Source organism: Ceratotherium simum, chromosome 11 (assembly GCF_057802395.1).
Source record: "Ceratotherium simum simum isolate JZ-2026a chromosome 11, ASM5780239v1, whole genome shotgun sequence".
Classification (NCBI taxonomy): Eukaryota; Metazoa; Chordata; class Mammalia; order Perissodactyla; family Rhinocerotidae; genus Ceratotherium; species Ceratotherium simum.
The window spans coordinates 71,634,047-71,778,225 of record NC_141910.1 but is presented as its reverse complement, the minus strand read 5'-3'; the positions used below and the strand labels follow the sequence as shown (position 1 = coordinate 71,778,225).

General features: G+C 43.4%; 1 protein-coding gene and 2 long non-coding RNA genes across 3 annotated transcripts; all 3 read left to right on the top strand.

Moving 5' to 3' along the window:
- Positions 1 to 61,607: 61,607 nt before the first annotated feature.
- SOX11 (SRY-box transcription factor 11) lies at positions 61,608 to 63,369 on the top strand. The gene has a single exon (XM_087437194.1). It carries the CDS (start codon positions 61,678 to 61,680, stop codon positions 63,031 to 63,033), a length of 1,356 nt encoding a protein of 451 aa, XP_087293320.1. The 5' UTR covers positions 61,608 to 61,677; the 3' UTR covers positions 63,034 to 63,369.
- A 68-nt stretch (positions 63,370 to 63,437) lies between these two features.
- Positions 63,438 to 126,066, top strand: LOC147916037 (uncharacterized). The gene is made up of 18 exons (XR_015553690.1): positions 63,438 to 65,073; positions 72,328 to 72,569; positions 97,461 to 97,693; positions 97,823 to 97,938; positions 99,617 to 99,677; positions 100,614 to 103,404; positions 103,845 to 103,965; positions 105,140 to 105,289; positions 106,345 to 106,496; positions 107,007 to 107,245; positions 109,833 to 110,009; positions 110,827 to 111,437; positions 112,621 to 113,357; positions 113,559 to 113,739; positions 117,270 to 117,389; positions 119,697 to 120,239; positions 123,506 to 123,861; positions 125,597 to 126,066. It is a non-coding gene; the product is annotated as an uncharacterized LOC147916037 (long non-coding RNA).
- LOC147916038 (uncharacterized) lies at positions 77,387 to 85,037 on the top strand. Its single transcript, XR_015553691.1, has 3 exons — positions 77,387 to 77,456; positions 79,906 to 79,995; positions 81,493 to 85,037. It is a non-coding gene; the product is annotated as an uncharacterized LOC147916038 (long non-coding RNA).
- Positions 126,067 to 144,179: the final 18,113 nt, after the last annotated feature.

The following is a 144,179-nucleotide window of genomic DNA, read 5'->3' as shown; positions in this document are numbered from 1 at the left end:
TTTGCTTAGCCATTAGGATAGTGGAGAAGCACATAAAAGGACGAATAGGATGCAAATGAAGACTGTCTGGACACTTTAAAGATGTCCTTAAGATCTGAGAGTGGAATAAATTAATTAAAGCACACAGAGTTGAGGCGCTAGAACAGTAATTTACCCATATGTAAAATTATAAATTTTAAGTGCCCTAATTTTAAAGTATGAAAGGCAAAACTTTAAAATGTTTTTTAAAAAGATCTAGGAGAATACTTTTATGATCATGGGGGTGTGGTAGTTTTTCTTAAATAAAACTTTAAAAATGCAATCTAGAAATGAAAAAAACATAGTAAGTTTGGCTATATATATGAAAATTTAAATAAACATCATAAACAAAATTCTGAGACACGCCTCAGACAGAGCAAAGTTATTTGCACCTCACAAAGCATGAAAAAAGTTAATAACCAGACTATATGAAGAACTAATACAAACCAGTTAGCTAAACAACCAAAATAGAAAAATACAAATAGAAGAGGACACTTGATTATCTAAGAGATGGGGGAAATTCTCCATCTTATGAGAAGTCAGAGAAATGTAAAGTAAAACAATGAGATGTTATTTCAAAACTACCAAACTGACAAAAATTTTAAAAGTTTGATAATTTCAATGAGAATTCTCATACATTACTACTAGGAAGGTAAATTGGTACAATTAACGTGGAGAATGATTTCTAGTAAAACAAAAAACGTGCAGACACATGCCCTAAAAAATCTCACCACTGCATGCGTACAGCCTAGAAAAGGCCACTCATATGGGCTAGGGGACAGAGAGAGACTGTGTCCACACTGCCTGAAACAGTGACAAAGGTTCTTTGCTAGACCAAACCTTAGTCAAGCTCCTGAACCTTCTCCTAGGCCTGCCTGTGTATTTCCCTGTAAAATCTAGTTTTAGCAAGAACCTTGCTAAATCGCTTTGGAAAGAACCCCAGCCCTCGATATCTGATTACCTCCACATCTGATCAGGTTCTTCCTCCACCATTCCCCACGTGACATCTAAGCCCCCTGGCCTGCCTCCAGCAAGAAACCCATCAGGTTGGTTTACCCAAATTCCTCCCTTACCCCTTATGTTTCCTCTCAGTAATTTTCCATCCACTGACCCGACCCAGCTCCTTGCTATAAACGCCCACTTGCCTACGCTGTGTTAGGAATTGAGCCCAATCTCTCTCCCACTGCAAAATCCCATTGCAGTGGTGCCTATACATATTGCGATGGTCCTGAATAAAGTCTACCTTACCATCTTTAATGGGTTCCATGAATAATTTTTTCTTTACCAACAGCGGAACATTGGAAACAACCTAATCGTCCATCAAAATGACAATAGATAAATAAAACATGAGATCTTCATTCAATGGTATGTTATACAGCAGTTCAAATTAACTAATTAGAACTATATATAGCACTATAGATACATCTTAAAACTGTGATGCTGAATTAAAAAATCAAGATGATTGCATGTGTACAATCTGTATTTATCTATACAAAGTAAAAACAAGATTAAATAGTATGTTATTTATAAATATACTCATGTGTAGTTCAAGTCTAAAAGCAAGCAGAGATGGAAGAACAAAAATTCAGGATAACAGTTAACTCTGGGAGAGAGTTGGGGGTGGGATTGGGAAGAGGAACACTGGAGGAACTCCAATGATCTCTTTCATATATTTCTTAAATTAGATGGTCATTATATTATAGTACATATTTTTGTATGACTGAAACAGTTCTTTTTTTAAAAAGCAGCTAAAATAATACTGTCGATCTTTGCCCAGTGAAATTTAGCTGGACCTCTGTCGATGCCCACTCTTGTCTTCATCAGTTTTTGATATGGTTTAATTACTTATTCACATAATCTTCCTCTGGAACTAATTTGGAACCTTGGAATTCTGATGCCTTCTTGATGAACTCATTTCAGCTCTTTCCCTATTGCTGCATCCTCCCAACTGACCTGGGTCCCATCTCTACTGGACCCTGGTGCTGCCCTACTTCAGACAACCACGCCCAGGACAAGGAACACTTGACCAATCACACCCTAGCCTAGGACTCCTTCCCTTCATAGAGATGCTAACAGAATTGTCATAGCTTGCCCATTTTAGGGTAGCAAAAGGAAGAAGACCCATTCTCAAACTTTGGAAATAACATTAAGGGAAACTGGAGAAATAGAGGGTGATGTCTCAGAATCTACGGAAGAAGAGAGGGTCAAAACTTTGCCAAAGTCAAACCAGATACAGAGAAGAAAGCATTCATGCTAACCGCTTGAAGGAGAAAGAAAATGAAAAAAACCAGTTCTTCCAAGATGGAAGATCAGGCTTTCTTCTATCCAATGTGGAGACTCTGCACATCTTTGAAAAAGTCATTGCTTCCTCAAGAAATATTATTGCCTCTTGCCAGAAAACTACCAAAATAATGTGCAAATATATAACGACTTCAAAGTGATTTGCACAACTTCGGGGGGGGTATGTTTATGAGATGAGAAGGAGATAGTGAAGAGAAAGAAACTGAATATACAACTTAGAAATATTCCATCTGGATATTTCACGGAGGAAGATTCCAAAAGGGAAAGTGGGAATGAATGGGGTCAGCTAGCATACAGGCACGGCACTGGTTTCCACTAGGAATGGACACTCACTCCCCTGAGATAAGCGAGAAAGAAGCGAGAGGTGGGGAGTTATCACTAAATATTAGGTGCAAGTGTGACAGGAGCTTACGTTTAGTGATTTCTATCATCCATGAAATAAGGAAAAGATCATATTGAGAGTGTGTGGGTCAGGGATTAAGCTAATGTCAGGAGAAGTCCTGAAAAATTGGCACAGCCACCTTAGGGAATGAGAAACTAACAAGAGATCAGTTTCAGGATTGCTGGAATTGCTGAAGGCCAAACTGAGTTTGGAAGTTTAAAAATCAGTCATGGAGCTCATCAGCACATCTGCGTGGTTTTAGTCAGCAGGGTTTGGCAGCTGGGGAGCAGGGTTGGTTTGATCTAAAGATGGAGTTTGGCAATACTATGAGGATGGGTATGTGGAAGAACGGATAATCACGGGTATAGTCCCCTTGATTTGATTATCTTGCTTTGTTGTGAATGTCCAGATGTATTGGATGATAAGGAAACTGTTCAGCCCTTTCTCAGAATCCAGCCACATGCCTGGGTTCAGTGATCTTGTATGGCAGCTGGTGGAGAAGACTGAGTAGGTGGTCTCCTGAACAGAATCTCCTGTGTATTCTTTGGAATGCTGGCCTCTCCTCTCTTTTTAATCTGTTCTAGTTTTGCCATTGAATTGGATTCTAAACTGGTAGATTGGATCTGCTATGGGAACAATCTGTACAGGTCTGCACGTCTTGCCTAATACCCTTCCTCGTACTACTTCTCCACAAGCCACAGAAGAACACCTTTGTAGAATTTCTCAGTTTCAAGAATACAAATAGAGGAAGCTGTGGGAAGGGGCATAGCTCATTTTCACAGGCTTGGAAAGCTGAATGGCGGTGTCATTAACAGCTGCAGACTTCAACTTCCAGGCAAATCTCCAGGGTAAGAAGAAACTGGACAGAGCCATTTTAGAAAAAGAATGGGGGCAGGATAGGGAAGATAACCTTATAGTAATTTTTCTTGTAACAAAGGAGGCAAAGTACCCTAAACAATCATCAAAGCTTGTGTCTATTCATTGCCTCAAAGTTTATGGATCCTTTGTCAGATTTGAAACATAAATATTCCAAGGATTATTGTTGTGGTGGTTATTATTTTACTAAGACCCAGTCAAGTAGCTCAAACTTGTGAGACAGAAGGAGGACCTGAGTCTCGGAGATTACGTGCTTTCTTAAGGGACAGAGACACATCTTCACACTCAAGTCCAGGTGCTTCTACCACGGCCTCATAAAATCAAACCCCATCAATTTAGACTTGACTTTATACCCACAGACATTTACTCCTACTATGCAGGAGGCATGGTCTTATTTGTGTCGTCATGTCAGCCTAGTTGATTTCCTCTAGCTTTGCTGGAATCACTCATTCTGGAACAAGCCAGCAATTGTACATGCTTTCAAAATGTTCTGAGACTGATGACTTGCACTAGGAAACAAGACTTGCTGAAACACAAAAAATATCTCATATGACTTTACTGAAATTCTTGGAAGAATATCTGACTGATCCCAAATTAGTTCTTCCACTTTCATCAATGATGGGCATCTGATTTGGTTGCTTTGCTGGAAAACAATATAGCTCTCTTTCACGGACTATTTTCCAAAGCTCATAACATTAAGAAACTCATTTGCTATTTTATCAAGACCCCTATGGAGTCAATTTATACAAAGCACTTGAGTAATTTCACATTTCATGAGAAATGTTAGACTAAATTTTTAATAAATATCTTTTATTATCACAATCGATATTTATACTACATTTGTGTTGGTGTATTTCTGCTTATAAAATGTGAATCTGATGGGTGAGGTTGAAACAAAACCATTATTCTCTATGAATTATAATTATTTTCTCATAAGCCCAATTCTATAAAAGCATGGATCTGAACATTATTGGACTAATTGGCAGTTCTTTCAAAATTTAGGCTTGATTTATTCAGAGTTGTATGAGTCCTATCAGCCTCCAGAACTGTGAGGAATAAAGGTCTGTTGTTTACAAGCCACCCAGTCTATGGTATTCTGTTATAGCAGCCTGAATGGACTAAGACAGTGATGAACTCAGCTTTTCTACTTGAATCATTCTAAGTTAGGTATTCATGGGCCTCTCTCAGTCCTCTTTCTTTATCGTCATCCTTTCCTCTTTCCTCATCTTATCTCCTCATGCTCCACCAGAGTGCTTCTCAACCTCTCTCCACATCAGCCCATGCAACTCACATGTGGCCCAGGTTGCATCACCAGGGATGGTGGGAGTGGTATGGGTGGAGTGATAGATGGTAACTAACATTGTAATGAAATTGACTATTCGCTTATGCACCTCATCCACTAGAATGTACCGTTTAGAGAGAACCAATCCTGTGGCATTAAGTATTCAGTGCCAAACAGAGTGTAAATATGAATCCTTTTAGAATGAATTTATTAAGCAATTGCTAGATATTATGCACTTTGCTCTATTTTCCTACAGTAATCATGTGAAATGGAAAAGGATGCTGTTACCCACTTGAGCCTAGGCTCTGAGAGGTTAAGTAATTTTCTCAAGGCTACCTGGAAAGCCTGGTGTATCATACAAAGGCTGTGTTCTCTTCAATATCACAAACAACCTTCTAAGATATCATGTGATATAAATGAGGCTTTTCCAAATCCCATTTAAGGTCTTACTTCACTACCATTCCTTGGTATACTTTGTCTTCATATTTACTAGGCAGAAAAACAATTCATCTTTTTTCTAAGGGAATTCATTGCCTTCATGGAAATGCCAACAAATAGAACAAGAAAGAATGAGTATAAAAGCTATCAATTTGAGAATAATTTTCTTAAAAGACTGATCAGGTATCTTCAATTCAGGAAAAAAAAAATACACATTTGTTCTTCACTCTCCAAAGACCTCTACTGAAATAAAAGCTTAGAAATCCAAAAAAGAGTAGATTTGGGGGGGGGGTAATAATCAACAACAGTTGACAGATTTCCACAAATTTCTGGAAGGAGATGTGACAGGATGGAAAGATGAAACAAATAAAGAGATATATGACTTGGGGGCTTTGAAAAGAAGGAAAACAATCTAGCTAATGGAATTCAGAGAGAGTGGGTTTTAGAATTAATAAATAGGACAGAAGTTAATGTTTAGAAGTTGGACTGAAAAGAAAGGTATTAATTGATAATGTACAAATGACTCAACCACACAACTGGACACACTCATCCTACTTCAATATCCCAGGCTCATTCAGGTTGTTGGCAAAATTTAGTTCCTTGTAGTGTAGGGCTGACATCCTCATTTACTCATTGGCTATCAGAGAGGAACAGTTCTTTGTTTCTGGATGCAGCCTACAGGAGACAAGATGCTGTGGGAGGTGGAGAGGAGCAGAAAGCAGAGCTCTTAGTGTTAAACGTATGACTACTGATATATTTTTAATTGACCCAACAAAAGAATTGAAAATAAAAATTAAAAAAATCTCTCAGACCACAGAATGAGATTAAAAATATAAAAGAAAACACAGACAAGATCAGTGCAAGAGGACCGACATCAAACAGATAAAAATTTCAGAAAAAAGTAAAGAAAATAAAATGGAGAAAATAACAAAATAACAGAAATAAAAGAAGAAGTAACAGAAGGGACTTTATCAGGCCCGAAGGACATGATTTTCAAATGAAATTTCCCATCAACAGCTCAGCACACTGAAAACAACAGCAAAAGAGACATACAAGACTGTAGAGAATTGGTATAACCTCTTCCTTAAATGTTGAGTAGAATCCACCAGTAAGCCCATCTGGGCCTGGTGCTTTTTGTTTGGGAAAGTTATTAATTATTGATTCAATTTATATAATAGATATAGGCCCATACATGTTGTCTATTTCTTCTTCTGTGAGTTTTGGAAGATTGTGTCTTCAAGGAATTGGCCCATTCCATCTAGATTATCAAATTTGTGGCATAGGGTTGTTCATAATATGAGTTTATTACCTTATTAATGTCCATGGGATCTGTAGTGATGTCTCTTTTTGCTTTTCTAATATTTTTAATTTGCATCTTCTCTTTTTTTTTCTTAGTTAGTCTAGCTAGAACCTTATTGATTTTACTGACCTTTTCAAAGAATCAGCTTTTGGTTTTGTTAATTTTCTCTATTGATTTCCTGTTTTTAATTTATTGATTTCTGCTCTAATTTTTTATTATTACTTTTCTTCTGCTTACTTTGGATTTAATTCAGTCTTCCTCATATTTTTATTGTAAACATTTTCCCTATTTTATTAAGTTATTGTTAAACAACGAACACTTTGCACAGATGCTGGATGTAGGGTAATGGGTTGTGCTCTTCAGGAGTTTGTATTTCTTTTTGAAGTGGTAGAACACACACGCAATTCCAACAGAAAGTAGAAGTTAGGAGACATAAGAAAGTGATAACTGCCATATCCCATGCAGGGCAACATCTGAGATTTGGCTTCCTCATCTGTCAAGTGGGAACAGTAATGTTGGTATTATTAAAAGGGCGTGAGATTTAGATATAAGGAAAATATTTGCCATTGTACCTGACAATGCTATACATGGTTCAGCTCCACTCACGAGTCAAAGAAATCAAGCAGAATTGGGCAGCACTGGGGGGACAGGAGAGAGTCAGGCTACATTGAGGACAAGAGTAGAATGGATAAATAGAATGTAAATGTAAATACCTACAACCTAGGTATTTACCTTATTGAGTTTAAAATATAAAATACAAATCACTTTAAAGTCATTTATTTGACAAAAGAACCATACTTTTCAACTCAAAGTAAAATGTCTTTGTCCTGAAAAGAGTAAGGATGAGAATGAGAGAAAAGAGGTGTATGGGAGAAAAACATACAAGTGTACATATTTGTATATTTATATCAGAGAAAGAGCAATTTTGCAAATCCGGCCTTAGCACAATGGAATAGTAATTATTTTGTAAAGATTCCGTTGTTATGTATCTCACCTGTTTATGTATTCTGAAACAGCTCACCTTGCGTTCTCTCAATGGCAAGTTGTGTCTCATTTTCTCTCTTACTCCAAGAATAGAAGTTTAAAACTTAATTGTGGGTAATAAACAAAGTGTAGTATGTACATACAATGGCATAATATTCAGCCTTAAGAAGAAAAGAAACTCTGACACATGCTACAACATGGATGAAACTTGAAGACATACCAAGTGATAGAAGTCATTCACGAAAGGACAAATACTATATGATTCCACTTATATGAGTTACTTAGAGTATTCTAATTCATAGACAGAAAGTTGAATGGTGATTGCCAGGAACTGGGGGAGGACAGGAATGGGAAGTTACTATTTAATGGATATACAGTTTCAGTTTTTCAAGATGAAAAGAGTTCTGTCAATGGATGGTGGTGATGGTTGCACAACAATGTGAATATATTTAATGCTACTTAACTGTACACTTAAAAATGGTTAAAATAGTGAATTTTATGTGTATTTTGTTACAATTTAAAAAATAGAAAAAATCTCTTTAGTATTTAAAGAAATGCAAAATAAAAAAGAAATTTTAAATAATGTAAACTGGTATACACAGGCTTATTGGCTGGGTACGTGCTTACGAAAACAAGTCTGTGTTAAAAAAAAATAAAGCACTGTAAGATTGATTCTTACATATCCATTAAAGTTTAATGGTCTGAAATTTAACATAAATGTGATAAGCTTCACAAAATGTCCCCCTTCTCATCCACTCACTCAGTTTATCGGAAAAACCTACCACGCACCAGAAGAAGAGGAAGATGACATGATTGTTATGTAACCTAGTTGAATAGCAGTGTATTGCTCTCACACATTCAGCATCCTCCATGGCATACCCTAAAATTCTTAAGGCCCCTCATAGTAGGAAGTCATTTAGTCCCTGTGTCTTGGATGAGGAGACTGAGATTCAGAGAAGTCAAGTGACTTACTCAAAATCACTGCCAGCAAGGAAACCTGTGCTCAACTGTGCTTAGATTCAAAGTCCGTGCTCTTCTCACTCCCCACACCATATTTAAGCAAGACATACATGTGAAGTTATATATCCAAGGGATGATTGTGAACAGGTGTAAGACGGTAGAGGAGGGCTGTTTATGAAATGCAGTCTCTCCCTCTTTTCAGGGAACTTCTTTGTAGTTTTCCTTTCGCCTTCCTAAGGGTGGCGTCCCCTCTAACTTCCTCCTAAGTGTGGTGTCCCTCCCGACTTCCTCCTCTCCTGGCACCTCTCTGCCCTTACCTTTTCTTTAGGCCGTTCTCCCCACACCTGGACAGCTCCCCTGGCTGGATCCCTGGGGACCGGCTGGTGGAAGCGGCCACGCCCAGGGGGAGCCTCTGGCATCATTGCCAATTCCCAGCAGTTGCCGTGGGGGCCGGAGGCATGTCAGGTATGTGGACGCCGACAGCTGCAGAGTTGCTGTGCACAGGCCAGAGGGGAATTCTTTGTCCATGACCACACCAGCCCCAAGGCCCGCCAGCTGTCCCACTCAGTATGCCAGGGGTTCCAGGGTCTCGGAGCGAGGGTGTGGCTGTTGTCACAGAGCCGTCACCACGGCAGGGGTTAAGTGTAAGTCAGGCCGATATGGCAACAGAGGAAATGACACTTTCAGAAGTGTCGTCTTTTACAAACTGGAGCAACTGTGCGTGTCCCTGTGCGTAGGGTGACTCAGTGCTCACCACCACTCAAGCGTTTCCCAGGCACTCTACGGACGCTTTTAAAAATATCACCAGACTCGTGGTGCATGCCCAAGTCGTGTTTTATGATTCTATCTGGGGAAGAGATCTGTTGAACATAGACAGCCAGAGGCTGAAGAAGGGAGAGCGTGGGGACCTCAGGCCTCTGGGTCAATGGGCCCAGCCCCTGGTCCCCTGCAGGGGGATTCTAATTTATTAGAATAAATTCTAATTTCCATATTAGAATTTATGTTTAAAATGGAGAGATACACAGTTTAAGCAAAATATTTTAAATCATGGAAATGAATGAGCTTCCTTTGCCTTTTCTTGATAAACCTTGTTAAGATGCTGTGCCTTCTTCATGTGGAGGCAAGACACCTTTCGTTAACAAGAGCCGCGCTTGTGTGGCTCGAGCCTTCAACCGGGTCCATACGTTACCGTGATATTCTGGTGAGCTGGGCAAGATGCATATGATTTTTCCATTTTATAAAAGAGCCTCAAATTCATCAGCTGCTTACTGGAGGACACGGTTTGAAAACTGATTTCCTGATGCCCGGCTCCAGATCTGCTCCTCCACCCCAGTGTCCACCTCCTTTTCCTTAATCAGCGTCGGGCACACAGCTCCAGAGGAAAGAGCCTACTATCGAAATGCTTCCTTTAGACGACACTGTGTATTATGTTCTGCTTCCGTTTGAGCTCAATTTACCACATTTATGTTTTAACAGCTGCTGCTCTCCAAGCAAACTTATTCATGTAGAAGATTCAGAATTGTGACGATTCTTTTCCCTCTACATGTAAAACAAATGCCCTGGGAACATATTTATTTAGGTAGCTGGAATTGTCTAACCTTAGTTATTTTTATTAATTTACAAATCAGCCAGATAAGATCGAACAAGAGAGTGAAATCAAGAGAGAAGGTGAGCAGAGACAGGAAGGGGTCTGTGCTGAAGGAAGGAGTGGGGAGACAGGAATGCTTCTGCACACCGGGTTGAAGGCACAGCAAGAGTCAGTGGGTCAGCCATAGCCTCGGGACAGACCACAGGCCAGACCACAGCTTCCACTAGCACAAATGCCGTCAGCGTGCTCTCCTCCCACCATGCAGTTTCCCTCCTATTTTAGTGATCTGAGGCCAAGTTCAGACCACCGCTATATAGGCCAGTCAGGGGACGCTTCTTGAAGGCGGTGACATCTGAGGCAAGACATAAAAGATGAGCAGGATTTTTCCAGGCAAACAAAAGTCAAAGAGCATTTCCGAAAGAGAGAAGAGCATTGCAATGGGCACGAGTAGGAACTGCGGGCACATTAACAGAATGTAAGCAGCACAAGGATCAGATGTACAGGTGGGGGCGGGGCCCTGCAGCCAGCAAGAGAGCTCCATTCTACAGGCTGACGGGGAGCGGAAGTGAGAGGAGGGGTGCCTCCCAATTTCCTGGGTGCATTGTTCTGCGGAGGACAGTTTAGGAAGGGGATTGACTCCAGGCAAGAAGGCACTTCGAGTAGATAAGAATCAAAGCTTGTTGGAAGGTGGCGAAGAAGAGAGGAGGACACTTCAAAAGCTATTCAGGAATGAGTGTGCACAGACGTTGGAAAGCTGAGCGGTCACTCCGCAATTCCTGACCCAGGTAACTGACTTCACTGTGCTGCCATTAAATGAAATAGAACATTGGCTCATCTTGAAAGGAGAGCAGAGCCAGTACTAGACAGTGGTTATGTGTCTGCTAGGTGTTTGGCTCTCTGTTAGAGATATTACCTACATTATTTCATGATCTTCTGGAAGCAACCCTAGAAAGTGTATTGCCATTTTATAGAAATGAAATCTGGTAATTAGAAAGGCCAAGTAAACTAAGAAGTGTCCACGTTCCTAAGAAGTGGAGATTGCCTCTCCCTAAAGCCTGTGCTGTTGGCTCTTTATGAAGTCATTTGTGGGCATGTGGACCTCGGTTTGCCTGTGAAACAGCCAGGTAGAGGGATCCCGGGGGTGGATGAGTTGGGAACAGAGAAAGTTCCAGAGATTTAGGTGTGGGAGTTGGGTGTATAGGCAGGAGTTGAAGCCATGCATATTAATGAGCAACATGCAAGGGTGGAGAGCTGAGAAACTTGGTCATTGATGGGGAGATGGCCCAAGGATGGCTTCAAAGCGAAGTGACCTGCAGCTGCTAGAGAAGAGAGGGCATGGGAGAGGATGGACCTGGAGCCCCTGGGGTCACTGGGAATTGCTTTTATGACCTCCGTTACTACCTGTGTTACTGCTGGTCTATTTAATTTTGCAGTTCTTTTGGAAATAATGATCATTTTTTTTCTGACAGAGTTCATTTTAAAAGGTTTATCATCTCATTTACTAAGACTCATTGGAGAATAAAGTGTTACACAATGTGATTTTTTTCTAGTAAATGAAGCTTATTCGTATAAATTTCAGGACTTATAAATCACACTTAAGGTTTTTTTCCTCTATTTTATTACATTATTTGCTTTCTTCCTAAATATAGCATAGTGTGGTCTTTTCATAGAAAACTAAAGGTCCTCATTATGAACATAGATCATTAAATTAAGTATTTTTACAGTGATGTCCTCAAGAGCGAGGCCTGCATGACTACTTACTACCATCCTGAATGATTCTAAAACACTATGCATTTATTTAATTCGTGGACAATGTCTTTCTTTTAATCATTCGACAAATGTTTATTGAGTTACTTCTCTATCAGTGACCAAAACAAACAAAATTTCCTGCTGTGGGAGGGTTTACATTCTAGTGTTTCCATGGTGTTCTGGAGTTCCTTTGCATTTCACTACATGTTTCCTTCACACTGGTTTTATGTAACATTAGGGAGCTGTATGGTTTCATCATTATGATTACTAACAGAGATGGTTTCTAAATGGCAGGGAGATTGCTGCTGAGTCTCTGTAGTGGCCCAGCGTGAAGGGATGAGCAAGAGAGAAACAGGCTCTTTTGGTGATTGAACAAACAGGGTTCTATGTATCAGCAGAAAATTAAACTACAGAAATGATTTATTCTTTAAAATGGGGATAATTATGCAAAATTTCATTAAATCTTAAATGCCATTGAAGAAGAGATATGCTCTTTTTATGCAGTAATATAAAATAATGCTGAGATTAAATTATGCCTATCAACTACATGATATATCACTTTATATTCTTTTATTTAAAATTTTTTATTTATTTATTTTTTCCCCCAAAGCCCCAGTAGATAGTTGTGTGTCATAGATGCACACCCTTCTAGTTGCTGTATGTGGGACGGGGCCTCAGCATGGCCAGAGAAGCAGTGAATCGGTGCGTGCCCGGGACCCGAACCCGGGCCGCCAGCAGCGGAGCGCGCACTTAACCGCTAAGCCACGGGGCCGGCCCTCACTTTATATTCTTTATAAAGTGATATATCTTTATGTTTCAAGTGTGTTTCTTTTAGACAACATACAGATGGATCTTGCTTTTGTCCAGTCTGCCAATTTCTATTTTTAATCTGAGGGTTTAGATTATTTTAATTTAATGTAATTATTAATACTATTGAGATCAAGTCTACCATCTTCCTATTTGTTTTCTATTTATCTTTCTTTTCATCCTTTTTCCCCACATTTTCTGCCTTTTTTTGGGTTGGCTATTTTTTTATGATTCCATTTTTTGATCTCTTCTATGTGCTTATTAACAATGCCTCTTTGTTTTAGTTTTTAGTGATTGCTCTAGTGTTTATGACATACATCTTTAACTTACCACAGCTTTATGGAGAGTGTGAGAAACTTACGGCAGTGTGATTTCACTTTTCCCTCCTGTCCTTTGCACTATGACTGTCATACATTTTACTTCAAATACATACATTTTACCTATGTTACAAATCCCACAATATATTGTCATTGTTTTTGCTTTAAACAGTCTATTATCTTTTAAGGAGATGTGACAATAAAAAAAAGAAAAGTCTTATATTTTTTACATATTTCCAGTACTCTTAATTCTTTTTTTTGTAGATCAAAATTTCCTTCTGGTATCATCTTCCTTTTACTAAAGTAATTTCCTTTAACATTTTTGTAGTGCAAATGTACTGATGATGAATTTGGTCAGTATTTGTTTGTCTGGGAAAGGCTTTAACTACCCTTCAATTTTGCTGGATAAAAAGGTCTAGGTTAGACAAAAGGTTTTTCCATACTTTAAAGATGTTTCTCCATCTTCTTCTGACTCACATAGATTCCAACGGGAACTCTGCAGTGTTCTGTGTTTCTCTGTACGGAATGGGCTTTTTTCTCTGGTGACCTTTTCCTGCCCTTCTCTCTGTCTTTCCTTCTGACATTCCAGCTGCACAGATATTTAACAGCTTGGTATTGTCCCAAGTGCAGTGCTGGGGAGTGACAGTTTAATTGCATGGAATTAGAATACGAGGAATGGGAAGTGGCCTTGACACTAATGGACAGTTAGTAGTCATCATAGATATTTGTGAACAACCACAATGTGGCAGACACTAGTCTACTCTTTACCTATCTAATTCTGATTTATCCTTAGAATTTGTCTCAAGATTTTCCAGAAAATCTTTCTACACCTTCCCTTCTCGCCTTAGTTCTCTGTCTCACTTCTCTTACTAGGAAATGTGGCCCTCTTTTTTAACTGTCCTGCCCACTGGGTTTCCTTTTGCCTTTAAATTTATTACTCTTCAATCTAATTCTGTCTTTTTAATTGTCTCTCTCCATTGCTAAGCTGTGAACTCCTTGAGGGCAAAAACTATGATTTTTATTTTACCTCAAATAACTTGCCTTTTGCCCAGGGTATATTAGTTTCTCAAAAAGTATTTGCTGGATGAATGTAGGAATAAATGGTATCTTCCACTAGACTGTGAGTCCCAAGGAGAGAGATTATATCTTTTCCAGTCTTTGTTTTAACCCAGTTCAAGGCATAGTATAAAATCAGAGTTCAGTATTTGTTCTTTGAATGCAGGACTGAAAGTCTGGATAAATAGAACACTTGGCCAGCATTCTTGCTGACTGACTCTGACGTTAAAGGGATGATTATAGAACCCAGAACAGGAGAGAAGCAGATCTCCTAGACTACTTTTGTTCCTCCTTTAGCAAGATTCCTGGCTGGGAATCTGACATATTTGCCATTAGTTCAAAACATCTCCCTGGCCCATGGCCTTCGAGTACAGTGACAATTATTCTTTACATGGTAGTCATGAAAAAGGAAATGAAAGGATTACCTGCTTCCTGCCTTGGTGTATATCACTATTCCTGTCAACATCCAGGTTCTGTCCCCCTACAAATAACAATGATTAAAAAAAAGCATAACACTGATTGAGTACTAATGGTGCCAGACACGTGGTGAGGATTTTACAATGACTGTCATTATCGTTTCACAGACCAGGCAACTGAGACTCAGAGAAATGATTTGCCTTGCCCAAGGAAATATATTAGCAGGAAGAACAGCAGAATTTGAGCCCTGGTTAGTTTGCTAACAAAGTCCATATTCTTACCACTAAATAAACAGCATTCCACCAATGTCTCTTAAAATATAAAAAGTAAAATAGAAAATATAGCTTTATAGTTACTAACCAATGATATCATAAGTGCAAATATTCCTTGAAGATGCAAAACGTTATTTGAATCCATTCATTAAGTGGCTAGCCATTGTTCCTAACCTGGAATGAACTATTCCTGTCAGATTGCTGTCATGACTCCTAGAGAAGATCAGTTTCATCTAATAGTTGAGAAATTTTAAAGTGAAGAAAGAGGTAGTTATGGAGCACTGCATACCGCATGCCAGGAGCTGTGTAAGAAGGCAGGGTGGCTGAGGTAGGGCCACCTCTTGGTCTGGGAACAGAAACAGGTAACCTGAAGGCGCTAAATGCTTGGGCGGGAGGAAGGGAACAACCATCAGAAGTGGAAAGAAGGAGGATGAGTTTACAATTCCAGTTAGGGCTATTCCTGTTTAAAATCAGAAGACCACAGGACGAAATTATTTGTGATACAGTGAACTAGGTGTAGAAATACTATTTCAAAACCGATTGTGGCTTCAGCCAACACAGAGTTGTCAGAGCGATTACCCAAAGTTCAGGTGAAAAGCAGGAGTCGGTCTTGTTTGCCCAAGACGTCTGGCCTGACTCTTCTCACGGTCTTCGAGTCATCGTGTTACTCAGCCCCCTTCACCCTCTTTGCCTGTGTGGATTTGACGTGGGATTACTGAAGTCCTTCCCCAACTGTGAATTCTGCCAATGTGAAATTTTAGTAAACATGGTTTTAATTCCACAGGGTATTTCCTCCAGTGTATGTGAGTTGCACATGTTGGGAATAATTAGAAAAAGAGATGACTGGGTTAGAAACAAGAAAGAAACGGAAGTAAAATAAAACAAAACCAACAACAAAGCTGGCAGGGCTGGGCAGAGGCCTTGCAGTGGGGCTTTGAGAGAGAGGAGGTCTGGGACCCGGCTGCCTCCCTCTTGGGGGTGAGCCAGGACAGGCATTGGAGGGGCTGAGCACAGATCCTTGGGGAAACTTCCTCTGTCCCTGTGGCTTCGCTGGCCATCAAAGGTGGCAGACAGGCTCCCAAACCACCAACTCAACCAGGAATCCTGTGGGAAGACCAGACCCAGGAGAAACAAAGCAAAGAAAATATGTCTCTCAATGTGTGTATTATCTGCAAGGAAGCAAAATGAATGTGCAAACATCTGGTTGAACTGTCAGGAAAGGAGATCCTGAGAAGATTCTTCCAGCAAAAATGTTCACTGGAAATAAGCTTCAGAGAACTCAATTAAGATGTGCAAAATGCCTCGTAGAGTTTCTTTTTTCCCTTGCTTTTCCTAGTCTTCAGTTCCTCAAGTGCAAAGTCCTAGCCTGGAGATTTTCAGAAGCCCAGTTCCTTCATCTGGGAAGTCTTTCTGTACTTTAATCAGGTACTTGTACCAACATTAGAAGAAAGGCTGTAACTTGGAAAGCTAAAGTAAAGGGAAGCAATGCATTCAACATGTGTATATGAATATTGTCATTTTTACTCTGTATGCGTTTATTTGCTCACAGAAAATTGCAGTGTTAAACCTCTAAAAAGACAAGCCTTATTGTCAAGAAGCTTAGAGTGACCAGAGAAAGACAAAGGGAGACCCATAATATGCTCATTACGGCTTACATTTTTAACTCCAACTAATCATGTCCTCATGTTCCCCACATGCACACATTAAAAAAAGTCAGTAATTAATGGAAAATTTAACATAATGAATCCATATAAAAACAAGGTTTTAATTATAGCATTTACACAGGTTATAAATTCCGACTTACTTTTGTATAAGAGACAATCAGATCCATACTTTATTTTTTTAAACCATTTTAGGAAAAACACACACACACACACAACTAGTCTTTGATATTTGAGTCATGCTCATACACATGAGTTACAGGATGATATTCTGGCATTTTTCAACCAGATTTCATTCCTCGTTGTGGAAAAAGCGTCGTTCTTAAAGTTCATAATGTATAGCCATCATCTTGGAGAAATGTGCATTTGACTTCATACTGGGGCACTGGGGCACTTCTTCCTCTGTGACCCCAGTCCCAAAGACCTCTTCTCAGGCTAATCCAGGAGAACCGTAAGTGGAAATTTGATCTTACATTTCAACAACTACTGTGTTGACAATGCTCCAAAGGCCAGAAGAAGTCTAGATCATCAGAAGTTGATGGGTGATGGGATTTATCTTATCCAGGAATCCTAAGAGAACCAAACACCAGTATGAACCAAGAAGCAATATGGACTTAACTGGTCCACTGGACCAAAGGTTTGCAAAGTAATATATAAAAAAATAGTCAATTTTGCTCTGAAAATTAAAGTAGGATTAGAATTAGAATTTTTATTTCTATTATCTTAAAAAATGAGACAATATTTAAGTGTTACTAATATTGAATATGCAGAGGGACTCTGGAGCCCCCACTCTGTCGTAAGTCAAAGATTTACACGTCAGGTGAGAACACTGGTTTCCTGAGAGCAGTGGGAGTTGCACAGCCCAGGGAGTTGACCCTGGTCCCTCACTCACTAGTTCCTCTGCAGCGTATGGTTAAGAAGTGCAGTCCGTCTAGCTCAGTTAAGTGAATTTAAGGATTAACTTGTCTACTTTTAACTAAACTAAACTCACTAAAAGGTTAAGTGGCTCAAAAAGTTTTCTGCAAAGAAACAGCAAATTAGTTTTCTGCAAAGAAACAGCAAAAAATCTGCATAATATGATAATGCAAGCTAAAGTGAACAAGAACGTATCTGAGCTTTGTTTCTTCAGTTAGTCGTACATGCTCTTGTCCGTCACAGAACAGTTTAAAATCTTGGCAAGAAGACAACCCCAAATTCTAAACTATCAGGAAAGCATTTTGGAATATAGATTACGTCCACTGTCATCAACATCGAACCTCACTTTAAGTTCATTATCTAACTTGAGGTTTAAAGTTGATGATAGTATTCAGAAAACACGTATAATTTGATTACTCATGCTTAAGCCATGTGACACTGGAGCAACTACTTTACAGAATTTAATTAAACTTGATAAAATTTAAAAGTCTTCTTTGAGAGATATCAACCAATTAAATATAAAAATCTGCCTCCTATTGGGGAAAAAAACGTGTTATTTATAACATAAAATCTTATTTTTCCTATTATTTCAATACAAACAACAGAAATAATACACACGAAAATATGACACACTAAATAAATAAAACAAGGGAAAATACACTAGCAAACTGAAACATATTTCTTTGTCTTCACCTACTATTAGATGATATATAGAAAATATTACTAAACATGTAAAGAAATTAGTATTAAAACAAAGTACACAGTGAGGGAGGTTTGTTATTAGTTGGTTGAAAAGTTCCGATGCGTCTTCTAGGTCTCAGCCTGTGGAATTTTCTAGACTCTCTTTCACTAATGAATCAATGAAGAAATAATTATTTTAGAAGCTACTAAAGAGAAAGATGTAGTGAATAATGATGAAATCTTTTTAATAAAAATAATGTACTTTGGGAAATAGATATTGACCATGTAAATCTTTTATCCAGATAGCAGTTTGCTGTTTTTCTCTTGACAAATTAAGCAATGATGTAACTTAAAAATGAATTTAGTGTTTTTCTCTTAGAAAAAGATGAGGTCACAAAATTTGCTTAGCTTTTTTGTAATGACAAGCGGCTTATAGCAGTATGTTACCGAACATACATTTAAACACACAGAGGCACACACTCATACAGCTAATTAAACCTCCAAGTAAAGGAGTTATTTAATAGCCAGTGAGAAAGTCACTGTAACTCAAAAGAAACGTGTGCTCTGAAGGGAGCATTGTGTAAAATCTGTTTGAAGAAGTTTCTCTTGTCTGATTGCTTAATCTAAAAATGTCAGGTTATCACCTTCGCAAGACTCATACCTGCGCTGGGAAACAGAATTGACTGAAACGTTTACCACTCTCTGAATAAAGTGCCTTGATAAGGAAAAGTCCCCTATTTACAACCGACTATTTGACATTTCCACTTGGATGTCAAATAGCCGTCTTAAATGTAACGTGCCTAGAACCAAACTCCTAAGAATCCCTGCAAACTTGCCTGACCTTTACCTGTCCTGTCCTAGCTGGTGGAAACCACACTGTTCTAGCGACTCAAGCCAAAAAACTTATATCCAACCTTAAACCTTTTCTTCCTCTTTGCTGCCCCTCATACATCCTGCACCAAATGTACCAAGAAATCTTCTTAGCTTCATCCTCAAAATATATTCAGAGTCCAACCTCCTGTCACCACCTTGCACTGGCCACCACCCCTCCACGCTTGTTCCCATAGCTCCTGACTGGTCCCATCTTCATCCTTTCCCCCACAGTTTTTTATTCTCCTCACAATATCCAAGGCATTCTTGTAAAAACATGAATTGTATCCTTTCACTCCTCTGCTCAAGACCCTCCTATGTCTCCCCATTCACACCCTAAAGGTCTCTGTTCAGCCCCTCACCACAGAGCACCCCCTTACATCTCTCAACCCCCACTCTGCCCAGACACCTCACGCCCAGACACTCCACACCCATGCTGATGGCAATGCTGTCTCTTCCCCTCCCTGAATGCTCTTCAGACGTTTGCTGACACCTCAATCAGACCTTCCCTGACATCCTCATTTAAAACTACATCCCTGTCTCCATTTCCTGCTTTATTTTTTCCACAACACTCATCACCTTCTAACATCCTATGTCTTCTTATTTATTTTGTGCATTGTCTGTCTTCCACACTAGAACGTAACTTCATAAGGCCAGGGATTTTCATCTGTCTTCTTCCCTACAGTATCCTCAGTGCCTGGGAGAGGCATAAATGGAGACTGAAGGACAAAGTTAGGAGAACTGCACAGCCCTAGAGGAAGTTTTGAAGACAGTTCCATGGGGATGAAAGAGAAGACAGACTTGAGAGAGACATGTGATGATGTAATCAGTAGTACTTAGTGTTCAAATGGATGCCAGGAGAGAGAAGAAGAGTGGATAATGGCTCCCTGGTTTGCAGCCTGGATGGCTAGGTAGCCAGTGATGCCATTATCAGAAATCTAATATACTGGAGAAGCAGGATGTGGCGCTGGGGAGAAAAATAGACTCCAGGCAATTTGCTGTAAACCAATTCACTGAAAGCCAAAACCAATGTGTTGAACAACTAGTTCACAGAATTACTGAGAATGATGTTGAAGTTTTAGTTTTGCACATATCCATGCCTGTGTTGTGCTCTGTGCCTCACAGAGCACGTTTCCCTTCCCCTTACCAAATTATTCTAGAAAGAATAAGAAAAGGAGTGTCATGTGAAGCTCAAAGGATAGGATGGATAGGATCAGACAAATGAGGGCATAGGGAGAGAGCAGAGAAATGTGCTCTTTCTACTTAAATTTCCTACAATATTCTAGTTTCTTATAATGTTATCTAGTCTATCCCATGGTGGATTGGCTTCATTACTGGACTTCCATGTCTCATTGCTATCTTCTGGTCATTAACTGCATACCCTTTTCTCTGGTAAATTATTCAACATAAGTGCACAATATTTTATTTAGAAATTGGAAAGACTCTTGAAAGAATCTAATGAGATTTAAAAGATTTTATTTTTTGACTTGAGTGTAAAAATAAGCATAGCTAGATGTTTGCTACTTGTTTTAACAGGAATGTCTATATGTTTACAGTTATCCCAAACAAACAAAAAACCTCTTTGGTCCTTGTGATGTGTCACATATTCTTAAGGAAGCATGTCCCTTACATGCAACAAATTTTAACAGATCAGAGCAATGCCGCTTCAGATATTTATGAAATACATCCACAAGTAGAAGTTCTCTCATTTGAACTGCTGTATTTATCCTTCTGTAAATGTTTTTCTGTAACATTTGTTTTGCTCACAAAGTGGAAAGACCCTGAATTACAGGCGAACTCCACCAGGGACTCGGTCCAAGAGATCAGATTCTCTTTTTTCCTTTATCATTGTTCTAACTATATAGGAAGTTACTGTCAGCTGCTGTTTTTCCAGACGGGCCTACTTCGGGTCCCTGGACTGCCATTTCCAGGGTGACAGGGTGGATTCAAGAGGTCTCTGCTCGATGAACGGAGAATGAGGCTGCACACACAGGCTCTGCCTCCGCACGTTGACAGCTGCAGGCCAGAGAGAATGGTGGCGTGGCTGTGAATCCATGGGCCTGGGACTCGATTCCCTCCTGGACTTTACCTTAGGCAGCTTAGTAATGCTACAGTCCCTGAGCCTCAGTCCCCTCGTCTTGTGAGATGGAAAGGATGTCGATATCTGTGATTGCAGCACGTCACAAGACAACATAAATGAGGAAACGTGTGCTTTGGAAACTTTAAACCCTGTGAGAAAGTCTAACGCTCACCTGGTATGACTTGGCACACATATTCCAGGTGTTGAAGTGTCCAAATTCTTCTATTCCTGCTCCCCGCTGCCAAGGTCTTTCGCAGGGACCTCTCTGGACAACCTGGAAACTGCGGGGTGGCCCCGGGGAGCCTGCAGCCCTGTTCTAACACTGCCATCTGTGCTGACAGGCCAGGGTCTCTCTCATACTGGTCAGTAAACACTGCAAATGTCACACCTGCGGTAAGTCAGGTACTACGGGAATGTAAGGAATGGTATTCTGAATCAGAGCGTCAGAAACATCTTTAAAATCCTTTCTCTCCTCTCTGCCCCTACGGCAAGTCAACCGCCTGGATTCTCCGGCCTCCTACCCGTGCAGCCAGCCCTGCCCTCCGTCCCGCGGCCGCGGTCCTGGGCAGGCCGCTCCTGCCCTATGCGCCCCTGCAGCTTTCCTGACCTAGCAGGGCACTGCCCGGTGTGTCCCCTCTTTGTGAGTCACCTTTAAATGGCTCCTCATTACGTTGCCGGTGAGTCCTCTGTGAACTCCTCAGAATTTGCTCAAAGTGTCCTATAACATGGGAATGCACTTCTCTGTGGGCTACACTGAAGGAGTCCGTGATCACGGAACACCGAAGACTCACTGACCACCAGGACCCAACTCAGCACGTCTCCCAAGACCTGCACCATCAGGACTTCAGCCTCATTTCCTGCTGCAGCCCTTACAAACTGAATCCCGCGACAGCAGCTCTCTGCTTTCTATCCTTTCCTTACATGCAATCCCCCTTAGCACCGGTGTTCCCATGCCTGGTGATAGTAGCTGCCAGTCCTGAGGTTCCTCCTAGGTGCCCAGACTGGACCATGGACCCTGTACTCATCGCCTGTTGTATTAGTCAGCATTCTCCAGAGAAGCAGAACCAATAGGATGTACACACACAGAGAGAGATTGAGATTTACTGTAAAGAATTGACCCACATGATTATGGAGGCTGAGAAGTCCCACACTCCACCATCTGCAAGCTGGAGACCCGGGAAAGCTGGTGGTATAGTTCGAAGGCCTGAGAATCAGAGAACAGGTGGTGGAACTTCAAGTCTGGCTCTGAAGGCTGGAGAACAAGAGTGTGGAAGGACAGAGAAGATGGATGCCCCAGCTCACAAAGTCAGGCAGAGAGCAAATCCAGCCTTCCCCCATCTGTTGTCCTACTCTGGTCTTACTGGAGCGGAAGATGCCCAGCCACACTGGGGAGTGCCATCTGCTTTACTCAGTCCACCTTTGCTGTTGGCAGCCCCTTATGCACATACCCAATTCTCCATAAGTCACAGGCGTGATAGAAGGAAGGAATGGCTTCTTGAAGGTTCTGTCACAGTGGGAGACAACCTTATCTGTACACCTTGATATCCCATCTATATTTAACAAATTCTATTTTTGTACATGTATCACCTGCATAAGTCACATAGATTTTTTTGGAACAAGATGGAATAGATAAAGAGATAGAATGAATACATTTCAAGTTTTGTACTTTGCTTTACAATTTACAAAGGAATATCATATACAATGTTCTATTTGATTCTTCCCAAGGTCTATTAAGAAGATATTTTTTCTTCCTGTTTTTCAATGAAAAAAAAGGAGCACAAAAATGTGTAGTAACTTGCTGATATCCTGTAGTTACAAACGTCCAAGACTGGGACTTAGACGTCTGTGCCCAAGTCTGGGCCCCTCACACTCTCAGGTACAAGGTAAACTGCAGCAAGCAAGCAAATGCGTTGCTCAGCATGCCAGCTAACACCCTCCTGGGGTTGTCCCCCAGAGGTGCAGAGCCTGCGCCCCCATCCTAAATGTACAGCATTGGCATCAGGACTCACAGCTCAAAAAAAAAAGCAAATAAAATCTGTTCAACTGAGTAATGTCTGTATAACTCAGAAGAACTTCTGAGAAAAACATGGAGTTCATATGGAAATCAGAGACTGAGCAATGTGAAAAAAAAGGTGCTGCTGGGGGCCTGAGGCTTCTCTTTGCAAATAGCTGTCTTTGAACAACACTGACCAACCCAGCCAAAGGCACTCTTGTGAGTAACTTCAGCAAAACTCCTATAAACTTCAATTTTCCTGGAATCCACGAAATAGAAACATAAAAATTGGATTTTATTCCTCTTGTTCATTCAGTATCCTACCAGTTCTTAGAATATATTTACACATGTATAGAAACTCTGTTTACAGAGCACATTGTGGTCTTCGTCTTATCTGACACTCTGCAAAATGCTCTGAGAAACCTGATCAAGTCCAATTTGTACTACGTTACAAATGAGAATACTCACCTGCAGAGCGGCCAGGTACTCATCCACTCACCAAGTGTGTATTGATGGAGCGTCCACTTAAACTAACCACAGTATCCAAATGCTACACCTGAAATACAGTCAAGTAACAGTTACAGGTCAGAGACACATGATAAAAATATATTTATGGTGCATCAAAGATTCAAGCCAACCACTTAAAACACACTTATTTGTTAAACTCATTGGTGATCACTGGCATTTAGGAGGATCCAAGAAGATTGCAAGACCCTGCACAATCTTTCAATCATGCTGGAGATTATTTTGTTTACTGTCATTTATGTACTGAATCTCTTTTAACATAGGATAGCTTTATAAAAATAGACCAGCTATTTTTGGAATACTTTTGAGTCTGAGTTGGCTAAAGAGAGAAATCAGTCATTCCCAGATCCTTTGGATAACTGAGAGCGGACAGTAAAAAAGTAATTGTTTTCTCCAATAAAAAGTATGCTCAGTTATTCATACCAACACTGCTGAAAACATCAAGAAATTCTGGGTCAGAGAGGAAAAAATATGTATTCTTAAAAGCATCAGGAGCACACAGGGTAGTGAAGAATTACCAGACTGGAATCTGAGTGAAGTCATGATCCTAGAAAAGTAAGCTGCATGCTAAGTCCCTTTGCCCTTAGAGAATTCGCCAAAGCAGTGAATTTGAGCTTCAGTTTGTAAGGCCTTGTGAAGTGACAGCCAAAGGAGCTAAGCCTCAGGACCCAACCCACCTATGTCCACTAATAGAAGACCTTCCCACATGAAACAAGACCCTAAACGAGCTGTAACTTCAAGGTAAGGATAGACTAAAAGTAAACCCACACCGCCCAACACCCCCACGTGTCAGTAAGGAAATTTCATGGGCGCTGAGCAGAGCCTGGGAAAATGCCACTCTCGCATGAATTTGCAATCCAAAAAACTCAAGCCATGAATTTAGCTTATAGATGATATAGTCCACAGTACCTGATAAAAACAAAAGCCCAGTCCCTGCTATTCCTGAAAGACTTTTCACAATAACGTTCCAAGGAAAATAAGCATTCACAGTACAAATAACCAAACAAACAGGGAAATAAAGCACCATTAAAGAAAACTAGCAGAAATAATGAGAATGAAACAACTCTATAAAGACTCTAGATGTAAGAGTAATCAGAGAAAGGTTTTTCAAACAACTCTTCTCATAACATACAAGGATATAAAAAGCTTTAAAATACCTCAGGGAAAGAAAGATGTTAAAAATGACCTAGCATGTGTAAAAAAGGAAACAATGAGAACTTCTAACATCAAAAGAGACCAGGAATAAAATATAAAATTTGCTGGCTGTTTAGCCACTGTCCTGAAACAGCTAGAGTAGATGTTAGTGAACTGGAAGATTGGTCAGAAGAAATCACCCAGTATGCAGCACAGAAAAACAAAGAGCTGGAAATAAGTTAGGAACTAAACAACGTGGAGGACATGGTGAGACATTCTCATGTCCATCTACCTGGATTTCCAACAGGAGAGGGGAAAGAATATGGAGCAGAGGCAATATTGTAGCTAATATTTTAAGATAATGACTGAGGATTTCCCCCTATCAAAGGCAAAACAACAAGAAGCTCTCAAAATCCATAGCAGAATGAAAAAAAATAAACCCATACTTGAACATGTTACGGTGAACTGTAAAAATCAGAGGCAAAGAGAAGATTTAAAAAGCAAACAACCACACACACACAAACACAAGACAGTAAATAAAACAGCTTGCCTTCAAGAGAGCAGAGTGTTACTTACAGCTGACTTTGCAACAGCCACAATACACTAGAGGTGCCAGTGGAATGATATCTTCAACGTACTAAAGTAAATGCCAACATAGAATTTCTAGGGACAGATCTTTCAAGAATACGATGGAATAAAGACATTTTTAGATAAACAAAACTAAGAGAGTTTCACAACATTAGATCCTCATAAAAGGATGTAATTAAACCAGAAGAAAGGTGAAGATTAAGAAAGTGGTAAACATGTAAAAATAATAGTAATAGTCTTTAAGGTTAAGAGAAAGAAGCTAGATGTAATATACAAGTCAAGAATAACATATGAATTGAAAGGAAGTAGAAATGGAGTTCAAATCTTCAAAGGTACTAATTTTCCAGGAGATGTATAAAATTTCTGGTAAAATTTATACTTTGAAAAGCTAAATATGCATTTTTCAATTTTCAGAATAATTACCAAACAAATAGCAACAAAGTGTCTAACTAGTAGAAGAAAAAACTGGAATGAGAAAATAATCTATCCCAAAAAAGCCACATTCAAATAATACCTATGTTTATTATTTTTTAGTCAATTTACATTTTGGAAAACTTATCTTCACTCTATGCAATAATATTCATGAAATTTTGACTCGGATGTGTGGGTTAACTTGTTTAATATATTAAGTCTATTATTTGACAATATTTTTCTATCATTCAAGTATCTCCATCTGAATATTCAAACATCACTGTCTGAAATTACCAGTGCTAAACTTTCCCTATGTTAGGTATGGGGTCTTGATTTAATGTATAGGGTGGAATCTTAGGACAAATTAGCCTCAATAGAAGGATCAAAGGATAACCCTCTAGTTCTTCAGAGAAGAGCCATCAAGTCCTTTCAACCTCAACATCGTTGCCCACTGACCAAAGATGTGCCTACCCCCATACCTTCACAAACCCAAGTTCATATTCCATCAACTACCTACTGTTCCTACAGTTTCTGCTCTGCTCCCACTGCGGAGCTTTCTGGTACAGTTACCAAAGGGAAAGTTAGTACAACCACGTGAGTTTTCTACAAGACTCACCCATTGCTGGCCAATGCCACGTGGTCACTGCTTCCACACGTCTTAGAGAACCAGTGATAGTTGCGGGAACGTGCCTTTTGCTCCTCCTCAGAAGACTTCATCAACACCACTCTTCTCCCAACGTCAACCTCAATGCCATCCCTCGACTTCTCTCATGTCCTGGGCACCCTGTCAACTCTCAACCCTATCGAGACTTTCTCTAGGAGTCTATAGTGGTCTATTTCCATTGCTTCTCTCCCTAGGGAGTGAGTTCACACAAACAGACATAAGCACTTCTAACCCCAGAGCATCAGTCTGCATCCTTTCAGGATTCTTGAACGTTCTCACTTCAGGGCAAACTCTGAAGCATAGTCTTCTTTTCTCTATTCCTGAGCAGGTAGCTGATGGCTGCCAATGAGCCAGCTAACCTTCAGGGTGGAAATGGAAGCTGCCATTGCCTTTCCCTCTGATTTGAAGCCTGTGGAAGGAGAAATGCCCGTTTCCTATTAGACTTAGGGTGAAGATTAGGCATAATGCCTTTCAATGGTAGATGCTGTGCTGATATTTCATTCACTGAATCAATAAACATTTAATGACCACAAATTATTGCCAGAAACAGTTAAGTTCTCTTCTTAAAACAAGAAGATGAGGATGCCTCCACCCTTATAAAACATATTTTCAGGCACAAAAATCCATTCCAATAGTTTTTGTAACAGAAGGGAAGTGACATCTCCTCCTTAGTCAGCAGTGGTCCCCATCTGTGGACACCAGCACATGTCAAGATTATCTGGAATCAGTTGTGACCCTCCATGAGAGAAATAGCTCTGGAGGGCTGGGTTACATTCAAGACATGCACTAAATATTTTAATGTATTTTTTTAGCAACTTGATGAAAGGTCTCCCCGTAGACATTAAGCTTCTCTTTCTAGCTCCCTAAAAATCTCACTGTCAGAAGAGGACATAAGTATCTCAGCATGGAAAGAGCCACCCCCTTCAAAGTCAGTAAGAACACAGCTCATGACAGGAACTCTGCTCCCTGGACACAGGAGAGTGCTTATCTCTTTTACCTCAGGGAAGAACAGTCACCAACTTGCAGCCTCTGGAGAGGAAACTGTGGGATCATCAGGTCTCCTTCCCTCCCCCCGCCGACAGCCCTGTTTCGTGGTGTTTTCTTGGACTACCTGCCTTTTTATAGCCACACAGTGGATTGTTCTCGTTCTTTCTCAGCGGCGGCTCGAGTGGCACCTCAGAGACCACTGTCAGTGTTGACAGCACCCAAAGACCCTCTGCTGCTTTCTCCTGTGCCCCCCGCACTTGTGTCTCTGCAAATCGGTGTCTTTCAGACAACATTTCCGCCTTTGACACACATGCAGACCAGAGAGGGGAAGGCAAGGGCATCTTATGGCAATCCTGGGAAAATTCACCTGAACAGCCAGATTGCAGGCCTCGGTATCCGTGGTTGCTGTGAAAGTCTTGATTGTCATAGATTTCGGGGCCCTTTCAGCTCAATGCCAGGTCATTAAATGTTTCCACTTCCCACCCATCACTGCTGTCCTCTCCTCCTTCCCACCCCAACCCTGCTCTTTAGCAGAGAAAAGTTAGGACGTGCTCAAATCTACGTGTGCACAGTTAATATCCAAGGCGTTGGGATGTGGCTTCCCCATGCACTGGCAGATCTCCAGGCCTTTAAGGCTGTTGCTGGCTCCTGTGCCACCTGAGAAGTTGAGGGAGCTCCCCCACCCTGGATCTGCCCTCCTCACATGGTCCCTCCTGGCCCTCACCTCCCTTCCCTGCCTCCTTTCTTTCCTACCACCTGCCATCTTTCAAGAATTTCTTTGGCTGGGAAATCTTTCTACAACTTGCCCTCCCACACCCATTTGAGGCTCCCACATCATCCTAGGCATCCATGCAGCCTCACCCTCACCTCCTAATAGGGAGTTCCTGCAAGCAGAGACCACGTTGTCTGTGTTTTGGAAATTCTAGCACTGTTCTTGGCCCATAGAGGACTTTAATATTGAAAACAGTACATCAGGGAATGAGCAGGGATCGAGAGCTCTCTACATGTGTTATCTATGCCCCCATGGATAGCTCACTCAAATTTATTGAATCTTCATTAACTCATCTGTAAAGTAGAGAATAATAAAAGAAATACACATTGATAGCAGCAAGAGGACAGTATAATTTCTCTATAAAGTTGATAAAGATGTTTTGAAATGGTAATAGTGTTTTTGTGTGTGTGTGTGTGAGGAAGATCAGCCCTGAGCTAACATCCACGCTAATCCTCCTCTTTTTGCTGTGGAAGACCGGCTCTGAGCTAACATCTATACCAATCCTTCTCCTTTTTTTTTTTCCCCCAAAGCCCCAGTAGATAGTTGTACATTATAGTTGCACATCCTTCTAGTTGCTGTATGTGGGACGCGGCCTCAGCATGGCCGGAGAAACGGTGCGTCAGTGCACGCCCGGGATCCTAACCCGGGCCAGTAGCGGAGCGCACACACTTAACCGCTAAACCACGGGGCTGGCCCGGTAATAGTGTTTTCAAGAGCACAGAGCCATGGGCACTTTTACCCTGATGGTGAGTATGTATATTGTAGAAACTGTGTGAGGGCAATTTACACACCTAAACGTTTACATTGTACATACCCTTTCACAGACCCTCACTAGGAGACACTGTTCTAAGGAAATAATCAGATATGCCACAGAAACATTTAGCCACAAGGACACTACTTACAGAATTGTCTATCCTACTCACACATTGGAAACAATCAAAGTGTGCAACAGTAACAGGTTGAAAAGTCGATTGTTCCACAACCACCTGGTGGAATACTATATAGACATAAAAAATGATTTTGTAGTTGAAGAACAAGCCTTTGCCATATTAAATGAGGAAAACTGGTACTAAGTTGGTATGCCCTGTGTGCTGTAATTTTCTTTGGTTTTCAAATACTTATATACGTAGAAAAATAAGAGTGAAAGCTTATGAAATCAAAATATTAACAGTGGATATCACCGGGCAGTGTGATTATGGGTAATTTCTGTTATTTTATTTTAATGTTGTGTTTTTCTGTATAATCTAAATTCCATTGCTTAATAAGAAAAAGATAAAAATAAATATTTTAAATGACCATCATAGAAGGAAAAGATAAAATATCAATTAAGCAATATTGCTGTGACGATGGACCTTTCTCCCCACAACTGTTGTTTCTAAATACCATGAAGGAATTTAGATTCTCGGGCTATTTCTGGCCTGGGTACCGCTGGGCTATATCGACTCTCCGTGGGAGGATGGGTGTGAGCTCCCTGGTATTTGGGAACCCAGATATCATTCATCTGCAAGCTCCCCACTGGCACAGAAGCCACATTGTATTGCAACAGGAATTTCAAATATGAGTCATTTCTCATTGCTTGTGTATTGGGTTTCAAAAATGCCCGAGCACCATACCACATGTAATCAAAGAGCCTCTTCCAAGATATCTTACCCTCACAAAAACTCAAGAGCTAAAGATCACGTTAGGAAGAGAGAGTGTCCTGTCTCTGGCAAATAGAGGTTTAAAATATTTGTCACAGAAATTTAAAGACAAAATTCAAAACTAATGTTCATCTACATCGAAACTAGTAACTCTGTCCACATGAGGATCCTGTCAGGTGGCACTCAGAAGAGGCTTGGTGTTCCAGCCCTGGAGCTCGGGTACTGAGCTCCCCCCAGATCCCTCGGCTCCCTGGCCCACAGATTCCCGTTTGGCTTGACTCCAGCTCTGTGAGCCCAAAATTAGCTTCCTGATTTTACTGACAAGGAAACTAATCCTCCGGATGCATCCAAGGTCATCTAGGGTGGAATCAGGATTATGTCTCTCCAACTCCAAAACCATGCTCATTCTAAAGACAAAATAAAATTAGAGTGTTCATTAAAAAAATGTATTAAATATTACTAGCAATAATTATAGGCTTCCTTCAGTCCCTGAAGCCATCTCTTGTTCATATACAAAATTCAAGCCATTTGAGAAACACTTTTTAGACCTAATTAGACTCCAGGAAGATTTTCATGAACATATGACCGAGTTCCTCTGCACTACCAAGCAGATCCCAACAGGGAGCCATGGAGCTACAACAGGCGTTTCTCTGTGGAGCCCTGCGTGATCATCCAGATCATCAACTCCTGCTCCAACCTGACCCTGCAGGCTTTTTATTCCCTCACCTCCTGTTCTGGGCCCAACACACATGGCTTCTGCCTGAAGTTCTTCCTGGGCCCCGCACCCATCAGAACGAATTGTTCCTTCCTCTCCTTCTTCCCTGCCAAGGGCTCCAAGTAGACATGCCTTGGTACAACATTGGGTATTTATAGCAACATCTCATGGAGGTCACTTATGTGGCATCCTTAAATATATCAAATAAATTTTAAAAATAAAATTAAAGCAACGAAAGTCTCTAAGTATCCCTAAAAATATCATGAAATCAATATACTAAACTTTGTATTTTGCCCCTTGGAATATGCCTCAAACACTGTTCAGAACCTATATACTCTTCCTTTAAGTGCAATATTTTAGGGCCTCACTTGCCCCTTTAATGATTAGTATAACTGTTTTGAGTCTTCTAGTCTGTGCTGTGAGGGAGACGATCAACTCCGGATCTTCTGTGCATAATGCCGCTATCCCAGGCAGCAGAAGCTACCCCAAAGCTACACAGATTGGGAAGTATCTCTTTCTCAGACAAAAATACCACAAATATCTTCTTGGGTTATGGGCAGTTTATTTGTTATAATTTGGGGAGTACTGAGAAGATGTCAAGCCCCAATACACACACAGCCAACACCCCTCCACGCACAGCTTCTGCAGCCCCTGTGTCTCTGGACTTTCACACAGAGCAGCGGGTAGGGTTTAAGTGCAAGTGCCAGAGGAGCTGCAAGTATGAGATGCAAACACTGCCAGCGGCTCTTCTGAAAGCGACCGTGTAGTAGCAGAGAAGAGAGAGGAGAAAGCCGCAGCTCAAAGCCCTCAGTGTGCAGGAAAATGGGGAGAAGGACATGCTCTTCCTGCCTTGAAGAGGCAGCCTAAACTAACCTCTCAGGGTTCCCCAGGGCTTCTCACGCATAAGGACCTTCCCTCACCTGTTACTATTACTATTAACAAGTAAACATGCAACCGTAGCCTTCTTTTATTAAAACTGGGCATATTATTTCAACTTGCTTTCCCACTCCAAAGGAAACCTTCCAGATCCGACTCTTCTGTAACTGTGGAATTCCTTTTTGACCTATAGTCAGACGGTAGACTGCTATTACAAAGATCGCTTTTAAGCTGCCCCCATTCTCTTGTGCAAATCATTTCTCTTAATTTTATTATAAACCACCAATACAATATAGAGCTTGCTTGCCACAAAACCAAAACATGCATTTTTCATACACGTACATCTTTTTCTATGAACATAGCTCTACAATTTAAAGCATTCTATGAGCTGTAGAGTTCCTGATATTATGGGCCAATTAGGTTCCCATTTCTTACTGTTATGTGAAAATTCACACCAATAATATATTGCTAAATCTTTCCTAAAGGTAAAAACAAATCATGTAAATACACAGTTCCCTCTTTTCTCCCCATTTCTATCATCGTGCCAGCATTTTCTCAGTGGCCAGCACTCATAACTTCAAGTCACCTCTCACTCGTTACTTTCCATCATGTCCCACGTGGTCTTTTTCAAGGTCTGTGCACCCCTCCTGAGTCTGTTGTCCCCTCCTGGGGGCAGGTCTTGATCACTTCTCTACTGGAATATCACGGTGGCCTCCTATTTCTTTATACCTCTTTCTGGCCTCCTCACAAGTTGAATTCATCCACTGAAGGAATGGCTTCGACTCCATCACACACCTCTTGAAAATTCTCCATGGCCTGCAGAATCAAATACAGTCACCTGCTGGGACCCAAATGGTTGGGGTCGGGGTTTGTGGTACTCGTGTTGTCGTGGAGAACCAGCAAAAGAATGCCGGTGGGGTTTCAAACCTGTGGGAGGGCCGCGAAGTGGCTTAAATTTTATATAGATACATTTATAGACGATATAAATATAGACATAGATGACAATATAGATATAGATGCAGATAGGTAGGTATAGATATATCTTTTATTTTTAGGTACTAAAGTTGCGTAATTCCTTATGGAGATGTCAAATCTTCGTGAATTCCTTCAGTGAACTGCAACCTCTGAGATGACAACTATATGAATTTTTACAGATATCTGTACCTGAAACTTGCAAAGTGATGCTATTTAAATATTTGTGCTAAAATCATTATAGAGTATTCTTTACTTTACAAATTTTACTCCAATTAATTAATTCTTCTGCTATTGTTTCTTACTTAATAGCACATGTATATCAAAATTTTTTTTCGCTATTTTAATTTGCCTTTTCTCTTTGTATTTAAATTACTATTTTATTCCTAACTATTTTCTTTTTTTTTTTTTTGTGGGGAAGATCAGCTCTGAGCTAACGTCTGATGCCAATCCTCCTCTTTTTTGCTGAGGAAGATTGTCCCTGGGCTAACATCCGTGCCCATCCTCCTCTACTTTATAATAGGACGCCGCCACAGCATGGCTTGATAAACGGTGCGTCGGTGCGCACCCGGGATCCGAAACTGCGAACCCCAGGCTGCCGCAGCAGAGAGCACACTTAACTGCTGCGCCACGGGGCCGGCCCCTATAACTATTTTCTTATATTGTGGAATTTCTTAGATTATCTTATGTTTATATTTTTTATTATTTCAGCTTTCTAAATTGTCTAGCAGATATGATTGGTTCTGCTTTTAATTGTCATTATATTTTATTATTTTATACCACTTTTATTGCCATATTCATTCTCTCTCTCCTTTGTTCTTAACTAATTTCATCTATTTATTTTATGATTTTTGAATAGGTAGCAAGTACACCTGTTACAAAATTCAAGAGGTGCAAAATAGCAGACAGTAAACGTAAATCTGGCTTTCGTCCCTACCCCATTGACCAAGTCATCAGTTTCATGCATATCCTTCCATAGATATTTTTTGTACATAGAAACATATATATATTATTAAAAATTCAAATTATAGAATATGCTACATACTGTAATGCATATTGATTTTTCGTCTAACATATCAATATTTACAAACTTCCATAACAGTATATTTACAGTGGTTTTACATTTTTTTAAATAGCCTTTATTTTTTAGAGCACTTTTAGGTTTATAGAAAAATTTCACAGAAAGTATAGAAAGTTCCCGTATCCTCCCTCTCCTGCACAGTTTCTCCTATTATTAACATCATGCATTAGTGGGGTATATTTTTTAAAATTGATGAACCAATATTGATACATTATTATTAATTAAAATTCATAGTTTACGTTAGAGTTCACTCTTTGTATTGTATATTCTACAGATTTTGACAAATGTATAATGACATGAATCCATCATTACATACAGAGTAGTTTCACTGCCCTAAAAATCCTCTGTGCTCCACCTGTTCATCCCTCTCTCCCTCCTAATCCCTGGCAACCACTGATCTTTTACTGTCTCTATTTTTGCCTTTTTCAGAATGTCATAGAGTTGGAATCATACAGTATGTAGCCTTATCAGATTGGCATCTTAGCCAATATACATGTAAGTTTTCTACATGTCTTTTTGTGGCTTGATAGCTCATTTCTTTTTATCACTGAATAATATCTCATGACATAGATGTGCCACAGGTTATTTAGCTATTCATCTATTAAAGGACATTTTAGTTGTCAATTTTTGCAATTATTAATAAAGCTGCTATCAACATTCACGTGCAGGGTTTTGTGTGGACATAAGGATTCAATTCATTTGAGTAAATACTCAGGAGTGATGGAAATACTGTGTATGATACTGTAATGGTGGCTACATGACATTTTGCATTTGTCCAAACCCACAGAATGTACAACACAAAGAGTAAACCCTAATAAACTATGGACTTTAGCTAACCATAATGTATCAATACTGGCTCACCAATTGTAACAAATGTGCCATACTGATATAACATGTAAAAACAGGGGAAACTATGTCTTGAGGATACCGATGGGAATTCTCTGTACTATCTGTTCAATTTTTCTATATGCTTAAAACTGCTATAAAAATATGGTCTATTAATTTAAAAAAGGGAAAAGGGATATTTGTTGTTAATATTCCAAGAGACTCAAATATACTACCCTTTTTTGCAACTAGATGCCGATAGTAGACTCCGTCCCTCCTCATCATTAATGAATCACAAACCATATATCTACTAGGAGCCTCAGGACCAAGTGAAACTGACTGTTGCTTTCAGGTATCTCTTTCCTTTTGACTACATTTTAATTCTAAAGACTTCAGTGTCTTCAATAATGTCCCTCCTGCTCCCTTTACTGTGATTTCATCTAACTGCTGATAATAAAATTATCCCTATAAAATTATTCAATAAACATCTATATATTTATGGAAAATCTGCCATGTGCCAAAGATTCTACTAGGTGATTTAAACATGTTTTCTCTAATCCTTACGACAACCCTTCAAGTTAGGTAGTATCACCCCCATTTTGTAGCTTGGGAAACTGAGCCAAAGACTTAAAGGGACTTGCTATTGAGCAAATAAATATGAAAAAGTCCATAACCTAACATGTCCTATTTATAAAGCCGTAGAAATTAGAGAGCAAACCTCTTGCTTCACACTTATGGAAAAACCCAGAAATATTAGTTCAGGGGATTGTCCAACTTCCCGGAAGTGCCTAGGGGTAGGGGCAGGCCTGGAGCCCAATTTTCTTGACACCAAATCCATTGTTTTTCCCCTGGAATAATGGGGCCCCCCTGGAGACATGTCCCACTCTCCCAGACGTGACACCACCACAGTCTTCTTTCAGATTTGCAGTCAGCTACCCAGTCAAGCTTGAACTTTCATTTGGTTCCACATCTAGAAATAATATTCCACATCCCTCTGCAGCAACCACCTCTCTTGAAACAAAAGAAAAATAAAAAATATTTGGAGACCACTCTTTAGAGATTATAAATTTCCACTGAAATATTAACACAGTCTATTAGGTCACATTATAGTCAATTGTGCAGAAGAAGAAAACCTATTCAACAACATTATTTAATGGCATTTTGATGTGTGATTTGCTAGACACAATGATGAATGCAAGGATTGAGCAATAGAGTGTATGAAAAGCAAACAGCTCTCCTGTGATGCTTACTTCTCAGGCTTAAATGAGCTCAGCACTCACGAATGATCTGCCCTGACATTGGAATCCAATTGGAGTCTGGAATTACTGTAACTGTTTTCGGCTTGGGTGATTTAATCAGCAAATCTTCAATAGTGTAATATGCATGTACTGAACTGATTCCAGACTGAACAGTCTGATTTATACATACTACTTGCAGACAACCATTTGTGGCATGCACACTAGCATCTGTTTGCCTGCATCTTTATAATGCAGACACCCACGGTAATGTGTCAGAACAATTGAAGCCTATGCTTGATATCAGTAAACCCAAACAAAGAGACGTACGCAGGAGACAATTCAAATGAGCAGGGTGTTTTGTTTTATGGATTTTTTTTAAGGACTCTGAAAAGCATTCACTCACTTATTTAACAAATATTGACATGTGCTTGCAGTGTGTCAAGCATTGTGCAGGGTTCAGAGAGATCAGGGCAGGAGGCAAGAAAGCAGAGAGAGAGAAATAAGACGTGGCTCCTACAAGCACGGGATAAAACTGTCAGATTGTATTAATCAATTGAACACAACCTAAAAAAGGGATACCTTAAAACATTAGGACTGCCAGTCACCATTGGAATGCGGGCTCTCGGCTATGTGGTGGTACAAGGCATTAAAAATATCCACTGAATTTTATTTTTCCATGATTGCCATATTTTACACTCTCTACTCCCACCCTCTGCTCCTCATTCCATTTCAGACGAAATGCCCTGGGCTCCTGGCCTCCTAAAATAGAGGAAGCAGGACTGAGACGAAACAGCCTGTCAGTCTCCTCCTGGCTTTGAGATCTAAAACCCTAATGCCTCAGGAGAACGTAGGAGATTCCAGACAAAGTGTTTAAGAAAACAGGGATGAAAGGAGAGCTTTCACTTTTCTCCTGACCACCACCACATCCTCACTGTTGTGAAGATTCTCCAAGCTCTTGGAAAGGAAAGATAAAGGGTGAGAATAGAGCTGTAGATGGCCACGGGTCCTGTTCCCTGGTTCCTAGCAGGAACCCCAAGGGGGCAGCAAAGCCAAAACAGGTGAGAACTCTGAAGTGGATCTGGGGAGACAGGGCTTTGCACAGTGTTGGCAAGATGCTCATGCCCCAGCGTGACACACAGAGGCAGGAGGACTCCGCCAGCATGACGCCCAGTATTGGAGAGAGCGCCCAACGGGCGAAGTGAAACACGATGATGCCTCAATGAAACACGATGATGGGCTCCACGTGGGCCAACTGCCGGATGGCCTGGCAGTGGAGACCTCAGCAGGAGAGACTTTGGAGCACAGGTGACTTCAGAACCAGATACACCCCCAAACAGGATATCTTATAACATGTGCCCTCAGACTTTTAGTTCACCATAGTAGAAGAGTGGATCCCTAAGTATCTAAGAATTAGTCTCTGCCAGCTTGGTTGATTAGAGACTCAAAACAAAAATTACTCTGAATTATACAAAAAAAAATAAAATTATATTTCTTGCAACATCTGAGTTAAGGACTAAGATATATAGCTATTATACCTGATTGGTAAATTCTAAGGAATTCAAAAAATTTAAAGTCATAAGTCCTTTCTCCATCCTAAAATTGAAAAAATGGTATTAAAAAAACCTCATAAATGCTTCTGTAAAAGATGCTACATGTCTATCTCCCCCTTTAAACAGCTCACAAAAAGCAAAGAAACAATGGAAACAACTTTGAATAGCATTGTAAAGTCTTAGAAGGGGAAGTCGTCCAGGAAACCACTTTGCTCTGCAGGCACAGCTGATGCGTGTGGAGCTCTGGTGCTGGGAAAGGGCGTGGGGTTGGTCCTGGTCCCTTCGTTTACCAGCTATGCAACTTAAATATGCTGTCAGTTACTTCTGTCTGTGTTTTCTTGTCCGTCAGTGAGGAAATGACATTGGGTTGGATGCATCTATGCTATGAGATTTTGGTGAGCGTCATATGAGACCAGGTATTTGAAGCATATTGTACAGACTGTGACTTCTTGTCTGGAGGGGAGTCCAGGAGATTCTACTTAACGTATCATTTTTATTATGTTGGTTTTTTTCCCCTCATTATGTTGAACCCCTGATAAGAAGCGGGTTCAACACCCTTCCTCAAATCTCGTTGTGAAGGGTTCTCTGTCTACTGACTTCCCTCGTCTTCCCAAAGCGTCCACTTAGTCCCTACCCGGACTTGAGCAAAGCTTCCTGCTAGTCTGCCTGCCTCCTCCCCTCTCTCCTTGCTCCCCACCTGCTTTCTTTCCTCCCCCCCTCTCTGGGTGACTGGGTGGTGCACTACAGTGACACAGGCAGCCAGGACAGTGTCGATGCTCCACTGGTTTTCAGTCTATCAACAAAGAAGAATGTACAAAGTCAGTGGAATAAAGGGATAGACATATAATGATAGAAGACACATGTAGAATAAACCATATATACATCATATGTGTGTATCTATGTTATATGTACATATATACACAAGTATGTGAGTGTGTGCGTACATACACTCAGGTTGGGCGGGGAGCTCAGGGGGGTTAGTAAATTCTCCTTTGAGGGAGTCACAAATGCTTCACAGCGGACATAACACTTAACTATTGAAAAGTTGACAGCTTTTTGTTTCCACGTGGAGCAAGACATTAGAGAAGATGGGGAGAAGGTATTTCGGGGATCTCAGGGGTGTCTCCACAAGCAGCTGCTGAGATGGAGTTGGGGTACAGGAGGTTCTGAGCAACTGGCACTGGAGAAAAAAGGGAAGAAGCAGGACTTGGCAGAGGGAGCAGGGGGCCGGCGAGGAAGGTGGGCAAGGTCTCCCACTCAGGGGACTGGGGAGCCCTGGAGTGTTTGCACTCAGATTTGCCCCACAGTGGCCAGGCCTGGACCCCCACCTCGTGTGGTCACCGGCTGCAGGCAGCACTGGAAGGGCCTGGCTTCAGGGAGGTGGCTCTGTGCAGCTAGCAGACCCTGAGGGACCCAACAGCTGGGGGCTGGCTGTATTCTGGATGTGATACCCACCACTGGACAGCAAGTTCTTCCCTGAAAAGGGGTTCAAGGGGTGTCTGGGTGTTGATCCAGACCACCTCTGTGCAGCTCCACCCACTTCTGCCTACACGGATGGGGAGCAGCAGCTCCCAGGTTTTGTGAGGGGGCCTCTCTCTCTGGGGAAACACATGTCTATTCATCAGGGTTCTCCAGAGAAACAGAACCAATAGGATGGACACATATATACATAAATATATGGAGAGAGAGACAGAGAGTTTGATTGACTTTCAGGAATTGGCTAGTGGGATTATGGAGGCTGGCAAGTCTGAAATCTGCAGGGCAGGCTGGCAGGCCGGCAGGCTGGAGTCTCAGGGAAGAGTTGACGCTGCAGCTTGAATCCGAAGGCCGTCTGGAGGCAGAACACCCCCTTCCCCAGTCTTTTTTGGATCTCAGTCTTTTATTCTCTTAAGGCCTTCAACTGCTTGGATGAGGCCCAACCACATTATGGAGCATTACCTGCTTTACTCAAAGTCTATTGATTGTAAATGTTAATCTCATATAGAGAATACTTTCACAGCAACATCTAGACTTGTGTTTGACGCAACATCTGGGCATCATAGTCCAGCCGAGTTGACACCTAAAATAACCTGTCACAACATGGAAGACGGACGTGAGGGGCCCTGCTGAGACCATTGATCCAGCAACCTCAACTCGTGCTCATTCTGCCTTCCTCCACTTAGACTCTCTCGCCTCTCCCCTCAGCTACGCTCCTTCTGGACTCAGTGACCATGGGGGAACCCAATCGTCATGCCTGAGCCGCCGATCAACATGCCCTTCTCACGCCAGAGTCACTGTCCCTGTGCCTTTAGGATGCCAGTTGGCTAAGGAGCCCCAAGAGGCAACCAGGTGGATCTCCTCTGCCCCCACCCTGAAGCAGTGGTGAGCCAGGTCTTCAAGAGCCACTTCTGCCGTCAGCCCCGGCCCGCAGGGGAGAGACACCACCAAAGTTCTAGGGAGGCTAGTGCCACTCTCACTTGGCAAATGATGTGTCCCCTGGGCCTTTCCAGGGAACATAGTCACCTGCAGCCAACCTGCCATGTAGTCGGGCATTGTGCTCACAAAAATTTAATTTTAAATGACAGTAATGGTGGTAGTGACGATATAACACAAGGATGAGGGCAATGAGAAATACAGGTAAAAGTCAGTTCTCATTCAGCTCTATTTGCTTCTAAAATTCAAGAATTAACTAGAACAAACACACTGAGGCCTGGACACAGATGGTCTCCCTTTCACTTTGAAGGAGTTAAAGTATTTAAGTTAAATCCAATTTACCAGGTAAACCCAGGTATGCAATATTTAGTCTTAGTTTATCCACCAAAAGAAGAAGATCAATTAATTGCAATAAAAACAATCAAAAATTTCTATAACCTCTCTCTGGAAGATCTCATTTTAACTTGTAGAGAATTTTATCCAACAATTTTAACATTCTTTTAAAAAAAAGTGTTTCTTTATGAAGAAAGCCATGACAGACGTGTAACCACCCAATGGGAGCACAGAGCAGTCGTAAAGAAGCTTCGTATCAGCATGATTTTACTCGACATAAAATCCGAGATAAATTTTGATAGCGATTATGAAAGATTGCTCCAAATTTTCTACCCTGGCACAATATTTAGTATTAAAGGGTTTTCCAGGTTAGCAAGTTTGTTGTTGTAGGTATTTTGCTGAAACAAAAAGCAGACATAAATTGAAAATCTATAAATGCATTCATATGTAATGAATTGAGGCTGCTCCTAATTAGTAAAGGAAAAAAAAATTGCAGAATGTGGAAGGACTTCATTGGCCTTGGACAAAAGCATCTGAATTCATTTTATTTCCTTTAAATAAGCGTGGATCGTGCTTTCAGAGCTCCATGCAAGGGACGATATCAGAGGTACAGATTGGAGACTCTGCGTTTCCCCGGCATGACAGGCTCGCATGCTTGACAGCTACTGGAAAATCTTGCAGTTCTGCAAATCCCATGAAAGAGAAATTTAGACATTTGTGTATTAGGAGCAGCCGTTTTGTTAGAACTCTACCAAGAAAATCTTTTTTGTTTCTTCCTGTGTCCCCATTTACAAAGAGGCAAATGATTCAATTTGCTTCACCGAATTAAGCTTGCCCAGCTTCCTGCTGGGCACTGGGGAGAATTTCTGGAATACCACCTGCAGGGCAGCTGCTCTTTTCTCCATGGCCTGAATATCATTAAATGGCGTCAGCCTCCTGACAGGCTGTTGGAAATTTTCGTTTGCCACAGGGCTACTCTGGGTTGTGGGGAAATGGGAAAAGTGTAAGGCCGCGTTCTGGGCAGAGCAAACACCCCAGTGGTTCAGGAGAAAGGCTGCCGATGAATAGAGTGCAGAGCCGGCCATGAGGAACCAGACTCTAAGACTGGAAAAGGAAAGAAAGGGAGGGAGGAAGAGAAAGAAGGAGAGAGGGAGGGAGGGAAGGAAGGAAGGGAAGAGGGAAGAAGAGAGAGAAAGGAAGAAAGGATGGAAAGAAAAAGGAAGGAATGTATCCATCCTTCTCTTGCACTGAGGTTACATCCACTGGTCGTCCATTTTCATGTGAACTTAGCTGATTTCATCCTAAGGTAGTACTTGGAGGAGCCATCAGAGCATCTAATAACCGGATTTGGGAATGTGCTTGTGAATCTTGTTCTCGTTTCTCTTTGTCCAGCATTAGGCTCGCCATAGGAGTCCTGTGTACATCAGAGCAGTAAGGCCTCACAGTTCATCACCGTAGATATTTACACGGGAACCAGTTACCTAGGTGGAAAGTCCCACACGAATTCCCTCCTGCATGATGGCAGGGCGTGAGCTTCCTAGCCCACAGAACACTGCAACTTTAACGAAGCAAAACTCTGACCACTCACATTCCTAGACAGAAGTACTGAAAAATACTACCCATCCAAATGTGAGAATATGTCACAAGAGTGCAGCCTTCTCCACGGTGTGCTATCCCATCAGTGAAAACCCTCGTTACTAGGACCTTCAGCTTACCAGGAAAAAAATACGGCTGCATTTTAGTTGACATAAAACAGAAGAAGGACCACAAAACCAGTGCATGCGAGGACTTGGGAAGGAAAGGAAAATAACAGACAGATTTTTGTAGAGAAAACTGCCTGGGCACAGTAATTCTCAGTTCAGTAGCACGACAGCCTCGGCACTGAAATCCTGGACACGCAGCTGGGGTCAGAACTAAGGGATCCTTAGTATCCCTCAGGATACTAAGCCACACTCAATCGGTAAGAACAAAAATAATTTGTACTCATGTTCACTATGCTACAATTATTATAACAGAAAAGAACACGTATCACTCAACATCTAACATGGATGAATAGGAAAGATTGCTCAGGTCCCGCTCTGTTTTAGGCTTATTGGAATTTACATTTCATACTTTGCTGCGGTTGAAAACCTGCATTCCATAATTGTAAGATGAGCGAGGGGAGAAGAGCGACTGCACCCACCGAGCATTGTTGATACAAGAAAAACAGGACAGTCTCTACCCTCCCAGAATTCCTTCTAGACAAAGGGACTTCATGTTTTCACTGATATTTCACAATACGTCTTATAGGATTTGTAAAATACTGAACTCACATGTTCCTGACCTACTTCTGAATAAACAACACCGGGGCCCCCACAAATTGAAAATAACACTCTGCCCACCTTCTCCAGCTGCTGAAATCCTACTCATCCTGAAGGGCCAAGATCAAATACCCTTTGCTTTCTGGAGCCATTCGTGATCCCTCTGGTCAGAGTTACCCGCCACCCTTGGTTTCTCCGCAGTGTTTCTGACCCACCTTCGGGAAGCTGCTGCAAGAAATTTTTTGTTCACCTGTTTGCATTCCTGACTCTCTCTCTAGATGGTCAATCCTTGAGGATAGAAACCACGCCTTTTAATAATGCTGTGGTTCTCTAGTACGTGAGACAGTGTCACAAGCTTCGTAGATATTCAGTAAACTTTGTTAAAATGGATTTTGACGTGGGCTCTGGAGTCAGACAAATCAGAGTTAGAATCAGGCTCTATCACTTGTTATCTGCATGACTAGAGGAAAGCGATTTGCCTTCTCTGAGTCGTAGCTTCCTTAGCTTTAAAACAGAATTCCTAATCCTTATTTTATTTGGTGGCCATGAAGATTATATAAGGTAAATGAAAAAACCTAACATGCAGTAGGCCCAAAGCTTTCTCCTTTTTCTTTTCTTTTTCAGCTTTATTGAGGCATAATTGACATATAAAATTGTAAGATATTTAAAGTGTACATCATTGTGATCTGATATATGTATACATTGTGAAAGAATTTCCCTCCACATAGTTAATTAACACATCATCACCTCACATATTTATCTTCTTTTTTTTTTTTTTTTTTTGGTGAGAACATTTAAGTTCTACTCTCTTAACAAATTTCCATTACACAATACAGTGTGATCAACTATAGTCACCATGTTTAACATTAGATCCTCAGACCTTATTCACATTATAGCTGAAAGTTTGTACCCATTTGCCAACCTCTCTCTATTCCCCCACCCCAGCCCCTGGAAATTACCTTTCTACTCTTTGTTTCTATGAGTTTGAGTTTTTGTTTTTTTAGATTTTACATGTAGGTGATACCATGCAATACTCGTCTTTTTTCCTGTTTGGTTTATCTCACTTAGCATAACATCCTCAAGGTCCATCCCTGTTGCTGCAAACTGCAGGATTTCCTTCTTTCTTATGGTAGGGTAATATTCTATTGTTTATATAGATATAGATATAGATACCACATCTTCTCTATCCATTCATCCATTGATGGACACTTAGCTTGTTTCCATATCTTGGTTATTTTTCTTTTTCTTAACTCTCATTCCAATATTATACAGTTTAGGAAGGTCTAAAAGTCAATTGACACTCTGTTACCATAAAGAAATCAAAACATCTGTCTTTTGAAGGGATTGCATTTTGGTTTCTTGCTGGAAACAATTCTTTTCTTACAAAGTCAGGAAAGTTAGAAAGACTTTAAATCACCATAGGAGAAATTTATTGGCCAATTCCAAGGAGTTGCTTGTTTCATGGCCTCTGTGATTCTCGCTTATAATTATTGGCATAATAAACAAAACTATAGCACTGCTTTTCAAGTGTAGGTGAAGTCTACCTGAAGAATATTTGACTTCTCCACAGAGACAAGGATCTAAACCAAATATGTGAAGATAGTCCTAATTTAACAAGAAGAGAAGACTGGATGGGCAAACATGGCTTGTAAACTGAGACGTGTTCACACTGAGCCATGAGATCTGCCCTTAATCACCAACATTCAACCTCTGCAGTTCTGGCCCTTTCTAGAGAGTTCAGCTGAAGCTCTACAGCGACCTAAGAGTCTGGGAGACACAACACCCGTAGAGGCCTGCCCCCAGCTCCACTGCTCAGACAGTCTGTGCTCCATCCAGGGGAGCAGCCCCCTCAATCCTACCATTTGGACGTCTCAGATTTTGATTTAACTCGAACATGAGGGTTGTGCCATGAGCTCACACCTCACATCGAAGGACAGTGGAAGGAAAAGAGGCCTCTCAGTATTGGATTAACTTTGTAAAACTATCACGGAAGCTGCTCTTCACAAAAGACTCCTCTCCTTATGAGATTTCATGGGCAAAACAATTCTCCCACATCTCAGGAATAAGAGCACCGTATTCTGAAAAAGCCTATGGTTTGCTTTCGTGTTATGGACACCAGGAATCGTGTGACGGATCCTGTTTCCCGTTTTGGCTTTGAGTACTTGCTAACTTGAAGCCAAATGCTTGTCCTTCTATGAATACTGGGCCTCCTGAAACGCATGTGAGGGACCAAGCTTAACTACTGTTATATTGGCTTTTTCTAATTTTATTTTTCCTTTGTCTAGAATTTCTTACATTTTGATTTTAATCTATTGTTTTACACACATTTTTGTAAACTGCCTGAATTCCATTTTTAAGAAATTAAAAAAACAACATTTCTGTCACTCTGGCACTGCTCTGTGGGTGGCGTGCCCACCTGGAGGTAAGGCTTTGATAGGGAACCTCTTAAATCTCAAGTTCGTGTGCCTGATGCCCAGCAAGCCAAACACTGAGACATCGCTGCTTGAAGATGAGAAAGGTTTATTCAAATTTGCCAAAACGAGTAGGTGGGAGCCTGGGGTCGCTCAAATCCACCTCCCCTAGAACAGGAAGCAGGGGGTTTTATAGAGCTAAGGGGCTTGGCAGGAGGGACGTCAGGGAAACAAAGGGGTCACTCCTTTTTTTTTTTTTTAATAATTTTATTTATTTATTTTCCCCCAAAGCCCCAGTAGATAGTTGTATGTCATAGCTGCACATCCTTCTAGTTGCTGTATGTGGGACTCGGCCTCAGCATGGCCGGACAAGCGGTGCGTCGGTGCGCGCCCGGATCGGAACCGGGCTGCCAGTAGCAGAGCGCGCGCACTTAACCACTAAGCCACGGGGCCGGCTCAAGGGGTCACTCCTAATAAGCCTCTGGGCAATCTGACTTCTGGGCTTCAATAGCTGCTGAGGGCCGGCCATTCGTCTGGTGATCGGCCATCCGGCCATCCGGCCATCCGGTGATCGCAACCTCCCTGAAGGCATTCTCTTTCTTCTGCAAAACAGAAGGCAAATCCTCGAGACCCCTGAGTCACCCCTCAAGTTATAGAGGAAAAATAGCAAATTGGTTTAATATCTACAGTACCCCTCAGATACCCGGCTTCAGGTTTAGTTAGGAGACAGTGAGGGGTTGGCCTGAGAAGGAAGGGCAAGGCCTTCTTTAGGAGGCCCGGGTTGGACAGTGAGGACTTTGTCTTCAGTTCAGGGGACAGTGGGAATCTCTGAAAGGTTTTTGAGCAAGGTCCTCCTTGATTTTAGGAAGGTGGCGGAGAGCACTCCCCACATGTCCATGTGCACTGGAGTCATCACCTGGGCAGCTTCCGATTCAGGATTCAGGAGGTCGAAGGCGAGGCCTCAGAGGCTGCTTTCTAAGAAGCTGCCAGATGATGTCAACATTTCTGGTGAGGGACAGGATTTCAATAGCCAGGGCATAGCCTGAGGAGGAAGAGACCAGATAGGAGCTATAAATCCTGTGAGTGGGAGAGCAGGGTCGAGGGAGATGGAGAGCTCAGGACACTGCGTCCACACTCTGATAAACGGCCGCCTGTGGCCAGGACGGGCGTCTGTGCCCAGAGCCCAGCGGCCTCCCTGCGTGGTCAGGAGTGCTGTGTCAGGGCCCCAGGGGCCCCTGGCCGGCTGCCACCTCTGCCGTTCAGTGTCTCTCCCTGCTGGCTCCTTCTGCACCCAGAGGCGCCAAGGCTCGCAGAGCACCTGGCTCCTCTCCACCTGTAAGCGCGGCTCCTGCAGCTGAACACCTGCCCGTGCCGGGCCGCTGCCAGGGAGGCCAGGCGGCAGTGCTCTCGGGCGGAGGGTGGCACGGAAGTGGCCGGGGCTGCTGGAGAGGGTGTCGACTGGGGAGTCTGGCAAGAGGCAGCTGGCAGAGGGAATAGCCTACGGCAGGGCAGCGGCTTCAGAAAGGGGGTCTCTGGAGAGCGCTGGTTCAGGCAGGTGGCCAGGGAGCCCGGCGAGCCCTCTTGGAGAAGGGGAGAGGGGTGTCTGAAAAAGCAGCTGAGAGGAAAGCCACGTGCTGGCGGGTGGGAGCAGATGTGTCAGAGGAAGGGCGATCCTCACTTCCTCACTGCCTGCCGGCCTGGAGCTGACTGCCGGGCAGGGAGGGCGGGTACAGAGCACAGGCTTCAGAGAAAGATCCCTGGAACGTGTGTCTTCAGAAAATGCATCCTGGCCTTCCTCTAAAACAAACACACAGAACATTTCATAAAAGTTGAAATATAATGTTTTCCTTTATAGGAGATAGAGAAAATGATTGTATATTAGGGTTTTTTCTTTAAGAGCTGTTAAAAAGCCAAGTTTTTCTCATTTCATTGAGAGTCCCACTTAGAAGCCTTTTTTTCTGCATTCAATTAAGCCACCAGAATTCTTGTGATTTTTAAAGCCATTAGTTCCAAAATGAGTCATCCTGAATGACACGTGGGCTTATTAGCACAAAGATCTATACTTGAGTAACAGCTCACAGTGGTAGGTAGTTTATATACCTACGTGGACATATGCTTCATGTTTAATCACATACAATTAATTATCTTTTTATCCAGCACTCTTTTCTGACATTGAAAAAAAATTTATATATATATGTATATTTTTTGGTCAAGCGTTGTCTAAACATTAAATATTCGCTACATATCCCATGGAGATTTGACTTCAGATTTCTACCCAGCAGCTCCTTACTCTCACTCCATACAAGCCCTCGGGTCATGCTACCCAGCTGAAGGACCTGCCCCAGTCCTGTTCCTAGGAAAGAAGTGCCAGAGATTTAATGTCACATTAACACCACCACACTGACAAGTACTGATTCTTTAAAGCAATGTTCATCTTTAAAGGAAAAATTTCTCAAATGCCAGGAAGAGAGATTTTGCTTTATTTATTTGGATTAGGGAGCCAGTCAAAACGCTGAGACAAGTGAGTCTTGAATTTCAAGATTAATCTGGAAAGGTATGCAGTTCCTAATGTGAGAGAGGCCGCACTGATGACACTGCAAAAGGTGAGTATGACAGGGCTGGACACAGCACAGGTCCAGCAACTTACATGACAAGACAGCACTCACACCCTCGACCTCACCCTGCCAGCCCTCCTCCACTCTGTCCATCTCCAGGAATCTCTGGGACAACTTGGCTCCTATGTGGATGTTTCCATTAAAAACTTCAGGAGAGAGAAAAGGCCTCAACATCGTGTCTGTAAATGCACCAGAATGAAAAAAAGCAAATACTGATGTTAACACTCATTTTTGCTACCTTGTTCCAAAGTTGACCTGGGGCACTCAAATGCTCTGAGAAACTCATCCTACCTTCTAACAAGCATCTGGATGAAGACGAAATTTACATAGGCATGCGCAGGCCTCCTAGCACAGGTCTTTACCTTCTTGTAGCCCATTTGAAAACAGACAAACATATGCATGCTAATTATATAGCTACACAAATAAGGGTCCTTTGACTATTAGGGAACAAATACCTTGCATTTTCTACGTCATGCTATACTTCACAATACTAACAGAAGCAGTTGTCACCCTGGGTCAGTAAACAGATCTAGACGTAGACAAGGAAGATTTTATCACTTCCGTTTTGTGGATAGGGAAAGATTCTCAACCAATAACACGACCTTCCCAAGGTCAACCTCGAGGGAAAGACAATGACAGGTTCTAATGCTGCTTGGCTTCGGGCACACTTTTGTCGCTTCTCCGTGATTCTTGGACACAGACTGTCAGGAGGTACATTAAGGAGAAATAGTGCCCAGAATCACACCATGTTCTCTGGACTTGGAGGCCTGTGTTCTTTCAAACAGACCGCACTGCCTACCCTCCTGAACACCTGTATTTCCAGAAGGGAAGGAATATCGAGCACATTCCCTTTCAAAATGAGTAACTCTCTTTGCCTCATCTCAGTGGAAAATATTCTAAACTGCCTCTTAGAAGGCAGTTATCCAAAAATGTCTTTATGGTATTTCTTTCTAGCAGCCAACTCCTTGTTTAACACATGGGACTCAAATCTTACATGTCTATGTGTTTCCCCCACAGGACTATGAGTTCTGTGAGGGCAGGAATCCTGAAATTTCCCCTTCCCATCCCCTGAGCTCAAACCAATGTCTGGCACAGAGTAAACGCTCATTCAACATATGTTCAGCTGAAGTAGAAGGTGTATTTTCCATCAACGATCTGAATGTGGTGACCGGGATAGAACAGATGCTTAACAAACACTTAGTAAATAAATAAGTGAACGAATGATTAAAGGATATTGATACTCCCTAACAGAAAATACTGGGACATAAAGTGATCTGAAATGATTTATTTGTAATATATTCAACAGATAAATGTTCTCATTACGTGTTTAATGTGGAATATGCTTTCTGTAGTCAAAATAAACTATACTCTTGAATAAATGCTACCAGCTTTGATTGGAATGACTTCAGCAAGCATCAAGTCATTCCAAACAGGATTGGCTCTTAATGAATTCTAAAAATCACTGGGGACTATGTCTTTTAAGCACAAGTTGTAATTTCAGCATGGTGGCACAACCGTGAGTTCTCCAGGTATAAAATATACAACAGTTAATCCAAGGCCAGATTGAGCATCTGATCCACAGTCACAAGCTGTAGTGTGATATTCTCATGATCGCATGTTTTATAGATAGAAAAAAAATCAAACTACATATCCTGATTGAGCCTTCTGGAAATGTCTATTGCAGTAGAGCTCTCTCAGCGTCCATGTGGATGAAGAAGAGGGAGTCACATTTTCTGAGACTGAGGTACTGTCTCAGAACAAACTGTGAGTTTGACATCACATTGTTTCTCCTCAGACTCCAAGTTTAGTGGAAGGTGAGAGATAACACAGACCCTGAATGACAAAAGTAGTCATCAACGAGATAGTCTATAATTTACTGTATTACTTATTGATGATCCCACATTATCTGTCACCTCCCAATATAGCTGACATTGAAGAACTTTATAAATAGCATGAACGATTCGAAGAGCAAAATTGGCATGACTTATCGGCACGAGTTACGGTTGAACTTCAGCGTAGTCAGCCACGCCAGTGTTGTTCCTGCTGGCCTTGCATCTACTCCTGCTGCTGCCGGCTTGACAAGGACCCCAGAACTTTGCAGTCATTGCTACAGAATTCCATGCTCTTGAAATTCCATGTCTTCATTGCAACCAGGCCCCTAAACTATAAGAAAAACTTTGTCTAAGAGATATTAGTAAAGTAGATTTAAATTTGCTCTCTTTGCTTTCCATCTCTTCTTTCCAGAAAATATTCAGACCAAGACCTCCAACATTATGAACACAAAATAATCCCATCTCTGGAAGAGATGCCAACACGCCTTCTTTCCTGGATTCTACCTCAATTTCCAAAATGTCTTGGACTATTTTTGTGCAAATGTTTTATAATCATGCAGGAGCTTCATAAAGTACTTCTCAACCTCCCAATAACCTTTGGGATAGGTGGGAGGCACTGAGCCATTTTCCCACTGATGAGACTGAGGTTCATGTAGGATAAGTGCCTAGTCTAAGTTTACATATTTCGTAAGTGGAGATTCAAAGCCATAAAGTCGGAACTTCTGAAGTGAAAATTTGTTTGGTAAATACTTGGCAGTGTACCTATACGTTTCAGAGTGCAGCACATGGAGCTGTGCCTATAATGCTGTCAATATCACTCCAGAAAAGCAGTGTCCACACCTTGTATGTACAGTGCAGAATATTTAGCACTCAAAATTTTGAATTAGTAGTTCTGACCAGTTAATAAAGAACATCATTGTAGAGAGAATGTGTATTCCTCTTTTTTCCTAAATAGGCAACCTGGGTGCTATACCTTGTCTCTGGATTTAAGGCAGACCACTTCTCAGTGTGTGTGGGTGGGGGGAGGGTGCCGTTTGCATGATTCTCATATTTCACTCTGGAAAACACGGTCAGATTTAGACTTGATTTATGTCAATGGAGTAGGAGTTTTCATATCTATCATGTACTTGGTCTTGAATATGTAATCTAGAACAGCTAACCATTTTTGTACAGGGTATAACAGGATTCTATAGTGTTGCTATAATTAGCATCAACACAATAAACCAGCCACAGCTGATGTAGCTGAGCAAGTAACTGTACCACCAGGAAATACTATAAATATCTTTCCTTTTATGCCTCAGATCCTATTCTTCACTGCGAGAACCAAAAACATACACACCAATATTTCACTTATGCTGTCTTTCATTCACCCAGACTACTATTAAATATCTCCTCCTCTCTGCTCACAGAGGGTAAATAGAGGCATGCCATCTGGTATTAGGAATAACAGACCTAAGTCTTCAGAAAAACACTAAATACGCACGGACAAACTATGTCATTGTTCCAAGAAATGGAGTGACAGAACTGCAGGAACAGATATGCACCCAGCTTTGGGGACTGTAAAAGCTTTTTTGAAACTGTGACATGATCACCATTGCCTCTCTAAGGTAAGGAACTCCACCCTGAACCAGACCAATGGTGTGTTTGTTCCCATGAAAGCTCCATGAAGCACATGGGGGAGAGGGTGGATGGGCCCCAGGACTTCCCTACTTCACTCTCAGACTGATTTCTAGACTCATCCTGGATACGTCCACCCATTACCTATCATAACACTTGCTCTGAGATGTCCTCAAATTGCCCGCTTTCAAGGTTCAAAAAATTCCCTCAAGTTCTATAATGACATGTTACAATACATAAATTTTGCAGATCTTTACAGTTTTCAACGCCCCCAAGAATGTTGTTTCGTGAGAGAGGGAGAAATCTGCCCCGAAAACTCATCCCTAGAGAAGAGAATGAAGGTGCTGGAGTTCCCTTGTTGGAAAATGCATGAGTAATGGAGATGAAGAAAGTGTCTCAATACAGTACGCTTTGTGCTACACTGGATTTCCTCTAGGCCAACCCCTGTGGACTCATGCAAGATGAAAAAAACTGAAAGAGTGAATTCACTAAAATATTGGTAAGATATTGAAAACACCAAACTGCATTACGGGAAAATCACAGCCAAGTTCAGGTGAGGAATACTGTTGGAACACCAGGTACAATGGCCTGGGCTGTGAGCGGGGTCACCATATGAGGCAGAAACAGTGAGCTAGAGAGCTACAGAGATCATGTGTCCCCTTTCTTGTTCTTGGCTCTTCTTTTTCCTGCTTTTGTCATTCTCTCATTGTGACTTTGGCCTCTGGGTTTTCTTCCTCTTTTATTCACTTTGTTCATTTAACCAAGCACAGTTGAATGCATCCTAGGTGCCAGGCACTTGGTTAATTTCAGGGCACATGCAATGGGAAATGAATACCCCCTACCTTTAAGGAACTGGAGGTCAAATAGGAAAGGCTTCTCTTTCAGCCATGGTATTATTTTTATTATTCTACCTACAACACCCACCATGATGGTGACAACAGCATTTGTGAACTGAAATTCATATTAATTTTCTTGTACTTGCCAGCAGGTCCTGCCTCCAAAATATATGGGGGAAACTGGCTGGAGGAGCTTCATTGTATCACAACGTCTTAGCACTGAAATAGGTCTTTATAAATAACCCTGAGGAGCTTCCTTTATGACAGACCTCAGGCCCTCAGTGCTTCTCAGCTGTGCTCTCTTGGCCAGCCGGGGGTGGCAGAGTGAGTAGATGTGTCCCTGCCCTCACAGAGCCCCTTGTCACGGGGGGAGATTGTGGTATAAATGGTATAACAAAGGCGTCCACACAGTGCTACAGGGCTTGCAAGGATGAAGCAACAATTCTGCCTAAGATGGGTGGCGTGGTCAGGGAATGTGATTGAAAAAATGTGTCTGTGTGCTCCCAAAGCACTGGTCAACAGCCTTCCCCTTGCTGTGCGCTGAGGAGAGAGTCAGACCCTATCACCTCTACAGCACAGCGTACAGTCCTACACTTACCTAAGTTAACTAAGATTCCCCTTTGGCCTGAATACGACGTTAAGCAGTTCTTTTCTAGTTCTTGTGGAGTTTTACCTGAGTCCCCAGACCTTAAAAGGGGTAACATGGTGCCCGTACATCTCGAAGCTGTGACTACTAGACAGAGCCATGAAAGTCTTGATGGTGGTGAGTAACTGGACCTTCCCTCATTCCCTTCAACATCTCCTTGTTGCCTGTAAAAAAGAAATTCACTAACAGGCAAAATTCTTTAAAGAGAATATGTATGAGAAGAGAGTTCTATGGTTTTTCTACTCTCTCTCTGTATTAATTTCCTGGGGCTGCTGTAACAAAATACCACACACGGGGTAGCTTAAACAACAGAAATTTATTCTCTCATAGTTCTGGAGGCCAGAAATCTAAGATCAAGGTGTCGGCAGGATTGGTTCCTTCTGGGGGCTGATGGAAAATCTCTTCCAGGCCCTCTCCTTGGCTTCTCCATTTTCATCTTCACCCTGGGTCATCTCATGTCATCTTCCCACTATGCATGTCTGTCTCTTCTCCAAATTTCCCCTTTTAATAAGAGCACCAGTCAAACTGGCTTAAGACCCACCCTAATAACCTCATTTTAACTTGACCTTCTCTAAAGAGTCTATCTCCAAATAGAGTTACAGTCTGAACTACTGGGGGTTAGGATTTTAACATATGAATTTGGGGTGAACACAATTCAATGCATCACAGTCCAATTCTGGCCCCTAAAAATTCATATACTTTCACATGCAAAATACATTCACCCCATCCCAATGTCCCCCAAAGTATCAACCCATTCTGGCATCAACTCTAAGTCCAAAATCTCATCTAAATATTATTTAAATCAGGTATGGGTGACACTGGAGGTATAATTCATCCTGAGGCAAAATTCCTTTCCAGGTGTGGACATGTGAAACCAGACAAGTTATCTGCTTCCAAAATACAATGATGGGACAGGCATAGGATAGACATTCCCATTCCGAAAGGGAGAAATTAGAAGTGAAAAAGGTGCCGTGGGTACTGAGCAAGTTGGAAATTTAACAGTTACAATTCCATTCGATTTTAAAGTTTGAGAAGACTCCTCTTTGGCTCAATGCTCTGTCCTTGGGGTGATGGGGTGTGCCTTCATCTTCCCTTTGCCAATCTATGGGGACTTTGTCTGGGAGCCAAGGCCGTCCAGCACCACGCTGTGGATTTCTAGCCAGGGAGGGAGCTCAGGGTAGATGGGGCCCATAGGAACTGGCGCAGGACTCTAACCTGGAGAAGCCAAGGCCAGGCCTGCCTGGAGCTGGCCTAGGAGAGTGAGCAGAGCAGGCGGCAGTGGGTGCAGTGTGCTCTCACAGAATCTGGTGGGGCAAGCGTTCCAGATGGTTCTATGAATCAGACAGATGTGGAGAAAGGAGGCTGGAAGGGGACTGCCCTGGAAGGACCCTCCCACTCTAGAGAATAATGGGGGCATTTATAGCTAGAAAGAGCAGCCAAGAAGGGAGTCATCTGGAGAGGGCATCCCCCACGACAGAGAAGGGTACCAAATGCAGTGGGTTCAGTCTGTACACAAAGTCTTCAGGATCCTGACACTGAAGTAGGTTGAAAGAACGTTACTGAGACTGAAGGAGAGGGACCAAAATGCTAGCTGTGGATACATGTAGGTAACTTTGATTTCTTTATTTGCTTTTTTTCCATTCCACATTTCTTCAATGAATATGTGCTACCTTGAAATGCAGGAAGAAAAAGAAATAAATACCATAAAGAACTGGAGTCACAATTAAATAACCATCTTTAAAATATAATGAATCCACAGATGTCAAAAGTATGACTTATGAGAATGAAAACAAAATAATGTCCCCTAGTTTAGGATTTCCGTAAGAATGACACGTTTAGTAGTATAAAAACTATAAAATGCTAAGAGGCAGACCTGACCTTGGAAGCCATTGAGTCTGAAATGTTCCCGTACAGATGAGGAAACCAACGCCCAAAGTGGTTATCCACTGGTCTAAATGTTACATAAGGAGGAGGGTGACAGTCAGGTCTCCCTGACATAGAGTATGGTCCTGTCCTATGACACACTCTGCCCTCTGCACAGGTGTGTCTCCAAGGTCAGTGAACATGTGGGTCCTCTTGCTGTCCCTTCTCCCAGACCCCTGCCAGTAGATGCCTTTTTGTTTCACTTTTGTGCAGCGACTAACAGCTTTTCTGATGGAGACCATGGATAGGAAGATTGGTGAATGCCCTCTCCAAGGAAAAGTGTAAAACCCATATCTCTACAGGTTTGCTCTGTCTCACTCTATCTCTTGTTCATGCTATGATTATTTAGAATTTAATAATTACTTGGGCTCCACACAGCTCTACCTATAGCACAAGAATAACACAAATAATATAAATGTTTCAAGGCAAGAAAACAAAAAAAGATCTTAGCTATTGCAAACATAAAAAGATATGACAGACAGACAGACAGAGATAGAGATAGAGTGATTGATTCAGCAAGGCCAGAACAGAAAACAACAGTGGACACCAGAGTTCAGGAAGCAGTTAAGGGAAGATTTAGTCGATTACAGGGCTCTTGGGGGGAAGGGGTGAGGCAGCAGTTGCTGAGTCAGAAAGACAAAAGACTAGGCTCATCCCTATGCACCTTCCTCTTACATCCTTGAAATCTACTGGACACTCATTTGCAAGACAGTCACTAGCTCTCCCATGCCCCTCTTTGGGGGATGTCACCAAAAATAATGACACATTCGCAGCTCTTGATATGGATGTTTTCTCTAAGAAGAGATTAAGACACACCAACCAGCATAGTAACCATGTGTGAAGAAATCAGATTTGGTGAATTTTAAAATTGTACTTTCAAAATTGTCTATCCATTCCATTTTATTTTACACTCCCATAAACACATATACACACACGCACTCACAATTACACACCCAAAACCACCCATATCCTCTTCTTTAGTGTGTAAGACAAAGATCCTGATACAAAAGGGAATGAAGTCTCCAGGAGAACAGCCTTCTCAGCCCTGGCGAGGGCAGACAACAGTCCTCTCTCCTTCCCGCACAGACCACAAGGCTAGGAAGTGCACTCCGTATTCACGTAGCCCCTGTCTCTCTCTTTTGTTCAGATGGGAAAGGATTAGCATAATGTGCTGGAGCCTTCTCCCCACCCCCACCCCTCGTACTCCCTCCTTTCTCTCCTGGAGCAATACATCGGGCAGTTAGAAAACTGCAGCCACTGACAGAGCAGTCTGCACTATGCAATATGGCAGCTCAGCTAACACTAAAAATACATGTTTTTAGGAAACAGTTATTTACCTGCTTTATGGAAAAAAAAAAAAAAACCCTGGGGTGCCCAGTTGAATATCTTTTCCAGAGCAGGTTTTCAAAAACAAAAAAAGTTGTAGTTGAATTAATATATTTTTAATGAAAATAGGGTTTGTTTAAATTGCAAAGGAAAACAAGTTCTAACAAATGCCTGGTTAACAGGACCAGTACAAACACATGAAACAGCTTTATCTGGATCACAGACATCCCTCCTGTAGTCAGCTTCAGTTTTATTTGTGTATAGTGTGTGTGTGCACACAGGGTCATGATGTAAAAACGTATTTCATATGGCAGGTCATGGTCAAAATAAGTTTGAAAGCCACTGCCCTACGCTACACTGCCCTAATGTTCCTCTGTGTTTTTGTTAATTGTGAAAGAGATGAAGTTAGAGAGGCAGAAAGAAAAAAAAAACATGCCTTGCTTGCATTGCAAAGGAGAGTGGATTTTGTTCAAGGATGAAGGGCCTCATTGAACATGAAGTTGGGAATCCTGTGGTCGAAGTTGCATGTTGGAATGAAGAGTCTGGTTGCAGTGTGGGGACAGAGAGACCAATTTGTTGTCTGTTGATAAAATTCCAGTAGAGTGTTGAGGAAAGCCTACATGCACGTAGTGAGGGTAGAAATGGGCAAGAGATGGGAATGGATTCAGGAATGATTCAGGTGGGAGAAGTGACTGCACTTACTGGGGTATGTGAATGAATATGAAAATTCATTCCCTCAGTGGACATTTACAGAATAGCTGCTGTGTGTCAGCAACTACTTTAGGCATCGGAGAAAGACAGACTAAAACAATAACAACAATAATAACACTTGTGGGCATCTTACAATGTACTGGCACTGTTCTAAGCACTTGTATTTGATCATCATAACAATTCTATGAGGTAGTCACTATCATCCTATTTTATAAATGAGAAAACTGAGAAACAGGAGGGGGTGAGCAACTTACTTAAAAGACACTGTCAAGTGAATGAGAAGACAAGACACAGACTGGGGAAAGTAGCCGCAAAAGAAACACTTGATAAAGGACTGTTATCCAAAACATACAGAGAATTCTTAAAACTCAACAATAAGAAAATGAACAACTTGATTTAAAAATGGGCACAATACTTGACAGACACCTCATCAAAGAAGATATACAGATGGTACGCAGCATATTAAAAGATGTTCCACACCAGATGTCATTAGGGAATTGCAATTAAAACAACAATGAGATACCATTACACACCTCTTAGAATGGCCAAAATCCAGAACACTGACAGCACCAAATGCTGGTGAGGATGTGGAGCAACAGGAACTCTCGTTATTGCCGGTGGGAATGCAAATGGTGCAGCCACTTTGGAAGACAGTCTGGCAGTTTCTTATAAAACTATACATACCTCATGTACAACTATACATACATTACCACATGATCCAGCAATCCTGCTCCTTGGTGTTTACCCAAAAGAACTGAAAACTTATGTCCACATAAAAACCTCCCTATGAATGTTTGTAGCAGGTTTATTCATGATTGCCAAAACTTGGAAGCAACCAAGATATCCTTCAGTAGCTGAATATGTAAATAAACTGTGGTATGTCTAGACATTGGAATATTATTCAGTGCTGAAAAGAAATGAGCTGTCAAGCCATGAAGAACCTTAAATGCATATCACTAAGTGAAAGAAGTCGGTCTAAAAAGGCTACATACTGTGTGATCCCAACTATATGACATTCTGGAGAAGGCAAAACTATGTAGACAGTAAAAATATCAGTGGTTGCCAGGAGTTGGGGGGGAGAAGGAGGGATGATTTTTAGGGGAGAGCACAAAGGATATTCAGGGCGGTGAAACTATTCTGTGTGATGCAATAATGGTGGATACATGTCATTATGCATATAAAAGACACTGGAACCAGAATTAAGAATTTTCCATCCAAGGCAGAATATTCCAGAGTCTCTCAACACAGAAGCCAGTGTTTTTCAAACTTCAATAGCACCTCATTAATAGGAATTCAGTGGGTTTTAATCAACATTGTTTAAAGAAATTGAATAGAAAATAGCCTGAATTGCACTTAATAAGGAGAGATATTGATTTGTGACACGTTGGTTTCTGCTTTATATGTGCACAGCATGTGTACTGATCATGATGTAAAAAGGTGTTCTGTAAGTTGCGGAGCCCCTGCCCTGTGTTATACCACCCTACTGCTCATGTTCTAATGGAGCACACTCCTAGCTGGGTGATTCAGAGAACAAACCAGTGAGAATATCAACAAGATTATTTTAGCTACTGAAGTGCATTCTGAAGAACCAAGCAGGGTAATGACAGTCATGGGCAGTGTGTGTGCCGAGGGGAGGGGTAGCACGTGATCCAGAGCCCTCGAAGCGTTGCACCTGAGGTCTGAATGTAATGAAGGAGCCCAAGCCTTGTGGAATTCTCCGAGACAAAAACATTCACCTTATGGAGACTTCATGTTTCAGTGTATGTGTGTGAGGTGATAATTCTGAGATGGCTTCTACACTGCTATTTTAATCAACATGTATGTTGTGTCAAGCTTCACCAAGTGAGGAAAGACACGAAGAGTAGCAGTGAAGCATGGCTGTGTGTGTGTGCACACGTGCGCGTGTATAAGGTAGGGTGAGTCAATTTATACCCATTACTACGTCTGAGGGACACTCAAGGGGGAGTGTCCGGAAGACAGAAGACATTCAGATCCAGACTCAGGACTCAGCTCTGAGGCAGAGACACAAAGATGTAGCCGAAGGTGGGAGAGTGGAGGGTCTCATTTCTGGAGAGCAGGTCGAGAGAGAGGAAAAGGAGAGCCCTCTGGGTGGCATCTTTCAGCCACCAGGAAATGCTCGTCGTCAGAATACTTCTAAAAATGACATGTTCAACTCAATGAGTAGAATATTTACCCAGGGATACTTTTAGTGTATTATTTGCTTAGCAAAATGTTTCTTCCTCAGAGGAAAAAGGAACATTTCATATTTGTTCTCATTGTGTTATCATAATTTTAAGAGATTTTGTAGAATATCTTACCTCCTTATGTACGTCTTTATAAATGAAGTTTTTTTTAAAAGATGCAATTGTAAAAAGATAGTAGTAATAACCATAAAAATAGTCGTTTGTGGCTCTAATCAAATGTAAATCTTAAGATTCTAAATATTAATTATATAGCCAACAATGTTTATTGTTAGGAAAATTGCATATCTTGGTTATAAATAATCATATAGATGGATATACACACAAAAATGAAGCATATATTGGCTATAAAAAGATGACTGAAGGGCCTAATTCTGATATACAGTCAGTGGTCTAGAAAATAGTACATAAATGTCCATTTTACCAAATTAGACATATCATTAGAGAAGGCCACATTTTCTATTCGTTAGCTTAAAATTCTCTTAAGTAGTTGGTCACTGCTGATGTTGCAAACATCTTTTTCCACAAATAAATACTGTTCTGTGAGAAGCATGCAGGTCTCAAACATGTTCTCATTTCTCTTTAAAAAAATGTTATACTTGCTATGCTAAAATTTTCCCTTAGGAAGGAAAAAAAAGTATACAGATGAGTTATTTATTTTGCTTTTCCTTCCTTCACTCCAAGTCTTCACAAAATTCCCCTCACATTCAATACATGGGGTGGATCCATGCTACAAAATAGCAATCTACTTAATCCTTTATGAAAATTGTGTTCCCCTGCCTATAGGAGAGAGGGAGAAAACTGCTCTAATACATTCCCACACACAGGCAACGCCTGCTCCACCACCTCCCATCTCTGCACCGTGTTTACTGAACAACACATCAAGTCACAGGCTTACCTCTCCCCCTCATCGCCTGCACACACACTAATAAACACCCCTTACTCTGGCTTTATCTTCTCCAACAAATGACCCATCTTTCTTTGAACAGAAATTATGTCTTATTTGAAAGAGTAAATTTTAACTTATATTTCCTCTAAGAAGATCATAGCACTATGAGAATAAAGCCCATTGTTTCTCAGTCCTACTAAACTCATACAATGCTCATTCTGAAGTTAAACATGATTTTTGCTATAGAGTGAAGGCAAATAATTATTGAATTTGCCAAAGATTTTCAAATGGATTCTCTTTCAGAGTCTAAAATATGGGGTGCCATGATAGTTTGCATGAAAATAATGCAACTGAGCTCAATTATTTCAAGCCCTCTAGCTAGAGTGTGGATTTGTCATGTGTTGGGGGAAGGAGGGGTGTGGATTCACCATTCAGTCCATCCCACCCTTGATAGCTGGGAACTCTGTGAGGTGAGGGAAACACAAGATGCAGCGCTTGCCTTGCAGGAGGGGAGATGCATTTTCACACACTGTCTGTGTTTTTATACATCTTCAGACTACAGGCCACCGGTATGAATGCCTGTAAATTCTTTTGGTCTCAATGGCCCTACAAAAATAAATTGCCCACACGATTGGCCTGAATATTACAAACACCCGATGCATTGTTTTTCTTTGGGATGAATATGGGGGAGAGGGTATAATGATGGAGGTAATTTTTTTTCAAATAATGATCTGTGAAAACATGGTACCGTTTTATGTTATTAAAGTCTTCGGAAAAAAATGCAATGTTTAGGTAATGCAGCATTATTTGCAGGGAGGGCGCCTGAAAGGAAGCGGGTTTGGGTAATTTTACTAGTCTTAAGCAGCTGACTTTTCTCGTGAAAAACTCCGGGCAGTATCTCAGAACTATTCCAAGTTGCCAGCTCCCCAACGCTGGAGGGGGTGAAGACAGGGATGACGACAGACAATGAATAGGAAGCGGCGGTTTTCTTTTAATTGCCTTGAAAATATCCATAGATGGGTAACAGGGACTAAATAAAGAAACACAAAGAAAAACGGGTTTGGAAGTAGCACAGCAAGCTCGACGGGGCGTGGGGCTGCTTTACACAAGCCAGCCTGCTCACTGCGTCGACGTTCTAGCAGCAGTCCGTCCCACCTTTTCACAGATACAGGAGCTATTTCGAGTGGAAACTTGGGACGCACCTGGTTTTCTCTTTGGTCTATGTTGTTCTGCTAAAATAGCGGGGGTGACCCAGAAGGCGTGCTAGCTCGTTGCTACATTTCAGGATGAGGCTGCTCCGGAGAGCGCTGGTGACTGAGAAAGGGGGTGGGGACAAAGAGGAAGAGGACTGGGGAGGAGTGAGGGAGCTTTGGGGAGGGACGGGGAGGGGGAGGGAGAGGAGAGAGACGGGGACAAGCGATGCATGGGCGGGGGCTGTGCTGAAGCTGGCTGGTCCCAGGACCCGGTTTTGATACAGCCTCAGGAGTGGCCAGATTGAACGCGAGGACCCAGCCCCGGCCAAACCTCACAGACCGTTACTCCGGCCTCCTTCTGGGGCGGGGCGCGAGGGGGCCCGGCGCAGCCAAACCCGCACGGCAGCGTCTCCAAACACCACGGAGGAGGGAAAACACACGAAGGAAAAGGACAAAACAGAGAATGCAAACGGGGGAGGAAGAATACAGCCCCTCAGGTTTTAAATGGATTCCTTTGCCTTAGAGAAAGGGAAAAGGAGAAAAAAACCCCACGTGCCCCGAGAAGGTGTTGTGTTAAAGCGCCACCTTCCGTCGACCAGGGGCGCAGCGGGCTCCCCTGGCGGGCTCCGGCCTCGCGCTGAGCCGGGGAGCGGCCCAGCCCCCCGGGGGCGCGCCGGGGAGCAGCTGCGCCCCCCCGGGGGCAGGCCGGGCTGCACTCGCTATCTCGAGCTGTGCGCGCGCCCGAGTGTGTGCACACGGAGAGTGAGCGCGCCCCGTCTGCTCACACCGACGGGCCTCCCGGGGACCGGGCACAAAGGGGAGCCAGGCTTCTCCTGGGACCCGGTCCTCGGTTCGCGCCGGCGCCCGGACTGGTCCGCGGCGCCCGCTCGTCGCGGTACGGTGCGCGGCTCCTGAGCATCCCGGGGAGAGGCGCATCTGTGCACACACGCGGATTTTTTTAAAAATAACATATTTCTAGACATGCCTCCTCCTCCCCCACCCCCCATCTTTGCAAAGCAGCCCCGAGGGTGGGGTGAAGGGGGAGGGGCCGCGGAGTTAATAAAGGGAGATGGGCGGAGCCGGCCCCCAGCCATTGGCTGGCCCGGGGAGTGATGTCACCCATATGACACCCTGATAACTAGTTGGGAGAGAGCCCTCAACTTTTTGCAGAAGGAGCGCGCGCGCCTGGGAGTGCTCGGGGTCCGGCGCTTGCGGCGGGAGCCACGAGCCGGAGAGAGGGGTCCCGGGCTGCTTCGACCACCGCCGCCGCTGTCGCCTCTCCCTTTGCGGCCGCAGCTCCCCGCGCGCGGGCGGCCGTCGCCGCCGAAGCCGCCGCAGCCGCTGTGTGCAGCCTGGAAGGGGGGGCGGGGGGGAGGGGGGTTGCCGCGGACGCGGGGTGCCGAGGACTTTGCAACTTGCCCGGGAAGGTGGAGGGGCGAGAGGGGGAGGGGGATCTCCGCACGAGACCGAGCGGCCCGGGTCGGAGCTCCCAGACCCGCAGCGGATCATGGTGCAGCAGGCGGAGAGCTTGGAAGCGGAGAGCAACCTGCCCCGGGAGGCGCTGGACACGGAGGAGGGCGAATTCATGGCTTGCAGCCCGGTGGCCCTGGACGAGAGCGACCCGGACTGGTGCAAGACGGCGTCGGGCCACATCAAGCGGCCGATGAACGCGTTCATGGTGTGGTCCAAGATCGAGCGCAGGAAGATCATGGAGCAGTCTCCGGACATGCATAACGCCGAGATCTCCAAGAGGCTGGGCAAGCGGTGGAAAATGCTGAAGGACAGCGAGAAGATCCCGTTCATCCGGGAGGCGGAGCGGCTGCGGCTCAAGCACATGGCCGACTACCCCGACTACAAGTACCGGCCCCGGAAAAAGCCCAAAATGGACCCCTCGGCCAAGCCCAGCGCGAGCCAGAGCCCAGAGAAGAGCGCGGCGGGCGGCGGCGGCGGGGGCGGGGGCGGCGGCACGGGCGGCGCCAAGACCTCCAAGGGCTCGAGCAAGAAATGCGGCAAGCTCAAGGCCCCCGCGGCCCCCGCGGCCGGCGGCGCCAAGGCGGGCGCGGGCAAGGCGGCCCAGCCCGGGGACTGCGGCGGCGCGGGCGACGACTACGTGCTCGGCAGCCTGCGCGCGAGCGGGGCGGGCGGCGGCGGCGCGGGCAAGACGGTCAAGTGCGTGTTCCTGGACGAGGACGACGACGACGAGGACGACGACGACGAGCTGCAGCTGCGGATCAAGCAGGAGGCGGACGAGGACGACGACGAGCCGCCGCACGCGCAGCTCCTGCAGCCGCCCGGGCAGCAGCCGCCGCAGCTGCTGAGACGCTACAACGTCGCCAAAGTGCCCGCCAGCCCCACGCTGAGCAGCTCGGCCGAGTCCCCCGAGGGCGCGAGCCTCTACGACGAGGTGCGGGCCGGCGCCACCTCGGGCGCCGTGGGCGGCAGCCGCCTCTACTACAGCTTCAAGAACATCACCAAGCAGCACCCGCCGCCGCTCGCCCAGCCCGCGCTGTCGCCCGCGTCCTCGCGCTCCGTCTCCACCTCCTCGTCCTCCTCGTCCAGCAGCAGCAGCGGCAGCAGCAGCAGCAGCAGCAGCAGCGGCGGCGAGGACGCCGACGACCTGATGTTCGACCTGAGCTTGAATTTCTCCCAGAGCGCGCACAGCGCCAGCGAGCAGCAGCTGGGGGGCGGCGCGGCGGCCGGGAACCTGTCCCTGTCTCTGGTGGATAAGGATTTGGATTCGTTCAGCGAGGGCAGCCTGGGCTCCCACTTCGAGTTCCCCGACTACTGCACGCCCGAGCTGAGCGAGATGATCGCGGGGGACTGGCTGGAGGCGAACTTCTCCGACCTGGTGTTCACGTATTGAGAGGGGCGCCCCGCTTCTGGCTCCTTCTCTCGGCGGGTGCAGAGCAGGGTTCCTTGGGAGGAAGTCGTGGTGGCCAGGATGATGATGATGGTGTTGATGGTGGTGGTGGTCGGGTGGAGGGGAGAGAAGATGCTGATATTGATGATGTCGTGACACAAAGAATTTGGAAAAGATGATGAAAATTTTGGTGGAGTTAAAGTGAAATGAGTAGTTTTTAAACATTTTTCCTGTCCTTTTTTTGTCCCCCTCCCTTCCTTTATCGTGTCTCAAGGTAGTTGCATACCTAGTCTGGAGTTGTGATCCCCCCCCCCTTAAAATGTGTTTTTGTAATTACTATTTCTTTTTCCTGAAATTCGTGATTGCAACAAAGGCGGAGGGGCCGGGGCGGGGGGAGGGGAGGGGGACCCGCTCCGGAAGGCGCTGTTTGAAGCCTCTCGGTCTTTGAAGTCTGGAAGACGTCTGCAGAGGACCCTTTTGGCAGCACAACTGTTACGCTAGGGAGTTGGTTGGAGATTTTTTGTTCCTTAAAAGATCTTAAAGAACTGGCGATTTTTTTTTAAACAAACACAAAAACAAAAAAGGGACCATTGCAACTTTTTTATTTTATTTTTTTGGAGGGAGAAAACTGATGTCTTCTATGCATCCGATTCTTAACAAAACTGCAGGGAGCTTGAAAAAATGCAGACTGTACAAACGCTTACAAAAAAAAAACTGTGAACTGACTTAAGATCAGAGTTTACTTTTCAGATCAAATTGTTTATGGTTTTACAAATGTGATTTCTACTTGCCAACTTTTTTTTTGTAACTTGTTCCCTTATACCTCCTTGATTGAATACCAGACAGCCTAGACCTCAGTACAAAAGGTATTGAAACATTTTTGATACATAACAGACCTCAGTCTTTTTTAAAAATTAATATATTTTCAGGCGTATTTTTGTACAGTGAAAAGGGAACATTCTTGCTGTGTTTTTTCAGTAAGACTTTCAGGCACTTCTTCCCTTTTGATTTCTTTTTTTTTTTCCCCTCTTTTTTAGCATGCAAGTATGTTGGTACGTTATGTCCTGGTTTAAAAAGGATTAAAATTTTAAAATAATCCTTGCATCTAAAGGCCTTGTGGTTAAAAAAAAGCAAACTTTTTTTTGTACAGCTATAGTAGAGATTTGTTCAATATTTGTAGGTAAAGATTTATTGAAAATGGTGATATAGACCTCAGAGCTGTTATCTTAGTTTAAAGATTGTATATGTACTGTACTATAGTAGGACTTTATGTATCTCATACGCTGTGATATGTGGATGGGGCCCCAGATGGAAGGTTTGAAACTGGATTCTCGATTATTAGCAAAAAAGAAAAAAGAAGGCACATAGTTTAAAAAGTTTCTCATTTTGTGCAATATAATCTAAATAAAGTACAGACCATCTGCATATTTTGTAGCAAATGGTGGCAAAGCAGACTCAATGCACTGTCGACATCCTTGCCTGTTTTTTTTTTTTTTTTGTGCTGGAAGTCTGTATCTTGACAATTGTAATAAATCAGCTGGAACTGATAGAAACTCGCATCGCCAATAGTCTCTATGGAAGTCAAATTGGAGGTCCTGTTATCGCAGCTCATTCAGTGAGGAGGCTGTTGTGTGCGCGGGTGGCGGAAGAGAATTCTGCAGTTAGAGGGCTTAGGCTGAAAAGTGCTCCATTGGCAGGCCGATTTTTTTTTCCTCTTCTTCGGTGGCTAGTTATTACAAATGGGGGAGGAGGATTCTTTCTCTTTCTCCCCCATTTCCTTTCTCACCTCCTCCTCCTCCTCCGCTCCCGCCCTTCTCTCCCCACCCATCCTGGCCGGCGGGCGGGCGGCGCGGAGAGGCTCGGGGCGCTGGCCGGGGAGGGGCGGGCTTGACGAGGACCGGGTTGCCCGTGCGCGGTCGGTGTCTTGCGCTCGCCAAGGGTGTGCGTGCGTTCTCTGCGCGGGGCTGCGTCTGGGCTGCGCGTCGCGGTGGCAGCCGCCCTCGGACAGTGAGCGCTCGGATCCCTACCGCTATCCCTTGGAGGGTGAGGACAGCCGTTTCCAGTTTTGAATTTTTTTTTTTTTTTGACGCTGCATCTTCGCCTGTGCTCAGAGGTAGTTGCTGGTGGGGAGCGCGGCCACAGTTCTGGACCTCAAGCGGTGACGGGAACAGGGGAGAGGGTAGGGTGTTGGTGTCTGTCTCTTCCTCTTGCCCCCGCGCCGGGTAGCTCGGCCTGCGATGGGGATGGAGGATGGCTGCGGGGTGCGGGGCATGGCTGGGCAGAGGCTGCGAGCAGGCGGGAGGCTGAGGAAGGAGGGCGCGACGGGTCGGCCCCGAGCGGCAGGGGAATATGGCACGGCCCTTGTGCTATCCGAGCCGTGGCCACCAGGGTGGGGGTGCAGGGGGGCCGTCCAGGGCGCCGGGGCGGCAGCCCGGGACACAAAGGCAGACCCCTGCGCCCCCGGACCCCTGCGCCCCGCTCTCCTCGCCGGGCCGCAGCGTGCGCCTGGGCGCACCCCGCCCCGGGCCCTGGAGGCGCGCGGGGACGCCCGCGCTGGTGCCTCGAGGCCCGCGGGGTGGGGAGAGGAGCCGCCGGGCTGTGGGGCGGGAGGAAGAAAACAAATCCCGGTAGAGGCTCCCGCCGAATCCGCGCACCCGGCGCCCTCTCTTGCGCGCTGGCTCCTAGGCCGCCCCGGAACTTGCCTCCGGGCAGGCAGCCTCGGGGAAGGTGGCTAGGTTTCTTGATTGTTCTCTCCCTCCTCCATCTGCCTCCTTGGGGTTCGGGCGGCGGCGCGGGCGCGACCCCATCCGGCGCGTGCTCCCTGCTTGCTGGGGGATCGTTTGCCGGGCCAGTCCAGCCTCTTCTCCCCCACTCTCATGTTCCCGGGCTCGGCCTGTGTCTTCGAGCCCTCGCGGCAGACCCTGGCTGGCAAGCGCGGCCGGGCACGCGCGCCCCTGGCGCTGGCCCCCTTCCGTGCTGTCCACCCCTCTTTCCATGGGGGCCGCGCTGACGGGGGCGGGGAGGCCGCAGGGGGCCCAGGGCGCCAGCCATCGAGCTTAACCTCTCCGAGCTGCGGAGCCTGCAATGAGTGAGGGTTTTAGTGGCTAATAGAAACTCGGTGCAAATCACCAAGATTCTTCTTTTAACCTACTGAAATGATTTACCAAGATTTGGGCTCCATTTTTACTGAGATTTGGCGAGACCAAATGGACGCGTGCGTACATTACCAGCAGCCGCTAGGCCGAAGGGCCCCAGCACCCTTCCTGCCGCCTCTCCCACTTTCCTTTGCCGCTCTGGCCTCCCCCAGCCTCCCTCCCGCTCCGGGCGAGCCTCCACCCCAGCCCCCACCCCTGGGATGCGAAGCCAGCAAGCTTTTGCTGCAGATGGACAAATTTCTTTTTTATGGCTTTTTCCTTTCGATGAACCATCAGATTCCAGTAGTACATTTGGGAAAAGAAAGGGCTGATGGTGTTAACATGGTTCTCAATATAGAACTGGATTTCTGGAGTTGTTTACTTTTTTTTTTTTTTTTTTCCAAAAAATGGACTAATGTAGTCATTGGTCAGACATTTTAGCCACGAATAATTGAACCAGCGGTTTACAATTGTCAATTCTTTGTGCTGGTGATTTTACGTGGCGGCCCTCTGCTGCAGTCCTAAAACTTAAATTCATTTATAAGACTGAGTCTATGTATTTTGAAAATCTGAAAACTTTGCATGTATTTTATGTTTTAACCATAGATAAATCTTGGACATTTTCTGTGGTGAGGTAGAAACTTTTAAGTTAAGGAAATTAGTGACAGGTAATAAATTTGGCCTCAGAATGGAAACAAATAGTCATGATTAAAAAAAAAAAAAAAAGCTATGTAGCCTAAATTCTTGATAGTAAAATAAGAGAAAAATAGATGGTCGGCGATCTAAATTAAAAACCTGTTAGATCTCAGGACTGGCGCCTGAATGCGCTATTAACAATATTTAAGGCTGTTTTGATGAATGCATTGTGAAAATCATTCTTAACGAATTCTTTATTGAATGTCTAAACCATAATATAATACACAAGGTATTCTTGCCACTGGATAGTCTTCAATAAAAGTTTAATTGCATTTTTTTTTTTTTTGGTCTCTTAAGTAAGTCTTATTTTTAACTAAACATTGACAGAATATCTTAAAATGGTAACGTGGGGGTGGGGGTGGGCCCTGAGTGCACTGCAGCCTAGCCAATGGGTATCCTGCTGTTTATAACTAGTTCACAGCCTTTGATGATGGTGTTTTGGTAAGATTTCCATCTTTAAGAACTTGAACCAGCATTCTCTTATTAATTCTTTAAACTGTGGAAATAATCTTCCAGTTCTTACACTCTGATATGCATCCCTTTTATTAAAAAAAAAAAACAATGCTAATAAGAGGCAGTGTATTTAACTGTGCTTTGCAAATATTATGTATGTTATGAATGACTACAGTCACAGGGCAAATTATTTGTAGAATGATTATCCTTTAGCTGGAAAAATTCGTTAACCCTTTTGAGTGAAGATGTTTCTTTTTAATGTTAATCAAGGGGAAGTGATTTAAATATGCATGCATATAGCAGTCAGGATGATTTAGTTGTTTTTTTGAGAAAGAAAAAGACTCAAAAGACAAGACCTGTTTTTCTCTCTGGGAGTTAAAACTATAATCATTTGATATTGGTACAGTACAATAAATTTACATTTGTTTTTCACTTCAGAATTTAAGTGACTTGCCCAAGGAATCTGAGAAATAAAGCAAATAAGTTGCTCTATTTTAAAGTAGTCATTCAATATAAATATATTATATCAATCTTAACTTTTTTATTCTCTCATATGATTAATAATATGTATATTCTTACTTTTTCTTCTAATGGGCGTATGTATCCTTGTGGACACTTTGGAGAGAGGTTTTCTTGGACTCTCCCATTTATAGAATCTTTATACTCTTACTGCGTGGTTCCCTGCTTTTAACAGATTTCTGAGGCAAATATATTTGTGCTTTTTTCTTATGTAGGATGACCAGCGAAAATAGTTTACTGAGTTGTCAATTTTATCAGTAAATAAGAAACTTTCTTTATTACAGTTTCAGGGAAGATTTTTTCAGGATATGTCTCAGTTATTCTAAGGGCCAAATTTTATAACCTTTCCATTAGGAATGTCCGTTTCCAATACCCTTTGTATAGCCTAGGCCAGTGAGGCTGCCAAGACTGAGCCTTATGGATCCCAACACAGGAATTCACCAGTTCCCAAAGGAACCGTCTCCATGTAATGACGCTCACACATGCTTTTCAGAGATTTGGCTTATTTTAATCATTGGTTCTTCCTCACTGTTCATTTATTTGATTTATTCTACTATATCCCCTTTTATTTGATGATCTGGCAAATTCTGCTCTTTGATAACAACTCAGTTTATTTTTTGCCACTTTTCATGGAGCCCACATTTTAAACACAATAAAGATTAAACAAAATTTATTATAGTCAGCTCTCTTTCATTTTAGTTTGCTACTGGCATTTTTCTTGAATCCTCACATATCTTCATCTTTTTCTTTTTCATTGTAGTTATTTTTTTAACACTACCTATATCAATTAGCTGCCTAATTAGTTGTGTCTATTCCATGTGGATGCAGTGAGTTTATAAGAGAATTTCACAAACAAGTAGTTTTTTAGTGAACTTAAACAGAATTTTAAAGGAGACCTATTTTTATACTCAATAAAAGCACAAAAGTGCAGAAAGTATAAAATGGCTTACAAAGGGAAACATAGTTCATAATGTTCCATGTATAAAAGTAATAATTTTATTGGGTAGAGATACTCTTAAAAGATTCAATACCTCTGCCAATGCACAGATAGGACTGTTTTAAAAGACTTGGGAACTTGTGGTTGCCTGCAGTTGCAAACAGAGAACTACTCTGTAGAGAAAACAAACCACTAAAAGCAATATGATCGAGTTGAGATGTGGTTTCACATGAGCAATTGGTGAATTGAAACAACCTGGATGTGCAAACGTGGAGGCTTCCTTCTCAATGTTTGATCAAACTTCTTTTATGTAGTCATGTAGACTTAAACGTTTTCTCTGCTGTGAAAATGACAAAATGAAGCAATATGACAACAAGTTCGAAAATGTGTAAAAAATATTTAGGGTCCTTGAAGTGACTTTGATGCTTAGGTTATTTTATTAGATACATTACATTCCCTCTTCAAAAACAAAGAGCAACTGGAAATAATAATATACCATATAAAGAATTTTGATCAAATAGATATTGACAAAGGGCCCTCTAACACATTTTTCTTCATCCAGCTTATGTTCAAAAACATAATGCCCCATCCCTTCAATTTCAGAGGGAGAACCTTCTGTGCCATCACCATTCATTTCCCATTTCGTCTACTTTACTCTTGTACATATGTTGTGGGTTTAAGAGTCTTTTGCATTTGTTCTGTGACGCCTTTTTTTGAATGGACTGTTTTAAAATGGAGGCCTACTTTTCTGGTTTGGGACTCCTAGTGGTTATGGCATCCCGCAGTGCTTCATGATGGCCACCAGGACACAGCCACCTGATGTTTTAGAGCAGTTTCAGCATGACACTGTGTACAAGTCTGTATTTTCCAAGGCCATAGGAAACTTACTTTCATAGCCACTCCAGGTTTGGGAGCAGAAACGCTGAAAACCCTTTTGTTTAGAAGTCTGAGTGGCTTGTGGGGGGACCTTTTTTAGAGTTTGCATGCCAGCGCACGACCTGACGCTGTGAAACAGAGAGAGGGGGGAGCTCCCGGAGGCCGTGCGCTGGAGGACGGTGTTTGCTAGCACTAGGGGGAAAGAGAAAATGCATGGGAAAGTTTCGTCTTCTCTAGACTATCTAGCATGCAGAGTGTAGTGTGTGGAAACAGTGTATGACATTGCTGTATCAAAGTTGTAAAATTAAGCATTATTTATTGAAAACTATGTATTTTTTTGTAAAAACCTGATCACATAGAGAATATCAGTGGCTTGTGCTTGTGCTTCAGTGGAACCAGCCTCTTGACCCACTCTCCTTGGTATGCAGTGTTCTTGCTCAGGGTTGAAAAGAGTATGCCCCAATGTCTCTTTTGCAAGAGTTTTTCACAGAGGAATACATTTGTTCAAAAGACTCTAATAAAATTGTGTGATCGATCTGCACTTGTGGTTTTTATGTGACTTTTGTTCCAGTTTTGCATTTGATGATAACTGCTGTTCAGTTCCTAAAGAGTTGTCTTGCAAGCTGATATCACCGACAGGCTTGAGATGCTGGGCGTCAGCCCGGAGGGGAGTGAACCCCTCGGAATGCCCTGGGCGGGTTTGAGAGGTTTGAGCTGACGATTGGAAGAAGCACGGTAATGACGTCTTTCGAGATTTTTAATTGGCTAATCGAGTGAATAAAAGCATAGACAGAGTATAGAAGGGTAGATTAACATGTTTTGTCAGAAATGCTTGAAATAGAAAATGAAGGAAAAAATATCAGAGGCAGTTGCTGCTATTGAATTCAATGCCAGCAAACTCCATTTCTCTTTTTTTTTCTATAAACAATTTACAGTGTAAATGTATTTTGACATAGAAATCATTCTGTATTGAGATTCTTGATATAAAATACTTTTATGGAAGCCTGTAAGTGATCCTTCGAATTATTATCAGATTTTTTAAAAGATGTGTTTACATGGTGAGTGTTTGTTGTATATTAAATTTGGTTTTGTAGAAACGTTTGTGTTGTGTTTAACAATTTCCAAGTGCACAGTTAACACGACCACTCAGGTTCTTAGTTATACCAATTTTCACTGCAAACCAAAGAACCGATTTCAGACCTATCTATGGCAACTCGGTCTCATCACTATATAATATATTTAGTGTTTTAACTTCGTTCCTGACTATTTTAACATGTCTTTCACCTTGGTAGGATTTTATTTTTGTTTATATTTTGAAAGAAACAAAAAATAGACCCTGTGTAAGTTTCACCTAGTAAAAATAGTCCCTTGCAATTAGCATTAAAGGGTCCTGAATGTGTTTCAAATTCCTCCTGGGGCCTCCTGGGACTGTTTATTATACGACTTACCTTTCAATGATGTGGGTTTTTAAAAATAGAAATTATTTTTAATTCAATAGTTAAGTTTATTGAAGAGACATGTCTGGCTAAAATGCCCCTGGTAGGACTTTTAAGAAAACATAAAATGTGAAAACTTTGACTTTGCTATTCTCCCAGCAAATCTGAGAGTGAAAGGGAAAAATGGTGTACCCTTCCTCCAGCGATGGCTTTTATAAAGTGCCATAGAAGTAGTACACCTGGACAGAATGTCTTGACTTAATTATGGATGATAATATTCTCGTTGGAAAATACATTGGTTCTATCCAAAAGTAAATGCTTTCATGGCAAGCGTAGCTTGGTGAGTTTGAAATAAGTGAATCCTCATTTTGACATTGGTTCAAGCACATATGACTTCATTAAAAATATGGTTCCTTTTGATATTTTGAGAACAGTGGGAGTGGAAGGAGGCCATAGCAGGACAGCTCACATCACTCTGTGTTTTGTCATCTGATAGGACTGAATTGCAGAGCTCAAGTTTTGTCATCTGTGATCAAACTGGATCTAATCATAATAGGCAGCACATGAGTAAATCTGAAAAAAATCAGAAGATTGACCCTTTAGATTTCTCTTTCTATGAAATAATCACCAGTGTGTATTGAGCTTGAGATTACGTACCGTAGGTGCCAATCATTTGCTGCCCTCCGTATCCCATTCTACAGGACTTGCGAACTCCCTTTTCCAGCTGGACTAAGTGAGCACGCTCTGCCCAGTGCCCCTGACCGGGTGGCTGTCAACTAAAGGGTAACTCGTGGATGATGGGCTTGGTTGTAACTGGGAACTCTTGATCTCCTCAAGAGTCAAGCTGAATTGGTCAGACTCCTTCCACCCAGATTTGGGGTTGAGAAATGCAGATTAGCCTAGTTCTCTGCAGGATTTGAGTTGAGAGGTCATGAGGGAATCTTAGGGCTGGAGTAGCCATTACAAGGTGGAAAGAGGACAACAAAAACAAAGAGAAAACCTGCAAGACAGAAACGGGGAAGCCAAGAAATCACGAGGGGAGAACGATATGGCCCCTGAAAGAAGGAAGCCCCTCTCTCTGGGGACAGGAGGTCCCTGTGGCTTTGCAGTTTATTACAGTAGATCACTGGCTACTAGCAGCCTACCCAATAGTTATTTGGCCATTTTTCTTAACTAACAAAAACTTACTTTGATTTGAATGGCAATATGAACAGCCAAAAAACTACCTTCCTTTGCTCCTTTGCAGAGAGGTGACCCATGACATGGTTCTGACCAAGGAGATGTTAGTGAAAGCTGTTCAGTGAGAGCTACAGGACAACACCTCAACAGGGAAGGTGGGCATGTGCCTCTCTGCATTTGCTCTTTCCTTCCATCTGGGATATAGACATGATGGCTGGCGTTCCAAGTGTGAGCATGAAGCAGAGGGAAAAGGAATTCCAGAATCTTCAACCAGCTGCCAAATCGTCGTCAACCACTGCCCGTGTTTGGGTAAGTCACAGTCACTCAGATTTTCTCTTAAACGGGGTCAAAGCAAAACCATAATAAACCCTTATTTCCCGGGATTATTTGAGTGGATCTGTTTTAACCCAATGAGTAAAACTAAAAACAGTTTAAGTAGACAAAGAGAGAGGATGATGTGTTAAGTGTTGAAAAGCTTAGTAAAACTCACAAAAGTTGAAGGAAAATTTTTTAAAAAATGGTAAAGAGAGAAAGAAATGTCAAAGTTTTTCACCGTCACGAACAGGACATTGGATTTACCCACTTAAATTTTAGGATTATTTTTGAGAAATATTTATATCCAAGATTTGTTTGAGAATTACTTGACATTTGTAGGGCTGTTCAACTTCAGGTTGATACATGATCTGTCATTCATCCTCGTATCTCAAGCGTCTCAGGACTCCTTTCCAATAAGTAGCTCTTCTAGGATCACTCTCCCTCATGACAGCCCTTCTCATTGCCGGATTAAGTCTTATTTGACTCGGTATATGGCATCTTAAAATGAAGAGGTCCTCAAATACTATTTATTCCTATTTTGTCCCTCAAAGTTAAAATTTTGGTTTTCTAACTCGTGGAATGTCAAGAATAACAAATTAGAGGAGTGAATACAGAACCTAAAGAAGCAGCCAGCAGCAAAGAAGACGATGGAGAAAGAGAAGGGGAAGGAGAAGAAGAAGACAGATTAACAAGGAAGCTACAAAAAGCGAACAAAAAGGAGCTGGCCCGGTGGCGTAGTGGTTAAGTTCGCATGCTCTGCTTCAGCAGCCTGGGGTTCACGGGCCCAGATCCCAGGCGTGGACCTACACACTGCTCCTCAGGCCGTGCTGTGGTGGCGACCCGTATACAACATAGAGGAAGATGGGCACAGATGTTAGCTCAGAGCTAATCTTCCTCAGCAAAAAAAGGAGGATTGGCAGTGGGTATTAGCTCAGAGCCAGTCTTCCTCACACACACACACACACAAAAAGTGAACAAAAAGCTTAAAGTCTTGGATCATTTTGTGTGAGGACAAACAGCTCTACTCAAGCGATCCCTGGGTGTATCATGTATTTTATCACATTACAAAAATCAGTGTTTATAATACTGACACTAAGTCATCAAAGAAAAGCTTAAGTTGTGTTTGTTATGGCCTATTTAACAAGACAGGGAAATATGAAATCTTTTCTTAAATACTGAACATAATTTTAAATCAAACCAAGAAGTTCTGGAAGAATCACTTTTGCCTAAACCCTTTCCACTTGCTAGTGTTTTATAAATAGAAGTATTTTTGGCCCAAGAGCTAGCAGGAGATAGTACAAGTAAAGAGCCTTTGCTTTAGGGGAGCACATAAGCCAAGGAAGCAAAACAGAAAATAGTACCTGGATCTACTGGTGAAGCCTCAGCAGAACAGCCCACCCTGAGTGACTCAGATCCCCCGTTTCAGTCAGAGTCTGTATAACCCAGAAAGGAGAACAGATAAGATGGGTTACAAAAACTCACTGAGAAAGGAATTTGGGCCGCATCATAAAGGCGCTGAGGGTTTGGGTGGTAGAGAGGGAGAGAAGGCCTTTCCAAGTGGAGGACCCAGGGGTGAAGCCTGCCGGACTCTCGAAATGGCCAGTTACCTCAGCAGAGCTGGCGGCGACCTGGCTGCCGTGGCCAGTGACCCCGAGGTGAGTGAGAGCAGCTGACCTAGTGAGGGTGACCACGGAGGGCCAGGGGGCAGGAGGATGAATACCAAATGAGAGAGAGGAAAAGGAATCTCCCTGTGTTTCGATCAAGGAAAAGAAAGGAGAGTCAGGAGAAAGGAACAGTAGAGTCTGTAAATCTGATTTTTCACTTGGTTGATGTGACACTGATGGGCATGGAGAAGCAGAGGAGGAGGCTGCTTGAGAGAGAAGATCATGAGCACTTTCTTTGTGACATTTAATATTTTAGTCATTGGAAAAAACAACTGTAGAGAAATGTCCTTGAAGTGAAGAGTTCGCCTGGGATGATCCCAGTTAATGCCTGTGGGCCTGGCCTGAGTGTCCACAGGGCCTCCTCTCTCGCCACGTTTGTCCCGTCTGGAAGGGAAGTTCCCTGTGTTGTCCCCACAAGGGCAGAGTCAGGAGCAGAAGAGCCCAGGCACAGCCCTAGGAGCCCAAGCTCTGTGTCTGGATAACCTGCTTTCCAGTCTCAGCTCTGCTGCTTTCTGTCTCGTATCCCTGGAGAAGTTGCTTAACCACGCTGTGCTCCCAGGTCATCTGGGCGTGACCTGGGAGCTCCAGCGTAAGCTGTTGTGAGGAGGAGAGGAGATCCTTGGCTCACAAAAAAACTCAGGAAATCAAAGATATTGTCGTCTGGGCCATCAGCGTGTGAGGGCAGGGACCATCTGCCTTTCGAGCCCTGCGTCCCCGGAGCCTGGCCCAGAAGCCTGGTGGGAGATCCTGAAATGTGCACTGAATGAACAAGTCGGAAGTGAAAGCAGAATCAGAAAGCTCTTGTCCTGGGTCCTGGGCAGACGTCTGGGAGGAGCATTGAGTGGCAAATCCTTGAGAGTCAGGAAGAGGCCCCATGGTGACTAAGCAGAGTGTCAGGGCAGAAGCCTGAGCTGTTCAGTTCTCAAGAAGAAATCACCAGCAGAAGGAGCTTGGCGTCCATGACTTTCTCTCCAGTGTTGTCCCTCCTCTTAGGAGAAGAAGATGAATTATGGCACTTTACTGATGTGACAGGAGATGGCTTCTGGAGCAGGGTTTTCAGCCACAGTTTCCTGCTGTGACACACTTGAAAGACGTCATTCACGTGTTTAATAGATGAGACCTCTTAAAAACACAGCAGAGAAGTAATTTAAATAGTGAGACAAAATCTCACAATTACTGTAGTAATTACCCCAGCCAGCAAGGCCATATGGGAATGGCTGGTCACTTTGCATTGCTCTGTAGCCAACCTATGGGTCAAAGACAGCTCTGGGCATTGCATCCATCAAAGATGCCCATAGGATGGAAAAGGGTGGGAGTTAGAAATGATTTTTGATACATTGTGATTTTTAAAATAATTCAGTGGTCTCCAAACTGTAGCATGCTAGCAATTACTAGTTAGACAATCTTTGTGAGAGCCCTCGTAAAGCACTGCCCGGCGGCACCAAGAAGTCGTGTTCTGGTGCAGCGGTCTCCAAAAGAGCTAGCAGCATCCTCGGAATCGTGCGGGATCCTCTGAGGGAGGATGGGAAAAAGGAGTCATGCTTCATTTATATTTATTTTCTAGGGTACAAGAATGAAGAGATTATCCTTTATTAACATTTAAGGATTGGGTTAACAGTAATACATGTATATAATTTTAAAAATAATGCATGTATTGGGAGTGCCTGCTCAAAAATTTTAATGGCTAGAATTGCATGATGAGACAAGATTAGAGGCCTCTGTTCCGGAGTAGAGAAGAGATGATATGCTATATTGTCAAGGACGGCGGGTGAAGAAGCAGAGGGGTGTCTTCCAACTCTGTTGAGTCCCCAGGTCAGCTGTGTGATATTAAGTAACTTACTTTGCCTCTCTGATTCTCTGTTTTTTTGTTTGTTTGTTTGTTTTTTGGTGAGAAAGATTGGCCCTGAGCTAACGTCTCTTGCCAATCCTCCTCTTTCTGCTTGAGGAAGACTGGACCTGAGCTAACGTCTGTGCCCCTCTTCCTCTATTTTGTATGTGGGACACCGCCACAGTATGGCTTGAGGAGTGGTGTAGGTCCATGCCTGGGATCCAAACCCGCTAACCCCAGGCCGCCTAAGTGGAGCACACTGAACTCAACCACTACGCCACTGCGCCGGCCCCCTGATTCTCTGTTTTTTCGTGCATAAATTGGTGGTTGAACTAGATCATATTTGAGGTTCCTTTTAGGTCTAACAAATAATACAAACAGCTACTAATTCTTTACACTCAGAGTGTGGTTTGGAGGCGTGCGTATAAACTCCTGCTCTCAGAGCCAGCAGGTGATGTAAATGAGGGCGAGGGTAAGACAGCCAGATGCCGCATGGCCTGTGGAAGCAGAGAAAGGCGAGCCCTAACAGAAGTTGTTCCCATTCAGGACACTCAAACCCCCAGGGCCAAACCAAATGGCCATTGGCCCCATGTTTTGTTTTGTTGTTTGGGGGCCAGTCTGTGGTTTTGAAGGCCCTGCTTACTCTGCTCCAAGAGAGAACTGCTGTGTCATACTTCATAAAGGGAGAGAACAGAAGCAATTATTTTTCAGGCCAGCAAATTCTCAAAATCAGGTTTGATATAATTTTTTGAAAGAGAATTTTTTTTATATTGCCATTTCAGTTGACAAACTTCTTTAACTGAGAAAACATAAACATATTTTAGCTTTAATATAGATACCGGAACATTTCCTGAAACACGAATCTGCTTTCCAAACTAACCAAACAAACATCAAAATCACACAATCAAAAATACAGACTTCTGGGCCCATTTCCCAAAATACTGATTCAGTGTGTTTGGAATGAGACCCAGAATCTATGTTTTTATCACTGTGTCCAGCTGATTCTGAGGCTCTTGGGCCACAGGCCAGCTTCTGAGACCCATGGCCCTAAATCAGTGAGAGAATCACAAAAGACAAAAATCGTTTTGCCAAAATTCAGCGTCTCAGGGTCAAGTAGTAAGATTTCCATTAATAAACACACCCTGTCTTTCTGCCTCTTTTCTGTGGCCATGCTTCTTCTGTGAAATTTTATGGAGTGTTGAGTGTTGAGCACACAGCTGCAAGATGATGCTCACCTTCAGGGTCTTCGTGGTCAGCTGAGCAAGAAGCCGCCTGCCATGTTCACCACACACCGAGAGCTGTGGCTGAGGTGAGCGCAGGGCCTGGATCGGGAAGGCGAGGAAGATGACATGAGGGTCCTGGAGCTCACCTGGAAGGAGGAAAACAGAGGTGGGCTTTGTAGGCAGCGCCCGTGTGGGGAGTTGGAAACCATGAACATGCCCCAGAACTGCAAGCTGTTCACTCTCCATGGAGCCACAGCCGGGGGGATAGTGGGGTACAGCCTAGGGGACCAGGAAATACTTGCCGGTTGAATCCTTGGTTTTGTTCTGGCACGGGACGCTTGTCTTTTGAGTTGGATCATTGGTTTGTAAACCTCTTTATGTCTCCTCCCTCTTTCTGTGATTCTTGCCTGCCCCCACCGTCAGACTTGAAATCCATATTTCACAGAGGCAGTCTGAGAGTTGGTATAAATCAAACCAAATTAAATCTATATTTTAATTTTTCCATTGCTTGCTCATTGAGTGACATTGCCATGGTGGTGGGAGACGGGGAGGAGTTGAGAAAATAAAGAAAAATTGGAAACCTTATAGGCCTGTGAATAATGAGCAATTCTGAATATTTAGCATAGTTCTGATACTGACAACCTCTCAGTCCATTTTCTCACCTGAAAAGTGGGGCAATAGCACAGTGGCAATGCCACTGATATCGTAAGGACGGCAATGAAAATGATGGCAGTTTTCATATAACGGCCAAGTGTTAATATCACTCAAGCTTTGTGTGTTTGGATTTTTCCCCACCTGTCAAGTAAGGATCATAATCCTTGCTTCATAAGGGTGTTCTGTTTCTTAATTAACACTTACAAAGCTTTCTGAGGCCTGCTGGCTTAAATTAATTTGCATTAAAACTGGCTTCCAAGGATAGGAAGCCCTGGAACGGGGTACTAAAGGAGAGGGAAGAAAAGGAGAAATCCACGTGAGGATGGACATCTATTAGATGCTTTAACATACAAAATAAAACAAAAGATGGAGATGTTCTGCTAGAGATAACAGAATAAAACAAGGATATTTCCCACATGATTACGGGCAAAAGATCAAAAAATAACAAGCCCCTGTGTAATTTAAGGGGAATTATTACCTCCTGAAGACAAGAGATTGTTGTTGGAAGACTTCTTAGAATTGGAATGTCAATACAGATGCACACACGAGACAGAAAGCACAGGAGAAGATGGTTTGTACATCAGAATGATTTCTCATGCTAACGAGAGACGAATTAACAGTGACTAGTGGTGTTTATATGCCTCAGATAGGAAGAGGAATGGAAGACACAGGTGCAGTTACAATGGGAAGCTGCTGCCCATTGACTAGACTAGATCTGAGCAAGAGCGGGCAGTGGCTTCAGAAGAACCAAAGGACAGATCAAAAGTCCAAAGTCAGTGGGAAACTTGGTAAAATAGAAAGCATTTGAGAAATTGGCCTGGTGCAGAAAACACAGCTTATACTCAAGCTATACAGAAACCCAGATGAGTGACATAATCTGGGCCCTTCCAGTATCACCCACTGGCTTGCTAGAGGTGGTGCCCATGTGGAACCTATGCCAGCAGAAGTTGCACAGTTGGCCCAGACAGTGGTCTGGGAGAGTAACAAACAGGACACCTCAAAGAACTACAGGGAGGCCATGGAAGCATCTTAGTACTGATGGGGGCCACCACTCTTCCCATCGAATCCCATTTGCAGAATTACTCTTTTAAGGTAGCTCGATTAGAAGGCGTATAGTCAAGATTCTCCAGAGAAACAGAACCAGTAGGATGTGTGTATAGAAAGACAGAGGTTTAGTAAAGGAACTGGCTCACATGATTGTGGAGGCATGGCAGGTGCACAAAAAAAAAAAAAAAAAAAAAAAAAAAAATCTGGTGGGGTAGACCAGCAGGCTGGAGGTTCGGAAAGAGTTGCAGTTCCACTCTGAAGGCTCAGGGAGAGCCGACGTTGCAGATGAAGTCTGAAGACAGTCTGCTGGCAGAATTCCCCCTTGCTTGAGGGGGGTCAGTCTTTTTGTTTTCTTAAGGCCTTCGATTGATTGGATGAGGCCTGCCCACATTATGATGGACAGCAATCTGTCTTACTCAAAGTCCACTGGTTTAAATGTTATTCTCATCCAAAACATCCTTACTGAAACATCCGGAATAGTGTTTGGCCAAATATCTGAGCACTTTGATCCCTGCCAAATTGACACCTAAAATGACCCATCACAGAAGGTAAGAGCAGAGGCCTATTATTCGAGTAAGGGAAAGAATGTGAAAGCACTCTGCCTCCTAAAACTATGGAAGTCTGCCTTTAAGAGGTAGTCAATACCATGGAAGTATTTCCAAATACTTTTTGACACGCTTTAGCAACCTAAGGAACACTATATATGATAAGTCAGGCCTTTTGTAAAGCCCCAACTCCCTAACCTGGCATTCAAGGCCTCTTTTACTTGGTCCCAAACCATTTCCCCAAATTAGATTTGCTTTTACTTACCTTTTGGGGAAGTTCTCATTCTGTGATACTAGTCTCTATCTATTGCCCCTTGCATGTGTAACTTCCTGTTTATTTTTGCCCCTTTTCTTTCTGCATTTCTTCAGGGCTCCATTGACAATTGCAGGTGAGATGTTACTGTGGAAAGGAGCCTGGCCTGAGAACAAGAGTGCTAATCACGATGGAGCGCTTACTGGGTATGAGGCACTATTCTTGTGGGTTCCCGCTAGATAGCTTATTCCATCTTCACGGCCATCCGATGAAGCAGGGGTTGTTACTGTTCCCACTTTGCAGGTGAGAACTCAGTAATTTGCCGAAGTTCTCACAGCCAGTAAATGATAGAGCTGGGGTTGGACCCAGGCAATCTGGCTTCTGCAGATTTGGTGTCTGCCTCTGTCCCTACCTTCCTCATGGATATGGATTAGAAGTCATCCTTTGATTCTGTAGTATGGACAGTTGAACTACCCAAGATGCTCAATCCCATCTTTCCCGTGAAGGTCTCTGTGGTGGGCACTGTGATTACATTCTCAAAACCCTTCCCCCTCCACTAGGTAATTCTGACCACCACCCCAGCCCTTCCCTCCCCACCCTGTGGGACGGGGATTTGGCTCTTACCAGAGTTATCAATATAATACCAACTGCTTGCTACAGTATTGGTCAGAGATGGGCAGATGGTCTGACTCAGGCCAAGGAAAGAGGCTTGCTCGCCCCTTCTGGTTGGTAATAGAAAGTTTTGAAGCCTGGAGTGGCTGCATTCATGTTGCCCTCAAAGGGAAAGCCAGACTGAAGCTAAACCTGATGCCATAAGAGGCAAAGCAGAGAAACCCAATACGAGTTGATGTTGTTAGGCCTCAAGGGCGAACAAACCTGAAGCCACCTTACCTGTGGAAGTCTCAGGTGAGCCTGTAAGTCCCGGCCTTGGCCTTTGGTTCAGCCAGTCCGGGTGGGGTTTGCATTCCGATGTTAAGAGTGTTCCAGTACATCCGCTCCTGATGGCTTAGCCGTCTCTCTTTTCTCTTAGATTGCTGTTAGCTATTTAACTCATTGCTAATTTGCTGTAATCATAGTCTGCCACTTCCCTTGAATGCCACTTACCGTTTATGGTAAGATATTAGATATTTCATTTCAGATTTGTGCCTTATTTCTTCACCTAGATTGTAAGCCAAGGTCTTTGACTCCTTCCAGGAATCTGTAATAGTAGTTCCTTATTAAGAATGTATTTTGGGGACCACATAACATAATCACACTGTCTTTACCTAAACATGTCTAGGGTAGCAACTAAAGAAGAATGGAGGAGTGATGGCTTTGATGTGGTTGAGTTTAGAATTGAGATGATTCCTGGTGTCCTGGTTTGTCTGGGACTGAGGGGCTTCCTGGGACTGAGACTTATAGGGCTAAAACCCAGAAAGCCCCAGAATAATCTGGGGCAAACCAGAATAATCTGATCACCATTGGCAGTACTGAACCACATTCATTCAGTCCAGCCATAAGGACTGCAGGGGATAAAAATGTCAGCGGTTGCTGTAATAGCATCTTACAGTTAGAAACGCGGTCTCAGGCCACCCAGAGTCTTGGGCCAGGTTTGCCAACAACAATAATAGCTGCAATATAGTAAATACCTTCTATGTGCCAAACATTATCCTCTTTTTGAAACTTCTCCATCTTTGCAAAACTGATATTATTTGATTTTACAGAGGAAGCCGTGCAGCCTGGTGGGCACAAGGCAGCACAGATCGTCAAATGGCAGCACCAGCACCCAAACCCAGACCTTCTCAGGTCGAGAGCCTGTCTACTTCGCCACTGTGCCAGTCCCTGACCCTAATCAATAATCTGGCTGTTGTGATGACATTACTTCCTTCTGGAAAACTCTTTGCTGCTGCTGTATTGTTTTGGGCTTGTGACTTTTAAGTTCTTAACAAGCTTTTGTGGAATGAATGAATGAACTGGGAAATACCATATCTCCTCTCATTTACACAGAATAAATCTCTTAGGAAAAGAGGGTTGGGGTTTGCTTTATGTCTGAGAGGAGATGCTGTTGAGTGACTTACCGAACTGCCAGGGATGTATGCCTTCAGCGGTGTGATTGTTAATTACGCTGACTACTGTGGGCCACAGCACTTTGTTTTATAGGAAAAGCCATCAAGAACTTTTAGAGACAATATTAAGGAACTCAGAGTGGACCCTGGGACGGTTAATTTTCATGTCAACTCGACTGGGCTAAGGGATGCCCGGAGAGCTGGTAAAACATTATTTCTGAGTATGTCTGTGAGGGTGTTTCTGGAAGAGATGAGCATTTGGATCAGTAGACTGAGTAAAGAAGAGCATCCTCACCACTGCAGGTGGGCATCGTGCAATCCTTTGAGGGCTCCAAGAGAATAAAAATGTGGAGGAAGTTTGGATTCACTCTCTGTCTGACTGCGTGAGCTGGAATGTTCCTCTTCTGCCCTCGGATGTCGGAGCTCCTGGTTCTTGGGCCTTTGGACTTGGGGACTTGCACCCAAGTTCTCTCTGGTTCTCAGGCCTTCGGCTTCAGACTGAATTAAAGCACCAGCTTTCCTGGTTCTCCAGCTGCAGTTGGCGGATTGTAGCATTCTCAGCCTCCATAATCTCCTGAGCCAATTCCCATGATAAATCTCTTATATGTCTCTCTATCCTATTGGTTCTGTTTCTCTGGAGAGCCCTGACTAATACAGGCCTCCAATCATATTTCTAAAGCCTACGGGCCGGCCCCGTGGCTTAGTGGTTAAGTGCGCGTGCTCCGCTGCTGGCGTCCCGGGTTCGGATCCCGGGCGCGCACTGACGCACCGCTTCTCCGGCCATGCTGAGGCCGCGTCCCACGTACAGCAACTAGAAGCATGTGCAGCTATGACATACAACTATGTACTGGGGCTTTGGGGGAAAAAATAAATAAGTAAAAAAAAAAAAAAAAAAATTATTAAAGCCTAAATACCCAGAATGACTTTTCTCCTACTTCCAACTAGTTCCATTCTTGAAAACTCTCAACTATGTAAAATATATTACTTGATACAGAATCAGTAAATAATATTAATTATTAAGAAAAATATTTGGTAATTTTTCTTAGTAGCTTAAGCTTGATTTTTTTTTTTTTTCCCGAGAGGTAAGACTTAAAATCAGCTAAGGAAAGAAAGCAACTATGGCTTTATTTCAGTGACCACTGGTAGTTCTATTTGCTTTGATTTTTTTTTTCTTTTTATGTTGGTTATTTTTCTTTTAGTTTGTCAAGGCTTCTAATAGTCTTCAGAATGAAAGATACCATGTAATGAGTCTTATTATTATATTTAATGCATTTTTGTAGTTAACGTTTTAAAAACAAAACATGTAAAAATCATTCATTTCATTTCCTAGATGGAAAAATATAAACATATTAGCATAGCCATAAATTTACTACGCCATAGATAGAAAATTAGTACTCAATACATAATGTAGGTAAATAATGGGGTAAGAAAATATGATGGTTTACAACAAAAAAATAAAAATACTCATGGTTGCCCACATAATTCTATTTGAACTACTCTAATTAGTCCAAAAAAAAAAAAAAATCACAAGAAACAGCAGGCAATAAGCTTTGAGGGATTGCCTGATGCCAAATGTGACTCTTGCTACTTTTGAAATAGTTGGTTTTCCCATTAGCAAGATTCAAAAAATGCTAATAAAATATTTACTAGCTATTACTTTTCTTGACCTATTAGTGGAGTTCACTAATGGACTCAGGCTTCCTAAATGGAAAGTTATGTATTTCTTTAGCGTCTAAGCCAGTGTTCCTCGTGTATGGTGTGTCTAATATTTTCTCAACTATAAGCTCGTGCGCTTTTCAAGGTCGCGTTTGGTACTGAACGATAGGCACTGTCATGTAGCACATACCCCAGGAAGCTGGGGCTCTTAGGTACAAGCAGTAGAAATCCACTCTAGTCAACGAATAGCAATAGACAAATGTATGAAACTTCCAGAAGGCTGCAGAATCCGATTTGGAAACAGAGAACCAAAGAAGGCTAATAGCATCTAGCACCAAGCCCAAAACCACTCCCCAGGCTGGAAACCCAAAAACACTCCACTGCTGAAACTGTCCAACAGGGCCGTCCTGGCTGCTTCAGGGAAACACCAGCTTCTCATAGCTCACCTCGTCTATGCCAGGATTCAACGTGGGACACTTCCACTGTTCCCACAGCTGTGACTGCCCCAGAAATGCTACATCACTGCCACCATGGGCATATCTCCACATTTCTGATTCCAGGTTCAGAATAGGTGCATCTAGTTGTCTGGGCACGTGTGTCTTGGTCTTGGTCTTTTTTAGCTTCTACAGTGAGAGGCAGCAATATTTCCATGTAGGGAATTTCCCAAAGATGGGAAGAGGATTTTGATGCTGGGAGAAATAAAAAAAGACAAATAGACAAACATCACATATATGTGTTTTTGTGTGTAGGTGCACATACACAAACACACGTGATTACAGACATATAATTTATGCTCTCGTTTGCAGAGCTTTTGTATCAGTTTTAATCTGTATCTGTAAAAAGAATTTGGGAGCTCTTCTTTCTGCATAGTCTAGGCAAGTTTAACTAGCACCAGAAACCTCCCATGAAACCCTCTTATTATTTGAAGTGGCTTGAAAGGAGGGAAATAGAATTAAAACACGGGGCCAGCCTGGTGGCGTAGCAGTTAAGTTGGCGTGTTCCATTTCGGCTGCCCGGTGTTTGCCGGTTCAGATGCTGGGCATGGACCTACTCACTGCTCATCAAGCCGTGCTGAGGTGGCGTCCCACATAGAAGAGCTACAACTCTACAACTATGATACACAACTATATACTGGCACTTTGGGGAGGAAAAAAGAAAAAGAGGAAGATTGGTAACAGATGTTAGCACAGGGCCAATCTTCCTCTAAAAAATAAAATCTAAAAAAAAAAATTAGTCCTGGAGAAACATTGTCAGTGCTGTGAAATTTAAAAAAATAAAAGAATTGAAACAAATTTATTTGGATATCTTTTGTATCCGTACATTAGAGAGATTTTGGAATACAGGAAATCATAAAATAGAAAATAAAAAGCACACACAATTACACCCTCAGCATCAACCACTAGTCAATATTGATATAATTCTGTCCTCTCTCTCTGTACACACACAAGTGCATACACACACTCACACACGTATACATGGTATTACAAAATTCACAGCATGCTAAATATTATTCTGCATCTCTTGCTTTTATTCTTCTAATATTGTAGAGTAGGCTTTTGATATTAATAATATTTTCAAGATTAATTTCAAAAGATTAACATAATATGTTTTCACTATGATTTAATTAACCTTTCCCTTATTGCTAGGCATGGTATGTAGTTTTTACAGACAGATCTTTTGAATGTATCTCCTCAGTGGGATTCTACCAGACAGAATAGTTTTGTGTTGGGTCTAGCCGGGTGGCACAGTGGTTAAGTTTTCAAGCTCCGCTTTGGCAGCCCCGGGTTTACAGGTTTGGATCCCGGGCATGGACCTACGCACTGCTTATCAAGCCATGCTGTGGTGGTGTCCCATATGTAAAAGTAGAGGAAGATGGGCATGGATGTTAGTCCAGGGCCAGTCTTTCTCAGCAAAAAGAGGAGGATTGGCAACAGATGTTAGCTCAGGGCTAATCTTCCTCACAAAAAAAAAAAAAAAAGAATGGTTTGTGATGCTCATCGTACGAGGTGTGCATGCACCAGTTCTGGAAGGCACCTGTGCTCTGTGTCAATGATGGGGGGGCTTGCTTTCGCTCACTCATACTTCTGTACTTGACCCCCATGCATTCTGTTTAATGTGTAATTGATCAAGTCATTTATTTAGTTCACTAACAAAATCAGCAGGAAAACAGCAATAAAAAAGGTTGGGTGAAATGTGCAGTTTGTTTGGGGAAAGCAGGTTTTCACTATGTGCTCCAAAAATAATTTCTGAGTTACATTAATGGTGAGAACACTGGAGGGGGCACAGGTGTGACAGGAGGGCTTCACTCCATCTAGGTGCTTGGAAGGGGTCCTCCAGAGGGGGATGGACTCCACATTTGTCAAAATGTGTTTCGAATCCTCATTCTGCCCCCAGCAGCCTCCTAAGAAGACCCTGTACGCCTCTGAGTCTTTGCTGTCTCCTCTGTAAGAAGCAGGTGCTGAGAAAAGCCACCGTGTGTGAATCTGTGATTACCTTGAGAAAAGCCTGTTGGGCACCAGGGCCATGACCATCGGTTTCTGGGTGCTGGCTCTGAACGCCACACCAAAGGCCTCCACGCTGCTCTATGTAATATATGTATATGTATATGTATATGATATAGTCCTAGACAGACAACAGTGCGCAAGAAATCAGAAACCATGAATTAGAGCTTTGCAGACACAGGAAATAATTGGCTGCATACCTTTTTTTTTTTTTTTCCTGTGAGGAAGATCAGCCCTGAGCTAACATCCATGTCAACCCTCCTCTTTTTGCTGAGGAAGACCGGCTCTGAGCTAACGTCTATTGCCAATCCTCCTCCTTTTTTTTCCCCTTTTTCTCCCCAAAACCACAATAGATAGTTGTATGTCATAGTTGCACAGCCTTCTAGTTGCTGTATGTGGGATGCCACCTCAGCATGGCTGGACAAGCGGTGCGTCGGTGCGTGCCCGGGATCCGAACCCGGGCCACCAGTATCGGAGCGCGCGCACTTAACCGCCAAGCCACAGGGCCGGCCCCAGCTGCACACCTTTTAGTCAAGAACACGTGTTTTTCAGTGTTTCTAGGAACTGAAGTGCTTGTATACAACAGAACACACTCAGACGGGAAGGTGGCTTTCCACTGATAATGGCGTTCACTAACACTCCCCTCCTCTGGGAGTTACTTCTGTACCCTCAGCTCCTGTAGCCCAACAAGGAACCTGGGGAGAGGACTTCGAGGTTCTCTCCCTACAGGCTGAGGCCTCTGACTAGTTGAAACAGGTAGTGCAAAGTCCGTCCCTCGTGAACATGACTTATGGACGACTTCCTCAGTTCTCACCAACATTGACTCTCATCTTGGGAAGTGTCTCACAATCATACTTGTCTCCTTCAGCCGACACATTTTACCGAGGGCCTCCATGTGACAACTCTGAACTAGGTTCTGGGAAAGAACAGTGAGCAAAACAGACAAAGTGCCTCTTCTCAGGGAATGAGTGGAGGAGACACTAGATAAAAAAATAAATGAATATTAATAGGTGGAGAAAATTTCGGTGGGGTAGGGGTATAGAGAGGGTTTGTGTGAGGGAGGATGAGCTTTGATATAGGCTACAGGACGGTCAGGGAATGTCACTTTGTCTAGGTGACACTGGAACAGAGACCTGAGTGGAGGGTGGGTCCAAGCCAGGAAGGTAGTTGACAGGAGAGCCAGGGAGAGGGTACGGTAAGTGCAAAGGCCCTGAGCTGAAAGTGCATCTGATATATGAGGAAGAGCAAGGATGTTCTCCAGCCTAGAAATAACAAATCAGGAGGAGGCTGTGGCTGTTAAGGGAGATACACCAAAAAACAAGGTATTGAGGAAGGAGATGGAAGAACCGTCAAAGGTAGACATAGGAACTGAGCAAGGATAGCTACTCAGAACCATTTAGTGTGAGTCCAAGTTGTCCCACACCCCTGGAGTCCCTCCAAAGGAGTCACTTTATTGTACACAGCACCATGGATAGCTGATGTTACATGATAAAGCTAACTTGCTAATATGAGTTTATATTTATATCCAACACTCAATTCATCTCAATTCCGAAAGTCTCGCTTCAGCCCTCACGACGTGTGAGACACTAGCCGGACTATGGGAATATGAAGATGAATCATTTAGGATCATCACAGCCCAGAGTGCCCAATCTCACTAGTGAGAAACATGTATAGCTCTGTACTCTGATTAAGAAAACAGGGAAATGATTTATGTATCTTAGGAAGTTCTCAATCCAAAATAGTTTCACTTATATTTAAACTACTTAACACTAAAAGGGTAATCTCAAGTTGCTGGAAAATTCGCTGATGTGGAAATCCTTATTCCCAACAATGTCAGCTAAAAGAGAGCTAAAAGAGATGTATCTGTACATACATACACACTATTATACACATAAACCAATAATTATATAACATTGCAATAATTTCTGAACACTGTCCTCAAATTGATAAAATGCATGCTAAATATTCAACGATATGATTATGTTTCTGCCCTATGACTAAGAATGGGTGACTTGAAGCTTGTGAGCTCAACTAGTCTTCTAAAGGCTCCAAGTCTGTCAAGCAGATCCAGCCGTTGGAAGACACCCGGGTCCCCTCTGAGGATTAGGCAGCCTCGCTCTGCTCCAGCACCCAGTGCTCCCTCGATCTCCCTGAGGAGAAGGACGTGGGCAGTTGTACATTTAGGTGCATTGGAGAGTGAGGCTGTGGCGAGGTAGTGGAGTCAGGGACCCGGTCAATGCCTCTGGGGATGGCTTGCCCTCTCTGTATGAGGCCCTTTGTATGTGATGTGGCAACTCCTGCCTCCAAGAGATGGAGTGAACTTTACCTGGAAATGATGCTCGCAGGGTCCCAGCCGGGCCTCAGGAGGCCCTGTGTGTTTCTGCTTGCCCTCTTGGGGCCCTACCCAGTCTCCACATGAGTAAGCCAGGAGCTGCTGAGGGGAAGAGAGCACACACACCAATGTCAGCCAGCCCAATTGTCCCGGCTGAGGTCCCAGACAGATGGGAGAGCCCAGCCAGGATTATCGGAGCTGACTCATAGCTGACCCACAACCGACTCTAGACCTGTGAAGGAGCCCAGCAGAGAAGCCTCATCCGGCTGAGCCCACACTGAACTGCTGACCCATTCAATCACAAGCTAAGTGGATGGTGGGTGTCTGAGGCCACCAAGTTTTAGAGTGGTCCTTATGCAACAACAGCTTACTGATGCAGCCTCCATTCAGAAATACATCTATATCTACATGCAAATCTATATCCATTTATGTACCAAAGAAGGTGATGACAGAAGAGGAATCACATGCAATATACACACAGATGTAGACTTGCAGAAAGTAGAAATTGTCATAGGCAAAGAAACCAATAGACATATAAATCTCGTCCCTAAAACTACTTTAGTAATTATTTGAAAAATATTGATTCATGTATTTTCACCATCTGAACACCTGAATGAGCGCTAAATGCAAGAGACAGAATCAGTGAGTTTTGGTCCTTTCCCTGAGGTTGGATGAGGAGACACTTGTGTCATACGCTATGGCTTATGAGCATTTACCCATTTGTTATTTTATTTTTAATAAAACACACCTGTGAGATAAAAAGGGCTAGAATCAGCATCCCTCTTTTCCAGATACTCAGAAAGGTTCACGCAAGTTTCCAAGACAGCGCCGAGTGTGGGCGTCAGTGCCGGGCCTCAGGCCCAGTTTGTCTTAGCAAATCCTGCGCTCATTACCCTGCTTCCTGCCAGCGAGTTTGCAAGGATGTGTGTGTTACAGGCTTGACTTTGCTTCTGTCATTGGTGCTGTGGCTGACCCCACTGTTGCATGTATTCCGTTTCCTCACCCTCCTTATTAACACCGTTTCCTGTTCCCGAGAGGTCTGCCCGTGGACTCACTCTTCCTTAATCACTGTCGTGAAGGTGCCCCTCTGGGAAGAGTTAAGATTCATTCTATAATCAGACCTTGACCTCGGGGGATGAAAAGAAAAAGAAATTGGAAAAGAGTAAAGTTTATCATTTTCCTACTAAAGCTGACCTATGTAGATGACATACAGATGTAGAAAACCCATATAAACGTGACACAAATCATAATTTTCTGGTGTAAGCAATTGGTATGTATTACAAGTTGGATTGCATCCCCCTCAAAAGTCATACTTTGAAATCCTAACTGAAGTACCTCAGAATATGACCTTATTTTGAAATAGGGTCATTGCAGTTGTAATTAGCTAAGATAAGGTCATACTGGAATAGGGTGAATCCCTACTCCAATATGACTGGTGTCCCAGTAAAAGGGGAAACTTGGACACAGACACACACACAGAAGAATACGATGTGAAGACAAAGACAGAGGTTGGGGTGAAGCATCTATAAGCCAAGGAACACCAAAGATTACTAGAAAACCACCCGTAGCTACAAGTCCTCCCTCACCGTCCTGGGAAGGAACCAACTCTGCTGACACCTTAATCTCGGACTCCTGACCTCCAGGGCTGTGAGACGATAAATTTCTGTTGTAAGCCCCCACTTTGTGTTACTTTGTTCTGACAGCCCCAGCAAACTAATACAGTATGCTTACTAGTTTATATGTCATTTGCATTAAAAATGGCATGCTTCCTGTTCAGCATGTCCAACTGTGCATCTCCTCCTTCTCCCAAATCCCACAGAAATCCCAGTTACTATGTACCTAGGGAATACATCCATAATTCTGCTAAGAACGTTGGGAGACAAAGCATTCGTGGGTCGGAGACATTGTCACATTTTCAGAAAACCAAAAGGAACTGTTGCGAGATGAAGCAGTGTGGGGAGGCTGCACCTAGAATACGCACAAGAGAAGTCTGCCATACAAGTGCTTCCTTGCTTGCCATAGAGCTGGTATTTTCCGTGAACAGTTTCTAGGTTGGAGAAGTTAGAAAAGTCTGCTCTGCAGCAATGAGTCATGTGTGGATGATATCATATAGTTATGCTTGTCATATCCAGGAAGTGGTTTAAGACATAAAAACTGGATGACAGCTCGAGCCAGTGTCAGGAAGCCACCCTTTCTGCCACTTGCACTGCGGTGTTCCCCCAAAGATGACGTCTCTGCAGTGACAGCTGGAATGTCTTCGGGGACAGTTTGTATATACTGAGGGGACGGAAGAACACACTGAAGTGAGATGGCGGTAACTGAACGCGGGATCATATTACTGCCTTCCCCTCATATGTAGCGTATGAGAAAACTTGACATCATCCAGGAGAGGAGCAGGGGCTGTACCATGAATAAATCATTGCACAAGTGAAAAAGTGGCAGCAGGAATTGCATTTCTTTTGATACAGTATTTACCATATTACCTGAATCAGCATTGCCAGAGATTTTTTTTTCTTCTTCTTGTAGAAAGATGACAGCAATTTTTAAAGCATACTATTTTTATTTAAGTTTATTTCAAATTTTTATATTATTTTTTCTAAAATATCAGGTGAAATGAAGCGAAAGAAGCAACTCTCAATTTCTTTTAGGTGTTAGTTTTCAAGTTTGTAACACAGGGTTTTCAGGAATAACCAATGTAGTTGGGCCTTCTAAGTTTCTTCTACTCAGGAAAGTTACCAAATCAGTCAGGTTGAAGTAAGTGATGCTGTGATGACAAAAAAACAAACAAAAAAGACCCCTGAATTTTCAGTGGCTGAAAACAACAAGGTTAATTCTTGCTCATATCCCCAACCATCACATCAGCCCAGGCCTCTATTCCACACATCCCTCCAGGGCCCAGGCCACCATTTGAAGCATCGCTGGTTACTATGGCAGAGGGAAACGCCACATGCACTTCCCCGGAAATTACATATGTTATGTCTTCTTGCAAGTCATTGGCTAAGACTAGTCACATGGCCCCACACAACCACACAGGTCCAGGAAGTGCCACTCTGATCAGAAGATCCAAAGCTGCGTGTATTTACTGAGAAGCATTTATGATTAATGCATTATTTAGCTAATTTCTATTTCGTAAAGTGAAAAGTTGTTTTAAAACCTATATCATGTAATGCTAGTCAGCAGGTAAAATGAGATAGGCCACCTGTTTTTATGCAACCATTATCATTTTCTTTGTTTTCTATAACTGAGCACAATTTCTACATCAAGCCTCTATTTTGCCTAGTGGTGGAAACTTACTATTAGAAAATTAGGGTCAGTTTAGTCAAATAGATGTTTATTTAGTTCAGGGTTTTGTATAAATTGTAATGAAGGATTGGCTTCTGTGGCAAAGGGACGTGATTTCTTCAGTAACCTACGTCTGACCACATGTGCATTTTCTGAAATGTACATCATACTTGGCTGGAGGTCCTGAGCGCCTACGCTGTTGGCAATCACTGGATTGTAGGAGCTCTCATAAGGTCCGGCCTTCCAGGTCATGCCTTGTTCTCAGCTACGTGGAAAGGGAAGACAGTTGACTTCTCCCTTTGATAAACTGGGAATGCTCCAGAATGCTGGAGCTGATGTCCACTGCTTTGCTCAGCACCCAATCTGTATGGCACTCAGACCTCGCAGGTGGTTACGAGAGGAATTTTGCACCTTGCTCCCTTTCAGCCTGGTGGATGGGGCTGGGGTGAGGGACCGGAAGCGGGGGAGCGGCTTAGATCCCCCCACAGTGGTGCCGCACTAACTCAGCAAGTATTGGTACAAATCTAGGCTTGACAGCGAAAAGCCAAAAAGCAACTGCTTGTATTCCTTTTTCACATTTTCTTTTATAACAACTGTATTCTGAAGACAGTAAAATTTAGTGTCTAATTTGAATGGAAAGGATGATGAGGTCAAAAGGCATTGTACCACTGCACTGATTAATATTTTAGAACACCATCAAGACACACGTGTAGACATGTCCCAGAAACTGTGTGACCTCAGTAGGGGTTTCCCAGTGTGACAGCTGCAAACCCAGGGATTTCTACAGGCCTAAGATCAAATCTATTCAGCTGTGACCAGTCGCTTAAGATCGGGCAAAATAGTCACCTGTCTGAGTCTTATTTCCCTTGAAAATATTTGATGTGGACTAGTGCCAGCATAGAATGAATACTCAAAAAAAAGTAGTTCTCATTACTATTAATATATTACTATTAATTCCTACTATTAATTTGCTAATGATTAATGGTAGGAGGCTCCACTTGTGACCCATCTCTGTGGAAGGATGGGAATTTGAGCTATATCTAATTTGTAGTTTACAAATGAAATGTAACATAAATTAATTCAAGAAAATCACTGGCTGCAAAGTTCTTCTGTATTGGTATAAACATATAAACAGAACAATTTAAAAATCACTGGCAGGATATGATGTCTGGGATTTTCTTCAAAATAATCCAGTAGATGAGTTATTAATGAAATAAGAGCAGTCATAAATTATTGATTATCGAAACAGAGTCATAGAAACATGGGGTTCATTGTACTTTATTTTTGTGTATGTTTGAAATTTTCTATTATACATTTTTTTAATCACTAGTACACATAACATATTTGAAGCCAAACAGGTGATTACACATTTATGGGTATATTGAGTCAAATCATTTTTATAGAACATTATAGCTTCTCATGAAATTTACATAGCATTTGAAGAACCCAAAGGGGAAAAACTATATATTGAAGGTAACTTTATTAGATAAAATACAGGATAATTATCACTTTATAAGAAATTATTTGTTTTTTAAAGTCTAATGAATTTTAGACTATATATTATATTTATTAGATACATAATTAGATATATAACATATTATATTTATTAGATACATTTATTAAAAATGTCTAATATATTATATTAGAATGTGTCTTGAATACCTCTTGTAGGCTAGTGATTCTGTAAGATTCTTTCTGCACATTATCTCATATCGCTCACAGTGTTCTTTTGTGGGCATAATGGGGATATTCCCATATTACGGGTGAGTAAACCAAGGAACAGAAAGGTTAAGTAACTAGCTTGAGGAAATTCAGCTAATAAATGATGTCATTTTGCCAGGTCTCTCTGGCCCAAAGCCCTTGATTCTTCCACTGTGCATTCTCACTTGGCCGACACAGCTGTTCATTAAACACCTAGAAGGCGTCCTTAAATATGAATCCGTGAATGAGATCATCCAGTTAGGGCAACACTGAGAATAACGCCTTAAAATCAGATGTAGGAGCTGTTTGTTATGGGGAGTGTGGTGTCGGGCTGGTGTGAGTGCTGGCTGTGGAGGCTGCGGGCCTGGGGGTGACACCAGCTGGCACTGCCGGGGGCTCATTAGAACTCCTCCTGTTCTGAGGGCACTGTGTCAAGGCACAAGGTGAGGCCCAAGCCTAAGGGCTCTTGGCACTCAAGGCGCTCCACACTGGGGTTTTGTGCAAGCCTTCTCAGCCCTCAGGGAGCCCAGAGTGACAGCTCCACCCCAGAGGGTTTCCTGCCGGCCTTGGTGGTCAACCTGCCTGCCCTTTGGAAGGAGTGTTAATCCTTGGACTTTGTCCCTCTGAAACTGCGTTTATCACTTGTGTTTATGTGTTGATACAACTGCTTACATTGATTACTGGGTTCGTGTCCCCTCTGTTTAAACTGCTTTTTGGAGGCAGTAGCCCTGTCTCATTAATCTCAGTATCTCTGGCACCTCGCATTAGGCCTGTCAGATGGTTGGTGCTCCGTAAATGTTGTTGCACTGGATTAATGTATCTCTCCCTCTTTGTTAAGCTCCTTCAGCCCATCTATCTAAACTATATGTGGTCCTGTAGGTTCTAGCCAGAAGGTTATTAACAACTGGCACCAACTATTTGTTAAAAAGTGGTGCTGTTTACCCAGTGAGTCCAATGAAGGCATGGATTTGGTGAGTGAGTGAGTGTGTATATGTGTGTGCATGTGTTTGCGTGTGTGAAATGTGTTACACTGCAGTTCAGGAAGCCTGGGGTTCTGCTCATATTTGACCACTAGCTTACTCTCTGGTCCCTGGCTCATCACTGAGCTGTCCTGGGCCCCAACCTCCTTATCTGTGGTTGGTTGTGGTGCGGTGATGAAGAGCGAAGGCTCTGGGCCTAGGAAGATGAATCTGGGTTTGCGTTCTGGCTGCGCTACTTAGCTCTTGGGCAAGTTACTAGCCTCTCTCTGCCTCAGTCTCCTTATCTGTAAAAGGGGAATAATGGTCCCCATCTCAGCAGATTCTTCTGAGGTTTAAAGATGATGAATGTGAAGTGCTTACTCAGCCCCAGGCCTAGCACAGAATAACCTTTTCCCGAGTGTTGAGTTTTCTCTCTAATCTCAGGACTGGTTGAGGCACTTAACAACATCATGTGGCTGTACATGAACCCTAAAAGGAAAGGGTATTAACATACCTGAAAAGATTCTTCCTCCCTGGCCCCCATGTCTGCTCCATTGTAGTTAGCCCATGGTTCCGCAGTGATGAGGATGGACAGGTCTTTTCTGTGCTAAAGGAATAGCGTTCGGAGTAACCCATCAGCTTGACAAAGAATGATACAGAGGATTCCGGGGATTTGAAAAGAAATAAATTGTTGGTTATATTTTCACACTCCTCCCCACTCCCCATTTTAACAAGGTCTTTTGTGTCGATGATATTTTTTCAGTCTTACAGATCACTTTTCCCCAGATGCCAGCATTTCCTTTTTGTGGCCTGTTTCCTCCACGAGCACTCAGAGAAGTCTCACTTCAGTAACACGGAACAATCAAGTGAGTTAGGGAATCCAGATATGTAAAGCAACAATTTAGGGGGAAAAAAGAATATCAAATCTATAAAACTCCAAGGGAAATCAACAGCAAGAGAGTTGCCCTGCAAAGGGTGGTGGGGGCGGTGATGGGGCCTTAAATCCTCCTCTGAGCAGAGCCAGCTGCGTTATCACCCTCTGCTGAGATGAGGTCTCTGGTTTCACCGAAGGTGGGTGTCAGAGCCCCTGATGGATCAGCCACCAATCGTTAACCAAGTCCTCTTCTTACTTCCCTCCTGAGGGACCACAGGAAGATGGAGAGAGGCAATCTCAGCACAATAAAACGGCTTGAGTGGGGGATAGGACTTTATGAAAGAGAAAGAAAAAGTGACCACTCAGGCTCCGGTCTCTGAGATCTGGCAGAGACAAGCTTACAGCCTTGGCCACCATGTGGCCTTGGACATTTTCTCCCTGTCTTGCAGGCATTCTAAAATTGAAGACTGGGTTGGAGGCATTTGAATCGGCCCCTAGGACCCCTGCCCAGTCAGGCCCTCCTGGCTTTGTCATGGTTTTCGGAATTAGCCAGGAGGCATGCATAAGAAAGCAGGTGTGGGGCAGGGTCCTTCGGGCTGACTTCCTCCAAACACTAATCTTGTAGAGGCTTAAGAATTCTAAGTGCTCCTGGACATATTAGCATATTACATATATCTATAAGGGGCTTTGAAATATCACTAAAAATGTCTGTAAATTGCATTTCTCTATTTTTCATTGCAATAAGAGGCCAAGGGAAAAACTGGCCATGCAGAAGATCAACTCGAATACCGACTCTGAGACCTTCGAAAAGTAATTTAACATCTCGGATCCTTCACTCATTATTTCCACCGTGTCTGGATATTTAAATAAAAGAATATATGTTAATTTTTCCTAAGCTTTTAAATACCATTGGGGCTGGCCCCATGGCTTAGCAATCGAGTGCGCACGCTCCGCTACTGGTGGCCCGGGTTCGGATCCCGGGCGCGCACCGACGCACCACTTGTCGGGCCACGCTGAGGCCGCGTCCCACATACAGCAACTAGAAGGATGTGCAACTATGACATATAACTATCTACTGGGGCTTTGGGGAGAAAAAGGAAAAAAAAGGGGGAGGGTTGGCAATAGATGTTAGCTCAGGACCGGTCTTCCTCAGCAAAAAGAGGAGGGTTGGCATGGATGTTAGCTCAGGGCTGATCTTCCTCACAAAAATAAATAAATAAATAAATAAATAAATAAATAAATAAATAAATAAATACTATAGAAACAAAGAATATATTACTCCTTATAGCTAAAGATCTAATATAATTTGAATTGCTTTGCTTTCATTGCAGAAGTGCCACTTATTAATGGCAGCAAATTAAGAAAACATAAATAAGCATAAAGAAAAAAAATTAAAATAGTGTGTCATTCCACAATCCAACATTAACCATTATAAATACATTGTTTATCCCCTTACAGTATTTAAATGAATTTAACACTAGATCTTGTGTGGCGTTTTTCATTCTTTTAAATCCAAGGCATTTACAAATTGCTTAGAATTTCCATGAGCCAGGGACTGTTCTAAGCTTCACAGAGAGTAAATCATTGAATACAGCAAGCCCATATCATAAGTACTGCTATTATGCCTGCTTTTTTACATGGGTAAACTGAGGCGTGGAGAGGTTAAGTTTCTCATCCAAGATTTCTTAGTAAGTTGATAACAGAAGAGAGATTCAGAACTGGGCCTTCTGAACCCAGAGCCTATGCTATTATCCACTAGGCTACGTGGCCCCATTTCTCTCCCTGAGAAGTGTTTTTTTGAGGGGAAATAACAGGTTTGATCATGAATTACTATCAATATTTTAATTGTTCTTATTGGCCAGGCACTGAATGTTCTACGCCCACACAATATTGTGTATGAAATATTGGGCTCAATACATCTTTGTTGAGCTGCATTCAAAGTTAAATTCGACCTCTCATCCAGAGAAGACGTACCACACAGTCAAAAGGCCTCCACACACACCACTGTATTCAAGTGAAATGCACGCACATAGTTTTTTTTTTTTATAATTTTATTTATTTATTTTTTCCCCCAAAGCCCCAGTAAATAGTTGTATGTCATAGCTGCACATCCTTCTATTTGCTGTATGTGGGACACGGCCTCAGTATAGCCAGAGAAGCGGTGCGTCAGTGCGTGCTCGGGATCCGAACCCAGGCCGCCAGCAGCAGAGTGCGCACGCTTAACCGCTAAGCCACGGGGCCGGCCCACGCACATAGTTTTAAAAGGAGCAGAACTAAACTTTTGTAATGACCTCCTGTGGTTTTCCCATTTGTCTCCACAGTGTTCTTACAGTCTGTTTGTGCAAAGCAGCATCCCATCCAGAATCATGAGTGGAACCTGTTGTGCCTGTGTGTCCTTGAATCTACCAGAGTTCTTCTTCTCATGGCACTGCCTGGGGGAAGAGAACAGGCCAGCTGTCCTGTAGAACGTTCTAGATTGGTTGCTTACCTACATCTAGCCAAAAGCTTGATTTGCTTCAAGTTAAACATTTTGTAGAAGAATACACTATAGAAGGTAATTTTATTCCCTTGTACATGATGTTGTTTTAAGTCTTTTTACATTAATAATTATGTATAATGTCCCCTATAAGATTATACGTGGCTCAAACAATCATCGTGATTATCCTTCTTTTATAACCCACAGTGTCCAGCACACAGGCCTATTGTCTTCAGCATTATTTCCAAAACGGATGATGGATGGATGATGGAAGGACAAAGAGCAGTCGGATGACGTGCTTCTTCATGTACCCGGTGCAGTTGGTGGGTTCACTCAGCCCCGTCCTCCGTGTATCAGGTCACGACTAGCGGGACAGCCCACTTCCAGCCCCTCTGAGGTGGCGTTCAAGAGAATCAGTGTTTCCGAAGCTGTCCCCAGAATGGATTCGCTAACTTCTGCGGCATTCTATAGATTCACACTTATCAACTATTAACCACTACCCTGTTTTTGGACGTTTATAGATCAGCTTTCACACGCCCTTTGAAGAATGGTTTCCTGTTCTAAGAACCCGGGTTATCTGGGCAACCATGGAGAGCATGGGCTTCAGTGCTCTGCCAGGCGCCCTGGGAAGCGGCCACGATAATGAGAAGAGCTAGTATTTCCTGGGGCTCGCTATGTACCAGGCACCTCTGTCCTCACATCACAAGTATTAAAGTTTTGAATCCTCACAATCCTATTGGTGCAGAGGAGAAAACTAAAGCACAGAGAGGTTAATTAACTTTTCCAAGGTCACACAGCTCTTGAGCTGCAGAACCAGGATTCAAACCCAGGCCTTCTGGGTCCAACATTCATGCTTTTGACAGTCTACTCCTAAGAATATGGGTTGAAGCTATGAAATTGGGTGATTTTTAAGTGCTGTGATCTACTAATTTCTATTTCTTCTTTGGAATTTACTTGATCCAGCTGTAACCCCCGAGCAAGTGCTCTCCTCTCCTTGAAGCTCATTTTGCTTCCTCCGACCTGTGCTTTGCAGGCTGACCCACATTCCTCGGAAGTCTCAGCCCGGGGTTCTTGGGCCAAGCTGATGGGCCCCCCTTCCTACTCCCTGCGATCCCCAGGCGTGGAGTGGCGCTGGGTATGGCGGGCCTGGGATGCACTCATTATACGGGAGGATTAGCTTCTGGTTACCACAGGGATGCTCAGGTCCTGCCCCCTGCCAGGGGTTTGCTGGGCTTTCAAAGCCTTTCATCTCTCCGAGTCCTACAAAGCCCCCTGATAAAGGAGAACCGGCCACAGTGTCTGCCCCTTCCAGGAGGCATTGTGGGAGGCGAGCATGGAGGCTTTGTGTGGGACCCATCGGAGCCAGAATTCCAGTTTTGCCACCTACTGCTGACCCTTTCACTCTCCCGACCAAGGCTTTATTCCCTACGTTCCTTCCACCTGGCCAGATGCCCTCTCACCTTCACCTGTCCAAAAACCCTGTGCTGAGAGCTGGCTCCCGGCCCCTCCTCTGAGTCAGGGGCAGCTTGGCTTTCTGCATGAGAGTACAGGTTTAAAGTCAGATAGCTCTGGGTTCAGAGTATCCTTTGGCTAGCTATATGAGAGTTGATATTTCTCAGTTTTCTTGGGGGAAAAAAGGAGATAATGATATTCCTATCTTTTTGGGTTATTTCAAGGCATTAAAAAAATATACACATAAAGCTATTACCAGAGCACCTGACCAATAGTGAGTGCTCAGTAATCAGGACGTGTTCTTATTAGGGGGGTGTGTGTGCGTGTGTGCACACATAAGGGGTAGATATTCAGAGAGCTCATCAGCTTGGGGGAAACAATGCTTTTCTACTCAAAACCCTAGGCCTGAGTTCCTACACAGGGCACTTTTCACTAGTAACCTTGCTGTTGGTAAGTGTGTCTTCTCTTCCCACCGTCTGCAAATATTCCAAAGTGACTGCAAGTTCCTGAGGACAGCATCCGGATCTGCTTTGTATCCTTCTCTTCCAGAGCTGTGCCAGAATGTTTTCCACGACAGTCATCAATATATGTTGAATAAACACATGGATATGTGAGTATCTGCAATCTCCCCAAACCACTCTGAATTATGATATTTTCATGCCAAGGCCATCATCAGAAAATGTTTATTCAGTTGCTGATCTATTCAGCACAGAGCAGGGCAGTAAGTGCTCAAAGAAATGAGAAATTCAGGTCTTGCCCTCCAGCTCACCTCTCAAGGGGCTGGCCCACCCAAACTCTGTTATCACTGGGAAATGACTCAGCCCGTGCTCAGCTACCTTGGAGGGTTTGATGGAGGAGGTGAGCCCTGTGAGCCCAGAGCCACCCTGCAGAATCGATTAACCTGACAGGGCTCTCTTGATGAGCACTGCACCTTCTAAGTACCCGCTCTAGTCAGTTATGGACTCGCGCAATTGTTAGGAGCTTGAGGTTGCGTGCGGCTGGATCACACTCAAAGAGACTAAGGAGGGAGTGTCAAAGCTCCCTGCCACCTTAGTCTCTTGGGTCTGTCCCTCAGGAATGGGAATTAAACAAATGCATCAGTCCAAATGAAAAGTCACAATTTTTCTTTGAATAACATAGAATGAGTTTCCTAGAAAATTAAACTGAATTAGTGTTGATGTTTGTATTTTTTTCTTGTTTACTGAACACGGCATTAAACATACAAGCCGATCCCTCAAGTTAATCTTCCTCCTTATCCACACAGAAACAGAAAGTAGATTAGTGGTCGTCAGGCTCAGGGATGGGGGTGACTGCTAATGGGGACGGGATTTCTTTTCGGCTGGTGAAAACGTTCTAGAATTAGCCAGTGGTGGTGCTTGCACAACTCTGCGGAAACCACTGGCTTGTATATTTCAAAGGGTGAATGTTAGGGTATGTTAATTATACTGCAATAATTCTGTTACTTAAAAATAACAACAACAATAATAATAGAGTAAATTTCAGCCATTTTTCCACTTCCCAGGTGCCTATTTTTGTCTTGTCCCAGGACCTCTCAATCCAAGGAAGGCTGCGTACACAGTAGACAGAACAGCCAAGGCGTCTGTGACCGGGGGTGAAAATTCCTAACCAGCAATTACAGTGGCAGGCGGCAGCAGGAAGTGCACCTCTGTGACATGTCCTTCGCCAGATAAGACAGCATTTGCTTCCTTTGTGTTGTGTCTAGATCAATTAGAAGGTGCAGCCATGGGATAAAGTGCAGGATGTTTGCCCTGTAAAGCTCGTGAGCACACCTTGAAACTTGAGACCAGAGGCTGTTGCAAACAGGCCCCTTGCTCATGAGAGCGGGAAGCTCTTTTCCCAAAGAGTCACAGTCTGTGTAATGGAGGGTTTGTCTAAAATTGGTTACCAACACTCGCTACTTTTGTTTAAATGCTACAAGTATTTACTAGGATTCACTTCAAGGGTCAAAAGATCAGCAACCCAAATCTATTTAGAAAAATCCCAACTGTGTGCTCTCAGATGCAGGGCACTTAATGAGAAGTTCCAGAAAGGAAAATTCTATTCTCAGAGGCGAGAGAATTCAGGAAGAAAGGAGGCCTCTGTCTCTTCCTCTGAAAGGCGCAGTCGTGGTCCTGAGACAATCAACCCTGTTCCCTCTGTAGACTCTTCACGAACAAACGCAGTAGATCCCACATCCTCGTGGGCCTGTTGATGGGACAAGCCCAGTACTTTCTGGCTTCATCCAGTGGCCACGCTACCGCAGTGCTCTGGGAAATGGGAATGAAGCAAAGGACAGGGACCCACCCGAAGGAATTTGCAGTCCCGGGGGAGATAACAGGAACCGATTTGAAGATTAGGAAGACTCAAGGCAACATGTCAATTTGACAGTCATTTTTGTTCTTTGTCCCTGCTCTGGGGCCCTGTGTTGTGGGGACTCAGCATAAGGGTGTCCTCTCTGCTCCTGCCCTTAAGGAGCGTACGGAGAAGTGGGGCAGGAGTCAGAAAGTGAAACAACTCTACCTCCTGTGAGCCCAAGTGGAGCAGAGATACATGTGAGGGCCCGCCTGGCTAGGAAGGGGGGCAGGACATGAAACAATAAAGAGAGGATTCCTGGGCTGATTGTGTCCCCCCAAAATATGTGCTCAAATCCTAACCCCCTAGTATCCGTGACTTTATTTGGAAACGGGGTCTTTGCAGATGATCAAGTTAGGATGAGATCACTGGGGTGGGCCCTAACCCAGTATGGCTGGTCTCCTTATAAAAAGAGGGAAACTTGAATACAGACAGGCACCCAGGGAGAATCTGAAGATGAAAGCAGAGATGGGGCGATGCTTCTACATGTCCAGGAATATCAAAGATTGACAGCAAACCACCAGAAGCGGGGAGCGAAACATGAGACAGAATCTCCCTCACAGGCTCAGAAGGAACCAGCCCTGCCCACACCTTGATCTGGGACTTCCAGCCTCCAGACTGTGAGACAACACATTTCTCTGGTTTAAGCCACTCAGTCTGTGATGCTTTGTTACTGCAGCCTTAGCAAATTGACATAGGGCCATTGGGTCCTCCCTTGAAAGGTGGGGTGTTTGCTAGGGGGTGAAGGAGAAAGGACCTTCATGTTCCCAGGTTATGGGAAGCACAGGTGGACAAGGAAATAGGCTTTGGGAATGTCACTGGCTCAGTGTGGCTCCAGCTCAGAGGATAGAAACAGATGAGCCTGAAAGGTGGGCCAGAACTGAGGGCACATTCAGGAATGGCTTGATCTGGGAGGCAATGGGGAGCTTCTGTCAGCAGGAACTAAAGAAGATGAGAGGGAAAACCAAACATATTATTCCACAAGAATGAAGAATTCTCTGCAAGCCTTTCATGGGACCCAAGAATGTGGGAGAGCAGGTGTAGCGCCTGGGAGGGGCGCTGTGAAGCCCAAACAACAAGCCGATCCACGTGAAGACTGAATATTGGTGCTTCTGTAATAAACCAAGTGGCTTATTTTTCTCTCGACCTTTCCCACTCCCACTCCCACTCCCAGCTGGAGCCGTGTGGCTGTACCTGGGGCTTCAGATGCTCTGCCTGAGCTTGGGGCCTAGGCGGGGCCGGCTGTTCCTGCTAGCCGTGGAGGAGGAGAGGGCATTATTGCAGCTTGGCTCTTACAAAGGTAAGTGTGACGCCGCACCTGTCGAGGATCCTGGGCTCTGGAACTATTGGTTCCCTGTTGATCCAGGAGGGTCTGGCTGGAAGGGAACCAGCCCAGGTTACACTGTGAATCGATCGTACATCAAGTTTGCAGTAATTTGCACCTGGACATGAGTCTAGGCTTCCCCTTGTGGTAATGGCCCACACCATCAGCACGAGTGTGGGGCCACATGGCTGTGCTGCCCTGCGTGGCTCTTCCTGATCAAGGGCACTGCAACGTATGTTGATGCTGTGATTTTTATCAGAGGTTGCAGTGGCTCTGTACTTACATATTCACTTCACGGCAGTCACTGGACCCAGCTGTAAATGCATCCCCAAGACCACGAATACCAGGTAGCACGGGAGCTCTGGGAAGGCAAGAGAAAAAGCTGAGCACTCACTACCCGCGAGAAGCACATGCCACACTCCTCCATGTTCCCACGCAGTGGGATCCTGTTGAAGGAAGAGGGCAGGTGCACCTTGGACTGGGGATGGAGGAGGTGATCTTCTTAGGGCAGTGAGTTCTCCCTCTGCCTTCCTGTGTAGTCTTGTTTTTTTTCATCTATTTTTTGTTTTTTTTTCACTAATGAATGAGAAATCCCATAAAATAAGAGGATCGATTGGATTCAGTGCATTTTCATAAAGTCCTAGTGAATTTTATAACTGAGGTGAGTACTTTGGAAATTGATGCTGTCACTGGGAAGATGCAGGCTGTTGTCCTGGGAAATTGGAGCAGCTAGAATCTTGTCACCAAGCTCATTTGCTGCCTTCCTGGGGGTGGTGAGAATCACAGCAGGCATCCCACTTTCTCTGTGAAAAGCCAGACTGAGCCTCAGGAGGAATTTTAGTCAGTCAGGATTCTCAGAAGCGTTTGCCAGGACAACCAGAGTGGTGATGATTTTCTGCAGATTTCTGATTAAAATGCCTACTGCTTGGCATGAGTACTTTTTATTTCTTTCCTGTGTGTGCATGTGTGTGTGTGTGTGTTTCACAAGGCTGCTTACAAAGCTATTTCTCTTAGCTGCATTGATCTCCCGGTCTCTGTGGTGAACTTCTAGGGAAGGTAAAGTGAGTTTACTTATTTTTTTTTCTTTTGTGTGTGTTACAGTGGTTACTTTGCAAAAACAGGCAAGGCATCTGTTTGCTTTTTTGTGGAAACTGTGAAACATCATCATGATTAAAAAGAGAGAAAGGAAACCCAACCTCCTGTAGCAATATTTGTTGAAAAGGTATTCATGTCAGAATGACTAGCAATTACTACTCATTTGTAGGTATAACTGTATGGTGCTTGACATTAAAACTAAAAGAGTTTTCTGTAAAAAGGACATTTATTTCCAGGAGCAGGAAAACAACAGAGGGTTTTATGGTCTCACTGCATATGTACATTACAGAGTAATGCGATAGGAAAATACAGTGCCCGCTAACCTTGCACGGGAGAATCCGGAACCTGTTACTCAGACTTTTAAAGGCTCCACATTGCATGACTGTTACATTTACCAAACTTGGCCAGCAAAAAATTCACCAGGTCCTTCCTTAGATGCGACTGCAATTTAATGCCAGTGTGGTCGATGGGGCATTTTCTGCTTCTCATGGCTAATTTTGAGATATAAAGGAAGATGCAAACCTTTTGAATCTTGTCTTAAAAATGGGTATGTCATTTTTTTGCCTTCTTTAGAAACTTTGGGGATTTGAAGACTTACTCAAGCTAATGAGCCATGTTTTCTCAGAGCATTGTATTGGCGTTGCACAACTAGATGACATTCATAAAACAAAATGGCATATGGATTTCCAGCCAGAGGAGAAAGCCGTATCTGAATAAAATTATTAGCATGATTTGAGGATTAGAAGTGGGCTCCTTGCTTTTTCAATTTCACTTTTTAAAACCAGCCAGGCCCCGAAGGTAAATGCTGAAGGTAATCAGAAGCACTAGGCTATTCCTAAAGAGTGCCTGACTACTGTAGAATTTGCTTGAGGATTCATTTATGAATAAATGACACCCCGAGAGTCATTCCGAATGGTGCTTTCAACTATAATTAGACAAGCCATTTCTGTAATGGGCTCTAGTAATTCATCTGTCAAGAAATTTTATCGGGCCAGCCCCGTGGCTTGGCAGTTAAGTGCGCGTGCTCCGCTGTTGGCGGCCCGGGTTCGGATCCCGGGCGCACACCGATGCACCGCTTCTCCGGCCATGCTGGGGCCGCGTCCCACATACAGCAACTAGAAGGATGTGCAGCTATGACATGCAGCTATCTACTGGGGCTTTGGGGGGAAAATAAATAAATAAATCTTTTAAAAAAAAAGAAAAAGAAATTTTATCAAATTCTTATTCTTACTGAATTTTGTGTACTTTATTTCAAAATAAGTATATTCATTCATTCGTTCATTCATTCGTCAATTTTTAAGTGTGCACATGTGCACAGGAAGCATCCAGGCTGCATTAGAAGACGGACCAGCGCAGGACCTGATTCCTTTTAGCACAGCGTGGATAAAGCAATGGTAGAGGTGGGCACAAGACAGCGGGGGGATGACGTCAGCCCGACCTGGGCAGCCGAGGTAATCAAGGAGGGCTTCCAGGGAAGGTTGTGATTTAACTGAATGTTAAAGGTTGAGACAGAATGTGTTCAGGTCACCTCTGCCAAAAAGGGGAGAGTCCTTCCTAAGCGGCAAGGCTGTTTGGAGGATTAAATGAGCTAAGATCAATAGCATGAGGCAGCATGATGTGTAGAAAAATCATGGTCTGTGGCGTCAGATAGAATCTGGGTTGCCTCTATGAGCTGTTTAGTCCGGCAGGTGAGCCTCGGTCTCCTTGTCCGTAGACAGGGATAATAAGCCCAGCTCACAGGGCTGTGCTACGGATCGGAATGTGAGTGAAGGTACCAGGGCTGTCAGTACCGCGTGCACCTCTCTCAGGGTAGCTATGGACCCTTTGTGGAACATACTATATGAATCCATAAATATTTCTTTCCATTTTTTTTCCATTCCTGTCTCTGACCTTTCTGATACATTCCCAAGCTTTGGAAAAAAAAAAAGTCCAGACTCTCCACCTCACCTGTTACCCTGACTCCACATGTGTGTGTCTTTGGGGATGAAAAGAAAATGACCAGAAAAAAGAGGGTGACAGTGGGGCTGGCCCAGCAGTGTAGTGGTTAAATTCGTGCGCTCTGCTTCGACAGCCCAGGTTTCACGGGTTTTGATCCCGGGCATGGACCTACGCACTGCTTATCAAGCCATGCTGTGGCGGTGTCCCGTATAAAGTGGAGGAAGATGGGCACGGATGTTAGCCCAGGGCCAATCTTCCTCAGCAAAAAGAGGAGGATTGGCATCAGATATTAGCACAAGACAATCTTGCTCAAAAAAAACCTCAGAGAAAATCTGTGGTTAGGAGCATATTAATCAGAGCAAAGAATCAATTATGAGAGCTCAGAATCCACGATAAATCACAAGGGGTGCTTCCAAATTGAAATAGAAAATGTAAAGAATTTTTTTGGCTTGATTCTTTTAAATGTATCTCTCTTAATCTACAGCATATTCTCACATTGAAGTTATTCTCTCTGAGCACTGTGCCATTCCAGCATAGCTCAGAGGCAAGTGTCCAACTCATATTTCAGAATGGCTTCCAGAGCAAGCGCACCTTGTCCTCCAACAGGAGCACGTGCAGGGGCCCGATGGGGAGGCTCCTACAAATCAATGCCTGTGGACCACGGTTTCCAGAGCCCTCCGTGTGCCAGAGACTCCCATTCGGGGCTGTGAGGGATGCCAGGTGGGTTAGCACAGAGGGGTGGGGGTGCTTTGGAGATACCATTGCTTTGATCTATTTGGTACGGAGTTTCTGTTTGAGCAGAGAAGAGCGTGCCCAAAGCACCATTTGCAAACGGTGTCCAAGTGCTTCGCTTCAGGTTAAGTTCTGAGTCATGACTTTGTGCCCCGACCCTTCTTAGACGTGATTAATGCATGTTAGGTTGACTAACACAGAACTAATGAATGCAGTGGACTTGCCCTGTATGGTGCTTAAAGAGAGTTAACCAAGCGGGTGGTTGGGAGTTGAGATGATTCGGGGATAGGACTTTCCAATGCGTGTTATCAAGGGGCTTCAAAAGTCGCGCTGTGTTTTCTTTAGGACTGCTGAGAGGTAGTTTAGCAGGTACAAGCATTGCACGCATGTAACTGTGCTCCTTCTCGCTGGAAAAGTGGGTCGGAGTGGCACCAGGTAGCAACTTGGTTTTAGGATAATATGGAGAGTTCGACTGTTTATTATCTTTTTTGTTAAAAGGAACGTGTCCACAGCCCCCAGATCCAGCAAAGGGCACGGCTCGTGCTCCAGTGTGGACGGGAGGATGGTTGCTTTCCCCCTGGCTCCCACAGCTGCCTGCCCTCCTCCAGGCCCCCTGGAGGGCTCACTCCTGTGCTCCCCGGAAACGGTGCAAAAATGTCTCCACTTGCGGCTCCTGGCAGAGCTGGCCGCCTGTCTCCCACACTGTCACCTACGTCACAGAACTTGGAGACCGTAAGGTAAAAATTCTGTCCACCTATTGTCCCCAAGGCTGCAAACTTACTTTCACCTGGGGCATCTGTCTTTCCTCTGGCAGTGGGAACAACGTCTCTCCTCCCGGCCAGGCTGAATCTCTTCTCTGGGGTCCGCATCCCACTCTTCCAGATGCTTTGGTGGCCTTTCTCTCTTTCTTATGCTCCTTTTCCAAAATCTTCAACCTTTCCCTATATACTGTCTCCCTCCTGCCTTTAAGCAAATATCTCAAGCGTCTGCAAACTTGAAAGAAGAAAACAAAACTCCCTCAAACTCATTCCCCTTCCAGGTGCCACATTCTCTCTCGTCCCTTCTCAGACATTTCCACACTGAGTCCTACCCTCTGCCTTTGTTTCCCCACCTGCCGTCACTCACAGGTTTCTTCTGTCCACGCACTGATGCTGCTCTTGACAGTGTTGTAGAGGTTTCTCTATGTATCTAAAGCGAACAGGCATTTTTAGAACCGCGTTTTTCTTGGCTGCTGTGGACATTTGACTGATTTCCTTGTGTTTAGACTTTTCTTTTGCCTCCCTTGGCGGTGCATTTTACTGGCTTTCTGCCTTCTTATCTAATACTTTCTCCTGGGCTCCTTTATTGCTTCTTTGTTTTCTGCTCGATAAGCGCAGCTTGGCTTAAAATTCTGTCCCAGGGTCCTGTTCTCCTCTCACTTTGCACATTCTCCCATGGCAATCCCATCTTACCCCACAAGGCTGGCTACTCCCCACATCCATTCCTGGCCTGGGCTTCTCTGTTCTCTGGGTGCCAGAAGCATAGTTCTAATTGCCTCTCCTATTGGATTTCTCAAAGGCATCCGCAAACCCAACCTATTGAACTTTGAGTTCATCGTCAACCTCTTTGTCCCCTGAAAAATCCGTCTTTTCTTTGCCGTTCCCTAAATGGTGCCACTCCTCCCCAACTGCCCTGCGCGGGAAGCTGAGTCCTCGAGGTGCTCATGGAAGCAGGCTTACTGCTCAGATCTTCCTGCAGGAGAGCCTGCTGCCGGGAGCGTGGTTAGCGGACACCCACCAGCTGCCACGCCTGCAGGTCTGCTGTGGCGCTCACACGTTCTCTGGTGGCTCCCAGCCCCGTCTGTCCCACGCAGGCCTCCTAATGGGCTGCCTTTGCTCTGTGACTCCCATCAGCCTGGCTGAGACTTCTTAGAAATGCACTGCAGGTGGAAGCTCTTCATTCCAAGCCTCCTTCCTTCCCTGTCTCCCCCAACACGTGGCAGACCTCCGTCAGGGGTGCAGGCTCTCCTCAGGTGCTCCGCTTCCTTTCCCTCCCTTTCTCCTTATCTCTGCACCACATCCTCATTCAGGTCACAGACACCCCTTTCCTGCAGTATTTTAACAACCTCCTGGCTCTAATCTTGCCCTCTGCCTCCATCCCCCGGCCGCACAGTGACCTTACAAATGTGAATCGAATCGAGTCACTATCTTGCCTAACGCCCTCTCCAGTTCTCCATTCCCCTCAGTCCATACTCCTTACTAAGGTCAGGAAGAGTGTTTGCGCCTTTGTTGTCAGGCTCCCTTCTGGCTTTATGTCCGTACCGAAGGCTTGCTCCACCAGGGCGAACCTTTTTGTGTGTATGTGTGTGAGGAAGACCAGCTCTAGCTAACATCTGCCAATCCTCCTCTTTTTGCTGAGGAAGACTGGTCCTGGACTAACATCCATGCCCATCTTCCTCTAATTTATATGGGACGCCGCTATAGCATGGCCTGACAAGTGGTGTGTCGGTGCGCGCCCGGGATCCGAATTGGCGAACCCCGGGCTGCTGCAGCAGAGCACGCGCACTTAACCGCTTGCGCCACTGGGCCGGCCCCCAGGGTGAACCTTTTTAGTTACTCAAAAGCTGAGAATGAGAATTTGCTATTATTTTTTGGTCTACAAACTGTCTGACACCTAGTGCAGACTTGTCCTTCAAGTCTTAGATTATTTGTCTATTCTCCAGAAATACTCCAATCCTCCCCCTCCCACCCTGCCCCCATTCCACTGGGCTAGGAGCTCTCGCTTTGACTTTCTATGTCACCCTGCACTTGGTTTTTTGTTTGTTTGTTTCCTTATCACATTGAATTACACTGCTTGTTGACAACTGATTGTCCACCCGCTTTAATACAGCATGAGCTTAGAAGAGCAGGCCCGTGACTCCACTGTTTATCACGTATTCTCTGCACCCGGTGCAGGCCTGGCTCAGTAAAGATCTGTTGTGTAAATGGATGAATGTGTGAATAATTGAATGTCTGCTTAAATGCATGAATAAGTGAATACAAAACTCATTTTTCTAGAGAACCACGAAGGCAGCTGAAACTGTAGGAAATGGGGAGGCAAAATCTGAAATTCCATTACTTGGTCCAATAACAGATCCCATGTCCTGGTTCTTAGGCCGTGTGCCTGCAGGAGAAGAGAGGGAAGCAAAGATGTTCCTCTTCCCAGTTCTATTTCTTCAGACTTCTAGAACATAGATTCCTTTCCCCAGATGGACAACAACTAAGTGGGCTATGACTTGAAACCACACATTACCACCGAGGCAGCTCTAACATGCATGCATTTGTCAATTTCTCATGCGTAAACTAGCCAAACTGCAGTCTGTCTCTGGTTCATCTGGCTTCACCTCGCACCACCTCTGCTGACACCCCAGCGCTGTTTGCCCCGCATCCAGGAAGTGCTCTGAAGCCACAGTGGCTCGTTCCCCACCTGCTGCGGGGGAGTCTGAGAGAGCAGTTGAGACCACATTTGGAATCTGTCTGACAGGTAATGCTTTCTAGTCCTTGCAAAGTGGGAGAGGCGAGGTGGGGAACCCGGGTAGACAGAGCTCCTCGATTCAGGCTGACTTGTCAGTTACAGTAAATCAAGTTAAGGTGGCACATAAATACAGCCTTTCTTTCCCAAACCCCAACCTTCCTGGGTTGCACAAGCCAAAACAAGATGAGGGATTTTTCTTCTTCCTCTCTGACAGGGTGAAACTCCTGTAGCGGTTAGATTCTTGGTATGTGAACACACCCAAAGACGCTCATTCTTTATGTGAATTTGTGCCTTTTGCCTGGCTTCTTGAATGTGTGAGATTTCAGCAAAATGTTGCTTTTCATTTCTATCATTGTCAATGTAACACAAAACTTTGTTTCTTTCCTCTAACAGACTTTTCTATTTTATTTCTCACATACAGACAAACATACATTTGAATGTTACATCACGTTATTAGCAATAAAACTAACAATCAATAATTTTAAATATGACTCTTAACGCTACCATCTATGGAGCCCTCGATATTTTCCATTCCTTCGATGCGTGTTGATGAAGGGCCTTCTCTATGTCAGGTCTCCTGCAAGGGTTTTGCAAATGTTCTCTCATGCTCACGACAGACTGGCAAAGGGAGTGTTGTTGAATCCATTGCACTGATGAAAAAATTGGGCCTCCGTGAGCTGACTCCCAGTCCAGGGCTCCTAAAATAGCTAGGCAAAATCTTCTTCCCTCCCATACCAGGTCTTCCTTAGTAAACCTGCCTAGGTAGGAACTAGCTGCTCTGGGTGTGTGTTCAGTCTGTTCAGTAGTTCTGATTTGCTGTTGGCAGGAGTCTTGGGAGCCTGAGCCTGAGTATGTCAGATGGTGTGCTGGACCACTATGTGCGTCGGCTTCGCCTAGCCTGCTTGTTAAAAACCACATTTCTGGCCCCAGGACCCCTGCATGAGGACAGTGTGTGTAGACCCCGCACTGCTGTCCAGCCCCTGCCCTACAACTGCAATAGACTTCACCCCACAACTACCCTAAGTTGGTGCACGTGCAGACAGGTTGGACTGCGTATCCTGCTTTCCGGCCTTCGGTGGGGATAAATCTCTCTGAAATGTCTCTTAATGGGACCCTTTTCTCTACCCCCATTTGTTTCTCTCACTGTCTCTCCTGTGCCCTTTGGAGATTTCATAAGTAACGCTTATCACTGGGGCAAGAGCCAAGATCAGGCTCGGGGCAAAAATGAACCACGGAGGAGGAGGCTGCAGAAGCGAGAGAGAGGGCGTGCAAGAAGCGCTGATCTTAAACGGGGGAAGAAGTAAGAGTTGGAAATATATTTGGGAGTCACGCAGAAGCCACAACCAAGGGAGGGAAGCCCAGCAAGAGGACAGGGGAGGAGAGAAGACAGTCTGGCAACAAGAGCCCAGAGGAGTCTCCTAGAGCATGCAGCAAGAGGTGAGTAGACGGCCAGGAGGAACCGCTAACAGAGATCTGCCTGAGGGGTGGGCCACTGAGGACCGTGGCCATTAGAGGACCTGGGACAGAGGCATTTTGATGTAGAGGAGCAGCCTCCTTGCCAACTAAGGAGGGGGCTGTGGGGCAGGAAGACCCAGGCTTGAAGCCACCCTGCACTTCCTACTGTGGGCTGGGCACTTCAGGGAAACTTTCTGAGCCTCAGTCTTCTCATTTGTAAAATGGGTAACATATCCGTTCCTCCCTCTCGGGGTTAGAGTGCGGATTACGTAAAGCGATGCTCACAAGGCTCCCAGACGAGTGCTCAGCACAGAGCACACGGTACGCCTTTATAAACGGTGGCCTCTGTAGCTGCCTCTACCATATGATAGGTTCAGAAACCAGATTGTAGTAGGAGGTGGATTGAAATGAGGGTTAAGGAAAAGGAAAAAACACAGATTCGATCCCTTCTTGATGATCTATTCAGGCTAATTTATTTTTTGGATGAGGCTGTTGGACCCACCTAGGTGGGCTTTTCATCAGTGAGACCTAGACCAGACCATTCTGCACATACTGGCTGGCTGTGTAATTGCCAGCAGTCTTGTGGGATTTTGGACACAGCAAAATCCAAAGGACAATTTAAAAAGGCAAAGCTGTTCTCCGACCCTTGCTCCCCTCAGAGTGCTTGGAAATCCCATGGCTTTAAGAGGAAAACAAGTACCTGAAATATCCTGAAGTGCTCAGGAAACAGGAAACCCCAGAAGATGAATGTGCGTCTCGGGTCACAGGACAGCCCCTCGCATGAGCAAGGCTTTATTTTATTGGCTTCAAATCTCAGCCATTTACTAGCTGTGTGACCTTGAGCAAGCTGGTTGACTTCCTGACCCTCGTCTCCACGTGAGACTGAAGATGCCTTGCTCACACCTTGAGCCTGAAGGTCAAGTGAAATGTTCACTGGGAGATGCTCCAAGGTTCTGGCATCTAGTAAATACTCGAGGGCCGGCTGGGGGATTTCCTTTCCTTTTCTCCCTCCCTTGAAGGTTGAGGAGGAGAGAGGACTTTGTCCCCTCCAGAGAGTTATAATCCAGTTCTGAGAGCTCCTCACCTTAGGCTAACCTTAAAGTTATTTAAATGCAGAAAATTAACATATTTTTGATTAACTTAACACACTTTTCTAACACACCAGAAAAAACCCGCAAAAACCATAAAGGCCAAGCTCAAAGGGCCAGCTTTGAAGGCGTCTTCTGAACGCCAGTGAATGTGCCCGTGTTGCACGTGTGAGAAAAGAGAATTTCAAAGACGTGCGTATTTTTATGGAAAGTGACCTGACCCACCCTCCTGAAGTTCAAAAGGCAAGTGTGTCAGGACGAATGGTCTCCGGGCTGTCAGAACGCCTGGGCCACACAGGGGTCCTCCAGGCAGCAGACGGGAGACACTAGTCTTTGAAGGGAGGGCGAGGTGGCGTTGGGGGCAGGCAGGGAAGCAGAGTAAATTCCAGAGCTCCTCTGACTGTGCCCTAGGGCAGCGCGTCCCAGCCTGCTGGATCTCACAGAAAATAACATTTCCTAAAGAACTTGGGGCACTGACGTAAAGGTGACAACTTCTTCTTTTGCCAAATAAGGAAGTTAAGAAATTAACTATTGCCTTTTCATAAAAGAAAGGAGCTTTCAGTACTGAAAAGCGGAAGGTTATAGTCGCAGAGTAAAGTATTGTCATTTAAATGGAGTACATTTCACCTTAGGAAAAACTCGCTATGTTTTCTATTTTTCATTGAACGTCCTGAAAACTCCACCTGAGTGGCTGCTGGGAGCCGCCTCGAGGAGATGGCGCTCCTTCACAGTTTCCTTCAAGGTGTTCTGGGAGGAGCCACTGAGGAGCAGCCTGGCTTGGCTCACGATAACCGATAACCACATTGTCACCAGGGTGAGGCCTTTTTGGGATTTGTGGATCCCCACCCCCTCACCTGTCCTCTTTCTGCTCTCACTCTGAACTCCTGGAGAGGAGTGACGGCCATCCCAGCCTGGGCTGGCTGCAGGGTTTCTCAGGGACTTCCAGGGCTAACACTGGGCCGTCCAGGGCAGACGGGGATGGCTGGTCGCCTTAGACTGTCATTCTCATTTTCAGACAAAGCGCTGAAACTGAGAGGCGCCGGGTGGATTGTCCGGGGCAGAGCCGCACTGGAAGGCCGGACCTGGAGCAAAAGCCAGTCTGTGCACAGGAGGCTTGATGTCTGTCCACCAGCTCCACCGCGCAATTGTACAAGGAGGGACTTTTTCAGTGTCAATTATGAGCCAAGGATTATAAGGTGGCTGCAGATGTCAATAAGTCAGTTGTATGAATGATCTCACACTCTAGTGTGCGTGAATGGCTAAGCTCTAAGTCAACGTAAATGTTTTTTAAAACCACCACCCTTCTTCCTCCTTTTCGGTCTATGCTTGTTGTAATGAGCCTTGGAGATTCACGTGTTCTCTTGGACACTCTTTTGCCTGGGCAGTGGAATGTGGCTGGATTCAAGACACACTGTCGTTTCGACTCGCCCCACTTTAAATTTATGACCTTTAACCTCAAGTGGGCACTCACAGAGACCCAACATTTGCCTCGACCACTCACGCCCCTTCTTCTACAACCATTTCTTCCCTTCTCTCTCCTCCAGACATCACATCTCCTCCCAGATCCTCAGTATCAGCTGAGGCCCTTGTCTCCTGGTTTGCTAGGAAAAGTGAAGGAACCACGAAAACATTTTCACAAACTCCCATGGCCAAGTCTATCCCCCCGCTGGGACTGGATCTGCCTACCCCTCTTATCACGGATCAAGTGTCCACACTTCTACCTAGCTTAGATCAACCTGTCACTGGCTCAGGAGCCCATCCTGCGTTGCTGCCCCAGTATATCACTTCGGACACTCTCCCCCCTCCCCTCTGTGCCATCAGCTTTCCTCTCTCTAGTGGAGCATTCTTGTCCACCTGTAAACATGCTGTTGCTTCTCCCCTCTTCAACAAATAATCAACAGGCAACAATGACAACAGCAAGCAAACCATGTTCTTCACCCCACTTCTTGAGCTACAATCCGGTTTATTTGTACATTTAAAGCAAAACTCCTTGGAAGAGTGGTCTATATTTGCCACCTCTAATTCTTCTCTCTTGCCCCCTCCCATTCCCCTGAGACCACTCCAAAGTCACAATGTCCTCTTCATTGCTGAATCCAGCGGTTAGCTCTGGAGCTTTATCTTGACCTCTCAGCAGAATAAAGACCCAGCTGGTCCCTCCCTGCTCCCAGGAATGCTGTCTTCACCTGGTTCCCGGGGCACCACACGTCTAAGTCAGCGTTCACCTTTTCTCAGGGTCCTGTGCTAGTTTCTCTCACCTTCTCAACCACTCAGCGTTCCGGTGACCTGAAGCTCAGCTTTGTACCTTTCCGTTTCTTGGCCTGTCCCTTGGGGATCTCATCTATGTCCGTCTGTTTAAGTGCCATCTATCCATTGACAACACCCAAATTTATACCTCCAGCTCCAATCTCTCCCTAAAATCTAGGTTTGTATGTTAATTTGCAGACTTGATATTTCCCCCTGAATTTCTAAAAAGCATCTCCTACTTAACATGTCCAACACTAAATTCCTCACCTTCCACCATTCTGGCCTGGTGTTCTGCAGGCTTTCCCATCTCAGGAACTGCAGCCCCCTCTGTAGAGCTGGTCAAGTCAAAACGTGATGTTTGATTCTGCGTTGTCGCATGCAGTCTGTTGGCAAGTCCCACTGGCTGTACTTTCAATATGTATTTTGAAATTTCAGCCACCATTATCTGGTCCAACTGGCCATTACCTCCTGCCCGGATTATCCCCGGAGCCTCTTGACTACGCCCCACACGGCAGGCAGCTAAGGTGATCTGGGAAAACCCAGGTCACATCAAGTCACTCTGTTTGAACCCCCTTCCACTCCCTAAAAGCCCGAGTCCACACAGTGCCTGAGTCTGCCCTCCCTTTGTGCCCTGTGACATCTCTGCCCTCACGACTTACGATATTGGCCTCCTGGCTGTGTGCTCATTGAAGTGCTGGCCACACGGACACCCAGGGCCTTTCCTCTTCATCCTTCTGCTTGAGGCTCCTCCTCCATCTGTCTCATGTCCAGCCCCTTCTTCAAGTCTGGCCAAGTTCCACTTCCTGAGTGAGGCCTTGGACCAACTTATTTAAAGCTACGACCGCCCCACTTACGCTCTCTGTTCTCTTTGCCTGTCTTATTCTCCCCAGCACTTCTATCGCTAACTGACTATCTGACTGACTTGTTTACTCTCTCTCCCACGGGTTGTAAACTCCACGGCTACCTGGGTTTCTGTGTGCTCTGCTAATTCCCGTAACCCCAGAGCCTAGAACAGGGCCCGACACATCTTAGGTGCTCAATTAATGTCTGTGGGATGAACTAATGAATGCATTTCTATGGCACCTAATAGAGGACCCAGGTGAGCGGCTCAGATCAGAAGTCTGAACCAGCGACAACCCAGACACTGAATGTGCTGATGGTTTTCCAACAGACCCACCAAGTTTGATCTAGTCTCAGAGAAGGAAAGTGATCAGAGCCTGCCTCTCCGCCAGGGGAAGGTCCTCTCGGGGCCTCTTTCCCTCACTCCAAGAGTAACCACAGTCACTGCCTTTGACCCACGGCTGAAGCCACCTTCTTTGCTGAGTTTAACTCTAGGCTCCTGTGATTAAAACCCACCCAGGGGCGGGTCCCTTGTCCCAGAAATTTTCGGAGGTTATTTCCCATATTTGGATGGTTGAGTCAGAGCAAGGCAAGCCTGTCCTGTCGAATTGTCCCTCCTCTAAGCCCTCGGCCCTTCAGGTGCTCAGCAAAGCAGAGCCTTGGCTTTCGGCCATCAGGCTGGTGCTGCCCCAGTTTGCTGGTCAGATAGGGCTGCCCACTACTGGCTATGGGGGACTTTGTTTACTCTGTCAATATGCCAGCACCATTGACACTCTGCTTGGGGTACCCTGTGCCCCCAAACAGAGTTTGAAATTGCTCTACAAGCATCATGAGCTCTCTCAGCCTTGACTCTCAGCTTTGGCTGCCGGGCTTAAGACTAAACATTCGAAACACTTCAGCTTTAGAAATTTTTGCCACAAAGAGAGGTGATTTTGAGCTATTTTACTCCTTGGCATTTTAAGATAATTTTATAAAAATTTCCGGAAACTTGATAAAAGGTAGCTACCATTTTCACAAAATGCCTAAAACTAACTAACTGAAGAAGCAGTTTTCCCCAGCCACCTCCCCCATGGAGAGCAGATGCTAGTGTGACTTCCCAGGAGGTGCCCGTCCCCTTGGAGTCGGATGTTCTCTAACACGCTCCACACGTGTCCTGCCCCAAGGCTGACCTCACATTTCAAAGAAGGCCACTGGGGGGAGGCTGATGCCAACCACATGGCCACAGGTAGACTTTGTTTTATAGGTGATGTCCACGAAGCAGGATAGACAAACCAGAGAGCAGTTACCGATATATGCAGGGCCGTCTCGTGAACTGGATTCAAATCCTGGCTCTGCCTTGACTTGTCCGTGAACTTTGGATAGGACGTGTGATAGGAAGAACATAGAGCTTCAGAAGATAGTTGTGATGCTGCCATGAGGTAAAGACAGCACGCTTGCTGCTCTTCTGGACGTAGCTGCTCAGAGGATGGTTGCTTTTCACTCTCATATCTGGCTTTTGCACAGCAGCTGCCTCCCCCTCGGCTCTTGGTCATGTGGAAAGGCTCTTCTGAACTGGACAATTCCTGTTGGGATTTTTGAAGTCTTAATGTATGACAAAGACGTGGTGATGAACTTACGTTTGATCATGTATTCTCTCACCCAGTGAACTTCCAGCACCTTCCACGTATAAGTTCCTGTGCTGTGTGCTGCAGGGTAGTAGACTATAACAAGATTGGATTTCACACTCAAGAAAGGGACGTTAGAACGTGAGCGCCATGGGAAGGTAACAGGTCCAGAAATATGACATTGAGGAACTCTGGTTAGGAGGGGATGGCTTTCTCTGGGAGATCAGGAAAGGTTTATAAAGGTGGTGGCATTTCAGTGGGAAATGAGGTGACAGAGGGAAGGATTTTCCAGTGGTAAAGACAGTGTGGACACTCAGGGAATAGGAGAGTTGGTCCGAAACACTTTAAAATTTGAACATTTTTTTTATTGTGGTCAAATATACATAACATAAAATTTACCATTTTAACCATTTTTAAGTGGCATTAAGTGTATTCACATTGCTGTGCAACCATCACACTATCCATCTCCTGAACTTTTTCCATCTTGCAAAACTGAAACTTTATACTCGTTAAACAGAAATTCCCCGTTTCCACACCCCGAGCCCCTGACAGCCACTGTTCTACTTTCTGTCTCTACAAATTTGACGACTCTGGGACCTCACAGGGTGGAATCATCCAGCATTTGTCCTTTTGTGTCTGGCTTATTTCACTCAGCATAGTCGCCCTCACATTGCCACGCACGGCTTGCCGGTACACAGCACCCCTGTGAGGCTGCGGGAGCTGCAGGCGTCCACTAGAAACCCAGCTCCTCTCCTTGGTGGCTGTGTGACCTTCGGCAGTCGCTTTACTTCTCTGAGATTCAACATCCTGCAGATTCTAATATCCACTTTCTAGAATGTTCTGAGGAGCAGACACAGAATAAATAATGTACCTGCTTTTTAGTAGGCACTTATAATTTAGGTAACTATTACCAATATAACGCATAATAATTTTATTTAGATGGGGAAGACATTTACTTTCATTTCAGTGTGATGTAATTAAAAGAAATCAGGAACTATTAGAAAACCTACTTTTTTCCTGCCAGCCATTCCATTAACACATTTGTCACCTCAAACAAGTCACTTAACCCTTGGGGTGCCTCAGTTTCCCCCTCTCTGAAATAGGGACGGACACTTTCCCTTGTCTGACTCACAGGGTCACTGCGGGAATTAAATGAGAAAGTGGGGCGAGAGCATCGTGCAAACGGTTATGTGCTGCACAAAAATATGGAGCGATCGCTCGTAGTCTATTAGCAGAAGTGTAATTTATTTACTAGACTCTTGGGAGCAAATATTCAAGGAAAGAAAATCCTGTTGTTTTACCCTGTTATTGTTCTTCTGAAGTCTGGCTGCTCAGTAGCTGGAATGAGAGCCCTGGGGAAGAAAAAGCCATCAGGTTATCAAGTATCTTTCAAGTTGAGGCAGCTCGTGTACAGCCAGAACAAGCCCTTCTGGGAAGGAACATCGGGGCCTCCTCACAGGGCAAAATCCCCCGTCAATCCTGCCTGGACCTGGTCTTCCTTATTAGGGCTGTCAAGTGACAATACCACCCTGGGCCGGAACACCAGCAATGATGGAGCAGTCGGGGAGGGGGGAGACGGTGGAGAAACTTTGCTGTTCGGCCAGGGGCAGGGAAGGGGTGTCGACGTTTACCCAGCGCTTCCTATCTGCCTCCCCGTCTTGTCTCAAGTAGCACCCCATCAGGCGTGCAATGGGAGTCTCCTTTGGCTGTTGGGGGGATGGGGGCGCAAAGGCTCATCGGGGGTGGGGAATCACTCCAGGTCACGTGAGCCGTCAGTGACACCAGGAGGGGAAGCCACATTTCTTAGACTCCAAATTTCACCACTGTGAAAGTGGAATGTTTGGAATTGGCTATTTGCAGTAACAAAAAGAGAGGATTCATCAGCAATTTTAGTCATATCATGAGGCCAGGGATTTGATTTTGTCAGGCAGAAACTAAGAACAAAGAGAACAGAAAGACTTGGCTCTTGCTCTGGTCAGTGCTCCGTGTGAAGGTGTCTGGGAAGCTCGGCCCCCTGCAGACATGAGGATGCTGCTCTCAGGTGCTCACTGGTTTTGTTTGGAGAGAGAGAGACCTGCAACCTGTGGAACTATCCTTTTGCTTTGGCTCCCAGCATCCTCGGGAGTAAGTCTAGGGGAAGGAAGGACATCATTCTGTGGGAACAAATTTGAGCACTCTTTCCAGAGGATGGGCATTTGCTAAGGGTTGTGAAGGATGGCCAGGAGTTCACTGGTCGGAGGAGGGGAGGTGGAGAGCATCACAGGTGTAACGGTGCAGTCCCTGGTGTTCAGGAAGGGCAGGTAAATGGCGTGGTGGGTGCACATTGGAGGAAGTGGCGGGGGTCTAACCCAGACGTTTCTACAGGAACAGAGAGCTTATTGAGACACCAGTTTGTATTTTGTTTTTGTTGCCATAGAATAATCTGAAATAACGAATTTTTCTTCCCTTTCTACTTTGCACCGAAGTTTCCCTCAAGGACAAGTCGATCTGTAAGGCAAAATGCTGTGGGCAACATGGAGTGTTAACTGCAGGGCAAGGATCCTGCGGTCCTGTGAAAGTAGAGAGGTGAGCCTGGTCCCTCACAGCCTCCCAGGGAGGAGGCTGACCTCAGAGTGGAGGGACAGTGCGGAAGAGAGATGGGAGAGAGACCGAGGGAAAGAAGAGGCTGGCAGTGGACAGCGGAGGCTCGCAGCCGGGCCTCAGGCGGCCAGCATGGGTCTCTGAGCATATCAACAGCGCCCTGTCGCCCTGAGTCCAGGAACTGTCACTCTGTTAGATGCACAATCCCGGGATCTTGACGAAGCCCTGGACTGCGGCAGGTAGCCCCGCGATTACTGAGATGGAAACTATGTTACCCTGGCAGATGGGACTCAAAGCAGATGAAATCGTCATTACCGTGATTACAGTGGCCACCGCTGCTGACGCTAATACGGGCTGGATCCGTGCTGCACGTTGCCCCAAGCACTTTGAATGCATTGACCCACTTCATCCTCACAGCAACCCCTGAGGTGAGTACGGTTATTCCCCCATTCTCCAGGTGAGGGCAAACGGATTCTCAAGGCCACGTAGCTTTCAGGCAGCAGAATTGAGATTTGAAATCAGGTGGTCTGGCTCCACGGTGCATATATTAGTCTTTGGTATGTTACCTCTTGAATAAAAAAAAAACAAACCTGGGACATTTCTTGCAATTCATACTCTGTGCACATGTTCTAACGTGTTTGTGTGCTCCTGTAGGCAGTGGGCAGCTGCAGGAGGATTTTAATAGGAGAGTGACAGGATCAAATAGTGTTCTAGAAAAACCATTCTGGAAGCAGTGCTGAAGATGGACGAAGCAGAGAGAGGAACACATTTTCAACGACTAGTTACAGCTGTTACCATGTGCTCTCTAGAGAAGATGTCAGTTGACTGAGGCGCTGGCAGGGGGAAGTAGAGGAGAGGATATGCAAGAAAACTGTCAAAGGTAGAAACACAGTAGAGGGAGAAGGACAGACATCCAGTAATCGCATTCATTTATATCAGGGTTTGAATGCACTTGAACGGCTGCTGAGAAGGGTTTTAATTGGAGGCATTCTGGAAAGCATAACATTCTGTCCCTCACATTCATTCACATAGCAAAGAGAAAGAGAGGAGGATTGTCCCTGCCTCCACGCACACATACCCTGGAGAGGCACGCACAGCCACACCATCCGTTAACATCATGGCTCTTTACTTAGCACTTCTATTTCTTTGTTTGGCTAACGTGCTGGTGTGGAAAGCCGAGGGCCAGGCACAGGTGCATGAGGGAGGTAAATCTTATTCTGGCTACCTGGTCATCTCAGGCGGACTGTGAGGGAAGAGAGGCAAATAGTTTGGCTAACGTACTATTTTATTTGAGAAGCATTCTAGGTGAAATATAAGATTCCGTAAGTTTTTTAGGACTCTGTTTCATTTTCATTTATAGTCGTCATTTATTCATCCATCCATCGACCTATCCACATATTTGTTTATTTATTTGCTGAGCGTTTATTGAGCACCTACTGTATGCAGGCTCTGGTGTGTGGTTCAGATGAAGATATCTAAGGTATAGTTTACTGTGACGGTGGGGAGGCTGTCACCTTCTAGAAGCAGTGGTGTGCACCAGGAAGGGCACTGAGGTAGCAGTCGGATGTCTGGGCTCTGCTGCTGATTTCCCTGTTAACTAGACATGCGATCTCAGACCATTCAACCTCAGACTCAATTTCTTTATCCAAGAGATGATTGTCTTCAGGCTCGCTAAGAGCTTGTCAAAGTTCTCTCACTCTCCATGCACGTAGCAACAGAAAATCATAGGATGCAGTTTTTGCAATGGCCAGCCCTGCTCAGACATCACCATCGCGTTCTCTTCCAGTGCTGTTTATAAATCGTGTAGCAACTCTGTATCTCTACTTTCACATCTGTAGAGTGGGCAGTTCATTTACTCATAAAGAGTTTACCAAGCAGCACCGTGAAATGTCCACTGTGTGTCCACCTCGGGGAGCCCTGGCAATCCAAGATGGACGAGGCAGGGGCCTTGCGCTGGCTCCCAGAAGGAACACGGTGCTAACCTGGTGGAGTGTCCAGGTAGATCACGTTACACGTTCAGAAGACTGGCAGCATCTCCTTCACCACTTCTCCGAATTACCTCTTTGGGGTTCTCTCTCTGCAGAGCACCATGGGAGGCCAGCGGACACAAGAGTTTGCAGTCATTGCCATGGGAAGCCATCTTCATGAGGGCTGTTTATTCCTCCTTATGGGTCGAGTAGCTATCGGAAACATGCAGGCAGAATGACACACTGGCCTGGGGCGGCTTTATAAAAGTGAGTTCTGCTCTTTGCTGTGGGCAGACTCCTCCCGACCCCGTAGTGCAGCAGAGAAGGGGCAGGCGAGGCTTCTTGAGGAGGCACGTGGAGTTTACGCGCTCCCCATGAAAGAGCCCCATAGAAACACGAGCGCAGGCAGCACACACCGGGGATACTGGAGTGTCTTTATTCAGCAAGGCTGTAGAATGCTGATTCAAGAGAAAACAGCTCTGTCAGACTTAATCTGGCAGACTTAATCTGGCAATCATTTATATTTACAATACCATCTCTCTCCCTTTCTTTCATCCTCAACTGAGCTGTGTTTTCTTTTGGCTCTCAAAAGCAACGTTTAAACCTTGAAATTAGAAATGAAAAGACCGGGGAAAAGATTGAAGAGACAACTAAAATCTTTTACTGCAAACTATAAAAAGACCATACAAGCCCATATAACATGACTTTTAAAAAAATTTATTAATGGGTTTTAGGAGGAGAATCCAATTGAGATGTAGCATCTTGTATCTGAGAGTCTCCTAGGAAGAGAAACCCAGACAGGAAATAGGCGTCCTTTCATCCCAGTCCGTCACCTTATAAATTAAAATGCAAAATAATCTATATTAAGTACTCTTAGCTCATTCAAAATATTTAACCTTTCTCTTCCAAAGAATAGGGGCAATTTATGTGACATCAGCTAAGGGAAAAATCAACGCAGTGTAAAGACTTTTTTTTAGTAGCTTGCCACCCACATTCCCTCCGATGGAGATCGCGTTGTGGAAGATATTTGGCACAAGCAGGCTAGAGAAGCTGCCTCAGGTCAGAAGCCGAGTCACTCAGGCAAGTCAAATTCTACAATCGAGGATTTATTTAGGAGATTAAAAAAATAAACAAACAGAAACACATCTTAGCAGCCTGTGTGTGGTGCCAGCTTCTGCACCCAACATTTTTGATACTACCTATTAGTAATAAATGATATTTAAGATGGTGAGACACGTACAGCTGGGGTGCCATCAGAAAATCCTCTTTATTTCAGATAACACCTCCTTTTATCTCACGTTTCTTGAGTGTTTGGTTAGGGTATTTTCTGGAAAATTTTATTAATCTCCAGTGGCTTGGGACTGAGGTGTTCTGAGTCCTCTTGGGAAGCAATCTGGGGTAATGGAACCCGGGCCAGCAAGAAGGCAGGGCACCAGAGTTGAGATACTGATCAATTAGCTATGTGACCTTTGCAAAGTCATTTAGAGCAGGGTTGTTGGAACCAAGGAAATGCTGGACAGGAGCCAGAAGACCTGAATTCAAGTTGTGGCTCTGCCAAGTACCCATCCAGAGCTGTGAACCTGGGTGAAGTCGGTGAAAATTTCTAATTCTCATGACCGTGATGGGGTTAAGATAACATGCCTACCTAACGGGGTTCTTGTGGAGTCAATGAGACAATGTACTTGAAGGTCAACTGTGAACTCTGAGACACCATGTATTAATTGCAGGTATTGGTCACCTGTAGGGCTCAATTCCATCATTGCCAGTGCCTTCACTCAACAAGTATCTATTGAGCATCTGCTATTCTGTGCACCCTTGTCGGCCCTGGTGATAACGTGGTGAACAAAACATACACAAATCCTGCCCTCATGGGGCTTATGCCCCAAGAGGAGAAGGCGTACAACAAACAAAACCTGAGATGCATAGAGAAATGTCAGCGGGTACTCAGGGACATGGAAAAACATGGAGCAGAGAGAAAGCTGGAGAAGGACAAGGAGAGAGAAGGGCTTGTGATTTTCAACGGTGATCAAGAAGCAAAGACCCTCGGGGTCCCAGCCTGAGCCTAAGCAGATTTAGAATTCAGGTAAGTGAGAGAACCAGGGGCCAGGCCGCCTGGCTGGCTGGCTGCCTGAGGACTGAGGATGCATGTGGGAAAGAGCTCATTCTAGGTGAAGGGGGAGGCTAATGTATAATCTTGACCCGAATCAAAGGTCAGCTCACCTGTTCTCCCGAACCTGGATGAGGCTGGGGAAGAAGTTACATGGGAAACAGGCTCCTCTGCACAATATCAGCAACACCAGGCACTGATTCTCTGGCCTCACCAGAGAGTACACATGTCAGCCGGGAGAAGAGGGGCAGCAAGGCAGGAGCCTCAGCGGGATGCTGGGGCAGCCTGGCGCTGGCAGGGCCAGCAGCTTTGGAAGCAGTTTCCTGGGAGCATGGCAGATGCCCCAAGATGGTCGAGGCCTGGCTGAGACTGATCACCAGGAGCCGGAGGAGGAGAGGAGGAGAGGAGGGGGTGGCAGTCACTGTGAGGGAGCTGGCAGGATTGTGAACCTGCGGGAGACAAGCCCTGGTGACATCCAAGAGCCTATTGGGATGCTGAATTTGGAGTCTGGAGAGCCTTGAGGGCTAGTGGGACAGCCGGGGCCATGTTGGCCCACTCCTGATGCTGTGATAGGAAATGAAAAATGTGGGTCATGAAATATAGGGGATGAGACTATGTCTTTAAAGGGGCTTCCATGAGTCATATCACACAGGTAAGACCAGATTACACTAAAACACACAATATTAAAATGTGAAGAACTGGAAAGAACTTGGGATTTAGAATTTTGACTCTTCTCATTCGATCATCAATGACCTTTTTTGAAGACGCACTTGGACTAGGATAACACCACCCTCCTGTGAGACTGCGCACTTAAAGGAGATGGTCCGTTAAGTGTTTTATTTAATTTAATAGTTACTGAAGTTAATTATTAACCTTAGTACTGTTGATAATAATAATAATTCCTCATAGTAAATGAATAGAACTTTTTGTATTGCAAAGCTTTTTAAATTTATCATATTAAATCATAAATATTGCCCTGTAGCTTGATTTAATCACTAAAAACCTTTATCTTATCTCCAAATCTACTTTTTTATCATCTCAGTTGATGACACCAATATCCATCTAATCACTCAAGTGAGAAATATGGCAGAGCTTCTGAAATCCTTCCTCCTTCATATCCTGTCAAACATCACCATTTTCTATTTTTTAATTAAAATCTCTTCTTTCCTTTCCACCTCTATTACTGTTTCTCTCTTCATGGTTTTACCATATCATGCTTGAACTCTTTCAATGTCAACTGGTCCCCCAACCTGCAGTCTCAGAAGCTGCCTCGTCTTTCCCGTAAGTCTTCTAGCTCATCAAAGTGGTGGTGAGGAGGTGTAAACCTTGTTTGTCTGCCCGAAACCTTGGTGGCTCCTCATGGTCCTCAGGAAGCTCTCCCTTACCAAGTCCCTGCCCTGCTTTCCCGGTGCTCCTTGCCTCTTACGTCATGTCCCTGAGTTTCAGAAAGCCTTTCCGTTTCCATTGCTCTTTCATCCATCCTCTAGAAGAAACACACATGCACTTCCTCCCTGCTTCAGGGTCTTCAAGACTCACCGGGGACCACTCCCCACCGGGAAGCAGTTCTCGAGTCCTCCCTGATGCCGCCTTGCAGGCTGCCTCTGCTGGGGAGACGCATCATGTAAACGTCTTCTTCCAGTCCTTGGCTCCCCGACTAGACTGCAAGGTCCTCGAGGGCAGAGACTATCATTTATTCATCTCCCACGTTTAGGTGCCCGTTGAACCTTTGAGTCATGGATCTGAACTACTGAGAAACCAGCACAAATAGCTCCTTTCCCGGATGGAAACTCCTCTCTCTGTCTCTGCAGCCCTTTGTGGACACTGCCATTATGGTGTGTATCACTTATGTCAGACGTTTTTGGGTTTGTGTTATGTTTCCCTGGCTAAAACATGGGCTTAGAACTGTTTCATTCATCCTTATCTCATTGCCAACAAGCCAAACGTTCATGTTCATTGAATAAAGAATGAGTGAATGAAATGATTCCACATCCTTCATTGCTTCTCCTTCCCTTCCCCCCCAATTTTAAGTTGCTTTTTATTTTTTGTTGAACTAGCTTAATATTGTATTAATACTATATTATATTGATACTATGTAGTGATTTTTAAGTATAATTATGATCATAATTTAAATGTTTTTTTCTTAAACAAATTTAAGTACATTTTGAATATATATATATTTTTTTACAACTGTGAAATAAAATACAAGCAAATTTTATTCTTCTTCAGTGAAATAGAACAATGGCTGAACTCAGGATGCAAGGCATCTGGGTTTCATTCTCGACTCCGGCACTGACTAGATCTGTGTCGAGTCAGTTAACCTCGCCATGCCTCAGTTTGCTCATCTGTGAAATGAGGGGATTAAACTAAATCATTGATTGTTTCCTACTTAAAATGCTATTTTGTGTGTGTGTTTTCATAATTTTAACTTGATTTTCAAGTTTACTTGACGGTTGGGGATGATCCTTCTACCACATGGGAATGCTTTCAAACCCGTTGTACTATGAAAAATCGTGTGGAACTTCTACTCAATGCCAAAAACCTCTTAATTACCTGCTGTCTTTAAAAATATTCTTCCTAGTGGACACATATTGGCAGGGGGCTGCTGGAGGTAAGGAGCCGAAGAGAGGGATGAGCAGATAATTTTCCTAAAATTGTGCATCTGAGATGCAATTATTTTCTGTTGGTTCATGTAATTTTATTCCCCAAACTTGTTTCCCTAATTAAGCAAAGAAGGCTTTTGGCAAATACAGACAATGTAGAAATGAAAAATAATGAACATAAAACAGTGTAGGAAACACCACTCCAAACGTGGAGTCCACATTGGCAATACGGGACGGAGCTGCCTCAAAAGGACCCGCGAAACAGGCATGGGTGTGTCTTTTTGGCAAAACTGGGAGGATGCCCACTCCAGCTAGAGAGAGGGGCTCTAGGAATGTCAACAAGAGTAAAAACATCCAGTGTAACTGATAGGCATTTATTTTTCAGCAAATAAGAGTCTAATTGACTTTATTGCTTTCCTTGGAAGGACCAGTAAATCATAGAAAGTCAGACATGAGTAAAAATCCAACATCACATGGAAGGCATTTAATAATGTTTTTGGTTGCCCAAAGTAATACTTGACTATTGAATCATCTTCATCTGTTTTTAAAAGTAAAATAGCAACTAGCTTTTTTCTAGAAAATCTATGAAAGATCTCCTGGTCCTCCCCACAGTGTTTTTTTTTTCCCCTACAGTTCATACTTTGTTCTGCTGTTGGTCTAATCTTTCTTAATTTTGTTTGTTAAAAAAAATTGTGGTAAAATGTACATAACATAAAACTTACCACTTTAACTATTTTCAAGCATAGAATTCAGTGGAATTAAGTATATTCACATCGGTTGGCAACTACCTATGCCATCCATCAGTCTAATTTTTTTTAAACATTTTGCTTATTCAGAAACCTACAAGAATCTCTTACTTCCCACTCTGCTGCCCCCGTTACCATATCCGATATCTTGTCAAACATGGAGAGTGGTTAAGTTTTGTGAAATGTGGAAAAAAGTACTTTCTCCTCTTTGTGTTTTTGTAGATGGCAGGAAAAATAAGACCAAAAAAGTAAAATAAAATAATAAAACTTGAGTTGGGAGTGAGGAATCACGACAGCTATGGGCTGTTGGCCTGGGTTGGAGCCTTGAAGCCCTGCTCTTGGTTCTGGAGCTGCACATGCGGACTCAGCTCTGCCCTTCGGTTTGAATAGGTTCAGAATGGTTTGGAATTGGGCAGGCTCACTCCAGGCACAGTTGGTGTCTCCCACACTGGATTACTCTATATTCCTGTTATAACTGTAGATTTAGATTTACATTTAGATCTATCACAGTAATTGGAAAAAGGAAGAAAAGGAACTTGAGTTCCTTCAACTCTGTCCTTCTAAGCAAGCATTTGGGGCTCCTAGTCGTGTATAACATTTACAATAGCATCACGGTGTGCAAACTGTGAAGTGGAATACTTTTGTTAGGTAAATGCAGATTTTAGTCCATACACAAAATTGTTTACTGAATTAATATATCTTTAAAATTAAAATTCTTTCTTCTATTTAAATTGTTTTTCCTTTTAAAAGCAAAGAATGAGGCAAGAGAATGGTTGTTAATGATTGTTACATGATTAATACTAAAAATAATTTTGTTGTATTGAGGACAAGGGTGTCAAAAAATGATTCTCCTTGGGTGTCAAATGTACCACTGCTGGGCATAAAGGAAAGGTCAAAGTGGCTTTCCTTCCAACTCTCTCCTGAGATTGTCGGTTATTCCAGAATTGCCTATAGGTGCAGACTTCTTAGAGCTCCTCCTGTAGGATTCAACACATTCTTTTCACTCCTTGATCTCTTTCGACTAAATGCTTTTGCTTATTCTTTACCTGTTGGAAGGTGCTCCCTTCCCTCCTACATTAAATTCTTCCCACTCTTCCAGAGATAGACAGTGAAGGAGAAAAATGAATGAAAAGTGAAGGAAAAAGAGAATATTTGAATTTATGTGGACCAGGGTTTAATTTCTAGTTGTGTGACACTGTGTTTAATTTTCTCTTTAAACTTGTTTCCCCATTTGTAAAACGAAGTGAATGAGGGCAACCAATTAGGATTTTTGTGCAGATTAGTGATATGTAAAGGACAGGGCACAGTGTCTGGCATGTGATAAATGGTTTAAGGAATCACCATCTCCCTTGATTCCTTTTAGCTACACGCAGTGCCTCAGACCAGCTCTCAATGCCATCTTTGGGCTCAGAATCAAACTTCAGTCTCTGTCTCACTCTCAATACACACACACAACATTTTCATATACGTGTTTATATCTACCTCTATAGATACACGTACATGTATGCACACTGACTGTGTGCACATACTTCCATGAACACACACATGCATACATATACAAAGATATGATTATGTGCAAGTGTATGATCTAATCCTATAATTTTCTAAAATCAGGAAAAATTATTCCTTAGGTAAATGTTGCAGTAGAGGGGCTTGATTTATAATATAGATCAAGATAAATTATTAGGCCACCAACCCAGAGTGAAAGCATGTCCTCCCACTATATTTTTGTTTTCTTTTCAACACATGCTTTTTATCAGGAGATTTCTTCTTGCCAAAAAATTCTTATTTTAAACTTGGCTTTTCATGAGGCCAAACAATTTAAACATTTGGGCAATTGAAGCAATGCGTATTTTCCACCATGTAATAAAATAATAGTTCAGTTGAAAATTTTACTAATTCCAAATTGAACAGTGTCTGGCTAGTGGGGCATTTGGCCCACAGTGGCCTTTGCTCTCTGGCTGGCTAGAGGGAAAAGAAGATGGTAGAAACAGCTGCTTTCGCTTTCACATGTGAAAAAAGGTAATGATTTTTAAGAGATACCTTGTCAGAAAAGGATGAGATATAACACAGAACACCCATCATCCAAAAAGGAAAAAAGACCTTTGTTTGGTTCTTTTATTGCATGTGAAAAAGGCCATCCTATATATACTATGAGAAACCTGTGCAGGGTGGCCCTGAATTTTCTGTACCAGAGTATAAACAGCATTCATCTCTGGTTGCAGGTATTACGGTGATTTTTTGTATTTGTATGTGCTTTTATTTTTTTAATTTTTCAAATGTTCACCTATAAACAAGTTTTATTTGGGTAAAGAGAAAAAAATCAACAACTGCTCTTTCAAAGAATGGTTCAGTGTGAGCAGAGCTTGAATTAGAAATTCAGAGTTCTTTATCCTGCTCCTTCGGTGCTATTAAGTAGTCGTGTTACCTTGAGCAATTCTCTGAAGTCTTTGAGTAAGTCTCTGAACCACATGCAAAACACAGGGTGGTGAAATGGGTGAATTCTCAGGTCCCTTCCAGCTCTATGATTTTTGATTTAAAATGAAAAGAAAAATGAACATTATTTTGTTAAAAATGGAAAGAAAAATGAACATTATTGAACACATAGTATGTGTCTGGTTCTGAGTTAGGTATTGTCATTGTTTTGTGTAGTTTTTTCGGTTACCACATGTTATCTCAATTCATCCTCACAATAACCCTGTGAAGTGGTCATTACTATCCTTGTTACAGAGGTTAGGAAACTAGTGCCTATAAATAATAAATGATGGAATAAGAATTCCAACTCAAGTCTGTCTGGCACCATAGCCCATACTTTTTTGCTGTCTTTCCAGTAATTCCCCACATTTGATGTGAAATATTTTGAAGGAAAGAATGAAACTATTATTCTACAAAACAGCAAATAAGGCTGGTAAACTATGAAGACGTTGTTAATGTCATCACTAAGTCATCAGTCCATTTGGCTTCTTCTTAACTTATTGCAGACTTGCTAGGAATGTTCCTGGTTATTGAGCCTTCATTGGAGGTTCAAGAGGAAATTTTTAGTTTGTTGAGTAATCCTTCTCTTCGTTTTCTACCCAAACCACTAAATAAACTTGCTCCATTTTTGTCCTTTTAGGAAAAACAATTGAGAAGAATCCAAGACAAATGAACTTACAATTGGCTCTCTCACAGCAAAGGGAGGTTACATTCCACCAGATTGTTCTATGCTGACCTGCACCCACAGGCACTCAGAGGCGAAAACAGGTTTAATGTGACTGCAGCCACACAAATTTGTGTGTCCATAGAAACTCAGATTTTATGTTATTCTCCCTATGGTTAGAAGTGTGGTTTATTGTTAACCACTTTCCTTTCTCTCTCTCTCTTCAAGGTAGATTTATTAGCACAAATATGTCATGCAAATGATGATTTATGATCACACCATAGTCCCTGAGAAAACATATTGATTTAGGCAAACTTGCTTTCCCTGCTACAAAGGCCTGTTTTGGGAGGCCTGGATGATGAGACTAAAGTTAAGCTGAATTCATCAACCTGCTAAACACTTTATTTCCTGAGATTTTCTGCTGCTACGTTATTCTGAGGGAATTCCACGTTAGGAATCCATACTTTTTATTTCATCACTGCTATTACAATTTTGATTCCCCGACTCTTTACTCAGCTCAAAGAATTGTGACATTTACCTGGGTAGCCTTTTACAATCAATAGGGAGATGTTTGTTCCTAAGCGAAGAAGAGACGTTGAAAAGAAGCACACAAAGTTATCTGCCATCTCCCAATTGTGTTCTAATTCCCAGGAGAAATGATTTCCATCCAATCGATCCTAGTGTGACTAACCTACATTCCTCACCACACACACAACTTAACCTAAGGGGACGTGGGAGCGCCCTTCTCAGGTACCTTTCCCTCGTGATTGGGGTGGTTACGTCTTCAGCTCCCAAAATACACACACAAGCATTTAGTGCGGGGCGGACAGTGAAGAGTGCAGCCCGTGCCTCCACCAATGGGAGCCAGAAATAAGAGCAGCGGGCAGGAAGCAAACTCGCAATTATGTTTAATTGCAAAAGGCGTCCAGGCCATGCACTTTAGACCATCAATAAAAGGAGCTTTGTTTTTCTGGGCGCAGCCACGGTGATTAGGGATGGGAATATGATCAGTGGCATTGATCATTCTCTTCATTCTTATAATGTCTCTCCCTGTTTCCCTGATAATTTCACTTTCAAAGTGGAAAAAATGGAGTTATGTGACCCTCTGGGCCCGAGCCCACCACCCTATTGACAACCTCCATTAATCTTGGAGAGTCTCACCCCATTTACTAAATAGCGGGGCTCACCTGGAGTCACACCAATCAGTGGCAAAGTTAATTGCAATCAATATCTCCCAGCACTTTTCCTTCCCACCCCCACCCCTGCAGTAAATCTTATCTGCTTGGGAACACAGGCAGCTATGGGCAGGGGACCCTTCTTTGCAGGAAGTAGGATGAGGACTTGGGGCAGGAGGAAGGTTTCATGCATCTCAGAGTCATCATCGTATTTAAAAGATTTTGGTTTCTGGGTTTCAGATTTGAATATTAGCATCCTCATTTTTTGCCTTTCGGCAGCTTTCTATTTACTCCTAAAAATTTTTAAATGCTTTTTCCCAGGTTGTAAAGTACTACAAAGTTCATTAAGGAAAATTGTTAAAAAGTACACAATGAATCAAGAGAAAAATAGTCTTACTACTAGTAGAGCACCCGGGTTAACCTTTCCCTGTCCTGTTTTTCTTCTTCTTTTCCTTTCCTTTTTTCTAGCCAAATGCACCTATAAAGTCCATCTTTGCCTGTTGGTACCCCGTCTTAGATGCCATATGCCACCACGGAGCTTGCTGCTTCTTCACTTCTGTTGTAACTTCTGAGTGAACATCCATGCTACTGATAGCATATGTACGCAATTGTTCAATGTCTGAGCTATTTAAAAATAGCATATAGGGCCGGCCCCATGGCTTAGTGGTTAAATGCGCGCGCTCCGCTACTGGCGGCCCAGGTTCGGATCCCGGGCACGCACCGAGGCACTGCTTCTCCGGCCATGCTGAGGCCGCGTCCCACATACAGCAACTAGAAGGATCTGCAACTATGACATACAACTGTCTACTGGGGCTTTGGGGGAAAAAAAGGAGGAGGACCGGCAATAGATGTTAGCTCAGAGCCGGTCTTCCTCAGCAAAAAGAGGAGGATTAGCATGGATGTTAGCTCAGGGCTGATCTTCCTCACACACACACACACACAAAAATTAAAAATAGCATATATACTTAATTGAGAAATGGCTACAAAGTTTTTTCTTGGTTTAAGTGTCTGATCCAGAAAGCAAAATTTGAAGGATGAATGAAATGCCTTATTTTTTCAGAAGGGTAGAGTTGATCTGTTTCATGAGACATGACTGGTGCATTTTTTCCTCTCTCTATCAAGTTCTATTGGTCTTAAAGTTGGAAGAAAGGTTATTCGGATTATAGATATCTTTGCAGAACGTTTGTCTCTTATTTTCTTTGTTATCAGTAGTTTTCATTTACCCTCTTTGGTCCCCTGCATTTTTGCATAGGAGTTGTGAGAAGAATTTGGCAAGAGCTTTAACAAAAGGTACTAGCCAAATGCTACATGACCTGTAAGTCTGAGATTTCGCCTAACTCCTTTTTGAAATATTTCTCAGACCCCAAATTGCCAAGCACTGTGCTGTTGCAAAGGATGCTGTGATTGGCAAAATGCATCTCTTGTCCTCCAGGAGCTCACATCTATCAGAGCTGACAGGTATCCAAAGTGATTAATAAACTGGTCGGAAGTATGCATGAGATGCTTCAGGCTGCCTTGGGGATGTGCAGTAGGAAAGCTTCATATAGGAGAAGACACAGAGTTGAACCGTGGAAGGTGAGTTAGAACTTGTGTAGTCAAGGGGGAATGAGAAGAAGGTCCTTCCCAACAGAAGGAACAGTTTAAATGAAAACTGGTGGGATTGAGGTTGAGGTGTTTTAGGGGCGTGCTTCTGGAGATGATGAGGGGGCAAATTGGTGAATGAGAGTAGTGGGAATGGCAAAAATATAAATATTTAAGTGCTGTTGACATAAAGAATGTGTGATTTGAGGGTGCAGGATAAAAAGAGAAGGATGTGGATGTAGACCTTCTAATACTCCTATGGAAATGCTAGAGGAAGAGAAAAATCAATGAAATCCTACAGAAAAAGCCAAAGCGAAGAGTTCTAGGAGATGGAAATGATCAACAGTGTCAAGGGCAGAGAGGCCCAGGAAGATAAATCAGGGACATTGGTGAAGTTGGCAAGTTCCTATGAGAGATGCTTGGATGCAAAGGAGGCAACGAGGAAGGAGAGGACAGAGGAGACTGCTGGCCAGGCAGCCTCAGCTCACTTGGTCTGTGGATTTGGAGGATTTGGGTGGCCGAGAATTGGGGGCCTGGGGGAAGATGGGGATTGAGGGGTCTGGGAGTAAGAGGCAGGAAGGCGAGCCCTGAGGATAGAATCCGCCCAGCTTTCCTTCCTATCTGGCGAGGAGCCAAGTAGCTCTGTTTATTTATTTTGGGACTCACAATGCATGTCCTACCTAGAAAAGACCGCTAGAATCAGTTTGTTTCATAACTCAATTTAAAAAATCATTTGCATGGGGAATGTGGAGAAAAGGATGAAAGTTGGAAAATATCTGGGTGAGTGTGACTGAGTAAGTAGCTATAGTAATGAAAGCAAGAAAGCTCTGTTTCTCATTCCCTATTTCATTTCAGCTTCGTTTGGACCAACAAAATCTCCTCTGCATTTTCCCAGAGAAGGAAGTTGAGGTGGCTGTTCCTAGCCAGGAGTCAAGGAGGGTACTGGAGGTCACAGACTCTTGCACAGTTGCACACACCTGAGCCTCTCTCCTCTCTGCTCCTAAGGCCAGAGAACTGGAACTGCCCTTTCCGGGATTATTATTCAAACAGAACAACAATAATAGTGATAACAATGGCAAAAATTACATCACCACAAATTCTTATTTTTTATGATCATCGCTTTGGAGATAAAGAATGCCATGTGCAATTATTTAAAATATTTGTAGTAACTGGATCTTATCGCTGGTTTTAGGAATTTCCTCTGCAGCTTCCTTGATAGAAAGTCATCCCTGGCTTCCTTGTACTGTCTCTGTATACGGGGATCTATCACCTCTGAAAGCAGTGCAATCCATTCTTGGATACATCTATTTGACAGTCTTTACATCAAGCTAACATGTCTCCCTCTGTCTAATTTTTGATCATTGATCTACTTTCTATTCTCTGGAGGAAACTAAAACACATCTAAAATCACTTTTCCCTGGGGGCAACACTTCAACTACTAGTTGACAAGAATTATGATATGGTAATAATCCCTTCTTGCTATTACTGATACATTTCACAGAAATCTAATAGTAGCATTTTTTATGCCTATATTTTTTTCTCAAACAATTTTTGAGGAAACAGTACCCATCTTTTAGGGTACTTCCATAGCTGGAATTCCTCCATGGAATATTTCCTCTTGCACAGTCCTTTTCCTACAAAAGTCAGAGGCATCTCCAGGAGCTTGTTAGTTGATTCAAATAGCGTTAATTTTAATTCATTTTGTTTTATCTGGGAGCAGACTCATCTGAGCGAAGAACCCAGACTTTGTATGCCACAGCTGTGTGCAGGGCTTGCTGCCATCCCCCGGTGCCTGGAGCTCGCGGGGCTGTGCACTCCTGTCGTCAGGGAGAAGGAGAGCTTGAGCTCAGTAGACATCTAAGAACACGGGGACGCAACCAGGGAGGGGACAGCTGACGCTCACGGAGTGCTCACGGAGTACCCAGCACTCGGTAAATCTAGAGAAAGGCTAATCCAATCCTGGAAACAGCCCTCTGAGGGCTGTTCTTATCCTCATTTTGTTTTGGGAAAATCAAAACTCAGAGATGAGAAGTCACTTGAAAATTGGGACCCAATCCTAGATATTCCCGAGTCCAATTCCTGTGATTCTTCCACCCTATCACCTTCCTTGTCGAGCGGCTGATGTGTGGGACATGGGGACAGGCACGGTGTGGGTGTGGGAGAAGAGTGGCTGGGACAATTGGACTGGGATTAAGAGACAGAGCTCCATTCTTCAGGCAGCTACTATCCAGCTTCAGGGGAGAATGAATGCATGAAGACACTGCAGGAAAAGAGTAAACAATAATGTTTACCTGTAATATGGTAGAAAGACACAAATTTAAGATGGAAGATTTGTATTTAAGCCCTAATTTAACAGTAGAACAAGTTATTTAGTCTCTCCTTAGATTGAAGAAAATATCCCTTTTCAAGTGAAATGATAGTTGGAAAAGCACATTGAAATGCTAAAATGCTATTCAAAGGTAAGATTATTTTTGACATTTTCAATATCAGTTATTTCCGAGGGATGCCAATAGTTCTTAACATGTAGAAATTTGTCATTTTACTTTTCCCAGCATATGGTAGACACTTAATAAATATTTCTTCAATGAATGAATATTGAACTTTTCCTTGTACATAAATTTGAATCTTGCTCTAGAAATCTAGTTCCAGAAAACGTCACTTAGCTAGTGAGCGAGCCCGGCCATCTGCTGAGCATCTGGGCTCGAACATGTCGATAAAACTCTGGTGAAATGATCAAAACAGTGTTTCTTTATGAAAAACGCTGCACTGAAGAAACGTAAATAGTCCTTGTCTTGATAAAAGAAATGAAGGGAGAGTGGAGAGATGACCTGAGAAATGACAGGTCTTAATTTTAAAAATAGAAAGTTTAGATATATTAATTGTGGAATGTCAAACTTGACGATTCTACCAGGCCCATAACATAAACAGGTTCACCATATGCTCTATAGGAAATAAGAAAAAGCCATTTTTGAATTTTTTAGAACATGCTCCTGTCAGTATGTAAACTGCTTATCTGTGGGAGATAAAGCTGTAGTGGAAGTAGGAATAGTGATTAGCTTGCGGTGGGAGAAAATTCCTTTACTAGTGTTGCAGACACAAATGAGATTCGAGAGAAAGGTGGGGTCCACACACTTGGCTCCGTGATGCAGCACTGGCGCGCAGGGGCAGCCCCCGCGCTTGTGGGCACCCGAGACAAGGCTGGTTGGATAACTGTAAGGTGTTTGATAATGTGAAGTTGGGAGAGATGGCACCAGCTGCCCACCTTGCCATAAACGAGTTTCCTCCCGGGCTGAGCTGCTGACTGAGGAGAAGCGTATGTTCAGCCATTTATTGGAAGAAGAAACTTCTACTACAAACACATATCGAGGGAGGAGAAGAGTGTCAGAGATGTTGGTGGACAAACCAGGCTGGTGTTTCCGCTTTCTGTGACGTGTGGAGCCAGGGCATTAATCAGCATGAATGAGAAATCTGAATATTTACAACCTACTAAAGAACCTTGGGTCCACGTGCAAGTCTTTTTATTTTTTTTTTTTTTCATATTTGCTAAGCTGTGGTCAATGTTTCTAAGATAACACAGTGTACGATTTATATATATGGCAAAATTTGTTGTTATGCCTTTATAAACCTTCATCCCGGGCATAGAATAATTAAATATCTAAAGAGGTAACTTGATTTTCTTCCTTTACAGTTGACATTTTATGGAAGAAATTATATTCTAACGTCATAGGCACATATTTAGAATTTTGGGAGGATCTTTTGCGTGTAAAGAATCTACTATAGCATTCATGTTATAATTACCATATTGAAATAATTTATATTTTATTCTTTCTGTTTAAGCACAATAAATGTACAATTAAGGTTCCAAACTGTCACAGTTTTGAAGGTAATAAGGACTCTGGAAATTTCATATGTATTCAGACAATAAAGTCTGATGGTCAACATTTTACAAAATCAGCAGGAGAGAAAGAGGTTAGAGGAATTGCCACAACTCGGAGCTGGTAGAGAAGATGAGCATCTGTTCTAAACCAGGAGCCAACCCATACTGTATATGCTGCCTTTTTCTTATGACTTATTTCCTTCTTCTAAAGTAGAGAACCATACCCTCATAGCTTATTTGGGGTTCCCAACTAGCTACATTTCTGGTTAAGCAAGATTTTCCTGTTATATAACTTTTAGCTTCCAGGCAAAGTGACATTCACACACATGAGATTCCAACCCGAGTATTTTAAAACCGCTCCAGCGACAGCGGGTCTCGTTTCAAACGTTTGGATAATTTTTCTCTATAGGGACAGTCTGAGCTTTCTTTGAGCGTTCTTTGTTCTCCTACGTGACTTCATTTTCCCTCTTTAATCTTTCCAGTCATTAAAAAAAGTCTGAAATCTGAGTACTTAAGCATTTTTCCTATAGTATGTTAACCCCGAAGAGGCATATTATGTTCTATAAAGTAACGATTAACTGTGTTAGGCAGAGCAAAAGAGAGAGTCCTGTAAATACTTAAATAGAAAAGTAATAATCCCCTGAAATAGAGTCTGGAAGCCAACAAATGGATTGAATGACCTCAAAAGATCCATTCACCGGATGTGTCCAGAAACGATCAGAAAGGTAACCTTCTTAGAGCTTGTCCCTTCGGTGAGAGAACCAGCGTGTTGTGAATACAGTTAGCTCCGCATCTGCCTGGGTCCTGGAGGGTCAAATTACTGGCCTCGCTTGTGCTAACTGCACACTTGGACACACTTGGATGGTTATTTTTGTGGTATTCTGTCGACATGTTTAGTCCCAACAGTGGTTTCAATTTCATCTATAGTTTTTATTAATGTTCACAAAGGGAATAGAGTAGATGATCATGAACTTAGTAATTGCATATCTTTCTGGCAGCCATTTTCTCCCTATCAGATATTGGATACACTTGTGGAGAACAGAGATTTCTAATTTTACCGATAAAAAGGGATCTGACTTTTAATACTGCTTACTGTGACAGCTGGAAGGGGCCTTAGAGAGCATCTAATCCAATCTCCTAAGTTTACACTTTACTGAAGCCTCAAAATGTTAAGTTTGTGGAGTTTGCAGAAGATCTAGTTCAAGGACCCAGCTCTACTGGCTCTGGCCATCTTTGCATTTTTGTTTCCCTAACTCCCACCCTGCAAGGTACTGAGATCTCATCCTAAAATTTTTGGAAGCTAGAGGAAAAAAGGCACCCATAATCCTGTTATTTCATTTCCTAACTTTTTTAGTATGTATATTTTGCATTGTGTTAATTGTGGTATCCATTCATTCCACAGCTATTTGTTGCTATTCTGTTGTATATCAAGCACTGTACTAGATATGGAGATACAAAATTTAACTCAGCCCTAGCCCCTAATGAGACGGTAGAAAAATACCCAAGACAAACAAATAAACAGGCAACGATCATATAGTTGTTTTTTTGTTGTTGTTAAAGGCTTCAAAAGTGGAAAATTGGGTATTATGGAAGCTTTAGAAGAAATGGTCAGCCCAATCTTAGGGTGATCAGGAAAGTGAAGTGAAAATTAGTTTTCACATCTCAAGATGTTTTCACCTTCTCTGCAAAGAAATTGAGCATGTTAGACTTCTGCACAAAAGTCAAATAATCTCCCACACAAAGGACTTTGTAGTCAGACAGCCTAATTTAAATTCTGGTACTTCCTGTGTGACCTTGGACAAATTAATTAACCTCTTTCCGCTTCAGTATCCACATCTACAAAATTGGGATGATACCATATTTTCTTGATTAGAAAAAGCCACTAATTGTAAGAGACATTGTGGATTTCATAATAGCTTGACAGAATGAAAGAATACTTCATAATACATACAAATGCACATATTCAACTGATAGTAACGTATTTATAACATTCCTTACCACTTTCTTCTACAGCATCATAATCAACATGTGAATCTAAATGTTCTTCCTATTTAGAGTGATAAGATGCTTCAGAATTATTTAACCACAGGAAGTTATACATCACATCATGATAAGTTTTCATAATCCATACTTTCAATCTTCTTTTCTTTAACACTTTTGTGTTGGTAATTTAATTTTGAGGCAAAATGAAGAATACCAGGATTTTACTTACATTTCTTTTACACTTATGCTTTTAATTTTCCTCTTAATGAGATTATGTATTACTGACAGTTAAACAGCTTCTCTTAAAAGTCAGCTAGAGAAGACTTCTGGCTTCAAGATCATAGAATGAGCAGGACTAGGGCCGGCCCCGTGGCTTGGTGATTAAGTGCGCGCGCTCCGATGCTGGCGGCCCGGGTTCGGATCCCGGGCGCGCACCGAGGCACCACTTCTCCGTCCATCCTGAGGCTGAGTCCCATGTACAGCAACTAGAAGGATGTGCAGCTATGACATACGACTATCTACTGGGGCTTTGGGGGAAAAAATAAATAAATAAAATTTAAAAAAAAAAAAAAAAAGAATGAGCAGGACTAAAGTTTCCCTTCTAAGCCTCAAATTCATAGGAACAATATGAGGAAAGCCAGCATCAATAAAAAAAGAGAAAACACACTCAACAAATGAAAGAACTCAAATGAAAGAGAAATCTAAAAAGTGCTTGAAAACAAATAAATTTAAGATCATTGGAGAAATAAAGAAAGATATTCATGAAGGAAGAACTGGAGGATATAAAACAAGAATAGGCAGTCATGACAAAAAGTTCCTATTAGAGAACTTGGAAATAAATGAGTAAATAAATATGTGTGCATGTGTGTGTGTGTGTGTGTGGGTGTGGGTGTATGTAAAATTTTGGAAGACAAACATTAATAGACAGGATTAAATGTGTAGGAAGGGAAAAGTGGAGGGAAATAAATTACACCGGAGTTTTAAATATTGATGCTACTATGTTGGCGGTAGTGGTGAGGAGGGAATAATCATCACTAAATAGATTTAGCAAAGTATCAGTTAAAATATCCACGGCAAGCATTTAAAAGTAACAACTAGAAAAATAGAAATAAAGAGTGTTACATTCAAACTGTAGCAGAAGAAAAAAATGGGAAAAAGAGAACTTAATCAGACAAAAGAATACAGATAAAAAGAAAATAAAAATAAGCATGGTAAGTAGAAAACATAAAGTTGTCAGGAATGAGTCCTAATCTATCAGAACCATGATAAATATGAAAGGATTAAAGTCATCTACTAAAGTATCTAGAAGAGTCAAAGAGAAATATCTAGAAAAAATTTCAAAAAGTCTGAAAATCAGAGAATAGAGAAAGATATACTGGGCAAATGCTAATAAAAATATAACCAATGTAGGCAGTGTAGCTAAAAGAAAATTCAATGCAAAAGTCATGAAATGGAACAAAGAAGAACACTTATTTGGAAAGTTAAAATAGATATAAACTTTATATGACTATCAATATGGCTTTAAAATATAGAAAGCAAATTACTAGAGATACAATATAGTTCAGAAACCAACAAAGTAGATAATAGTTCAGTACAGCTACGTACAGGAGATTTGATTAACACAATTAAGGAGCTTGACTTTTTAATTCATATTAATCTTTGAATCATGTATATGTATATGTATATATGAGATTGAATATATATTTTGAAGGTGAATTTATATAGATATCAATCTGATATGAATATTAATAAAGACCTAGATAAAAGATGGAGAAATAAATATTTCGTAAAGAGAGTATATTTATTCTTTCTAAACACTAATGGGGCACATACAAAAATTTACCAGTAATTAGTCCTCTAATGATGTCTCAGGAAATTCCAGAAAAAATCTCATCAAGAACTTCAATGAAAAACATTAGGAATTTTCAAGACAAATGTATTCACACTCGTTCCAATGCAGAAATTAAATACTTATGGGGAATCTTTTCAAACATGGATATCTGGTGCCTGAGCATTGGGTCAAGTTGTCTTAGCACTGAAAATTCTGTGATTTATTCTGAGACATTTGGTCATTTCTACCATGGTTCATTGCATTGCCTAGTATACTGAATGTAATCTTCTACGTATACAATGCCTTTTTAATGCCTATACTAAAACTAGGTGTGATATTTTAATGACATTTTAAGTGACATTTAAGGATTCAAATTTAAGTTAAAATTGAGTCTATTTCTATCAATGGAAATACCAGAACTGAAATAATAATTGGTTGAATAATTCCCTTTTCAAGTGGGAAAAATTCATATGTGAAGGCAATAAGAACTATTATTAGAATATATTTTATCACTCTGCATGGTGACTAGATTATTTTTATATTTATTATACATTTATAATAATTTATGTTATAGAATGTAGCTCCAATTCAGAAATGTTAAAAAAAGGTGTGTCTAAGAATCAAAGGAACACATTAATCTCTACTTTCCTGGGTGGTGGATTATGTCTAGTGTTCCTGACATTAAATCTTGATAACTGCATGAGGCACACAGCCTTTGTTCAATCGCTGTGAGAGATGTAAATGCCTCTGCTTTCACTAGAAGAACCATCTTCCAACAGGCTGAACAACTATTTTAAAGATGCTACCCATGGACGGGAGACTCCCAGAGTGGAGTGGCAGACTCTCTTTATGGTTGCCACATTCAGCCAATGCACTAATTGGATACAGAGCTGGTATCTTGAAGTTCTTACCCTTCCCGAGCCCACGCTTTCTACAGCCCCAATGCCACTGCCTTTTCACTGTTGTCAACAGAGGAATAATAAAATTGCAGAGGTTTGAGATTGATGCCAAACAATTCTAATTGATGGATATTTATTTTTAACCTGCATTCCACTTCATTGTCAAGTTCACTTGGAGGAGAAAAAATAATCAGAAATTAGGGGAAGAGGCTCAAAACAGAGCATTAATCCAGGGTAAACTGACCTTTTTGCTGATTGTGGGTGTGGAGGTGAAAGAGAGCAGCAAGGTACAGAGAGAAAGCCCTGCCTAGCGACGTGAGGAGCCCTTGACAGCCCGCAGGAAAGGGAGAGAGCAGTTCTTGGAACCCAGCTGAGAGCTACTCCAACATACCCTGGAGAGAAGGCTGCCCCACCATGGTGGGATCCAGTGGGAAGGGCGGGAAGCACCCTGATTTCTCCCTCCTGGACCTTTTGGTTTTCTGCCAGGGCCTCACTGAGCCCGCCCAAAGCCTGAGGGCAGGGGGCCCTGGTGGGTCAGGCCACGGAGACAGCCCCTGGGCCCAGAGCAGGCCGAGGAGGGACACTGGGAAGCCATCCAGTGCACTTCTATTGGGTAGTTCTTCTCTCATGTCATTTCTTTTGTTTTATTGACATCATTTACCAGAGTTCTAATGAGATATGTCTCATGGAATCGTCCTCTCTTGTCTTATTGGTGAAGTATGATCAATTATTTACTCACTTGAGTGTAAATACAAGAAGACATGGGTGGGGAAGGAAATGGACATTTTTAGAATGCTCCCACGTGTTGTACCTGCTCAAAGCATACTCACTTACCTAATCCACATGATAACCCTGTGAGGTCAGCTTTGGAGGCCCCATCTCATAATGAAGCTATCCCCCAGGGGACACGTGAATTGGTGAGGGAGGAGCGGGGAACAGAACCCACCTCACTCTGACTGCAAAGCCTGTGGGCTGCTGTCTATAGCTCTCTGAAAACTCAAAGATGAGGTGGCAAGTGCCAACGAATTAGATTTGTTTGGGGTTTCTGGACTCTTCATATTGAGACAATTATACACTTAGAGAAGTGTCTCAAAAATACAGAGCATTCCCATCTGCCCTTCACCCAGCTTCCCCTGACAGCATCTTACATTACCACAGCCCAATGATCACAGTAGGAAATTAACGTTGGTACAACAGCATTTGCTAAACTGCAGGCTTTACTTGTATTTCACCAGTTTTTCACTAACATCATTTCTCTGTTCCAGGATCCAATGCAGGATCCCATGTCACATTGAGTTGTGGTATCTCCTTAGTCTCCTCTGCTCTGTGACAGTTTTGCAGTCATCCCTTGTCTTTCGTGGCCTTCACTAACACTTTTGGAGAGTTCTGGTCAGGTATTTTGCAGACTGCCTCTCAGTTTAGGTTTGCCTGCTGTTTTCTCATGATTAGATTGAGATTGTCTTTATCAGGAAGGAGACAACAGAGGTGACATCTTTTCAGGGCACCACATCTGGGTACATGATGTAGCTATGACTCACTACTGCTGCTATTAACCTTGTTCACTCGGTTAAGGTGGTTTTGCCAGGTTTCTCCACTGTAAAATTACATTTTCCCCTTTTAATTAATAAATGTTTACTTTGAAGGCATCTATGCAAATATTGTGCTTTTGTTTAACTTTTACCTACTAAAATTATGAAAATAATACTATAACTAATTTGTGGGTTGTATTAGTCTGCTAGGGCTGCCATATGAAACACCACAGAAAGGGTGGCTTAAACAACAAAAACATATTTTCTCACAGTTCTGGAAAATAAAAGTCTGAGATCAAGGAGTCAGCAGGGTTGGTTCCTGCTGAGGCTTCTCTCCTTGGCTTGCAGACAGCCGCCTTCTCCTTGTCCTCAAACGGCCTTTTCTTTGTGTGCACACACTCCTGGTGTCTCTTCCTCTTATAAGGACACCAGTCATATTGGATGAGGTCCCTAAACCGATGGCTCATTTTAACTTCGTGACCTCTTTAAAGGCCCTATCTCCAAATACAGTCACATTCTGACGTGCTTGGGGTTGGGGCTTCAATAATAAATTTTGGGGAGGGAACAATTAAGCTCATAAAATGCACATGTGTGTGTATTTGCAGCCATATATGTAGTTCAAATTCACTGGATTTTGTGTCAAAGGTAAATATTAAATTCAGTAATGTGCTGACCTGTGGCAGAAAGTTAGGGAGAGAAACAGAATCAGGGAGAGTTAAACAACAGCCTTCAATTCCATCTGTAATGTTTTATTTCTTAGGCTGAGTATAGGAAACACAGTTTTTCATGATATTGTTGTGTACTTTTAAAAATATCTGAAATAGTCCTTAATAAATGGCTAGCAATCCTTTAATCAAAAGAAAAGAGACTATAAGAAAAGGGAAGGGAAAAATTAAAACCCAGAATTTTTCTAAGAAGGTTGATTTTTGATAGG

Excerpts from the sequence above, each read along its gene's own strand:
- SOX11 (XM_087437194.1), top strand. The coding sequence starts at position 61,678 with ATGGTGCAGCAGGCGGAGAGCTTGGAAGCGGAGAGCAACCTGCCCCGG.